Source organism: Atractosteus spatula, chromosome 23 (assembly GCF_055471065.1).
Source record: "Atractosteus spatula isolate fAtrSpa1 chromosome 23, fAtrSpa1.hap1, whole genome shotgun sequence".
Lineage (NCBI taxonomy): Eukaryota > Metazoa > Chordata > Actinopteri > Semionotiformes > Lepisosteidae > Atractosteus > Atractosteus spatula.
In genome coordinates, this window is record NC_142728.1 from 4,338,495 (window position 1) to 4,482,673 (window position 144,179).

Consider the following 144,179-nt stretch of genomic DNA (forward strand, 5'->3'; position numbering starts at 1 on the left):
AGTAGTCTTGTGCATTAGTTTCATATGAATCCTGTTAGCATTTTAGACAATATTGAAAGAGCTCCTAGGAGCAGTGCATAAAATCTGGAACTTTCTGAGCAGTTTGTTCAAACCTGAGTGAATATTTTAAAGTCTGCGACCATCAGGAGGATGATGTAAGCTTCACCGCTACAGGCACTACAAGAGCCAGAGTGTCTCAGTGAATTTCTTCATGTTATTTCCTTCCACAAAGGGGGTTAGTGAAAGCTGACTCTCCAAGCCGCCTTCATCATCATCCCAGTGCAATAACAGCCAAATAAACCAAAAGGTCTTCATTCTGAGGAGATATTGGATTAGGCTTCTCGGGGGGTATATCAGCCAACATAAGCACACTGCCTCCTCAGAGGTATAAAAAAAAGGCCTGAAGGCTCTCTGAATATTACTGCAAACAAGTGTTTTCAAAAATATGTATCAGTTTTTAAGTTAGAGCACAATATTGGTGGTCTACATCTAAGTACCTCGTTTCAACCAGCAAAATATTTCATTTTCTGGACATTTATATTTTTGGCTGACACCATCTCAGGCTGATCTGTTTGCACATGGGCCTCTATCATTGGGAAAAAAAAGTGGTGTGTGCTTGGAGTCATATCCCTGTTAAATATTTTAAGAACCAAACAATGTCATATTTCTTTCATTACTGAAGTAGAGGGTGCCTGTAGAATTAACTACAGGCTGCAAATTAACTTAAAGGTGCCTTAATCTTTAAAATATGCTGCGTTTTTAATTAGGATGAGAGACAACAAATTAAAATGTACTGTACATGATCACTGCTGATGTGGTTGTACGACATGATTATAGATCCTTGGAGGCATTCTCCAAAAAAATCTGCAGCATTTTCTTTTAAATGGTGAGAGAATTAGAAATTACTCTAACAGGCATAGAGGCCTTTGTTTTTTGGAATTGGTGAAAAACTGTGCCCAAGTAATAATATTTGTATTTCTAATAGTTTTGATAGGGAAGCTCAAGAACTGGTTCCGTAAAGTTGCAATCTTGTTCTTATTTTCCCTTTGGCAGGGAAACATTTCCTCGGCGTCAAAGAAACCACCCAGAGAGGCCAAAGTAGATGTTCACATTCTCAGGGCAAGTCATATCATACTGTATGGTAAGGATTTATTTAGCAGCTCTCCCAGTATGTCGTAACCAGATAGACAGAACCTCTGCTGGTGCACCTTTCCTCGCAGGTCAGACATTTCTGATAAACAACCAATTTAAGCCCCAATTTGAACCCTAAGATGGCAGATGCTTCTTGTTTGGGATTTAGTCAATTTAGACATTATTTAGAGGGTGCTAACAAAAACATCCTTTGAAGCACCGCGGAGTGAAGGCTGGCTTTCTTTCTCTGAATGTAGTCCTGCACATCGGATAAATAGAAATTTCTATATTATATCGAGTTGAGAAAAATATTTAGATGAGCAAACTGTTAAGGAGTGAAACCCAGAACAGGTTTCTCTGGGAACAAGTAGAAAAAAAAATCACTGCTGTAGATAACATCAGAGTATGTAACCATTTAGAAATAGGCATTTGTTCAAAAATAATTTTCTTGCAACATGAAGCTTATGTGTGAATTTAAATATTACAGAAAATAAGTATTGTGTGTATAATGACAGTCTCTTACGGCAGATTTACTGAAAATAAGTTACCGATCTTGAAATGCAGAGCCCATTTATTGGCTTGCTGTACTACAGGAGCTGGATCTCTGTTTCTGTGTAAGCCTCTCCAGATCTCCCTGTAAAACAACTGCGTAATTTGTAAAATCCAACCATGCGCTGTTCTGGTTTGTTACTGTTTTTTTATTATTCTTTTTTTGGCGGATGCCTTAAAGGTGATTTACTGGTGTTAGAGTAAGAACATTACAATGTATTTCAAATCCAGTAATGCAATTATGATAATGTTGCTCAGCAGTATGTCACTGTTAACCAGATGCTACATTTAACTAAGGATTGCGGTTTGCATGTGAACTCATGATCAAGGACGTTTCTTTATTGTCCGACTTTGATGAACACAGTTCCCCTTATAAACCTCCACTCACTGAGAGCACTGTCTGCTGTAGCAGTTGTAGAAATGTGGAAATCCATCTTATCATTTCTGTCAGCAAATTACATATGTGGCGAATGAAGCAAAAATTCTAATCTGTTAATATCTGTTAAGCATTACTCCAGTGAGCTTCTGTGTTTTGTAAGGGAATAAAAGGATGTTGTTTATATTGAATAGTTTATCTAATTTCTGGAGGACAGATCTAATAAAGATATTATCTAATGAGAGGACAAGAAAATGAAATGAACTGCATAGAAAGAGCACCATGCTATACAGTACATGTTAAGTGAAAGCACCAGAAAAAGCCTGAAAGTAGATACAGTATGAGCAGGCCAATTATAGGAAATAGCCTTTGAACTATAGCAAATGTTACATTTATAAAATGCATTTATTTGTAACCTGTAACTTAGTAGCTGTGTGTCAAGAGAGTGTTAATAACCTGGTAGATTCCCTTCTTGTTATAAATTGCAAGTTAGCCTCAATTAAGCAGATGTCTGATTATTTGTAATGTCTCACATGTAAATGTAAATCTTAATCTGTGTGTAATCCATTTATAACGTCATTTACATCCACTAACATAAAGTGTTACCTTTTACTTTCAATTTATCGTACTTGCCTTAATTTTATTTTGGCCTCAACCTTTACATACAGTACATTATTTTTCTACTATGGCACATGACAGATTCACACATGTTCAGTGTAGCTTTGGTGAAGAAGCTGATTTAATAAGCAATATATTTGTTGTATAAAATAATTTTAAAATAATAAGTTCATTTTGTAAGTGTAAAAATAAGGTCTTTTCAAAGGCATTTTAAAATGTTGTTTAAATAGTGAGACAGGAGCAACTGATCGCATTGTAAATTCCGCTGTGGTTAAGTCAGGAAGTGGCTGCTCTTCACTGTTTAAAGATGTAAATACTCTTAAACACCCTGGTGAAAGAAAAACTGTCACTTTTTTGGTGTTTTCCCAGAGAAAGTCTATGACTCACACAAAGCTAAATACAGCAGCTTGCTTTGGGGATTTAAGTGATAGATTGAATCTTTGACTGCCATCGCCTGAAATAAGTATAGTAGTACTTTCTTAGAAACCCTATCATGGAAAATTACAGGAATTGCATATTCTTCCATTACTTCAAATATTGAACTGTAATTTCTTTACGGTAAGAAGACATTTTTCATGGCGTTTTTTGTCATCTATCGAGTTTGTTCCATGTGTAGACTTTCAAACAATTTACATATAACAAGAAACGAGATCCACTTCACGTCAAAAGGTACGTATAGTGTGATAGGGGAGTAACGCAAACAGCTTTTAAAGTGAAAGTTAATTGCAGTTAATGTGTTATAAAAACCACTGTAAATCTCTTGAATAGGTAATAATAATTGGAACTAAATAAGACCTTAAACTCAAACCTAAATTATCATGGGGTTGCAATTAGAGTCTTCGGTGTATGTCTGTCCTGCAATGGGTTGGCATGCCATTATCAATGGTTGTGCCCATTACTGTATTGCTTTCCTACACACCTTGACCCTGTATTGGCCTAGGCCATGATTGAAAGTGGATCAATGGATGAATAGAATTCATTGGCATCATTTAAAAACAAATGGCAAAAATAGCGTTAGGTAACCATGCACAAAAAGATTGAAAACTATGTTTGACAGTTGTCAGTTGCCAGTTGCTCACTGTATGTCACCAAAGAGGCGTTTTGCGTGTTAAACTGAAACTTCAAACACATAGTCGGGGTCAACATGATATGTCAGTAACACGTGACACGATGAATGCTTGGTACCTGTTTTGGACTCATTGAAAATCCTGTAATCAGTGGGAGTCCCACATTAACACAGCGCTTGCCACTTTAGACTCACCCCATTTCTGTCAGTCCGGAGAAGCTTCCTCCACTCCTAGGTTTCTTCTTTGCATCAGTGCTTCATTGCCAGAAAAGAGGTCAGCAAGTAGGCACGCACATTAAAGTGCAGCCTTTTGAACTTTCAGCAACACCGCATAACCTTTAACTTGCTTATTAAGATCCTTTCTAGATACAGGGAGCACAACGGATCTTTGAAAAGCCTACTATTTTTTTGAAATACTAGACACCTGCTTCATGAGTAACCCAGTGTTCTGCCCATGGGCAAGGGCAACTTCAAGTGTTACTATGGTCCTGCTTTACTTTGTTTCCATTTGTTTAAGTTACCCAATAGCCTTGAGTCAGATTCAAACATAACACATTTGCATGGCAAATAAAGTGGAAAAATAAGGCCTGCCTTTCACTGGATAAACCTGGATCTGCCCCTACGTGCTCGGAAGGACAGGTGGTCCTTTCTGCTTACAGCTCTTTTGAAACCAAACCCTTTTTCACTGGATTTCTGCCACAGCGTATTGTATAGTGCGCCCAAAGCTATACTTTTCAGTGTGAATGAACAATGGGAGTCAGATATGAAAATCACAAGCTTGTTGTTTAGTTACGAACTTTTCGGGGGCAGTGATTCATAAATTCTCTGAGTTCGGGTCTCCAGGATCCCAGTAGCAAGTCTCCGTATGTTAAAGAAGGTAAAAAGTGAGAATCCTTAAACTGTGTGAGCAAATGTGATATATATGTGTAAAAGCTTAAAAGGTTTTTCAATGCTGATTTGAACGGAGTACATTTCCTTGGCATTTAATCTATCAACTTTACCCGATGAACCGCTTTTCTGAAGATATTTGTGTTAGCTGAAAAGAGGTGTGGGGTACCTGATAAGTTATTGTTTTCCCAAAATATCAGGAACACAGGCCTCAGATTTCCATGCTTTCATAATGCAAAATCTTTATTTAGTCAATTAAAATGGTTATACAGTTTACAGTATTATTTGGCCAGCATTGTAAGAAGCAATGCCTTGCAGCTTTTGGGACCTTGGTTAAAGTTTGGAATTTGGCACCTCCTATGTAAAGTTTGCATATTCTCCCTGTATTCATGTGGATTTTTCCTTTATCCTGTGTGTCCTGGTTTTCTCCCAACTTCCAACAGCATTCGGGTTAATCAGGGTCCCTAAATTGTCCCTGTGTAAATGTGCTTGTGTGTGCTTCCTGTGAAGGACTGCTGTTGCAGTTAAAAGGGACACGTGGCTTGTTGATAATGGATTGGTCCGTTTATTATGGGTATTCACAATGATTTGGTAATGAACCTCTTCCATAACAATATATATTCCCTCACCACAAAAAATACCTAAAAAAACTAGTGCAAGGTCTGAATCAGGTACTGTAAGTGTGTGTGAGCACAGCTGGTTTTTCAAAGTTAATACAAGAGCTGTCAGCTCCATTTATTGATAATGGAACTCACACCCTTCGTATCAGCGTGTCACTGTTTTACATTTTAAGGGTTTCCCTGACAGAAGATTAAAACTAAATTGGCAACAATAGTAAGGTGTGCTTCTGAAAAGGTCTTGAAATGTGTCAATAAGCCAGTTTAAACAGATGTTTAGGCTTAAGGTGAGTAGATTGGGTTTATAGTCTGCAGAACTCAGACATTTTCCCAAAATGAATCTCAATTATAAGTTTTAATGTATTTTTTTTCAAGGCTCTTACCATGTGTTTCCTATAAAGCGTAATATGTTCCACTGAAATAAATCACCTTGTGAAAGGGTAGGATGTGTTCAAATAAATTGAGGGTAACATTCCGCATTCTGAGAAATGACCAGTTTGTAGATTTAACTCTGCTGTAATTGCAGACGTTTGCTGTATGAAGGAACAGCTTTGGGCATGATTGTTTGGTAGATGACCTTTGAGGAAAAAACTGAGTGATTGAAGCTGGGATGCTGTTCAAGGTGGTTTTTTTTCCACGACAAGGCCTTACTGTAACAGTTGTAGAATTTTCAGTCTAGATGTTTAATCGTTTATTAAAGTCCGCTCTTCTGCCAGTGATAACAGTTGTCAGTGAGGGATGTAAGTATTATTCTGACAATGGCATTTTCCAGAAACATTTCATTTTGGATTTGTAAAAGTGCTTGTTCTGTACATCTCTTTATTTTTAGCAAGTGAAAAATAGTCATTAACGTACTACTGTATATTTTCCTGACACTTTGAAGGTCTTCGTCCTGAACTTTTACTCATATTTTTCTATTATGCTCTTGCAGTCAGATAATTCAGTATTTTGATTGCCATTTCTGTTTATTTTCTACCTATCCAATTCTGTACATATCCCTGCTAAACCTTTTGGCGGGCTTTGTACACCTTCAGAGTCAATTCACTTGAAAGGACAGATCTTGTTCCAGTGCAGATAGTTTATAAAATTTGTACATGAAGAAAAACTGACTTTCACAGAACCAAACAGCCATTTTTAATTTCAATTTTACAATAAATTTTACGTTTTCTTAATTCTCTTCTTAGGACAAATGAGAAGCTGGGGTTTCTACTGCTATGAGATTTTCTTTGCAATAGCATTTTGTTTCTTTTGGCTGATACATACAGTACTTTACGTAAAAAAAAAAATGTCACCATTCTGAGTTCCATAGTTAATGTTTCCAAAGAAATGTTCACAGCTTCCTGTGCTCACAAGGGATCACTGTAATAAACTGTACTATAAAATTTCAGAATAGTTACAGGTCTGTAAAAGGATTTTAATTCTTAAATATAAAAAATTAGCAAGTGAGTGATGTGATGAGCTCACTGCCTCACAGTTCAGGTGTCCACCTTTTATTCCAGTCTTGGGCATCTGTCTGTGGGGAGTTTGCATGAGTTAGAGAGAATTTTTGTTTCTTACATCAGTGGAGTTAGATATGAATTGTTATATTTTAATAAATATTTTTAAAAATGAAAATGCCAAATGTTATATGTACTGTATACTCACCCATTTGGAAATGTCCATTATTAAGCATCTCAGTTTTATCACCATCAGCCTTGTACTAATGTAGAGGGGATGAGGACTGGTGTGCTCACCTCTTCATCATGCACTTGTCAGGGCCATCTGCCATCTTTCATGATTCCAGCTCCACAGTGCCACAGGAGTGCTGCCATCAAGTGGTGACACGATGTCACTACAATTGCGTGCCCCCCCACCTCTGGGATGGGAGGTGCAAGCCATTTCTGTACCAGCGTATCAGCCTGATAGCAGGAACAGCTTGACAGAGAATGTGGGATAGGTTTCAGAAGTACATAAATATTTCTGTGTACTCTTTTTATTTTTACTTCAGTTTTATTTTCATTTTTGTGTGAGTGTAAGAAAACAGGCATACCAGACGGAAGACTACTCTTAGACCCTGTGTTATTGGTAAATTATTTAACATAACACACATCTGATTTAAGCTTTGCCATCTTTTCTGTTTGTGTTGTTTATCTTGGGGTATTCTTTTGTGTTGATGAACTGGGGTGAGAATGACAGGAATGTGGATTCCAGACTAACCAGTCAGTTGGCGACCTCGGAGAGACCACACAACTACACACAGGGAGCCAGTTGGAGGTCTTCATTTTGAGTAGCCAAATGTTAATGAATAGAAAAGACTCAAATATGTAGCTAAATGCTAGAGTGATTTGTTCTTATCATATTCAAAAAGATAGATTGTACAAGTCCAAGGATTTCAGTAAACACTATTGAACTGAGTGCGTCCAAGGATCTAAAACACATTTGGTAACTTTTTTAAGGAAACAGTAAAGACTTCCTTTGTGTAACATTTTAACGTATTCCAGATTCTAAAAGGTGAGCACTCTTACGAAATCAAAGTGGTGGACATTTCAAGCTTGTTGCCTTACTTTGAGTTACTACTGTATGAGCTGGTTCTCGGTGATAACTGCAGCTTTTACACCCTACTCACACTTGCAGGCTGACCTTGTCTTGATGGCTTATTTTAGGTTGATTTTTCAAATCTTCTTCACGTTGTGTTTTCACTGAGCTGGCTCTTCGTGAATGCGGGTTGGATCTAACTGTGAAGCCAATTATATTAAAATGCCTTGCTGGGTGAATCCATATCGATTAAGAACTTTTCCTTGAATGTCCTAATGGTAACATAGCTGAAAATACAATGACAATTAAATAAGGGTTCTGTTTTTTTCATATCCTTGATGAGTGATTGTCTCACTGCCATGGGGTTACTGCTTTTAGACCCATGTCTAGTTTGTAAGATGTCCATTACAGTTTACAGAGTTTGGTTAGAATGGTGGAATATCACCCATGTTCAAGTCTTGGAGTAACTTAATACTGGTTAGTTGTAAATATAGAACCACAAAGATTTACAGCGTCTTAGATTTTATTCTAAAAATCCATTGTGAAAAAGGAAAAGAGACCATCTGCCACTTTAGGTCAGTCATTGAAATTCAAGTGAATTTGCTGCATTAACCACTAGCTTCTTCATTGTTATTTCTACAGTATTTCCTATTTCTTTTTAATTTAGCTTCATCACATCAATGCAGATTACTTAGTCCTTTGGATGATCCATCCATCCATTGTGTAACCTCATCTTCCAGTTCAGGGTCCCGGGGGAGTACACTCACACCAGGGCCAGTTTTCCCTACTTAACCTACTAGTTAACCTACTAGTATGTTTTTGGACTGGGGGGGAACCCTTGTGAACATGGGGTGAACATACAGTACAAACTCCATACAGATAACACCCGAGGTCTGGAATTGAACCCAGGGCATCAGTGCTGCGAAGAAGCAGTGCTAACCACTGCACCAGGAAATTGTACCAGGAATGGATTTGAGCTCGAAAATTAGTGGCTCACCTTTACAAAAGGGATCTTTAACAATGAGCCCAGCCATGGTGCAGAAGATGATTCCTTAGGACCTTTTGAGGAATCTCTGGAAGTGTTCTAAGTAGACAAGCCAGAGGGCCAGAATGGCATTCCTTTTCATGTTTAAATGATAATTTTAAATGAAAAATGTTTTCTATATTAAATTTAATGTATTTGCTATGTTAGAGACAGGAATGCGCTAACATTTTTTTAAAAAAATTAAGGCGGTTCTCTCAATTTGTTCTTTCATAAAAGCAAACAAAGCGTAACAAAACAAAAACAAGATTTAAAAATGATTTTGTTTACCCCCCTCACTTTACTTTTGGAAGCTTCTGGAGTCAAATATATTCCCTTTTTACTTGTGTTTTTATTTGAATGCCAGCCGTTTACTCTAATATGAAAATAAGTCATTCTGATGGGAGTTCATTTCTCACTAGTGCAGCAAATTAACGTCTATTTTGTTTTCAATGGTTTCCTTTGCCTCAGTGGTATGTAGGCTTGGGAAGCAATCAAGCTGTTTTTTCTATAAAGTGCATTTTTACAACATTCCACAAATCCCAAGTCCTAACAACAATAATCATGTTTCATAAGTCTTTCAAAGATTGGCCCCATAGCATGAGTTGCAGCAATTTATCTTTCCAAAAGTCATGACTACCGAAGGGCTTCATCCCCATTCATCTTCCTTATTTATTCTGTATGTCGCATATATATTGTAATGTGACTCTTGGGATTTGTAAAGTTCTGCTTTCTTATGTTTTTTTAGCCTGGGCTCCTGTGCGATATATAGTGACAAGATTTTTCAAGAAGGCAGGTGGCGGGGACCAATGGAGAGGTGACAGATTACTTCTGAGACTTCCAAAACGTGGGCAAAATGTCATTTTTTAACATGACAAAATTTTTGGTGAATGAATTTGAGAAGTGTGTTTCACTTCTTTGGCCTTGTTTCAATTGTGTTGTCGTTACTAGTTGTAATGAATGTCGTGTATTGAGAAACTAAAAGTTAGACTTTTTAATTCTGCTATATGTTTCTACTATACAACAGACCGTGGTACTATTGGCACAAGTTTACTATGTCTGATGTTATGTAACATTTGTGTTAGGAGCATGCTAATTCTAAAGATCTGACCTAGGCTCTAAGAAATGCCTTATTGTCTCTTAACCTGAAGGACTAGTCTGAAAAAATCCTGGAACCTGAAACCAGAAATATTAGTACAAGTGCCAATTTTGCTAAATCTTCTTATTTCCCATAGTGCTTGTTATGCATACTTTAATTCCTTGTTAAATCAGAGAACTAATGCTGAAATAATATAAATTAGGGATAATAACATAATAAGTAATGTTTTAGAAATTTTCCTTGCCAAAAAATAGATAAATTAGTTATGGTAATAAATAAAACCTAACATTGGAGTGAAACTTAAGTCCTGTTCTGTCAGTGGGGTTGACAGAGAAATTCATTCGTGCAATGTCAAAAACATCACTTCAAACTCAATATTTATCTCTAATCCCTGATTTGGTTTGTTACTATTGTTGCAAATATGGGTTACAAACAAAGAATATCACAGAATGACAGGGCGGATAAATAAAATAAAATAATCATAACTGCCAACTTGTACAGAGCTTTCCAAAAATACGCCCAATCAGTTGAAAGAAGTAGAGGCACCTGAGTTTGTTTTTTTTCTGTCACAGCTTTGGAGAAGAGAGTAATAATTCAGGCACTCTGAGTTCAACAAATATTTATTAACAATGACAGTACACACACTAAACTACACACAACATAAATATTCGACACACAAGTTACACTATGTTTTTAACTAAGGCAACCTTTATACAAGAAATGAAGACTTACAACAACAACAGAATGGTGAGCTTTCCGAATGGATGATCAGGATAAGGAGTTCTCGCCTTCTTCCTTTTGTCCTCTTGTCCTCTTTCTGTCTGTTTCTGCCTGTACCTGCCTGTTCTATGCTGTGTACCTAGACTGTTGATGACACTATTAATCATTTACCAAGAACTTAATTAAGTTAGGTAAACAATTTCTTTGATCACAGAATCTGGCACCCCTACATCTCAGCAAACATCTTCTTGCTCTGAAGCCAGGTGTTAACCATTGTATCAACATTTCTAGTCACAGTAGTTGTAACTCTTAAAAATGCATCGCACAATGGCAAAGTTGCAACAATAGAGGCACAGAATGTTGAAATATTTTGTCCTCTAAAAAAGAAACGGCATATCGCCCTGTTCATTTAGGTAAATCATTTTGTAAAATGTATTTACTGCAACAAAGCATCTTTCTTGTGAAAACTGGTAACAAATGAAGGCGTTCAAGCTTGACATTACACACATGCCATGAGAAAAGTCGACTCAGTTTTATTCAGTGCAACATGAATGGTAACTGTGCTGTATTTAAGATGATGTATCCAGCCACCATCAATTAATAACAAGAACATCTCTATCTGACACATATTTATGCTACATTTACCTGATAATGATATTATACAAAAGATTAAGGTGCACGCCAATATGGAATATCGCAGCAAATTTTTGTGATAAAGGCAATACAGAAACAACATTGTGCACTTGAAGGTATTACAATACAAATAATAGTGCCAATGATGAGGCACAGACAAGACACTAGATGAATTGTTCAAGCCTGTGTTTTGGATAGGGAGAGATTTGGTCAAAGGTCTTTCATAATTTTCATAAATGGCCATCCGGGCCCCCGTTAATTTGCCAAATTTATTTCAATGTGAATGTGTAAGGGGAGATGTGTTACAGTGAGAGATCACTTTTGTTTCTTCTTAGTGTCTCAATCATTAAGGGCACTTGCTTTTAAAAAGCCAAATCGGACACAAATTTATGGATTCAATTATCTCAGAAAAAAAGAAAGCAAAGATGGAAAGCAAAAAGCTGTCCTAAATACTGGTAGCAGATAAAAAATAGAGTCCTGACTACGACATGTGCCTAAGAAAGGATAAGGCAGACACTCTGCTGCCAGCATGGTGTGCCAAGATTTTCATTCAATTGAAAAATAGCTTGTAATATCACTCTCTAACAGTGAATGAAAATCACCTTGAGTTAAGCTCAGTAGTAAGCTGAAGAGACAGGCTCGTTGAGTAAATTGTATCAGTTGTTTAAGTCTATCAAAACTGTTTTTTTTTCCACAAAACAATCGTTTTTCCTTCAAATTGTTTTTCGGTTTCCTTTGTAGCAATACTTAATGGTTGCATTAAAGAAGGGGTTTATAGTAGTGTATTTGTGTTACAGCCTTTGTTAGTATTCATCAATTTCCCTACGGGATTAATAAAGTATTATCTATCTATTTTCAGCTAACCTTTTACATACAGTATATTCTCTGTTGAAGTTTGTCTGTAGGCTATTAATCTTTCAGCAAAGCCCACTGTAAAACTGATAGTCATTGGATAAGGGGAAGGATCAGTTTAGTTCACGTTTCACATTTATTTTATGTTCATTGATGAAACCTTTGAGCGTAACAATAGCAATAACTCAGAGCCAGACAGGTTTTCTTCTTAAGATAATAAAGCTTAATTTAAAAATTTTATTTTTTCATTGCTTTTTACTCTAATTCTTGCTCACTTAAATGCGATCTATTTAGGATCTTGCGTAATGGCAGCTTGGTACTTAGGTTGTGGATATGATTTTCAAAACCGCTGTGTGTTAAATGATCATTTCACGTAATTCAGTTATGAATGAGAGTTTCAGGAAAGGGTGAATGTGAGTTGGGTAAAGAACAACATCATAAGCAGGATATGTATGCTCATAATGTCTATTGAGACATATTTTTAGCTCTAATTTAACACATGAACCTTGCATGAATAAACTACACACACATCTATCTGTGTGTGTCTGTTTAATCTTGAAATTCTTCTTGCACTGCCCCAGTGAGGAGGCACAGGAAGAAATACAGTCGGGCCCCCTTGGCAGGTTTAATTATATTCTGAATGTGGAATATCTGCCAGAGCGGAAGGGGTAACTCATCAATGTGTCTGGCCAGCATGGTGAGTCATGGCCGTTTTCCCCATTAATAAAAACACAAATGAAGAAACAACCCTGATTCCCATTGGACCGGGATCATTCGGGAAAGTAAAGAGGAATTAGTAGGGGAAAAGCATATTCTGGCAATCATAAAACAAGGGGAAACCACTTCCACCACTGGGAACTAATTGCCAAGAAAGCTGAAGAAGAAATAATCTCGGATAAACACATCACTGTCTTTATCGTTTACAGAATGGTGTGAGTAAAACCAAAAATGATTTTATATCATCCAATGTGAGCTATACCTGTGTCTCCTTCTTTGGTTTTCTTTTTATTCACAGAACCCTCGATGCCAGCTCTAAATTTCCAAAACAAGAGGTACAGTAGGAGACTTTCAATGAAAGCACTTCAAATGTGAGAATAGTAACAATGTCGAATCAATCCATCATTAGAATTCCATTAGCCAACAGATGAGCAGTTTGTCTTTTTTCTTTCCAGCTGGCCCTTCTTACACTCTGGATGGGTGTGTCCTTTAAGCACACTGAATCTTTTAACAAATGCAAGCGTATTCAGAAAGAGATCAGCCTAATTCCTATTATTGTAACTGAGTCATGAATTAGTCTACAGTTCTTTGCTCAGACTTTAAGTACCTACATTTGAAAATATTTAAACTAGGAAAGTGAATTTTACTGCTTTGTTTTTTAAGGAGACATACTGCAGTTCATGATTATTATTTTTTTCTTGTGCTTTATGTTTGAAATAAAAAGGATGGTATGCTCCCATTATTTATCCCATTACCTGAAGGTTAACACCTGAAGAAGGCTCCGTGGCTGAAACTTTGTGTTTTCTTTCTTCTCTTTTCAGCATGGAATAAACCTGTTACTTGTTCCTTTGCATTTCTAATTCAGGCCCTCTATTTTGCACAACTTAGTTTTATGACTGGTATTTCACTCCTGTAGCTCCAAAATGCTACTATAACAGGGACTCCCTATCTGGGTGCTGCTAGTTTTTGTTCCATCAGAGCACTGGATTAAGTAAAGCAACCCTTAATAGACTTAAAAATAGATTCGATTTGAACTTTTTAATTGCTTTCAGTTCTACACATGAAGCCGATTCCTTTCCATTATTCAGTTTCTTAACTAAAAACGCCCAGCCTTTAAGTAGAAAACAAAACTTTTCTTTTCAAACGTATTTCAAGGTTCCAACTGAACTTAATTATTGGTTCATTGAAGGATTCATTTGATTAAAGACCTCTGCTGCAACGAAACCTAATAGGTAGGTGTGTTTGTGTGTAGGCTACTAAGCTTGCTTTCAGGAAAGGCCCCTGGAAAGTCTTGATTGTCATTAAATGAGAGGAAGGAGCTGTTCAGTTGTATATTTGTCTGAGGTTCATTGATGCAAACTGAGTAACAATTGCAATAACTCCAAGCCAGACAGAGTTTCTTAATAAAGCTTCAGGGCAGAATGGTGACAAAGTTAACATTGCTACCTCCCAGCACTGGGGCCTGGGTTTAATTCCAGGCCTGGGGTGTTATCTGCAGGGTGTTTGTATGTTCTCCCTGTCTTCACATTGATTTCCTCTGGTTGCTCTGGTTTCCTCCCACAGTCCAAAGACATACTGGTAGATGAATGGGCTTCTGGTAAAATTGACCCTGGTGTGAGTGTGTGTGCCTGCCCTGCAATGGACTGACGTCCCACCCAGGGTGTACCCTGCCTTGCACCCGTTGCTTGCTGGGATAAGCTCCGACTCCCCCATGCCCCTGAATTGAAAGAAGCGGTTGGCAGCTGGATGTACAAAGCTGAATTAATTTTTTTTAATTTCGAAACCTTTTTTTTAACTGTAATTCTTGCTCACTTAAAAGCTATTGATTTAGGCTCTTGCATAGCGACAGTTTGGCACTGATGTAGTGGGCCTGATTTTTGAAACTGTGCCGTGTTTCCAATGGTCATTTAAAGTTATTACATTTTTAATCATTACAAAAATTAGAGTAATTTTTGTAGAATAATTAGACAGAAAGGGATGCATGTGAAGACCAGGATTGGGAACCACTGTTGTCAAGGAGTGAGGTGGCAGCTTTATGGGTAGAGTACTGCCTTCTTGTTCAAGTCTTTCAAATGTAGTTGTCTGTTTGGACGATGACTAAAAACTTGAGTAAAAATTGTTTTCCTAGATGTTACGGGCAATGACACTATGTGACTACATCGCAAGTTAAATGTGCAGCTTTTGACAAAAACACTTGGCAAATGTCATTGAACAGTATGTCTTGACCAACTAAGTGACAGTATCAGTGACAAATCCAGCCACATCTCAAATGTATTCAAGCTTCAAGCTGGGTCTTGTGCCACTGATGAAAAAATTGAAGGCTGACAAACCTTCTGCTAATACAACTGTCAGAGGTGCTTGATAGTTTAATTATGCAACTAATGCATAATTAGGTTCCATAGTGACCATGTATATCTGTAGATCTATCACAAACTACAGATACACAGATGTTTCAAGGGTATATTTGTTTTTTTTGTACAAATATTCCTTTTACCGCTCACTTGCTCTTGGGGCCTCTTCCCATCTATAATGTTTTGTTTAGAAATGTACATAGCTTGCAATTATATTTTGGTTTGTCAAGGCAATGTAGGCACATACAGATATTTCTGTTAAGTTGTATGTAACAATACAGTATATGGTGTTCAAATCGTTCCTTACCCATGTGCCTGTTTCCAGTGGAATCTTCTTATCACTGCCATACATTTCGTTGTCATTTCATTTTATATGTTTTTGTAGTGTTATACAGGTATGTTGTGCTAAATAAGGTGTGTTCATCAATATCCAGTACACCAAAAAGACATGTAATGTCAATGTGTTCCTATAGATGGAGCTCTGCGTAAAATATAATAGTGTTTGGGTTTTATGGTCAATAAGAAAAATGAGCTAAGCGCTTGTTGACATGATTGATGACTTGCTTGTACAAAAATAATTTGGGGGACGAAATGGAAACAGTTGGAGTGACCTTTCTTTCTGCTTTAATTTGGAAAGGGAGCCTATCTTGAATTTCTCAAAAACACCCACAGACAGTTATTTTAAGTGTCTTCAATTGTATTTTCTACAACTTTTCCCCCCTCATACTGTATTCAGGAAAGTGAAAGCCCAGAAGGAGTAAAATGAAGTTTTCTGGAACAAAAAAAGAGATTATTTTCAATTTAATTACTTTTTATATAAAACATTGTCTTTGTTTATTGTGGCCAGTACCTTGTGTTTGCTGTGGAAAGTTTCTGGGTTATCAAGCTTTCACAGCACAGCCTTTTTGTTTTTACCTGGAGCAAAAATGCATTAATATGAAATTGTGGGATGCTGAGATTATTTTGGACACCTCGCTTTTGAAATGCCAGCTGAGAAAAGCTTTCCTGTAACCTTAATTGAACCTAGAGGACTCAGGCAAAGCATTTTTATGAACCATGTGGATATTTGCTTAAAGCTGTATAACCAGAACTGATACTTTAAATACAATATTCTTATAGTTTAAATGATCTTGATCATTATATTCAGAAATGTACATTTCCTGATGTGCGTGGATACAAAGAAACTTTCTGTTTCACTGCCTGGAGATGGGGTTTTCTTGCATTATTTGACCAGACACAGGAAGAGCTGAATCCTAAGATTGGAGACAATGTGTTTCTTGTCTCGTGCATAATCAGAATTGACAAAAAAGAAGTAGCAGATATCATCCTGAAGTGTTGATTGATTAAGAAAGTCACAAAGAACATCTGAAGATCTACAGGCCTCTCTGACTGTGGCTAATATCAATGTCCATGCCTCATCCGTCAGGAAAAGACAGAATGGGAAGAATTTAAAGCAAGGGTAGTTGGGAAGAAACTATTATTTTCCCAAAACAACGCCATCCATCTCAGGTTTGTCAAAAGGCACCTGAATGATCCACAAAACTACTGGAAGAGTGGTTTCTAGACAGACAAGTCAAAAGTTGAACTTTTTGGCCATAATGAGAAACATGCTGTTCAAAGAAACCCTCACATGTCACCAACTTCCAGCAGCTCTGTAAGGAAGAATGGGACAATACTCCTAAAAGAATTTTAGGAATTATGTATTGCAGTTTTAGTTTCAGTCATCTGTGCTGCGACATAACAAAGATGTCTGGCTTTCGAATAACGTCTAGCGTGCTTTCTTCTTAATTATGCTTAGAATGTGCTGCCAAGATGTGTGGGATCTTAGCAGGGGATCTGAAGAACTTTACTACTGTTCTGGTGATATTTCATTTCTTGCAAAAAAGTCAAGTCTCTTCTGTTTTTATGTTTGTGTGTTAATATGACCATCCATCTGGCTCTTTAAAAGTGATTCTCAGTTAAAAAGTGTCTAGAAGTGAACAAATGTTGTTTACATACTCTTTTACTGATAATTGTTTTTTTAGTTTTGGATGAAATTCCATTAATTCCTCTTCCCCGTACTCTGTTTTTGTTTATGCCTATACTAAATGATAATTCTACATTGAAAATAGATGGCATCGCTAAAAATCAAAGGAAATGGTCTTTACACAAGGATGTGTATAGTATTTTCAGATTGCTTTCTTTTCTTTCTAGAGGTTTTTCTCTCGAGGTGAAGATTATAAATTTTATTGCATCTGAACTTGAATGTGCTCCCTTTTTTCTACTGCTATCGAGCATAAATTATTTTCTACAATAGATCATAACCATGATGTGCCACCATATGTTTTAAGTGTACATCTTATATTTCTTTTCAAAAAGATCAAAAGATGGTTCTAAGGATATACTGTACAAGTCGGGATTTTATATTTGGCCATTATTCATAATAAACATGCCTGCATAAATATTATGTGCATGCTCAGGATGTAGAATAAGACCAGTGTAATATATCTTGTAAAGATACAGAATGTAGTTGAAAAACATAAATCACATTTCTAGTGAGAAGGTGTATCATAATCTCCTTCCTGAAGAATCTGGGATATGTTTTAAGACCAGGGTTATGTTGCACTGTGGTTAGCACAGAGAATATTAGAATCTAGGGTCTAAGGTGCCTTCTTTTGCCTTCTAACAAGATTGCCATTGATTTTACTGAGCAGTACACTGTCCATCGTTCACCACTGCCATACACACTACCATCCTTTTATCATTAAGTGATAGAGCTCTGCCCTGCTGTGACTCTGTGATTTATGGCATTCATTCATATTCAGATTTATTTATAGAGAACCAAAACCACATTCAGTAAACAGTCTACATGTGCAGTTCTTTACCAAACATAAACATGCTTGGAACCATATTGTCCTTGCCAGGCTGGTACTGGGCATATGAGCACAAACTGGGTAGCCCTTAGGTCATTTACAGAGATGTAACCAAAGAAAAAACTAAACGTGCTTCATTATTATGTGTCTTGTGTAGTACACTTTTCTTTGTTCCTTGCTACAGATGGATTTTTATTGACTAAACCAAATGAAGTCACCATACAATAAATATACCTCATGTTTACCTCATGTTTTAAGCAGAATCATGTTGTATGGTTTCCTTTCCTTGATTTCTGATCTCAGTGTAGCTTCTTTTTAATGTATATCTCTCTGATAGTCTTGTCTATCTGACGGTATACACTATCCCAATCCTGAGAAATAAAAAAGTTGTCTTTAAACTCCACCACAAGGAGCTTGTATGCAGTGCAGCCCTTTCAGAATGCCTTAGAATTTAAGGTGAGCATTTATATGTTGTATTTTTCAATGTGAAAAATGCAGTGCATTGCTAGGACTCCACATCCAACTTGTATACCGTTTTAGAATTAAATGCGGTTGTTGTAAAGTTTGCACCTCTAATGTGATGTAGCTTTAGTGTAACTCCCCTGCTTCTTGTGGTTCTTAAGTAGATGCTGGGCAGAGGCAGCAATTTAAAAAGCTTCCAAAATATATTATGTGATCATTTTCTTGTGTTGTTCCACTTGGGGTGTGCCAGGATCAAACAATAACATTATTCTTTCATTGTGGCTCAGTTAGTGCAGGTAAACTGAGCATGCGCTTGTACTGGCTGAAGGTATACCCTGGTGTGAAATTAATGTCAGCTCAAATGCCTGTAAATGCCTGGATAACACTGCGATTTCCCCTTTGTCAGGCAAAAGATCCAGAACACATAACTATTTTGTTACACAATTCGTTTTTTTTTTTCCTCTGGCATCCTGTTATCAAAATACAGGCTACACAGCCTAAGCTGCTTTCCTCTTATGAAGAAATGAAGATATAAATGCAATAAAGAAATGGCACGTTATTAGAAAAGGCACAGCAGGCTGTTTGTTTTTCTAACCCACATGGTTCCAAACCACATTTTTTCTCTAAATGATGCATGCTTTTTCTCATTTTAATATGCGGTAATTCAGATGACAACTTTAATTAATTCATCAGGCTGCAGTGGATCGCAGTACACATTTTACAGTACTGTACAGACCTTTTTTCATATTTTAAAATTCTAAAACGTTATTGAAGAGCTGGAACTCTTCAATAACGAGCTGGAGCTTATTATTTGCTGATGTCTTGCTGATGCTAAAATGCATCTGGCTCTAAAGGTTCATTTATTGTCTTGAAAGTAAACTGCCATTATAGGTAATGGCTATATAAACTGATAATAATAGTACCCATGCGCAGAATATTCATGAAAGGCTCCCCGGTGACATGCCCAGTAAAAGCTGTTTCTCAGAATGCAGATCGAGCCCTGTGGTCCTGGTGTGAGCTGGGCAATGGCATTAGCTGACCATGCCTGGGATTGTCTAAGCGGCTGTCCAATGCTGGCAAACCAACTCCAAGGTTTGGTGGGAAGGTCAAGTCCGTCAGGGCTGCCTCAGCTTTCAGAGCAGCTGAGACTCCTGGGATTTAAACAAACGTTTGCAGTCTTGTCAGTGAGAGACTCTTTTCCTATAACTTCTTCAAATCTGCAATGCTACTGACAGGTGAGTGTGTCAGGAGAGTGTGGCTAACCGCATGGGGACTAGACATTATACATTGACTAGACATGGCAAAAACTTTTTTTATGTTTCTTTAGCTCTCTGGGTATATTTGGCAGTTGTCTTGAAATAGGCTTGAAATTGTAGTCAAGTGACTGTTAAAGGCTTGGTTTGAGGTGACACCCCTGGGAGTGACACAATGGCGATAGTGCCATGAGTGAAGAAGGATCTTCATACTACTGCAACTCCAGGCTGTTAATAAAGGCTGACATTGAGACTAGGCCATTATCCAAGTTGAGCTCCATTCTTCTGTTCTGGCTTCAGCATTAGGGAACATCTGTTCTTTAAGCCTTTAAGCCCTCCTCCAGCTGTTTCCACCTTTGTGGAAGCTTAGCAATTTTGTTGGAATTACACATAGGCCTACTCGTATCTCGGTGCTTTTTGATTTCCTTTTACTTTATTAGTGAAGCTGAAATGAAACTCTTCATCAAGAGCCTCCTCAGTCCTTCTCCCCAAGATGTCCTGTGCCTTTGTGAAAAATCAAGGGTTAATGTAATGAAGAGAGAATCTAGATACATGGAAAGGCCAAGGGCTCTGTTGATCACAAATCCCTGTTATTATGTGCATTTAAGTGGTTATGTTACACTTGAATTTGGTCACTGAAACTGAGGCCCAAATCTGGAAGTGGTCTTAAAAAGTGTTTTCCTAAATAAAACATACCACAAATGCTAAATAAACCATTTTCTGTTCCTTTTATTGTCTTAGTGTTAATGGTTAGTTCTTCTTCACAATTGTTAGTTAGGTTTTGAGAGGCTGTACTGCATACAAGAGGCTTCGGAGTAAAACTGTATGCCAACAGCACACTGAAATTGTTCAAAAAGAAACAAACATAAGATAATCAACCATGGAGTTATAAATGATACATTTTATAATTGTTTCAGACAGCTTCAACTTCATATAGTGTATTATTATAAATAATGTTATTAATGATAATAAACTTGATTTTAAAAGGCACCTTTAAAAGTGGCTTTTCAAAGCTCTTTAAAGAATAACAACAATAAAAAATGAGAGGAGACAGTAGATGGGGTAACAGAATATGGTAGGAACAAAGGGGTAAATAACAGAACCAGTTAAGTAAAGGGCCTTCTAAAGAAGAAGATTTGGAGTCTGAAATATGTACAGTATAGATCTGAATGTTATTTGGTGTCACAACAACGTCATCAACATTTCAACCACATTCAGTCATTTTTGGATGTGGAACTGAATTGCGTTTTAATGTGTGTTGGTTTAAAACAGTGTCTTCACAGATGCCATTTACACAAATGACATTTGACTCGTTCCATATTTTCCCATTTGGCAGCTAGCCTCTCATTAGAGAATCTGACAAAGCAACACTAACAGCAGTTAGGCTCAGCTATCTCCAAGGAGCTGTCCTTAAAATAATATGCATAATATTTCATATTTTGGTAGTGGTACTACGAGTTAATCATTGGGTGTCCATACTAACTGTTCTTAGAACAACAGTATTACTCACCAAAATGTCACATCAAATATTGATTCACTGAATGAATACCATAAAATGGTATTGCTGATGTAAGAGTGCATCCAAAAATTGCAATGTGGAATGGATCTTTATACATTTTTTATTATAAAAATATTATAAACGTAATATAAATTCTATCTAAATTAATGTTTGTGTAATTAAAAACCTGCCAAAATAAGTGCTTTTCACAGTTCATCCTTGAAATGGCATTAATGTATTTAATGTAATATTAATCGATACTTACAGTATTTGACAATATCTTCTAGGTGTGTGTACTTTTTCTGTAAATCTGTAGATGCAGTAGCTATAGATTTTTTGTCAGTTAAGTGCAGTTGAATAAACAGCATTATTTGTTCAGTTCCGGTTCCTGTTCATTGACTAGATTGAGACTGTTCCTCACAATATTGCTTCTGCTTGTTGGAGGGATTAAAAAAGAGTGCTGCTCCCTTTAGATGCTGGGGTGTTTGAATGCAAGACCAATGTAATCCTTCCATGAAGAGCTGTGCTGTTTGTCAACCTGCATAACTCCCCACACATTCTAAAGATCATATTGCTAACATCAGTTTAAATCTGTTCTCAAACAGTCTTGTCTTCAGCATCTGCTACTTCCAAGGATCTTGTTTGTGATTCCTTTTTGGCTACACCAGATGCTGCCTGAAGAATGTGCTGATTAAAATAGTGACATCTCTTTTCTCTGGCGTTTGAATGACTGTGACAGAAATTAGCATTGTGCTCAGTGTGTGAAACTGCTCTGATGGGATGGATATGTGATGTTAATGTCTAGGGGGGCATTAGTAGGTTTGGGACCGTAGCCAAAGTTCTTCAAGCAACTGTGTTTTGTTTATTGTGTAACAAAATGCGATTTGAATTAGTTGACTGTGCTGAGGTATTAAGGAAGACTCTTAACACTGTGTGTAATCTTGAATGTAGGGCAAATGTATTACCCATTCATGCTTAAAGGCAGAAATCCTTAAATATTGCATCTTTTGGATTGCATTTTTAATGACAAATATAGATTGTTCATACTCTACCATTTCCGTGTCTTCTGATCTGTCTCCAAGGAATTTCCCTTGATGAAAGGAAAACTTGACTAGTAAAAGAAAGTAGTCAAACAGAAATATGTAGAATATTGTTGAATATTCAGATGTGTCCAGTGGATGTGTTTTTTTGGTCGGAATTCCCATCTCAGCTATGAAGCATAGAACTACAGGAAGTGTTCATGCTACTGTACTTCTTAAAAAAACTGCTAACAGCTGACAGCTAAACTGGCAAAGGGCAGTTGCACTTTGTAATTTGCCCCTTATGGGTCCAAGGGTGGGAAAGTGAGGGCTTTCCTCTTAAAACACTGCTCTGATGCACTGTAGACCTACGGAAAGGTGGAAGAGTGGATGTCAGGATCTCCAGCTCTTCAAGCACTGAGCAGGTATTTTATTCATGACTAACTGAAACTGTGTTCATAGGACACAGATGGAATGTTTTCTTCTAGCCATTCTTCATTCTAGCATAGGTTTTAGCATTTTACAGAGAAGAGAGATGGCTTTTGCTTGCTCTTAGGTGTCTGAGGCAAGCCCTGGGTGTTCACTGTTGCACAGGAAGTTGAGGGTAGCCCTGTGGACTAAGCCCACCCAAGCCTAGTGGTGCTCAAGCAGTTGCTCAGGGAGTTCCTGTCACAGCTGACTAACTGGTCTAGGTTTCAGCCAGTGATGTCTACTCTACAGGACTCAGTCTGCACTCTGAGTTTCTTTGTTGATTAAGTCTCAGGACTCTTTTAAGAACAATTATACATGACTGGTTCATTCAGTGAAATTTCATCCTTCATCTTAGAGTGTCTTTACTATTTTAGCCTTTCTTTCCCTGGAAGCTGCAAGTAAGCATTGAGTTTTACAGTTTCATCTCTGCAATCTGCTTTTGTTTCATGTTGCGGAGTAATCCGAATAATGTACTGTAACAAGATGTTCAGTTAATCAGCAGTTAAGACTTCTGCTTTTGAACTTCATTATCTAATATAGCCTAATAACCAGTGCTGCAGGGAGTAAAATATACTACAGATACATAAAAACTAAAATTAATCTGTTAAAGCAACTTATTGTAATGACCTCATATTAGTTCAGTCTCCAGCTTTACATTTGTTTCTTCAAAGAAAACATAGTTTAGATATTACCAGTTGTCTCTTTTTAATAGACAGCTGACTATTTGATCATTTGCTATTGCTCAGGACAGCTGATAAGTTTGGAAGAGAGTGAATGAACTTTTGTAGGAGACCAGGTCCACATGACCCCCTCATTAAGTCAGCTATAGCCACCTGCCTAGAAGCAGTGATTAGCAGATACCTTGTTTTTAACTACGAGTGTGCCTTATGTTTGGCAAGCTGCAAATATTAGCTTGCATTATGCCTAGTTTATTTTTGTGCAATTTCTAAATGAATGTGGAAGGAGTACGGTTTTTAAGCTGTACAAATGCAGATCAATTCATACTTGAAACACTATTCTGGTCTACTTATTGCCGAAACTATAAATAAATAATTTAGTTTTCAGTTCATTTTAAAATCTTAATTTAAAGGAGAACATACAGTGTTGTACGCACTAAAAGTAATTGTCCTTTTTCTCAAATTCTGTTAGGCTTGGAGCTACAAAAACTGAAGTATGTATATATGAATCTAGTCAAATAGTTTAAAAATAAAACTGGCTACTGTATGTGACATGGTGGTACAAGGGATCAAGATGCCAGCTTCTGCTAATCTGTCTTAGGCAGTTGCCCTACCTGCTGTCATCATATGAGTCAGATGAGCAATAGTGATTGGTCAGGTGATACTGACCAGAAAGCGCATAATATCCTGGGAACTACACTCTATCCCAAGCTCGCACAGGGAGAGAAGTCTCAGGGAGTTTACTGCAATGGAGGCTGAGTGCAATGAGCTAAAGTGAACTAGCAAACTAGCGAAAGGAAAGAATGTTTGTTATGGAAGTGGACGTACTGTAGATTGCGATTTGGAATTGCTTTTTAGATTTGTTTTTTTCATTTGCCTGCAAGTGAGCGTGTTAGCAGCCCAGTTCTAGGACAAAGATGTCAGGTAACGAGAGTCTAGATATCACGCCACCACGGTTATTATTTTCAGTTTTAAATCTGCCCAATTTGGAATTGCAAGCAATCTCCTCAGCTTAATATTACTGTACAACCCTTGTGCCGGCATGCAGTTGAAATTTAAAAAACAAAATCTACAAAAGAAATTCACACAACCTTAGATCAAGACTGGGCAAACATCTGACAGATAATATTCAATATATACTAGTAGGGGTAGTAAGTAGTGCAGTGGTTAACATTGCTGCCTCATAGCGCTGGTGCTGCGGATATGTTCTCCCTGTGTTTACTTCGATTTTCTCCAGGTTCTCCAGTTTCCTCCCACAGACTGAAAACATACTGGTACTGTAGGTTAATTGGCTTCTGAGAAAACTGGCCCTTTGTGAATGTGTGCATCCTGTGTGAGCCCTTTGATTGACTGGCGTCCATTCCAGGGGGTATCCTGCTCCCATCACAACCCTGTATTGGAAATGGATGGAAGTGAAATGAGAAAAAACAAGGACAATATACAGTAAATGGGAGAGCTTGAAGAGGCCACATGGTAGAAAGATTGGCATTTACTGAATATAGTCACCTCATTTTCATTTTCCTGTCACTGTGAGCAAGCAACACAAAAGGCAAACCAAATGTTAGGATATATAGTTTAAAGTACAGAATTCAATTTAAGTGATGGCATGTTAAAGTTGTACAATAAACTGGTAGGACCACATTCTGAATGTTGTATCTTGGTGATCTAGTATGTACACAAAATAGATATTGATGCTCTGGAATTCTTTCAGAAAAGAGCATCAAGATTGGTTTCCTGGCTGAAGAGAATGCCCTACGTTAACTGGAAGCATTGAACCTTTTTGATTCTGACCAGAGATGACTAAAAAAGATTCAGAATCTTCAAAGGCAGAAAATCAACCCACTGGATGTCTTCATATCAATAAGGAAACACAAACCAGACCCAAGTGCAAGCTGTGGGGAAATGCATTTAAAATTGAGAACACAGAATGATGTGGGAGTTAGGAACAAGCTGTCCAGCCATGATGATGAAGCTGATACCCTGGTTTCTTTCAAGCAGTATCGGTTATCCACTGAAAAACCCAATGAGCTTGGAAGACTGAGTAACCCCCTCTTTTTGTAACCATTTTATATTCTTAAAGATTTCCTATGCTTTAGGATTTTGGAATCATGAAGTTTGGGACTACCTGTATCACAGACTTTGTCAAAGATTAGTGCACAAGGAACATGGGAATATTCATCTTTCAAAAACTTTGTGATGCATTTCTGCTTTGCTGAACTGTAAACAAAGCCATTTTGTTCAGGTACCAAACCATATCCTTTTTTCAGTAATTAATGTAAACATGTAGCTGATCAGAGTAGCGCCTTAATTGTCCTTAACCAGGCACAATTAAAAAAGCAATAAACATCTTAAAATCCCTCATGTTATGAATGCATGTCAAATGTTATCATGATTTATTCAATACATGGTGGTTCAATACTATGTTAGGTTTACAGTTCAGCTAAAACTACCACATTGACAGAATTTTCTGCAGGAATTTGTTAGAAATGTTGTTAGAAATGTAATTTAAGTGCATGGCAGATGCTCAGTTTCCTGCGCATCGGCGACAGATGATGAAATGCTATAATATACAGAATATAGTTCTATAGGTACCATTTGAAATGTTAATGGTATCCCCAACGAGCCCTAAACGTTTGGCTAACAGCCATATCACTCTGCAACTCACAATTGGCAGCCCCACTGAAGCCAAGCAGGTGTGAGCCTGGTCGGTACCTGGATGGGTGACCTCCTGGGAAAAACTAAGGAAGAGGTGTTAGTGGGGCCAGCAGGGGGCTGTAAACAGGCGCCGTTTTTCAGATGAGACGTAAAACCGAGGTCCGGACTCTCTGTGGTCATTAAAAATCCCAGGGCGTTTCTCGAAAAGAGTAGGGGTGTAACCCCGGCATCCTGGCCAAATTTCCCATCGGCCCTTACCAATCATGGCCTCCTAACAGTCCCTGTCTATGAATTGGCTTCATCACTCTGTTCTCCTCCTAACTGATAGCTGATGTGGGGTGAGCGTTCTGGTGCACTATGGCTGCCGTTGCAACATCCAGGTGGATGCAGCACATTGGTTGTGGTGGAGGGGATCCCCATTACCTGTAAAGAGCTTTACAGGGAGTGGAGTGTCCAGAAAAGCGCTATATAAGTGTAAGCAATTATTATTATTATTTTTAGAATTATTATCCACTTTCAGGATGAAGATTTTACTTATTTTGCTAAACTGACTTCAAGATCATAGATATAGAGCATCTGTGATCTCAGAGCTTCCAGGGGCTCAGATGGGCACTCAACCTCAGACAGGCAGGTAATGTAAAGGTGATGTCTTACATCCTTGATTCATCACAGCAGTTTTCTGTGAAATTCACGCTACACGCAACCCATTGTCATTTATCATATAATAATAATAAACCTTATTTTATATAGCGCCTTTAAAGGTGGCTTCTCAAAGCGCTTTACAGAATGACAACAACAATAATTAAAAAGAATATACAAGATGAACAACAATTACAATATATGGAGGAGACCGTGGATGGTGGTACTAAGAAAAGCAGAGGGGTGAAGAATGGAACCAGTTAAGTAAAGGTTCATCTAAAGAAGGTTTTGAGTCTGGATTTGAAGGAGTTTAGAGAAGGTGACTCTCCGATATCCTTGGGCAGAGAGTTCCAGAGCTTGGCGGCGTAACAGGAGAAGGCCCTGTCACCTAGACCAAAATACATCTTAAATTAACTCAGCGTAATGGAAGCAATAGAGTAAAAAAAGAAAATCATCAGTCAAATGATTTTCTAGAAAATGATCCGGATTGTATTGAGAACAACAGACAATGATATAGTACTAAAGATGAATGAAAGAATGACAAAAGCACATGCAAGTATAATAACTAGAAATCAGTTCTATTTAATTGAAGACCATAATCAGAAAAGATCCTCTAAAACTAAGTCACCAGTTACTTTTTTCTCTGAGACAAATACATATTCATATGAAACAATACTTAGTGGTAATTCCTTCTGACTTTATTGCACAACCAGTCAGGTTGTCCAAGGAATCCTAAATGCTGACCAACAATGCACGAACAACTCAACAATCCAGGAAGGCAACATTCTTGTTTCTTAAGGCTTACTTTGGACACTCAATGTTAATGCAAACTGACGTTTACAACGTGTCAGTTATATACAGTACCAAATTGTCTAACACTAAATTCCTGGACTTCCATTACATCCTTTTCTGCTCTCTTAAAGTTGCTTTTTAAATAAATATTAGGGCTCTGCTGCCATTGTTGTTCATTTTTATATCTTTGGAAACAACAAAAAAAGTCCTCAACAAATGCAGTATTTGTTTTTTTTTTAAGTGTTTTTTTTTATAGACGTAATATCAGCCATTCTTTTTCTCTTAAATGTATTTTTTTTTTCAAGTGGGGCCCCTGCTTCTCTGTTAGGCCCCCTGGGTATGGGGCTAGACAAACAAGCCTTCTGGCATGCACCCTGACAGCAGACAGATTAAAGACAGGGCTTCTTTCAATATGAATGCAAGCAAAATCTCTCCCCACTGCCTTTCGCTGTGCCTCTTGATCTGGGTTTGATGTGGATAGAAGTTCAGCTCAGGACACTCTGTCTGGCACACGCTTCGCAATCTGTAAACGTGAAACCTATAGCTAGAGTGAGGATACTGAGTTTCCCAGTGTACTGCATTTATTTTTTCTGCTTTTCGAGTTTTTTTGGCAATGAGTGGGAAGTAAATGCACTAGGAGGTGAACAGCACATGTGTAAAACCTTAAAATCAGAGTTTATAGTTCATAGAATACTGGCAGTTACTCCTTGCAGTCATTTTGTGTAATTCCCTATGCTGGCTGTTTCCCGCTTGTAGTTTGGAGTTGAAAATTTTACTGTCTGAATAATGAATTTCTCATATGTAAATAAAGTAAAAACTATGGCTGTTTAAAAGTAGCTCAGATTAGTCTCCATGAAAACTAGGCTTCAAGTTTTGCCAACAGAGGTGAATTTTCATTCTGTGCTGTAAAGGTATATGTTAAAACAGACAATTTTAAAAGTGAGATGGTTCGCAGGGCAAAATGGGAGGATTTGTAGAAACAACGTCTGCACAACTTATTAGAATTACAATTTCCAGAACACCCTAAAAACTAAAACCTTTTTTTATAGAAATTTGGATAAAAGCTGGGTGGATTGAAAAGTCAGGTGTTCTGTTTCAGTTGGTTTGGGTTTTTAAAGACAATATCAAGGTGAAAATCGTCTTAATGTTTTACAAAGTGCTCAACTATGATTCCCTGGTCACAGGTCTTAAAATTGTTCATAACGAGATGTTGAAAAAATGTTATTAAGTTGTTTTTGAAGGCAAGGGAGAAAAAAAGCTGAAGGTTTGGGGAAGAAAAACAGTCTCTTCTTGTAATTGAACCAACATTCTAGAAAAAACTCAGGCTGAAAGCAGCTCAGGCCATGAAAAATCTCCAAGTCCTACTGTACATCTACATTAATATAATTTAACATTTCAAAATGTATTTCAACCAATGAACAGTTTTTGTAGCATGCATATATTTCAGCAGACAAACACAGTAATGTAGGGAAAGTTATCTTCATGGTTTATATGGACATAAAATTAAAAATCACAAATAGTAATACAGGTATAATGTGAAGTAAAATGTGTTTTTCATACAGTAGATTGCTTTTACTGTTCTTTTTCTCAAAACTTTTGTCCTACATGAAAATCAGTTCTTCTACAGTACTGGTCATGCTACTCTATATATGACTACTCGTAAAAAAACTGAACCCTACAGTTCATAACAAAAGTGCTTTAAAATCATTAATAAATTCTTATATACTATGTTTTGGTGACACCGCAGTAAGGGAAAGCTCTTGTAAATGAGGTATACTGTATGCTAATCAAATCTGTACTTCTCAGATGTGTTTTCAAACAGCACTGCAGGACACGGTCTAATAAATTAAATGCCATAGCCCACTCGATACAGACTGTAGTGCTGTGTCTTCACTGGGAAGTGAAGTCACCTTGTAGAGGCACTTTAAACCACATGTCCCATTACATCATCTAAACAAATCCCTACAGATGACATCAGTCTCGTGTTATTTAGCTTAAGGATTGGTGTGGCAGACTTCCTTTCACATTGTACTAAATAACTCATTGCAATTATAAAGAAAAATGATCTGTGGTTACTTTATACCAGTATAAGATTTTAACATATACAGTACCAATGAGATTATTTCCTAGATTTTTTTTTTACTCATTAAGTACAATTAGTCAATACAGTTTAGGTTCTGCTTGCAACTTCTTAAACAACACAAAATCCAGAATCATGGAATGGAAATCATCAAGAGTTGTAGGTGAATGGAGTGAACTGCAAAAATCATGTTGAGTGTGGTAGGTGACTAGGGGTATTTAAGAAATGCCTTGATGAAAGCTCTTAGATCAATGAGCAAGCTACTGATTTAGAAGAGTAGGTGATGCCACCAGCATCTTCTCACCTGTGGCTTTCTTATGCTCTTCAGGGTTTTAATTTTTTTAAAATTTTGAGTGATTGATGCAGTCACTGTGCAACCTAATGCAATGTTAGTTCTGTGTTCTGTCTGTCATTCATATCCACTGCACTTGGATTCTGGTACCAAAATTTGCTGTAATATTCACTAATTTGCTCAAATTGCTGGAAGAGCTTTAATATTTAATGCAATTTTTGTACTGGATTACAAAATGGTTCAGAGTAGGACTAATTACAAGACCAACACATACATTACATCAGATCTACACTGTAGGCGCTGTGTTTTAATATGATTTGGAATTGTTCAGATATCCACAACCTCTGGAATTGTCTGTACAATGGGGAAACTAATTGGTATACATTTCAGACCAGATCCTTGCCTGTGCTTGATGAATGTTGATAATTCAATTGATTTTACTTTAATTCAGAAATCATGGCTTTGTAGCAGTGAAAAAAACAACAATAACAAATCTATAACAATGTGAGAAACTGATAAACTTACAGGGAATGTATACCTCAAGTTATTAGTGCTATTGGGGGGATTCCACACTGTACGGACTCATGATGTGACTAAGTTTTTTCACAAAAGGCTTCTAAATGTTGGCTGATTTTTTTGTGTAATAATGACAAAGTAAAATTTGTGTGTGTTATTTGTCACATAAGGTTAGGTTGGTCTACTGTTAGAACTTGTGAGGATTAAGAGGAGGTCAGATATGTCTTAATATATAAAACCAAAGAATCTTAAGAAGGTGTACTTTATTTTTCATATCACTGTAGATTATTACAGGCTCCCACAACCTCTATAAAGAAGCCTTTCCTGGTCTCAGATTTTAAGTGCGCTTTTTTCCAGTTGTGTCTGCAGTTCATATTGCTATGTCTGCCTCCACAGTGTGGTACATTACTAATTAGAATTTGAACTAAATGACCCTTCCCTAGATCTTTCTTCACAAGCTTCAGCTATTTGCTTGAGTAGACAATCTGGAATAACCAAATAGCGTCCAAGCAGAAAGTGTCTGAGATTTAAATAGGACACAATTTGCAAAGTGGAAAGATAACTTAGGAGAATCATAGAAAACAGAACAGTGCATTATGTCTGTTAACGTTTTAAAGATAAGTGTTTTCTTGTGGGTTTCTGTTCATGTATCATTTACAATTAGGGAGGTGGGTTACTTTTCTGAAAGGGTGTTTGTACTTGAAAAGTCTACAATCTTTGCCATGCAAATGCAACATTAATAGAACTTCAATGATCTCCTGCTCGAATCCATTTTCTTTTAATGAGATAAACCCTTGAATTGTCTTAAGCATTTCTGCAGACTAGTGTAAGAATCCCTATTTGCAATTTAAACATTTTTATCTACATCACTAGGGGGTTGTTTTTTTTCCTTTTCAAAAAACGCATGGCAAGCTTATATAGTCCAAAATATTCAAACAAATAAAAGCTGAAACCTCGTTTGGTGTTAGGTAATATGTACCAGCTGAATTCATTTCATTTTTGCAAACAAGTCTACAGAATGATCAGTACCTCTTATAGTTTACACTTGGACCATTTAGAGCATCCTCACCAACGGGTTTACTGTGTGGTACGGAAACACCTCTTCTCAAGAGAGAAAGGCACTGCAGAGAATGCTGAATGTGGCCCAGAAGAATCATCGGCCTTGGTCTCAAAGAGATTCAACAGCTCTATGAGGACCACCGCCATGGAAGAATTCTGGCCATCACAGAGGACAGTCACCACCCCGGGCATGAGCTCTTCACCCCACTGCCCTCAGGCAAGAGATACAAGAGCTTACGGACACTGACCACCAGATTCTTCAATAGCTTCTACCCACAAGCAGTGCGATTGGGGAACACATTTGGCCAGGCCCCTCGGACCACGCCTACACCCTCTACCTCATTATGATTTCTTATTTATTGTACATCTGCAGTCATTATTTACATTCAAACTGTTTACTTGTTGAATTGTACATTGTCTATTGTTTGTACATTGTCTTGATGCACTGACTGCACTTTGTGTTTTTACACTTTTTTAACAATTGAGAGACTTTCTGTCAGTAAGAATTCCATTGCACCAGTACATGTACCGGTTACATATGGCAATAAAGTTCAAGGTCACATGTGGAAATGGTAAAAACAAATCTCTTAATCCACTTTTCTGTTGGTTAAAACCTCATTATACTGTACATTTTATACTGTTATGATTTCAAATCAGGCTTAATTGTAATTTGGTATAAACAAGCACAGAAGAGCAGATTAGGTGATAACTTCATATTAAACAGAATTTGGAACATAACGTTAAGTGATGACAAGTATTCTTAACAAAGCTATTTCTTTAGCACTCAATTCCACTAGTTACAGTACTTAGCAATCATGATGTTTTTGGTGGAAGTCACACTGTGAAATTAAGTTTTTTTATGAACGTTTGGGAGAAATGACCAAATTCCCTTTCACCTCTGCTGTTCTAACTTTTAAACTCCCAGGATATCCTGAATTACTCTTTCTAATCACTCTCATGTTTTGTTTTCTTTTGTACTGGTTACTAACTAAACATTTTCTGGTCGTTGCTTTATTTCCTATATTTTTTTTTACTATGGATCTTCAGTTTTGCAGCTCCGACACTGACATTTTCCTTGGAATCACATATCTATAGACATGAATGACGATATTAATATACGGATCTAAATGTCATATATTTTTATAGCTCAAAGTATTACCGGATTCCTCTTTCTTTGTAAACATCTGCGGTATCATGCGGTACGTGCAACATGGTTTACCTCAGCATCCCTCACGCCTTTTGATTGGCTGGATCTGTACCTAAATTTTCAAATAACAATAACTCCTTTTCTGATTGGATGTTGTCATTCCTTGTGTAATAGTTGTATTAGCTCATGTACCATTAATTAAGAGTGCAGAGTTTAAAATGTGAGTGTTGTGTTGGGGTGTGAAGGTTTCTCATCCTAAACCAGTGAAATTGTTTTCTGCTCTTTTATTTTAAACAATGAACATTTACACCCGAAGGGTCAAAATAAAAAAAACAAAAACCTAACCAGGTCTGGGAAATGTCTTTGAAATGCAAACTGAACCATGCGCCCCTTCAATAAAAATCTCTACTTGCAAACAGTGGTAACCAACTTCCCGTAAAAAAATATTGCACTTTGGAAACACCTTCATGAAAGGGGCTTACTTTTAGTGTGGCTGTCAATTGCTTTGTTTTTCAACTGAGCTTTACTCCTATGATGTTATTAACGCAGTGCACAGTGAATCCAACAAGGGAGAACAAAAGTCTTTTGTTGCTGCAGCCGATTAATGGCACCAGCCCCAATTTAAAAAACAGCACTTCTTTATACTTTAGAACATCTCTTTTCATCAAACCGTACACTTCAGGACAATGCTAGACATTGTGTGAAACACTGACATGTTTGTGCCACACACAATAGGTTCCCTGAAATGTTTGGTTGCACTTGATTTATAAATACTAAGGTTTTAGTATTCAATGAACAAATACATACTTCTTAGGAAACATTCTCAGGGTAAAAGACTTGCAGCTTTACTTAAATATGAATATCACAGTAAATCAATTAATTTATCATTTGATTTGAAACATTGCTGGTGCTTTCTTCATTAGAACAGCCTAGGTTATGGGCTAACCTAGCTTAGTCTGTTTTGATTTAAAAAAAACACTATAAAATGCAACACTGAAAGTGTATTTTTATGTGATGCTATTTATTTCAAATCAGAATCCTGTGTTAACAATTTCTTCTCGATTACAGTGTCAGAGAAAAACATTTGGAAAATGACAGTGCTAGAGTGTTATTTTTCCTAGAAATGGACAATGTGAGAGCTTTCATGTTTTAATATAGTTTCTTAATTTTCTGGGAATAGTTGGGAAATGTCGAGCAATTTGATCATTCTGGTTACATGCTTCAACATGGATGAAAATGTTACAGCACTGATTGGTGCTGTACTTACTGTACATCTATTCACTCCTCCAGTATGTGAAAGCCTGTTGTTCCTGGTAATGGCTATTATTCAAAATTAAATCATATGCAGTTAAACTATGATTAAATTAAAGAGTCTGTGAAAGATGTGGGGAGTGCCATCTCAGCTCTGTCTGGAATAGGGAGCATATTCAAATTAATGAAGAGTATTGTATAATCCTTTAAACAACCTTAAATTTGAAAGAATTGCAATTAAAGAATGAAAGTTTTTGTATTTTTTTTCTATAGGCTTTCTTTTTAAAATATTGATTGTGGTGCTCCTTTGCTTTTCATGTCAGATAGTCATAGTCGGCAGATACAGTACAGTATATACAGAATTCTAAACTGTACCACTGATTTAAGCCATGCTTTCTTTTTTAGAAGGCAGTGTCTAGCAGCATCGCACAAATAAGATACACTTGCTTTCAGAGTCTCTCCTGATTGGCTGATTCCAGTATCCATCCATGCAATTGATAGGAAACCACTTACTCCTGGTAAAGTGAGTTCTTTACAAGAGCCTAGCTTGACAGAAACAGGGTGGAATGTGAAACTACGTCTTGGACAGGACATGACGTTCTTTTCAGACAGGGCACACACAATTTAGAGGCTCCAATTAACTAAACCAGCATTTCCTTAGAAAGTGGGAACAAAAGCAGATTTGTGGAGAGCATACAAACTCCACACAGCAGGCCGGAATCACACCCAGGATGCAAGAGTTGCGAGGGAGCAAAGCTAAATGTCTCGTCTCCTTGCCATCCCCAAAGGCAGTACGTTTCCTGGAAATAATACTCGAAGCAGAAACCAGATGTATTTGGGGAAGCATGTTTCTTTGTTTCTGGAAACACTGAAACAACAAGAGTAAACAAGGTAGAGGGTCTTGAAACATGTTTTCATGTTTTGGCTGGGCTTAATTTAATACAGAAAGTGATTTTTGCAGAGCTGTCTGATTTGAAAGGCTTTTAAAAATTAAGAGCGTTGTCTCTTGTTTCCTGGGAGTGTGTTTGAGGTCTCTATCTTCATGGGTTTTGAAGTTCTGCTCAGTCATCTCGTTCACAGATGAAATCTCATTTGACTAGTACACCGTATATATATACAGTATATTATGGAGATGGCAAACTACAAACCACTGACAAATCCTGTTAACTTTACCATTTATGAAAGCCTACCTTTTGGCCTTTTGTTTAATATAAAGATTGTGTGTTGTATGTTAGCATTTGATATTATTAGTTGAGAAATTGCATAAATTAATAACATTCCCACAGGTGTTTTAATTGTAAGTGGCTTACTATCATGTTTTCCAAAGATCCAAAGTGCAGTATTAAAAATGAAGTATTAATTATACTGTATTTTTTAGGCTACAAGCACACCGTGTAGATGTGTCCAGTATATTTTCCTTGTTAGATGTTTATAGATTTGCAAAACTACAAAAATATTGGCTCCAAGTGGTCTCACTTCATCCACGTTTGTCTGCTCTTTACCAAAAAGGATTTTTTTTGCAAGTCCTGCACAACACTTAAGACATGGAAAGCTCCTTGGCAGGAATATTTCAAGTATTTTTATAGGAATCTCGTTTGTGTAAAAAAGGTCTCCGCACTGAAATCTAAGCCTTGCAAGTTCGTGCTGTGAACCCATTCGCACATCAGTGGAGTGCCTTTTTATAATAGGCATTAATGTGAAAACCAGATGAGGTGAAATCAAAAGTTTAAAAAAAAATGTACTATAAAAAAGGTCTTTCCAGCTCTTGACCAACCTGGCCAAGAGTTGCAGGAGAAGGAGAGAGGTGTTTCTGGGGGAGGCCTTCACAGCTGGAGCTGACTGAAATAAAATTTTATTGTAGTATACAAGTGACAAACAACAGAGCATGGTTTCTGTCTAAGCTTTACAAATATGTATGCAGTGTGTCAGGAAGACGTATATACAAAAAACACAGAGATGACCTAACCGCAGAATAGGTAAACTTTTAAGCATTTTCACGACTTGAGTGTGATTTATTACTGTGTGTGGCTTTGCACAAAGTGACCAATGCATTTGTGTTTCTTGTTAGTTAGTACACCTCAGTAAAAGCTTTTCTTTTGCCTGCTTTTTAGTCCAAGAGCATCTTTACAGATATCTGATATATGGTCCTTTGAGCTGTAAAAAGTGTGTCATTTTGATGCGCTGCTTGGTGTTTTTGTGCTGGTGCCCATAGTTCGCAGTGAAAAGGTTGATTGAAATATTGGTGGCTAAAAATAAGTCTGGCTCAAGCCTACTGAGCTAAACAACAGAAAATTCCACTAAATGTCTAATTTTACTGTCTCTTGGGGTGGGAATGTTGAGCAGTTGCCGCATTGTAGTACAGTAGTTGCGTTGTGTTTAGGCGTCAAGCAGCATCGTTTTCATTATTTAAAATATCCTACTGTAGGTAGCTTTCAAGCCATGTTTTTTTTCTCAATTTGCGCTCCTTAAACACTAAAGAACACTGTCAATCACTATGAAATTCAAATTCACCTCACACACTGACTCTTTTTCTTTACTGTTTCAGACCGTTATCCTGAATAACAATAATTGGGAGTGGTCATAAAGAATGATGTATAGAAGCAGATTTTAGAAACAACTCTTTGGCATGTGTACTGTATTTACAAATGAATTTTGAGGTAAATATTTGGGCAACACACAGTATGAAAGTAGCAATAAGACATACAGTAAACAAGGCACAAAAGTCATGTATTCTCACCCACGAACTATTTCTTTAAGACCACTTTCAATACGGTATGGTAAGACTGGAAAACGGTCAGAAGAGAGGCACAATTTAATTGAATCTGTCTGAAAATCTTGTCCGCAGCTGAAATGCTAAAATAGGATATTTTCTAGAATATTAAGGAAAAAAGAAACCAGGGCCGGATAGGGGCAAATATGCTGGCATTTCACATAAATCACTGAATGTTTATTCATCTGTCTGTTGAAAATCTTGATGCTGTAAGGCCACAATCCCAAAAGGATACTTAAGTGAAACCATAGCTCTAAAACTGTCCCTTTTTCCAAGAGGTGCCCCACGATTTTAAGGCTTCTTTCCAGAATCCCAGTGGGAGGTCCTGTGGAATCCCAGTTTTAATATTCCTTTAGAGTTTAACCAATGGAATCAAAATTGTATATAAGGGCTGGTTACATATGCATAGGAATATGAGTCCATTTTACATGCCTGAACCTTATGGAGTAATATTGGAATAAATCTTAATAAAACACAGATGCTGCTGCCTTCCTTCAACAATCTTTCCCCTTTTAGGGGTTACATTCATTAATTCCCAAAGCCCTTTGAAAGCACACATAGACATACGCTGGGTAGAAGGAAATCTTTAAAAGATCAAGTGAAAACAATATCTAATAAATCTAAGAATAAATGATTATGTTTGGCAGGTAGACTACTGAGCAGCTGCATCTTTCTGTAAAACAAATTTTGTCATTTAAGATTCTCATTTCATCTGTTTTATGGATCTGCAATCCTCTTATTATTTTTCCATATTGCTTTTTTTTCAGGACATTTTTGCTTTTCATGTATTTCTACTATTTCACACAGGAAGTTGATCTTGCTGTGCTCTGTGCCAACATATTTTTACAGACAGTAAAAGCTGACTGATAACCAGAAAAACAAGTCATATTACTGTAGGTTCATGATGTGCTTAGATTAATACAAAAAATGACAAAATAACGGTATTCCATCAATTAGTCAATCTCAATTTAGTCAGATAGTAGTATTAAGACAGGCCTGAAACAGTGAAGGTGCTCTTTGAGAAAATGTAGTATTTGTGCGTTTTTGAAAATGGGTGTCCAGTCCATTCTAGGAACTGTTGTCTCTCAGCCCCACCATTTTAACCATGATTACCGTTAACAAGACAAGCAGCTTTCTGATAGTGGGTGCTTGGATGGTCAAGTTATTCATCTCAAATCCCTACAACAAATTATTATTATGCTGCAGTTATATTCAGACAGAAACTCAAAACATTGTTTGATAGGACACATGTAATACACGTAACAGACGTCAATTGAAAGAAAAAAAAAGTCCAGTGGACTTTTTCATAATCAACGTTTAACTAACTGCAGGCTCCAAGTACCTTACAGGGGAGTAAGCGCCAATCCGAGAAGTGAAGAAACTTCGACAATATTGCAAGCTCACAGAGAGTGCTAACTTTTGTTAGACAAGTTAATATTTTGATGCACCTTTATTCTTCTTAAATCTAAATTGAATAATGCTGCTGTGCATACTGTACACATATTGAGTTATAACCTGCATTGAAAAACAAATTGTCAAGAAAGAATTGAAGTCTCTGGGTCTTCACACCTAAACATCTAGCTCTTCTACAGCTGATTCATTGAATCTCTTCTACTTCTTCCTACTTTTCAGTGTGGAAGTCTCTGTGCTGTTGAGCAGTCAATATCTCAGTTGGCTTGTTCAGGTTCAGATGATGGAGATCCTTGTCTGAACTACACTTCGCAGGGAATGAGCTGCTGCCCTCAGACACCAGATAGATTAGGAGAACACAGTTGGTGAAGTGATAAATTAAAAACCAAGAAGATGCTTCCAATGGTTAGTCTACCTTTGGCTACTGGAGATAGAGGACAGGTGCTCTTTCATGCAGTCTCACTAGAGGGGGAAACCTAAAGTGAGTGACCATCCCTAGCCTGTGAAGTTTGGAGCTTTCAGAAATATTTTTGTGTTTGAAGATTCTCAGTGAGAAACTACATTTTGAAAAGTAGTTTTGGGGTTTGGAGCGAGAATGAGTTTTAAAAAGAGGATTTTGAGGGAAACCTTAGTCATGGAGAGAGCCTATAATTGTCAGGTTAAAAAGTAACCTATCTGCCCAATGTATAAGGAAAGTAAATCGAAGACTTACAGGTAATAGCTTAAAAGATCTTGCTACGACAGCCCAACTCCCACGTGTGTCACAATGTCTTCTTCATCTTTACTCAGAATTCAATGTCTGTCTAAGATCCTCACAAGACCTGGTTACATGATGTAACTACAAAAACAAAACCTGGTTAGGAAGTGAAGGCTTATTATGATATAATAATAACCTCCATTTTTCTACATCAATATGCTCTAGAGAGAACAAACCTCAGAAACATTATGGCTCATATTTAACAAGCAGAAAATTGTTATGTTTTCATGTAACTTCATGTATGTGATAACAACTGGGTATGTGTATTACCATAATGTGCAAGAAATACACACCAAATATTTAATTTTTAAATCAGTTCAACAATCACTTCCATTAAGACTGCAGTATGGCACAAAAAATAAATTCAGTCCTGCATCAACCCTAAATAATGCAGCTCTTAGCAAAATATACTCACTTCCTGACCTTTCTGATTGCATTTAAGAAGTGTATGTCCTAGTAAAAAGAAATATGTAAAAGGTTGATAAATAGGATGACTGAATATTTCCCAAGAACAACGTGAAACAGTACAAATCTAGAGATCTGTCCAGATCTTGAAGTTATAATTATGGGGGGATCCCAAATTAAAGAGCACAGCTTGTCAGGCAGTGTTCTTTCACTATATCATTATACTACATTCACATTTCACCAAATTAATTTGTTTATGAATTCTGCTCAGCCACTATAGCTCCAGTACAGTTACTACAGTTACTACGCCTGGGGAAAGGAGGAGAGCAATTGCTATCACCCGTAAAACAAAATCACGACCAAAACCAGTTAATGAAAGACACAACAAGAGCAACAGGTTACTGGCTCGGATGTTCCCAGTCAGACAGACCCAGTCAGGTCCAAGGCCCCTGTTGAAGTTCCAGGCCAGGGTCAATAATAAGCAACCAACTATAGAGGACACCAGAACGTACAGGCACTGTGGAGCACAGACAAGGTGCAACTGCTTATGTACAAAGTGGAGCATTACAAGCATAATACTCTGGGACATAAACTGGACATTGAGAACTGAATTACATGAGCAAAGTCCAAAGTCCATAGTCCCTTCATAATCTTCTTTGTCTAAGACAAAGGTTCAGTTCTTTTAGCATGTCAGTATAAAATTCCTTTAAGCCCAAGACCTGAATTTCTTTAATAAAATTGTCCTTCTTTAAGTGCACTAAACTGCACCAGAGTTTTAAATGAAATGTAAAGGAAAGACGGACTTATTCTAAATGGTTTGGGATTTACAGTATATACATATTACACTCATGTAATGTGGACGTTTGCTTTAAATTAAGTAAATGAAGCACAATTGCTGCTGTCCGTGGTTCTGAAATTAAATGAGTGAAAGTATGTAAATGATGTCTTTGACAATGTGTTTGCTTACCTCATTAACTCTCATATTAACATGTCTTGATAATGTATTTTTCTATTAGTGCATAAAGTTGCTTCATCTGCTTTGTGCTCTGCTCTCATTATTGTTGCTTGACCAACATATTTGTGTGGCTTATTTACTGCTATTAAGAGAGACAGCAAGAATGGCACCACAGTGTGAGCTGCAGATACTACTGATTTAAACTGTGTAGTTGAATCTTAACAGAACTGTACTATTGCCTATAGAATGTATAGTGTGTGGTGTGTTTAGTGCTGTCTGAGGGCGCTAAAAACACTGTGTCTGTTTCTGAAGATCTCAAGTAAAAAAAAAGATGTGCAAGTTCCGTAGGAAATGTATCTTTTTTGTGAGTCAGTTTAAATCTAAAATAGAACAATGCAGTATTTCCCTCTGTCCCCTGAAATCAGTGATAACCCCCTATTTTTCCACCTAAGATCCCCAAAAAACGAAGTCAGATCGTACTACAGAAGTACTGTAGTGAGCAATAAGGATTTGACTGTGTCGGCAGCATGTCTTGCCTCTAACGCATTGCCCTCTGGCACAATGGATCCCATTAGTAGAGAGCTCCATATAAATAGTATCAAGATAAGACAGGATGCAGAGAGGACAAGCGGGAGGATGGTGGAGGCTCCCAGTGCCAACATCATTCTAACTGAGGTTAGAAGCCAACTGGGAATCTAGAATACAGTAAGTCTTGATTTTCACTGTGCTAATTTTTTTCTTGAAAATAACTAAACTCTATATGTGTTACAATAACAAAGGGTTATTGCACAGCACTCTGAAGTGAAGTTCACAGGTCAAGCCTTGGGCAATGAAGCCTCTGTAATAATCAAGAATAACATTAAGATTGACATTATGATAACTATTCATTTCAGCCAGTACCCTGGCTAGATGGACAGACTTGTGTCCTAAATGGCCTCCACTTATTGTATCCTTTCTAATGTTCTTTTCTAATGGATGGATCACAAAACATTACAGTACACGTTGGAGAGGACTTCTACTGTATAGCAGAACTGTATTATCTACTTTGATGTACCATCAACTTGTGGTAAGACAAATGTATCATTTTCTCCACCAACTAAACTGACAGGAAACTCTAGGTAGTTTAAATTAAGCAATTAACAAATAGTGCCATAGTATCTTTAATGGCCATGAGATCTTGTTCTTTGTTTTCTGTCAAGGTTTGGCTTGGATTGGCATCTTCCTGTCTCTCAGACAGTCGTCAGTGTTATGACCCAAACACTTACTGGGTCTGTGTTGCCCTCCTTTTACACTGCTCCCTCTGGAGTTAGTTTTACTCCCTAACTTTGGAGTACAGTATATGTACAGTCTTCAGGGTCAGCTCTACATTATTTTTAATTCCAGTATAAAATAATGTTTGTCTTCCAATATCTTCTGTCTTCTGTCTGATATATTTTTGTCTTCAGTATTTTACATTTCTTTTTAATTGGTCTGTACAAGTACATTGAGCCCCTTACTCTATGTACAGTATAGGGCACAATAAACTTTTTATCTGACCTTTGTAGTAGTTATGGAGTTGGCTTAACAGCACATTCAGAGGGCAGGGCATTCCGCATAGTGTCCCCTGTCACCACTGGTTTAGATTCTCTTTAGTCCAAAGTGGTGATTCCCACCTTCATCAGCAAGAAGCAACTAAGGAATGATGACACAGCATGCCAAACAGATTATGAAAAATCAGGAGATAAGGAACAGGACAATCAAGCATGAAATAATGTGCATATTTAAAGAGTGGGTTTAGAATTTGCTTGTAGGCATGCACTATCTTTTTATAATGACATTTCCCTGACCTTGGCTGACAGTTACAAGAACTCCAGCACAAGAACCGTGTACACTGAAACAGTTGTATAACAATTATCTCTGTAACAGAAGTTGTCTAACTTCTATAACAACTGTTTTGATGGATGTCCAATCGTAACAGAAGTTGATGGGTAACAAAGTTTTTTGCAGGACACTCCTCATGATTTGTGCTGATATCTTTGTTGGTATTACACCTGAGGGTAAGAGTGTTCTTAAGTCAGGGGGAAGTGGACAGCAGCTCCAGAACCTTTTAGGCCACTCAGCAATGCAGCTGGTATATAGAAAACTAATGTAGTAAAACAAAATACAAAAAACATGAAGAAGATCCTAGATATTAAACATGCTGCGGAGGTTTATAAAAGAAGAATAACAGAGGAGAAGAGCCAGACCATAGATGAACACAGCCTGTCCTTTTTCTGGGATATTGCTTGGGCAGTGTTTTAGAACAAAAAGGCAAGAGGTCACATCGGCTAAGTATGTAACTGTATATTTACTTACAGATACATTACTGGTACAAATTAGATTGATCTGGCTTGAGTCTGATATTCTCTTAAGGAGGGTTTAAAGATTGATGGGTTGGCGTAGGCAATACGAATGTGCATAGGGGTACGGCAGGTATGTGATCATTTTAAGAAACAAAAAAGGAACCAGTTCAGGTAGTATCTTGTTTTAAATCACAACATCAGGATTGTAAAGTAAAAAAATGTGTGGATCCAACACACGCTTTCAAGCCTCATGAATGTGTGGTGGCATTCTGTCCTCCTGATTTGGAGCGTTGATCAAGGTGACCTTCAGACCTTTTGTCCGTGTCCGTGACATGCAGTGTTATCTCCAAGGGTTAGCTCTGTGGTTAGCACATTTGGCATTTGCTGAAAACACATGTATCTCTCTGTTTTGTGTCATGTGAATGGGGAGGCCCCTTTTGCTGTGCGGTGCCCCTGCACTCCTTCTGCTTGAGTGTGCACAGATGGAGAATAGCCAGGTTTTCCCCTGTGAAAATCTGGCAGCCCAGGCAAGCGTGTGACCTTGAATGCCATCACTGTCTAATCCTCATTATGCAGTCTCTGCGTGAACACATGCATTAATACCCCTTTAAGAGCTTTAATAAGGCTAATTTAGCATAGATCCTGTTAAAAGTCATATGTTTAACATTTTTGAGGGATATTTTGCAGTATTGTATGCGGCTGGCTTTTTAAAAAAAGGGTTAATATTTCACTTTTTTTCTCTTTACACAGGGGGCTTGATAGCATTTCTCATCTGCATTAAATTATCTAAATTTTAGTTAAATATTTCTTCTCGTAGAAGTTATTTTAATGAGTTACTGCTAATATTAATTAGAAAAATGCAATAAGTGGGTAACTAGCTACAGATGCTTTGATTTATACTTGTACAGTGTCTTAAAGTGGGTAGGATTTAAAAAAAAATAAAGTTCATCTCCTGCTACCCAAAGACGTGCACACAAACATTCACACAACCCAACACTCATTTTTCCAGAAGGCTTTTCAATACTGTCTTTGATGTAATGATCTGGAGAAGCCTACTTTTTCAGACCTTTTCTGGCAGTGATTTCAGACATGTTCAGACATGCTGAGACATGTTTAGAAGATTAGCTCTATTAAAGTAGTCAAAGCTGTTAGCTTTTTAGCTCTTAGTTGCTGCTTCACGGTGCAACCATTTTATAAGAAGCAGAGGGCAGTGTGGTTGTAAAAATGTTTTACTACAGATGTCAAAATTTTTCAGAGACAGCTGCCCTGTTATTTTTATTATGATAATGACTATGACCGTTATAATAATCAGTGATAATGATTATAGTTCAGCAAACTAGAACTGTGTGCTAAAAAAGATACAGACTCCAATAAAGTGTCTTTGTGAACACTGTAAATGTGGTGACAGTTTACACAAACTGTGCTTTAAAAGAAAACGGTCTCTCGCAGAAAATGACAAGAACTATAATGTCAAGGTTAAGTTATTGACTGCAAATACCTATGACAGTACATCAGTTAAAAGTAGTGCAGCACCATAGCAAAGTTATACTTTTAATCAGGTGTGAAAAAGAAACAAATGCAAAGATATGCAAACTATTTTCAAATATACTGTAGAATCCAGGTTTAAGACAAATGCATAGTGATTTTAACTTGTGGATTATACTCAAATTAGATAAACCTATGTTTAATGATGCTGTCATAATGCTAAATGGGTGTATTAACTTGACACTCTTTATGGCTGTGAAGTGGATTATATACTGATTTTGTTTGTATTATGTCAGTCTTGAAAGGCCCTTTGTATCTACCTCAAAACCAAAAATCTCTGAACCTCCCAAAAGACCAATGACAAATAGAAGTCCTGAAACTCGCTGCTGCATCTGAGTTATCAATGGGACATTTTTTTTTAACTTTCTGAGCTCTTCGACTGTAATAGTAACTGTACTACTGGTTCAAGTGAAATTGAGTGATGTTAAACTGCTCAGAATCCTGCACACACAAGTCTACTCCTTTAAATAAGGAATGGAGACAATCATATTCCCCACTCCCCTGTGGTGAGTTGACTAACAGAGACATCTCAAATTATGCAATTCTGTTTAGAGACCATAGATCAAATTCATGGGTACTTTTGATTAATGTTTTATTAATATAAACATTATTAATACCTTATGATTTGATGGCACAACCCAGTCAAGAGACATCTTTTTTTTAAAGAAATTTAAACAGTTAACCTTCCAAGGAACACATGTAGAATTTCTCACAGGTTAGAAATAATGTAAACTGCTAATAACTGCAAATAAGTGGCCTTATAAATCTCTCTTATAGGCAGCACAGTGACAAGGACTCTGTATCTTCCCCATCTGTATCTTCCCAGTGGATGTCAGGAACATTTTTAAGAGAAGTGCATTGTCAACAGCAGCAGCAAAAAGAACAGAAACAAGGTGGGTGTGTTGTGTTATCCCTTTGTATGATCATGTGTGTATAGTGCTGTCAGAAGGCATTAAGGAAAAGGCATCCTTGATATATGTAGCTGTGTGTATCTTGCTCTTTGTTAATTTCATCATGACTAATTATTGTAGACATATTATAATAAACTGTTAAAGCACCCCATATCTGGTTAACCCCTCAACAGGAGCCAAGTCACTTCTGTATCCCAGATTTTTAAGATGGTGGTTTTATATACAGTGACATTCAAGAAACCACTGAAATCCTTTAACCTCAAATCCTTCCAATTAATCAAAATGACCAAGTTGTTGAGATGGATTTTAGAATACTGAGCTCTTTAAAATAAATTAAGTTAAAAAGTCAGTGTTTGGAAATCTGAAAATCTATTTCCACTGTATAACACTCCCTGGGGAATTTCTCGGACACACGATTTTCCGCAGAATTCCATGTCTCCCATGGAATCAATTAAATATGTGAGGAAAAATTATTTGAAGGCCAGAACAACAACATATGAGTTATATAAGAAATTAGTAATATATAGTATCTATCTGATCTTGCAGGAGACAAGCCATTCTACAGAAAATTCCATGTCCTTGGAATTCCTCTGTGAGTGGTGTAATCTGATTCATGTCATATAAGTTTACATAAAATTAAAATAAGAACATAAGAAAGCTTGCAAATGAGAGGAGGAGTTTCGGCACATCTAGATCATTCTAGTAATTAATTGGTTCTTAGAAATGAATTGGTCTTTCAGGCATTTCTTGACAGAAGCCCTTTTCCAGACCCCCAGCAGGACCAATAAAATACAAATCCAAAATGTTACAGGCTGGCAAATAATAAAATGGTTTTAAAACAGCTCTGTATATTTGAGAAGGCCAAAAGATTGACTGCCCATATATTTGCAAATGCCAAGTGCTGCACGTCCTTTTATTTATCTTCCTGTCCTGGAAGTGAGCATTCCATGTTAGTGAATGCACCCCTAACGGAGCCAGTAATTACTGCTTTGGACTATGATTAGAGCATCATTTTTTCATTCCACAGTGACTCTCTGTTGCTGGTCTGGTTAAGCAAAAGAGAGAACGGGTTTGGCCTGCAAGCCAGATGCTAACAGATGTTGAGTCTCCGATGAGCAGCACAAAGGCCCGCTTGGCTCGCTAGCGTAGTGAGGGTTAACGTCTTTCCTGTTTTATCTGTCACCCCTTGTTTATTTTGACTTGGGCTAGTCAGGAGCAGCTCGGGCAGTGCAACGCAGAGATGTGTGGGATTTCTTCTGGGCCACAAACGGGGAGATTCTTTGAAAGAAGTGGGCCTCACGCTCAGCATGTTGAGCGTACAGGTTGGCCAAAAATTTAAGTAGCATATGGTACAGCCGGGAAAAAAAAAACCCCAGCAGTGAGTAAGTTTAGACAGATGTGGTACAGAGGGAGGTGGGAGTCTTTCCCCTCGGTGAGGCTACTTCCCAGGAAAGGCCAATCAGATATCCTGGCCCCTTCTCCGTACCTCAGTCACCAATCTGTGCCCCTCCGGCACTTCTGGCCCCAACTGTACAAAATCACAAGGCTCCTAGGTTACAGACACGTCTTTCTGTTACTTCAAAGCACACCCTCTTCTTTTTAAAAAAAAGTAGAAGGTAAAGGTGTTTATAAAGAACTGCCATTGCTGTTTAGGCTAACCATTTGGTCATGTAGATTTTTGATTTAATGATGAGTATGATTGCAGTGTGCTTGCACAGGGTTTAAAACAGCTACAGTAGAAGTTATTTATGTGGCCTACCGAATGGGACCATACACTGAGGAAATTTATTAAATCTACGTACCGATATCTGAACCCGCAAAGCATATTCAAAATCAAAACATTTTGCAAGTCTGTAAGAAGATGAAAAAAAGAGACATAAAAATATGGATGAATGCAGAGGACAGAATGGAGAGGGGCTTCACTTCAGCCATCAACTTGAAGAGTCTAATTCCAGACAGAGTGCCATTCGGGGTTCACAATTTTTCTGGTAAATAAAAACTAATCTTCTGTCTCTTATCAAAATACATAGAGGGAATACAAATGCTGAGACGCCAGCAATGAAGTCTCTTTTCTTTCCTTTTCCCCCCCTAATTCATTATGAAGTCGTGATAAAGTCAATTGGCAATAAAACCTAGCAGGTGTAGGAAAGAGTTGACAAGCTCGCATTTTAAATGTAAATGAGGAATCAATACAATATTTCTTATATTGCATCATTTTATGTGAGTCTGAATGGTCTGATATGGTCTGAGAAGCAGACACAGTAGTATATGAAAATGTTCTGTACAGGCATGACAAGCATCACAAGAAAAAGAAAAAGACAGTCTCTACTCCTAGCCAGTTTTAGAAAGCTTAGTACTTCTTAATAATAATTACCGTGGAATTATATTTGATTTAGAGAATCAAATCTAAAAGTAAGTAATGATGACAAAAACTCATTACTAAATAATTTCCTGGTTAGCTCCATATTTTAACATGTTTTCTTAAGATACTCTGTGATTTTATTAATACCATTTATTAATAGATGGGGTGATAAAAAAGCCACAGTCTGGTTAAAAGGCTGAATACACTGTCAATCCCAGCACAGTCCAGAAAATTACATAACCGCGTAAGCACAGGACACAAAACTGTCTCTTCAGCTCTACAGTTACAGTATGTCTAAAAGTATAAGGAGTTTCAGAAAGAGTGTTAGGATTAAGGTTTAGATGTTTGCAATCAATAAACTGCAGTATATAATGAAAACAGAAGCATGATAATGTAATTGTTATAGTAGACAAAGGGAATAGCTAGATAACTAAGAATCAAAATGCATACCCTGCTGCAGTCAGTGAGTCTAAACCCCAATATACACATCACGTGTGTTGTTACTGTATAATTTCACATAATCTACAGGCTGGAAGAAATAAAATGAGCTAACAAGTGCATTCTGATGACCTCTGAAAATTGACATGTCTGAATACTTGTTTGACATCAACCAGGCACTAACACTTATATTTTAGGGGTTGCAAATACCATTTATTAATATTGTAGAAATGAAATATATTACTCCACCATTAAAAGACATATGAAAATGTGTAACTTGACATAAATGTTATAATAACCATCCCCTTCTTTAGATTAATTACATATGTATAACACCATAGTTTACACACACCCCTAACCCTGACCCTAGGATTAGCTTGATCCATATATAATAATTTTTAGATGTATTAACTGCTGATTTATTATCCACTAATTGTAATTTTGCAAAACTAAACTGATTTGTGACCACACTTTCCCCCTGTACATATTTCACCTCCTAGGAACTTGATGTTGAATCTGCTCTGTTTATAGAAAGCATGATACATTGTCTGTACTGTACATTGGTTCTTTTTCTCTTTTTCCCCTTTGGGGAGGGGTTTTCAAAGTGTCAAATGTACTGCTCAGTGCTGAAATAGCACCTGTCTAGAGACATTTAGGCATGTCAATATTTAGATCTTGGTTGATATGAGTGTCATATAGGAGTGAATATAAATATAATGGAATAAACCTTTTGTGTTTTTACATTTTTAAACAGTGCCTAAGTGTGGCTGAACTAAATAATGTTTGCTAAGTGTATAATGTGTTTTTTGTTGGACTACAGTGGGGGCAAATTTCAATCAAATTAATTGACATAGCAATAAATATTGAATCTTGAATCTAATTTAATGGGTTGAATTTTCTGTGAGGAAATCTCTGAGGAAATTCTACTCTGGATCAGCAATTTGTCGTCCGTCATTGGAACAAAAGGACTGATCAGTGCATATAGAAACTGGATAGGTCTTTACTGACATTGACTCATAGCAGGTATCTGCTAAGGGTCATATCAACCAGTTCTAATAACATAAATGTCAGTAACAAAGGAACATACAGTATGTTCCTGTTCTTTCTGATTGAGATCTGATTTTGATGATTTTGAAAGCCATTACTCATTGATTTGGCTCATACTCTTATCCATATAGTTGAACTGTTGCACTGGTTTGTATACATTTTTTACATCAGGGCATTATAGTGGATCAAAATGAACAAATTACCTAGCTGAAGGGTAATTCTGAACTATCACACCCAGGGTCTGAACCCATAACCTTCCAGTACAGAGCCCTAACCACTCCTTCACACAGCTGACACATTTTTCACATGGCTGTAAAGAATATACTTTGGAGACTGCTGTAATGGAAGCAATCAGTCGTAAATGATCCAATGTTTCCTTGATTAATAGAGGCAATGAGTCACTAACAAGTAATTAATGTGATTCTAACTTTAAGCTTACTATCCCTGGAGCAAAAAAAAAAGTTTGGAGACATTTGACCCATTACCTTGTTATTATGGAAAAATGATTTGACTAAAATTTTGAAGAATTACAATCTCATTACACAGAGAACATGAGACTCCCAAAAGTCAAAAGGGGTAAACCAGTCAAATGCTCATAATTGCTATTTGCTAGAACAGGTACGTGCCAAAGGTTACCTCAGATAGCAGACAGAAAAGCTGTGTTCATGGTACTAGATTCAAATTGAGCGAGGTTCAGGGGAGCTAGTGGACATAGACATCAGGGTCCGGGAAGAGACTAGAAAGAAATCTCCATGACACCTGATTTTACTTTTGAACTTAAAGAGGGTGATTTTGTATTTCAGCTCAATGAATAAAACAGCCTATGTGTGCTTTGGAATTCCAAAACTAGTGGACTTTTTCTACTATGGAGAAAAGAGTGAAAAGTGGGCCAAACACACTTTTTTTTAAATTGGCCATTAATACTTCTTTATACTTGTCGTGATTTGGAAGAGCCATTTTCAGTCACCTGGAAATTAGTCATTTTCTTTAGTGCCACGATTCTTCATGCGCTTAAGCCTCACAGCTTATACAACAGCTCCAGCAGCAAATCGGAGTGATGCAGCTCTCTCACTGACCCTGGGCAGTCAAGAGTTTGCTGCTGTGTGACAGGCTGAGGATACCCTAGTCGACTCTAGTTAACCCATCCTCTCTGGCTCTTGGCCAGAGAACAGTATGCTACAGCCTGGGGAGTCCTGGGCCTGGTTTTTTGTGTGCATTCAAACAATTACTCTGTAGGAGTTACCCTGTAAATACTAATCAATGCTGCGGTTGGATTAAATAATCACATTGCCACTGTGCTGAACTAATTCCACCCTTAGGATTATTACAATAGTACAATACATCACTGATATTAGAGATCTATTAAAATACACAGATGTTATTCAGAAAACATTGGTGGTGCGATGGCTCTGTGGTTAAGGATCTGTGGCTGGAAGGTTGTCGGTTCAAATCCCACGGCCGGCAGAGGAATCCTACTCCGTTGGGCCCCTGAGCAAGGCCCTTAACCCCAGCTGCTCCAGGGGCGCCGTGTTAATGGCTGACCCTGCGCTCTGACCCCAAGCTTCTCACCCTGTCTGTGTGTCTCATGGAGAGCAAGCTGGGGTAGGCGAAAAGACAAATTTGTAATACAAGAAATTGTACATGTACAGTATATGGCCAATAAAGTGATATTAAAAAAATTAGCTAAGAAAGAGAAAAATGATTGTCATTTTGATATTGTATGCAAAAAGGTTCTAGTAATAGGCTTTGATGAAGTAATCATGTTAATTCTTCCATGGTAATGTAGAGAAGAAATCCTGTTTCGGAAAACAAAGTGTTTTCTTAATGTTTGTCAACTTTGTGAGTTTTGACAGTGAAGTAAAAGCTCAAATGCAGTGTATAATTTATATAGAAAGAAGGGTGATCTTGTGACAACTAGGTAAATGTTTCATATTTCATATCATGTTAGCATTACTATAAGAATAGTCCATAAGCATTGTTTGTCATGAGTTATTTATTTAATGGGTAGTGTCCTCACATGTAGTAATACCATATTCTGATGAAGGTTTGCTTTTACTTTCCAGCTTTGGAGACCATGTGGATGTCTCCTTAAGATTTTTGAAAATTAAAATGAATCCAAGTTTATCATGCTGCTAGATTTTAAGAATCATCTATTTAGACAGTGTTTTTTTATGGGGTAGAAGTACAGGACAGTGAGTATGGTGAGCAAAGAGAATATTCATTTGTATCTTCATTGTTACACTGGGTCACACTGTACCATGGCCTGTTACTTTTATCCAACGAGTGAGTGCAGAGACAGATGTGAATCAACAACCAAAAGATTTTAAACACAGACTTAATTTGATAAGTTATTACCTTATTTGTTAGGAAAAATAATTAAACAAAACAAGTGAAAACAGCAACCAAAATATTTTAATGTAGAATTTACTTTCTAAATTATAACAGGTCACTTGCCTTATACCATACCAAACATCATTTGAACACAAACATAATGGTTATACTTTATTTTTAACCTTATACTGGACTTTCTATATCCTTGGTTAATAGTACCCCATTTGTTTAACAAAATATAAATAGTAAAGCATTGTGCAAACATATATACAGTAACAAAGAATGCATTTTCTCATAGACCTCGAAAAGAACACTTGACAATACACAAAACTTGTAGTTCTTTCTCAATCCAAGTAAAATGACTCATTTATGTATAATGTAGACTGGAAAGCCTGAAAAACTTACATTTTGCATTTTATGCATTTCTTGTCTTTGTGGGTAATGATATTCCAAGACAAATTACTTTGTTACACAGCACTACGTAGACAAATCTAAACCTGTGTTACAAGAACTCTGACAGAAATGATAATGCAGATGAGTATGGAAATGTATTGATCACCTGTCTTTATGTAAAAAAGAAAGATTTCCGTACCCCAGTGCTTCCACTAGGTGGCGGCCATGCCCTTAATTTGGCTTCCTTTTTGGGTCTCAGTAAATGTTTCATTTCGTAATCTATCGATAAACTGTGTTATGTAACTTCTGGTAACTTCTTGCAGCAACTGATGTTCTGTAGATGGCAAAAAAACAGGAAAAAAAGCTAGATCTCTTACTTTGTGGTGTCTTGCAGCAACACATTAGAGATGCAAAGATAAGCATATTTATTGACTCAGGATGTTCTGCCAAGGAAGAAATATGATCTCATAGTAATGACCTTTCATACATTTAACGTTTAATAATAGCTCCAGACATTAATGGCTACCTACCATATCTGAATTATTTACATACACACTGTATGGATATGTTTGCGGATAGGCTGGGAAGCTGTGGAGTACATTTGCTGTTTTTTTTAAAAAAATGCTGTGAGCATTGTTGTGTTTCTCATAGCGCAAAGTGTAACAATCAGATTTCTTTATATCAAATGACATCCTCATTAGTTCATTTCCGGTATCACAGGAACATGGAAGTCTATTATAACACCAAATCAAGATCAGACATTCTCAAACTCCATTCAACGTCTCTTGAATTTGACTACTAGAAAATGGGACAAAATGAATTTAATACATGGGCTTGATAGAATTAAATAGATATATTACTTTGACTCATGCATTTCTGTCTGTTGTGTAATCATATATTGTACTGGGTAAGCAAAAGTATGTTTAAGATATGGTGGTTCTGGACTCTGAATTATGCAAGGCAGCAGTGCACTTACAGTACACATTGTATGGATGTTATCCATAATGTTCTGTAGATACCACTGAATTGCAATAGATAAAGCAGGAAGTGGGTTTACTGGCATAGTTTGTAGGGCTTAAGTGTACCTCCATGTGTCCAGTGGAACTCATGCCCTGTCATAGAAGAGCAGTGATGTCCCAACTCTCTTTCCATTTTTTCAGTATACTATCAAAGCAAACTGGATCATTATCTCCCATTAGTGCTAGATTTCCCATTAGGCACTGCAGGCACAGTACCTAGGGCCTATGAAATGTTTAGGGCCTACGAAGGAGGGAAACACTGATGACTAACGAAAAACAAGCTGAAACAACATGCTTGTGATCGACTCTTGGTGCTCCAAATCAATAATATCTAGGGGCTGTTCTAGAAACTAGAAGTATGGAAGTAATGGTCACTCAGCTTGCTCCATCAATCACATGGTTTAGCATTAGAATAGTTTAAAGTGCATCATGTCAATTGACGTCATTCAATTGACGTTTACCCCTCTTTTTACACATTTCGGAGTGAAAGTGCCTAGGGCCTACAAACACCAAAGTCTGGCTCTGGCTCCCATAACTAAACAGCCTTCCAGAGAGCTCTCCAAGGCTGCAAGCGGGCATTAGTCACCCAGAAGAATCTGTATGTTTTGGACAGATGTTCCAGCTCCTTTGTTCCAGAATTACAGTCCTCAACCTGATATAAAGATGCCACAGATAAACAGTGCCACACCCACACATACCCAGTGTTTGGAAACTGGGAACACCCTGATTCATCAGGAAAAATGAGTGTTCTGAAAGAGTGGTGGATATGGTAGAACATATGTTGCTCATTGTAGTCACTGGCTGTCATTGCAGTCGGGTTACAGGAGGTGTGATGTTTTCTTGCCTCTGTTTCACTGTAACCCGTACAGGGGAAAAGATGGGTCTGATGACTTGTGGGTCTTGTGAACATGTTTACCCACAATTTGAGTCACTGTCACACTTGGCCTTTGGCTTTTCTTGATGGTTGAGCTTTCCAGCTGTGTATACATTAGTCAGTCTTCTTTCATTGTCATTGTCCATTCTTGTCATGGCATGTCTGTCTTCAGAATGACGCTTCTTTACCCAACCTTACCTCTTTTTACAGCTAACAGTAACATGGTTATCATTTACCTGGAATGGATAGGATTATTTAGGGAGTTTGCTATACAGTATGTGTTATTAATCCATACCGTATATGGGTAACATAATTCAATGGACCAATTTGGAAAACACTATGCGGAATAAACACAATAAGGTTTCATGGATCTGTTCTGCAGAAAACAAAGCAAAACTAAATAAACATTGTCTTGCAATGAAAACTAAAATATGACATAGAACATTTCTGTAGAAAACAGGAAGATTGTCTATAACACATGACTATTATAACAGAAAAATGGGATAAACTAATACATGAAGTTTGTTCTGAAAATATTTGATCTTCTGTAGTCTGCCCGCAGCCATATCACCCTGCAACTCACAACTGGCAACCCACTGAAGCTAAGCAGGTGTGAGCCTGGTCAGTACCTGGATGGGAGATCTCCTGGGAAAAACTAAGGTTGCTGCTGGAAGAGGTGTTAGTGGGGCCAGCAGGGGGCGCTCACCCTGCGGTCCATGTGGGTCCTAATGCCCCAGTATAGTGACGCGGACACTATACTATAAACAGGCGCCGTTTTTTGGATGAGTTGTAAAACCGAGGTCCTGACTCTCTGTGGTCATTAAAAATCCCAGGGCGTTTCTCGAAAAGAGTAGGGGTGTAACCCCGGTGTCCTGGCCAAATTTCCCATTGGCCCTTACCAATTTCATGGCCTCCTAATAATCCCCATCTATGAATTGGCTACATTACTCTGCTCTCCTCCCCACTGATAGCTGATGTGTGGTGAGCGTTCTGGCGCACTATGGCTGCCGTCGCATCATCCAGGTGGGGCTGCACATTGGTGGTGGCGGAGGGGAGTCCCCATTACCTGTAAAGTGCTTTGAGTGGAGTGTCCAGAAAAGCGCTATATAAGTGTAAGCAATTATTATTATTATTATAGTCTTTCCAGGTAAAACTGGTCTTTGTTAGACACCTAGCTTTTGAGTGAGATCTTTAATTGCAACACTCTTATGCTGCTTTTTGAAAAAATAAGTTTTTGCATCTCCAGCCCTACTCCTGGAGAACACTGGTCCAGTAGGTTTAATAGATAATCACCGATTTCTAAAGACTTAATTGTGTTCAGCTGCAGGTGATTAGTTAAATTATGTAATTTAGAAATTGTTTGGAAGCAAATGTCAGCTATTAAGGACCACTGTTCCCTTAATTGAGCACATTACATGCTTGATTGATCTTTAACATACAAGATTCTCAAACTTTATAAACAGGTGATTCAGGGTGACCAAGAAGACGTCTTGGATTGGGGTGCTCCAGGACCAGGGTTGGATCAGAGAGATTCCCACAAAAGACTGAGTATTAAAAGTGTCACGGAGCTTGTAAATAAAGCAGCACACCATTTTCATTTGAGAGGTCTTCCTGTGTCTGCAGGAAGATGGCGTCTAAAGAGCTGAGCCAGCTGTTACCCTGGCACCCCAGATTTGTAGAAATGCCTGGGCACTTGGCAAAATGCCCAGGTGCTCCAAGCAGATGCCAAAGTAGGTTCAAATTTGAAGTAATTGTGCATCTGCCCAGCCACTTAATCAGCTGCCCACAGCCATGTTTGTTTTCAGTTTTTGCTCTGAAAGACATAGGGCTCCAAATGAGCAAATCATCAGAAATATGCATAGCCCTGATGTTACAAGAACACAAGACATTGAATAAGAGATTGGTTATGTCCCATGGGGTTATTTGTGGCATAGAAAAGTGAAGCTAAGACGTTCATGGCTTCTTTGAAATAAGGAAGGGGGTCTATTATGTTTTGGGGCTGTTGTGAATCTTGCGATCCAGGAGATAAAGGTAATCAGGAACGCCAAAAACTCCCAAGACATTTTCACCAGTGACCTGAATGCTTATTTTCCCTCTGCCAAGAAGCTTAAGCTTGGCAAAAAATGGACATCCAGCATAGCATGTCTAACAATCCAAAATATACATTGAAATAAAGAAAGAAATTGATTACACAATGGATGCACACAAAACAAATGTTCTTGACTGGTCAGCTCAATCTCTACACCTCTATCCAATCGAGACTGGATTGTGATTCTAACCCAAGATGACAGTTCATTCTGGAGGAATGGTCATAAATACCCCATCAGAAGTCTTTGTAATCTGTGCCAGAGAGGTGTGAAGACCCCTTAGTTCTCTGAAGCTAAACATTTCTAACAGATAATGACTTTGCATTGTGTAATTGCAGATTCCAATTTAGATGCTATATTTGTATGGTCCTGTGTGTCTCCTGATGGACACACTATCCAGTACTCAACATTTTCTGCTAAATACAAATGAAAAATTCCTTTATAATTGGTGGAGTTAATAAACCTAGAGGACAATGCTGAGATACAGGAGAGAAGCAGGTGATACTCCTGACGCGTGAAGTGCGAATCTAACTTTTTGACATTCTGTGTTAAAATCAATCGAAAATGCATGTTTAAAAGCATAGCATCAGACTTTGGCCATTAGTTAGGTTTGCGTCTTTCCTCTGCCACAATGTGAATATTTTTTATTGTTGTGCATTTAGTATACTTTATATTAGTTTATTTCATAACAGCAAAAATTATTACTAATGAGAGATGGTCATTTGGCTCATATATCTTGTAAGGTTTTTCCATAGCTAATTAGTCCAAACATCTCATCCAGTCATTTCTTGAAAATAGCCAGGGTTGTGGCTTTGATAGTATGCCTGGGTAGTTTGTTCCACATTTCCACAACCCTTTGTTTAAAATGTTTCTCCTCTTCTCATTTCAATACAGGGAATCAAATCTTACACACGTCCTGTGGTTTGTATTCCACTGTTAATTATGAAGAAGTCTATTGGGTTGACTTTGTCAATGCTTTGAGGTTTTTGAATGCTTGAATCAGGCCCCCTGATAATTTCTTCTTTTGAACACTGAAAAAGTTCAGTTCTTTCAGCCTGTCAGTGAAGGACATTCCTTAAGCCCAGGAATATATCTGGTTGCTCTTCTCTGGATGGAATCCAGAGCAGCCATATCTTTTTTGAAATGTGGTGACCAAAATTGTGCACAATATTGTAAATGAGGTCTCACTTGTATTATAATACATCCCTTTATTGTAATCTTACAACTTTAGCCATATTGTTAAACTATGCCTGCTTTTCATTGCATCTGCGCATTGGGATTCTTCAAGTCAGGTCCTGAATTGAATCATAAATTTGAAATGTTTTGGCATGCAACACTCTGCGCATATCTACCAGTTGTTTACAAAGTCTTGAATAATGCCTAAATCTTTTTACATTTGCTTTGCCCACTTCTATGTTGGTATAATTTACAGTACTCAACTAGTTTGCCTGCACAGCAAACCCCATTTAAAAATTTACCCCTTATCTGTCCTCTATTTTATATCTAATAACCATGTGCAATTTGCACAATTAACACCTCTTGATAAACTTATCAAATGCCTCTGAAATCTAATATGCTGTATCATAAGTACTGTTTATATCCAGTACTGCTGTTTCTTCAAAGAACTCAGCAAGTTAAACAAAACCTTTCCTTAATTCATATCGAGTATCCCGTAGAATTCTACTACCCTACAGATGATGCTCTACTTTACTTCTGATTATTTTTCCATAACTTTACATGAAATAGAAGTAAGTCTTATTGTTCAGTAATTTTTCACCCTATTTATGGGTGAGTTCTGTGTTAGCTATTTCCCAATCAATAGATATTACATCTCTCTTAAGTGACTGCTGGACGTTTTGTTTAACGGCCTTGACGAGGATCTCTTTAACAGTATATTTAACAGTATATTATTGGGCCCTGGAGGTTTGTTTTTCTTAAGTGACTCTAGTACTGGATCACTTTTGTTTCTTCTATGTTAATATTATTTAAAGAACTTCAGCCTTGCTCAGTCTAGTTCTTACTTGGCAAACATCAGAGGGAAATATTAATTTAATACATGAGCCATTTCTCCTTTCATCATCTAAAAGCTTGGCATCTTTATCTCTTAGACACTTTACTTAATCTTTCACTGTTCCTTCACATTTATAATATAGAAAACGTGTACATTTTAGCCTCCATTTATGAATGTTTGCAAATCATTGTATTACTTTAAATGGGCTCTCTTCTTTTTTCATTAAATGTTTTCTTTAATAAAATGAATTCTGTAATGCTTTCTTTTGCTCTGTATTTTGCTTAATTGATTTATTAAACCATTTGTTTAATAGTTTATTAAAAACAGCCATTGATCTGAAGTACAGTAATATGCAATTATACTGCACATTAGTATCATTTGTTTCACTTTAATTAACAGAACTTAAAATAATACCAAGGACGGTTTACAAATCAATGGAATTGTTTTGCTTATTAAATTACTACAAAAAAATAAAACATCCTTCTGCAGAGCAAAAGACTGCTTAAACAATCACAAATACAGTACCTGGTATTAACAGAAGCCTACAAGTTAGCCCTGTACTAGAAATGATTGTGCATCAACTATTTGTGATGTTGCAGTAGCCAAAAGCCTAAAGCATAAGGAATACAAAAATGCACTACAGGAAACTGCAACACCCAAAATAAACAAAATAAGCATGGAGTATGATTCTTATTTTTAAATAGAAAGTGGTAAGCAGAAGATGGATGTGGATTAACAACTCGCAGCAACTCGGATATGCTGTTTTAATGTCAAATGTGGTATTGATCTATGCTAACAGTTAAATTATTTTTCTCAAATGTTTGTGTTAAAATGGCTGTGCTCAGTGGGTGGGGAGGACAGAGTCTTAAGACTGCCTTCCTTATATAGTCCAGAGCTAGGTCTCCATTTGTGCGTCAAACCCTAAAGAAACAATTAGCGATTCCTAATTGGGCTCTCTAACTGGTTGGTATAAAATGAAAAATACAAATGCTTTGGAAAATGTATGGAGATTTCTTTTAGCCAATATGTCATGCCTCACATTTTTGTGATGAAACAGCTTGTTTCAGGGGGTTCTAAAGATGAAGCTAGCAGTGTGTCCACATCCCTGGAATTTGAGAGAACAAGGAGTATTATCAAATGAGAAATATTAATGTCAAATCCCCTTGTCAGGCCTGCTCCAACAACCAGCCAGCACAAGGGAGTTCCCCTGTATGGAGACTTTTCTGGGGGAAAAGAGGGAGGGAGGGTGTAAACATTGTTTTTTGGGATATCTCCTGGCAGGAGCTGATACCAGACTCTCACCACAAGAGTCGGTGCCTTTATTTCCTCACAGAAGCTGTCCTTGCACTGGCTTGTACAGATCACAAACTAGACAGTTACTCCAGTCCCAAATCTGAGTTCTTCATGAACCCTGGGCTGGGCATGTGACCACCACAATATCAACACGACACAAATTGAGATAACAGACTGGGTTTCATTCCATCTGATCTCTTTGGTGATTGCAATAGATGTTCACTTAATTCAGCTGCTTTAACTAAATCGGTGATGATTTCAAGAAAATGTTAAAAGAGTTTTCCCTAATCCCAATTTCTGATACACTGTGGCTCAGAAATGTATGGATATATTCAGCCATTTAAATGAAATAAAGAGGTCAGGCAGCCCTACATAAACCTGGTTAGAAAGGTCTCTTGGACAAATTAGCTGATATCACTATTAGCTTTAACGAGGCACATCCATTAGTAAAACACATAGCCTCCTCAGCAACCAGAGACCAGTAATAAAAAGTATCTGATTGATATTTAGACACCTCTTTATTATTGCAGGAACAACAATACTCATTTATACCCTTAGCCAAGCTTATTAGTGATTCTGCAGGGTGAGCTTTTACAATATTGTAGGCCAAGGAAAAATAATTGCTACCTACAATATACTTACAGTACAGTAAATGAGGAAAACTGAAATGAGGTGAGATTTTAAGAAACTCTGCAGATGTAAGGTTACAGTAGACAAAATGAATTATAAAAAGGACCAATCGAAAGAAGGTTAGAAAAGAAAAAAAAGGTATCACAGAGTGGTTAAGTGTAAGGTGTTCAGGGGGACTTATTTGTAAAAATAAAAAAAAAGCTTTACAGCAATTCACATGCGTGTTAAACACATACAGTATCATACTGTTGCAATCTGTCTTTGGTAGAGCATGATACCAAAGTACTGGGCATGATTTTCTGCACTTCTATATTTTAATAAAATAATAGCATTCAGTCCAACACATAGTCCTGGTTGGTTTAACCACACTGGCTCCCTTCAACAAATATTTTAGTGTGGTTTTAACATCATATGATCAGTTGGAAGTGTGAGCACTTATATTTGTACAGTAAATTAAAAGTAAGAAATGGAAAGATAAATGAAACCTGGTGTCCAGCAATTAATTTGAAATTAGTTCTGACTTGAGTAGATGTTTAACATTCAGGTGCCAAGATATGACAAAAAAGTTGGATATGTTAACTTGCATAGCAAAACACTTTGATTCTTGTAATATTTAACCAGTATTAATGAAGACTGCCTTGGTGTTTGGACAACTTATGTGCATAGATTCTTTACGATTTTTTGGTGATATGCTATTAAACCCTATTAAACCACTATTACATAGCTTTATTGTGGTGCATTTTTACCTGTTGGTAATATATAAAAATAAACAATTATTAAAAATAATAAACCATTTTAATACACAGCCTGATAAAACCATGATTTGTTTATGACTTAAATTTCTTAAAAACCTGAAATTGTATCATCGTACCATTGAACTCGGATATCTAATTGTAGATATTTAAAATTTAGAGACTGATTGGAACCAGTGAATCACAGTTTTGGTGCTGGAATTTCAAATAAAGTTCCTTTACAATAAAAACAACCCCAGTTCAAACCATTAAAACCAAGGTGACTCAATGTCAGAAACCTGGATGGTTGTTTTCTAGATCTGACTCCAAATCACATTGCCAGCTGAGTTGATTCCCAAAGAGAAAGTCACTGAAATTTCACCAGGCCTATTAAAGGATGTTCTCCTGCATTGCTCTAACCTCACTATTTTTTGTGCACCTCTTCTAGGTGTCTGTGCCACAGTAAAATCAAATTCAGATACAGCAGCATGCTGAAGGACTCCCCTTTGCAAAGGCTGCATTGCAAGCAATTGCCCAAATACTGGATCTGAATGTTTTCAAAGTATCACACAATGCGCGGTGACAAAGTGCAGCTGTAACACTGGTGAAACTGACCAATGTTTAAATGTATGATTCATGGTGCATAGGGACTTCTCAATCATTATTCCTTTCCTTGTATAGCACATCTTTATTTTTCAACATGGCGTTTTCAATTGAACTTACTTTCCTTGGTTTAGAGATGAGTACGTAGCCTGAGTTCCGTAAGAACGGAGTGAAACCACAGAAGTGAAAACAAAAAACATTTCGTGTTAGAAGGATTTGGAGGATAGAATTTGTACATTTTTTTGGTAAATTGCTGACTGTCTTTAGTTCATATTCTTTCCTTTATTCTGAACAGCTTGCATTCTCTTTCAGAACTTTCAATAAACTACTTCCCCTCAAATAAGCTTAACACTATAAAAAGTGACTCACCCTAAAAACAAAAAAAGGGAAAAAAGCTTCATTTAGGAGCAAACTGTGATTGGGACTCATTAAACTGTACTGTCTTTGGAGACGTTTATCCCATGAGTGGTTTCTGATCGTTTGCTTCTGTCTGCCCTTTCTTATAGTCTGTTGTTGTATTGTTTCTGTCTTGGAAGCTGAGGTCTTGATTAATTACCTTAAGTTTTCTTTTGTGCACAATTATTTTTTTCAGCTTTGCTCTCCAATAGCATTATGTATTTACAAGTTCAGGAATTACAACTGTTCACCATCCTGTATTTCATTAGAGTTGCTACTTCTTTCCAGAATCCCACAGGAGCATTATGAAAATTATCTGGGGGCCATTGGACGTCATTTGAACCCTTGATTATGGCCAACAAAAGTGGAAAGTTTACTGAAGTAGCAGAAACATCTGATAGTACTGATTCAAAATTTCTTTCTGATGCATAAACTATTAAAACCAGGCACATGAATCATAATATAGTCCTTTTTACTTTCTTTTTTATGTGCTGTAGAATCACCTCTTTTCTTTTCTTCAGAGTATGTGCCATTCTTTCCTAGTGCTGTCTAACGTCATTTTGTTTGATGATTCTGGAAAACAGAAGGGATTTGGTTTTTTAATAATATGTGAATTGTTTTTAGATCCTTAGCTTGTTCCAATGTGAAATGAAAATAGTACAATTTTTTATGTTCTGATTTGGCTTTCTCTGGGCAGTATGGTACATTTCCAGGTTAAACTACAAGTGTGGAGAACTTTAAATTTTTAACGTTTTTTAAAGAGCAATTTCAAACACATGCTCATTCTGCACTGTTTTAAAGCTGTTTGGAATGAGAATAGCTTACTGTAACAAACATAATGGATGGCATGATATAGACTTTTTTAAATGACAGAGAACATCCTTGTTAAATAACCTGTATAGATTAGCCCCAGCACTGCATGTCAAGTGAAGTCAGTTTACAATAGATATACAGTACAATCTTGCAAAGTGTCAATAGGCTTAGCCCATTAATACACCTCCTCTTTTTTGGATTCAGACACATTCTCCCAAAACAAACTGAAATATTTATAAGCTGGCTTCTTAGTCCAATACATTATGTAAGTTGAGCAGTTCGTAGGATTTTGTTTCCTGACTTTTTTCTCTTCGTGCGTCATAGACCATGGATAAGTTAAGGCTAGGAAAGGTTTGTATTATCATATAGAGATATAAAATGTCTGAATATTAAATGCAATAGTCACAGATCAGTTGAGCCCTGTTGTATACCTACAGAAGGTCTTGCATACAACTATGCATTCTGGCAGGAAATTCAGTGGAATTTCCACACAGTCCTGAAGGTTTTTAATCTTTGCTCTTGCTCAGACCTTGATCAAGTACTTCTTTCATGGTTAAACCATGCCAATGACTGCAGTGAGAACGTCTAGAAAAGACTATTATCCCTTCTGATAATAGCTAAGCATGACTTAGTAAGGGGAGCAGAAATGTCTTAAAGATTGCATTGGTATTAAGCGTGTCCCAGTGGTTACTAGTTGGTGGAGCCTCATTGTGCCAGGAGTTGAGTTCACAAGTGCATCCTTGACTTTTGTTATGACAGAGGCCCCTGGGAGCTACTGCGTGCCTGTGTGCTTGAAGTGTCATCTTGGAGACACCTTGCGTCTCATGGTGGTGTTAACTGCACTGTAAGACACTGTGGCACAGGCAGCATGTCAGATGGTTTGTGGATGTAGACTGTGTTTGTTTGTGGAAAGTGTTGAAAGTCTTCATTGTTCCACTGTGGGTACAGGGGCTCAAAATAATGTGATGATTCATCAACAATTGCAGATTACAGATTGGAAAGGATATAAAACAATTGGCGATTCAAAATGTTGGAAAGCAAAAACACATTGAAAGGATATTTGGGTTTGTTTAGCTTTTTTTGTAAAAAAAAAACCCCGCAATCACGGTGCTGTGTGTGTATATGTACAGTAAATATATAATTTGGGGACAAATGCTGCTATGGAGAGTAGCTGTCACAGTCAATTGTTTTGGTCAATATCAAGAGAAAAATAAAAATAAATAATTAGGACAAGTAACAAACTGAAAAAAGAAGCCCTCCAGCCTACAACAGGAAAATTAAGACTAGGAAAAGGATCACCTGCACATGGATTAGGGACTTCTGAAATATGAGCAGGAGATTCTTATTTTAATAAACAGTGAAACAACTGTTTATTAGTTTCATAAATAAGTATAAATATGAGGTTAATAAAGTTCTGAATTACTGTACATCTGGCTTTAGCCATTTTTTTTGCCTCTGCCAGTTATTTGACTGATGTCTTTTTGTACCTAAATAGGCTTTTGCAAATTTTCTAATGTCTCCTTCTTTTTAAATTGTAGGGCCCCGACTAGCTCTGTTGGTAGAGCATGAGACTCATAATCTCAGGGTAGTGGGTTCATGTCCTACGTCGGGCGCCAGGTCCTCCATGTTGGAGGTTGGGCACAAGGCTAACAGCCCTGTCCTGTAAAAAACTGTTACGGAAACAGCAACAGGATGATACTGCCCCTACATGCCGGAAGGCAAAATGGGCAAACAATCCACACCCATCGTTTTAAAATTTAGCATCCCCAGAATCAAGTGCTTGCATCCTCCACCACATGTACCCTAGGCAAGTGAATATACAGTGCTTTGCAAAAGTATTCTGACTTTTGAATAGTCTTCTGTTGCATTAAAAACTTGTAATCATGACACTTTGACGAGGGAAACATTTGCTATATAGATGTAGCTTCAATGCATATTATGACACTAAGAATTAAGTGTTCCTACAGATTTCTAATCAGCTTAGGTCTTTTTTGTGTAAATCACTAGAAAGACAACTGAAAGGAGCCTCTCTGATAAGCAGCGTATCTCAACTCTGTAACACAGACCATTGCATTGTAAACTGAGACCATTCTCAAAGTTCCCTAATGATGGCTTCTTTCAGACTGGTACCATTGATCAGAGGTCATGGTCTGGCACTGAAATGATGACCAGTCAATGAACAATAGCCATGTATTTTTAGGAAACCATAGTTCAGAAGACTGCTAACTTGCTTGGAGACCTGTCTTCAGTAACAGCCAGGTGAAGCTCCTCTTCACAGCCAGCCATCTGAAGGAGATTGGACCACTGCACCAAACCCAGTGTCTTCACAGGGAAGTTCAAATTTCTTGAAGAAATATTTGGCCAAATGATCTTTGGGGATAAAGGTTCTGTATTCACATTTTAATTGTTGCGAGTTGAACTAATATTCCAGACATCTTTGATAAAGTTTCATTCACAATACTAAATTAACATTTGGTTATTTTTGGAAAAGTGAATGAAATTAAGTATTTTAGCACCCATGAAAGCATTCTTGCATTTTACTGTTCCAATTTCAAATTGTTTCAGTAAATTAAAAACCCTCACACAACTGCATACCCAACCTACTCCTCACATTCATAGCAAAAAACAAGAAAGAAGTAAATAGATAATATGAAATGAAAATGAAAAAGTAATGACTGTATAAGTATTCAAACCCTTTACTGTTTCAAACCTTAATTGCTCAAAATTACCTCAGCAAGCCAAACAATTAGATGAGTGGCCTCCATCTGTGTGCAATAACAATGGCACTGATAATAATATAATAAATACACCTGTGTCTATAAGATCCCTGATCTGATAATGAACCTCAAGCAAGAATTCAACCTTGAACACCAAGAAGCTTTCAAAACAGCTCAGAGAACTCTCCTGAAATCGAGAGTACCTTAAGAATATGTGAAGACCTTTGAGTGGACCACTCAATGATTCTAGTCCTGACTTGATTCCTATTGAGTATCTGTGGAAAGATTTGAAAACTGCTTTTCATAATCGATCCCCAAGCAGCTTGAGAGAACTGGAGCAAATCTGCCAATAAGAATGGGCAAAAATTGCACCAAGTTATTAGGCAGAGATGGTAGAGACTAACTGAAAAAGAATTGTGGTTGCGATTGCTGCCAAAGGTGCTTGCACCAGAAATGTGATTTTACAGAATCTGAATACTTATGCAGTGAACATATCTCAGTTTTGTCACTTTAGTTTATGCTGACAAGAAAAACAAGAAAGAAGTAAATAGATAATATGAAATTAAAATGAAAAAGTAATGACTGTATAAGCATTCAAACCCTTTGCTGTTGCAAACCTACAGTAAATTGCACACATTTGCCTCAGCAAGCCAAACAATTAGATGAGTGTCTGTAATGAGTTATTTACTGTAACTTATCTCACCCTTAGATGTCTTAAGTTTCATCTTTCAGGTCTTAACTAAAATATTTTGTTTAAAAAGTGTGTCTGCATCATTTTGAAATTTCACAAAATGGAATTCCATAAGAAAGGTCTGAATACTTGTGCAAGTGGTACTGTGCTACTTTGCATTTTTTTTCTGGTTCGGCAATATACTCTCTATATTTTACTGTAAGTAATTGAGCATGTGTTTTCGTTAATCTAACAGCCTGCTCCAGCCTATTGAAAACACCAGAAAGTATTCTTTATATTCTTTTCAAAAGTTGAATACATGTCATTTGCAACAGGACAAAAAAAGGAGAGCCCACAGAATTAGCAAGAAACCCAACTCGCGTTTGATTAACAGTTCAGTTTAAGGCTAATTTAACTAGGTGCACAGACTGTACTGTGGGTGTTAATCTTCAGCCTTTCAAAGTTAAAAAATGGACTTACTGTAATTGTAGAATAAACTAAATACAGTCCTCTAATTGATCATGATTAAATTGGCCCTGTGTTTATAATGAATGGCCCTTTGACATATGTGTTTGTTTTTGGAATGTAGTATAATTTAATGGAACTGATCTTTTTCCACAAAGCTGAAATTGGCATGTCAAAAGGTCTAAGAGTTTTCCTTACACAGCAGTTCTAAAACATGGGTCGCACAGTGGCACAGAGATTAGCATTGCTGACTCACAGTGCTGGGGCTATGGATTTAATTGCCAGAAGGCTATCCGTTGGGATGTTCTCCCTTGATCTCCTTGGTTCCCTCTGGGTCTTCCAGTCCCGTCCCATGGTCCAAAGGTTAAATGGCTTTGTGTCCCGCAATAGACTGGCACCCTGTCCTAGGTGTGTATTGCCTTGTGCCTGCTGTTTGCCAGAATAAGCTCTGGGTCCCCTGTGACCCTGTATTGGATAAAGTGCTCAGAAAAAGGGTGGATGGATGGAAGGAACAGGGTTGAAAGCTATTCTGAATGTTAAATTACAGAAATCTAAAGACTAAAAGTGTTTACTAAAACCTAAAACTGCACTCTTTCTTAACTTTAACATGATCATTGTAAATGGGAATGCGCTGTTACTTTACTCACCAACTTAACACTGTTCTCCTCTTTAACATTGGTATCTCGTTAATGCATTGTAAAAATCTCTGTGCGTCTTTTAGCTGCAGCGCAGGTACAGCCAAGTTAGAAATTGTTGTATTACCACATGCAGCGAGAACCCCTCACAAATGGTGGTGGTGGTGGGGGGGGGGTTGGCTAGTGGGACCACCCTCTGCTTCTCCCCCTTGTTCACGCTAATTTAATTTGGGGCCCCTTCTCCGAATATTCTGCCAGGTGGGCGAAATTGTGTTTAAGATTTGTGAGTGAATAACAGTTCACAGGGGAGTGAACTGGTACCACTGTGCTTATTTTTGCTTATAACATGAGCCAGATTTCTACGCAGGTTCTAAAGGCAAGGTGACTTTAACAGAACCACCATTATGTCCCTGGAAAAGCAGACTGTAGGCCATGTTTGTGAGGCGCAGGGGGAGGAAAGTCACGTTGACATCCACCCACTGCCACTGAACCCTGCTTTTTTGCAGGGTCTTTTGCAAATGTATTTCTTGTCTTCTCAATTCTAAAAATGCAAAAGTTGGTTTCGGATTTGCTTACCCTATTCTATTGTACAACCTACCCCTCTCCTGGCATTTTGAAATTTGTTTTGAAGTTACTGTCCAAACAGGTGAACCTAATAAATAAAGGTTAATAAATAAAGGGACATTTGTTCCCTTTCTTTCAGAAAGGGAAGTCTTGCCATACAGATTCCAGAGTGGAAAAAAGAAAAAATTCTCTTCCCCTGAAAAACTACATAGTCAGACCACTTCTACGTGGCTACACAACATAGCATTGCCACAACACAACAATGTAGTAAAGTTTCACGCTGGCTGAAGCCTTGGTTCCCTCATTTTTTCCTAATTTTACAAGGATTCATTGCTCTCCACAAGAATAGTTTCTGGGTGGGAGGTACGTGGAATTTTTTAACAAGAAAAAAAATTATTTACAAGTTCCCATGTTTTTGAAACTTTTGTGTCTCTCAAGGATTTTATTTCTCTCTTGGAAATACTGTAAGTGCAAATATTGTGTAACTAGGGGCAGCCAGAGGAACACAGTTTAAAGTCAAAGACAATAAAGACGATGTGTCACTAACAAAGAGCCACTATGAAACTCAAAATCATACAGTACAGGAATGGAAATTTCTTACACAGATGATTGAAGAGAATTGCATTTGTTTGATTATGAATTGAGAGGTATACAGTACGTGGTGGAAGGTTACATTTGGAACTTTGTTACAAATATGTGAAATCCTGGAGGTTATTAACAAAATCAAGCAGTGGAACAAACTACCCTGCCACTGCTGAGGACAATTACCTGTGGTCCTTCTAGAAATGGCTGGTTAAGATCCCTTAATCAATAAACTACTAGAAACCAAATGAAAGGTGAGATCAAATACCGTCCTTTCATTTGTCATTTTAACTTTTTTTATAAATCATGACCATCCGTCTATTTTCTAACTGCTTCTTCCAATTCAGGCACGGTGGAGCAGATCCTAGCCCTACAAGCCAGGAATAGTAAGGCCGCATACACCATTGACAGGATGCCAGTCCATCTCAGGGCACACAAATACAGACCGCACAAGCTCACATCTACAGTAGGTTCCAACACCTAACCTACCGTTATGTATTTGGAAAGTGACAATAAACCAGAGCACCTGAATCCCACGGACTCCCACGTGAACATGGGGAGAACATTCAAACTCCACACAGACAGCACCCCACGTCCGGAATTGAACCCAGGGCCCCAGCTCTGTGAGGCAGAAATACTAGCCACTAGGCCACCGTGTCACCTGATTCATGATCATTGTGACCTAATTCAATCACTTTATTGGCCATATACAATTTCTTGTATTAGGAATTTGTCTTTTCGCCTACCCCAGCTTGCTCTCCATGAGACACACAGACAGGGAGAGAAGCTTGGGGTCAGAGCGCAGGGTCAGCCATTTCTATGGCACCCCTGGAGCAGCTGGGGTTAAGGGCCTTGCTCAGGGACCCAACAGAGTAGGATTCCTCTGCCGGCTGCGGGATACGAACCGGCAACCTTCTAGCCACAGGCGCAGATTTTTAGCCACAGTGCCACTGCACCACTCCATTCATTGTAATTAATTCTAGTGAAACGCTTTCCTGCGCTCTACTTTTAATAAATTCGTCTGGTGCACAAACATGGTGGTTTTTCAGCCCTGACATGGAGCTGAATTTCTCTGGACACTACTGCCATGTTATCAGCAAAGTTCTAAATGAAAGCATTTTGGTATAGTACATTAAATTTATCAGTGGTGATACCTTAAGACAGAAGCTTTGTGCTTTCCCTTTTCGACTTAATTTTGTGCTATGAAAGCCACATTAAAACAAAATTACTATTGTAAGGAATTCCACTCATTCACGTTGCAGTGCAATAAAATTAAATTCATATGTTTTGGTTTAGAATCGTAGAGTGATCTTTGTGCTAAGCATTCCATTGTGTTTTACATCAAAAGCAACGTGCAAATCTTGCAACCACCATTTTGACCATTTTAATGGGGTTTTCATTCCAAAACAGTTTTAAAAATATGTGACTGAGATACTGTTCAGAATATTAACTTGCAAGTAATGAAAGTAAATCGTAAGAGAGAAATAGGAGCTCAGGTTTCTTCTGTGTATAGTTTATCTGCTCCTACTTGACAAATGTTCCTATGATACTGAACTGTAGGTCTGCTAAGTACAGGAGATACAGTATGTAAGCAAATTGGATGTATGGAACTATGGAAGAAGCAAGGTTGACTTGATAAATATTTATTAACATATCTTAACAGTTGTTTATAGTCTCAAATTTAGTAATTTTATTTAATGGAGTTGTTGTGCTTGAGAGTTGATATAATGGGAATAAACAGTGAGGTAATAAAAAGATTTACAAATTATGTGCAGTAGATTTGGACCTGTTTTATTCTTCTGTTGTAAATCATGTTCTAACCTTTACCTATATGTATATTGATTCCTTTAAGATTTTCTACTATCTCATTTTCGGTATCTTGTTATTGTTATAAATTAGGAACAAAGAAATGTTTTCTTTGCTAGATGTGTTGATTGGTGTGTTCTTTCACTAACACACCAGAATAAGTCATTCCCGCTGCTAAAGATGCCTTATTATCATATTAAGAATATGATATTATTAAGAATATTAATAAAAATAACCAGACCAATACATTATCAGGGTTGTGTGTCATCTGGTAATGTTACAGCCACTTCTAGCAGTGCAAAAAAAACCCAGTTGAAGCCACTGTTTTTGGATCCAAATGGCATGTTATTGTATTTTTGCTACATGAACGAGGAGGATTTGGGGATGTTAGCCCACTACGATTTGCACATATTTTGCAGTTGGTAAAGGTCAGTGATTTGATAGGAGTGTACTGTACCAAAAAAAGACATCTCTCAGCAAAGTGTTTACTCTCTGTGTCTATCTTGTCAGATGTACACTTGAAAGGATGTTATTAGGGGGGGAGCACTGTCATCTCTTACCGATAACATCCCATGACTGTGGTTGTTCACCCAGAAAAATAAATTTGCAACAGTTTAAACTGGTAATTTAGGTGGTTGCATGTTTCTTTAATGAACTGCCAAGTAGCAATTGTGAAGAACTACAGATTAAAAAAAAGAAGAAAATTATCCTAATTATCATTCTGAAAAAATGTAAAAAAAAACTGTCCTTTGTGTCAGCATTATATTTCTGTACCTTAACCAGCAGTTTAATCATTTTTTATTTTTTAGACGCTCTTTCATGGTGAGCAGCACCTAACAGTGCTTTCAAGTGCATCATGTTGCAATCCAAAGAGTGGACTGAAGAAGCAGGTATGTGCTCTATTTATGTGCTGGCTGCCGGCATTCGCATGTTCTGAGAAAGAAGCTGTTGCACTCTCCCAACTTCCTCAGTTACTATACAAGTATGAACAATTCAGACTTCAAGACATTTTCACAGCCCATTTTATTTACTTGCTGTGACATCTCATAATACTGTGTACTTTGTATTATATTGTGATCTTCTTGTCATAACATTTTTAATGTTTGACAAGAAAATCACAACACTTTAGCTCCAGGTAGAAACATCAATTAATGTAAAGAAAGGGATTCCCCTACATTTCATTGTAAGGTCTTTCAAATGGCAGCCAGTCATGGACTGTGTGTCACGGATGTCGGGAAGGACGGACCGTGGAATGGCAGGAGAGTGAATAGACCCTATGCGTAGCGGCGAGACGGGGGTTAGCCCGGGCTCAGCTGTTCAGGGAATGCCATATAGAAACCTATGCCCTCAGGTAGCAGACGTGGGGCGACCTGGTGCTAGGCGGGTTTTACTGTGTGTCCCTGCATTTATTTTCTTGCAACTCCTGGATTGCCACTCTCAGCAAACATCATGTCACAGTCATGCCATGTCAAAAAAGTCCTAATAACAGATACCACTATCAAGTACAAGAGTATGGCAGTGCAGTGAAAGAGAGGAAACATTAAAAAACTCCTCTTGTTGTTGGTCCAAATGTGACATTAAGTGTGAAAAAAACCCTTATTCTTCTTTGCTTTTGAGATGGAACATCATTTTTGTTTTATTAGTGGAGAAAATGATGCATCGCAGCAAATCTGGTGCAAAAAAAAACTAAGATTGTCAGCTGGGAGACTCTGAAGGCTTTTTGCTAGTTTCATAACCGTTGTGGTATTTTTTCTTTTGTAGAAACTGGTTCTTGCTTCAGCCTGAAGTAAACAGCATGATAAACAAGGGCCAAAACCCTAAAAAATCTCTGTCTTCCTTGTGTGGTCTGTTTTAAAATAAAACTGTCTGGTGGATATTTATGGAATGTTGCTAACTTTAGAACAACCAACAAAAAAACATAATTTTGCTGATTATTTTCTGGGACTGCTTGAAAAGTGGCCATCCTAAAACCTTCAAGATATTAGTGTATTTCTGCTTTAGGAAAGCGCAGCGTAGTTTGAATGTGTTATAAAATAACAGGTGAGATACAGTTTTGGTGACTGAAGAGTGTTTATATTATATTCTAGTAAAACAGGAGACTTATGACAATTGGAGCATATTAAAGAAACACCTTTAAGATGTTTATTTAAAAAAAAAAGATCTTTGAATACTTTGAACCATAACTTTTCATCTTCAGAACCATTCCTTATATTTATCATGAATACCGTATAAAGGAAGTTGTGTGTTTCTTGTCCTCGGGTAGATGATGTTTCTAGCCTTATCCATGAAGACGGACAATTCTACAACTAATAGTTTTCCAAATATTAGAAGTGCTAAGACAATACAATTTTTTTATTCCGTTAAGCACTTGGATTTCTACCTCCTGCAATTGGATACCCTCTTAGAATATCTTTATATACTGTTTGTGGAGGAATCAAAATTTGCCTATTAAAAAAATATTGGTGCTTCTGAAATTAAGAGCTAAATTAAGAGAAATTACAATAATAATCAATGTTTTAACTTCTACTGAGCTACTGTATACTCTATACAGTACTGTGCCAAGTGAAATCCAAGATAATATAAAATAGATTTTGTATTTTGATAGAGGTGCATGACAGTTTTTTACTCTTAAATTAACTGCTTTAGCTAGTGATAAATAATCTGCATAAACTGAAACAGCAATCCTCTGCTCAAAACCATCAAAATAGCTTCCAAATCTTGCTCCGTGGAAATTCATACACTTGTACTTTGTCTTATGTATGTAGCTGAACCCTTACATGCACTTAGAACTAGTTTACCTCAACCTTTTAAAGAATTTATAATTAAATCTCATGTATAAAATCTTAAAGAGATTATCAAGAAAGCTGAAAACAAGGTTTGGGTTGTGTACAGTAGATTTGGATTTGGGAAGATAAGCTTTTAGGCAAAATTGTAGTGCTGTTATGCAATAGATTTAATCAGTCTAATGACATACGATGCTCACCACACCTGTTATGAGCTTGTCCACTAATCCTAGTGCAACAATGTGAAAGATGAAAGCCCTCATCTTGTCGGTCTCAAACACACTTATTGCAAGTGATTACAAATGAAATAGTAAACGCTACTTCCAAATTTGATGCCTAAATCCCTGTTTTTATGTAATGCACTATCATGTTAGTGGTACAGTACATGTATGTCATATTATAGTACATACTGTACTCTGTCACCTGTCATTGTGTAGCAGTTTGGGAAGTGGGGTGGGCAAAAATGAAGTACATTTCAATTTAGGGTAATGTAAAAGGAGAGTAGATGTCAGTAAACTGATGGGGAACAGCCCATACATTGTTTCTGTTCACATCAGCATTGCTATCTCACTGCAATGCTAGAATCAAAACTAAGGTATTCATGTGATTTTATTCAGCTCTTAATGTTAAAGCCAACAGGTCTGTTATTAGGGAGATATTTATTGTTTTTAAGACATTTGTAGGAGATTGAGTATTGTTTATCTTAACATTTAATCAAAATTGAATGTACAAAGTTGGCTAAGATGCAATATCATCTCCCAGCATTCATTAGCAGTTTTCTTTGAGACTGACATGGTTTATTTTTCCCATAGTGTAATGAACTGTTAGATTAAAGATAAAAAACTAAATTCATTAAAGAGATGTTTTTGTTACTCCTTAAAGGAAATAATGGAAACAAGTTTTCAAGTTTTCAAGACCATGTAATTCATCTTCAGCTGAATTCAAACCCTTCAGCTGTACAGACCTGGGCTAAAAAAATGATGGTAACTAATATATACATATTCTGTTTATAACATATATATATACATAAATTGTTTCATATCAGAAAAATCAGACTTCTTCAATCTAAACAAACACTGAAAGACTGGAAGGAAGCAGCATTTTTTTCATTAAGTGAATTAAGTTGTTTTACTTCTGTATTCATGGCATGTACTGTTATTTTTATTTTGAGATTTTATGATTTTCCTACTGTACATAGCATGCAAGTTCCTATTCTCCTTTTGGCACCAGGTGAGAGACATACGTGCTCTTTCAGGGAGGTGTCAGAATTCATGTAAGCACACAGGTATCATGACTATTCATCAAGACTATATTAATTTAAATTTGGCTGAATATTTAACATTCCCTGAATATGGGGACACATCATTTAGTTTAATTTGAGCATCAAAGAATATCATATGTAACAGCAGATGCACTGTCATTTAATTAAAAAGACGCAACATAGTTTTATCAACAGGCAGTCTGCATCTAGTAGCATGTGTGAACACCTTTGGCAGCAATGCAAACTGTTCATCTGTAAGTTATGCTTTGCACCAGGTTGCAGATGCTGTACTGAGGGATGGTGTCCCATTACTCTCAGACAGCCTGTCGAACCATGTGCCTTTTGATCATCCCACTTCATCAACAAATGATTAAACGATCTCAGATCTAAAGAGTAAGGGGTCCATAGTAAAACTCACATTTTCATCTCACAGAATAGCGGTTATTCTATGGACTAAACAGTAAACTCTCTGCTTACATCTGGCTTTTTCTGTTTACAACTGTTTTTTCTGCAATATATGCGAGGGACTTGTGCAATATATTTATATTGTAACGCAACGGGGGCTCAGGCGGGCGCCCTTGCCGCATCAGGTCGGCCCCACACCGTCCGGGGCTCGAACCCGGGACTTCCGCGTCTCTCTGCAGCGACCTAGCCCCGTGAGCTAAAGAGAGATCTCTCTGCAGCCCAGTAGCTGTAGTCCTGCTATCACAGGGAAGGGCGGTGACGTCACCTGCTCTGGTACGCCGGCTCTTACACAGTACCTGTCGGCCGTAAGCGTTACAATATTTATAATGTGCAATACAACTTTTTGTGTACTGTTCTGGTTTGTTCTTTGTATATTTTGTACTGTGAGCAACTCTTCTTAGTGCACTTCTCACTGACTGTACTGATTGTATTGTATGTATTGTATTGTTGTATTATTGTATAATTTTGTTACACTGTGCTGTGTTGACAGTGGTAAGCTGCTGTTGCACTGCAATTTCCCTCACGGGAGCAATAAAGTATCTATCTATTACAAAAATATGAACTTTAAAGGAACTGAGGTCCCAGGTCTGAATCAAGTAGTGCTCTGCAATCATATTGTCATCTAGCATTAGTGGATTTTTTGTAGTGACAGGACATTCACAGCCAGATCATCACACCTGGATTTTCTCATCAGCTGATCTGTTGTACACACCAATTAGCATGAGGTTCTGTGCATTGAGTCACACTTGCTGATGTTCATCAGTGTCCTATCTGCACTCTCAGAAATGAGGTAAATGAGTATTTATGTGCCACTCAAGGTCACTTGTGCTGATTGCGGTTTGTCGTTAGGGATTAATGAATCAGTGTGATATCATATATTGTATACTGTATATATAATCAATATCCTAAAAACATTTTCTATAATAATAATAATAATAATAATAATAATGCCTATTATTATTGTGCGTGGTAAATAATCAGTAATAAAAATGCTTCATTGCGCAGAGAGATAGAAATCAACAATGAAGATTTAATATAAAGGACACATTTTGTATTTGGGTTGCATTTTATTTATTGTGCGGCTTCTTGATATCAAATTTAAAAAGAACTGCAGTTTACTTTTATAGAGCACAAGTAAGCAAGTCCAGAAAGAAACCTAAACTGTGGCATAACTACATGCCCAGCAGTTGCAATGCCTGAGCTTTACTTGCAATGTGATATTTTAGAAAATGGCACACAAAGCATTAGCATATAATTTTAAAAATAGTTTGTGATCCACATGACCTTTGCAAGCCTCTAAATGTTTTGTCAGCCTGCTTAAATGTAATATCCCCGATGTGATAACCTTAGTTCCAAGAGGTTTCAGTTTCCTTGCAAGCCTTAAAAAAAATTGAAATGGAAACAATTCATTTTTTAAAAGCTGCACCTCATTGTAAGGGCGGCAGAAACTATTTCCAGGAAAAATTCTGCATTGCGTACGGGGATGTTCCTGCATTGGCAAGCGTGTTGTGGCTGACAGAGTCCTGTGCATGCAACGATAAAGCTAGTGGCAAGGAGAACGCCACAAAAGCACTGAAAAATCAGTTTATCTCTTCATCTGACCTTTATAGAAAGCAAGTTGAGCTCTCTTAGAGAAATACAAACGGGTGTCTTTCAACTGCCAAATAACATTTGTTGTTACTGTTTGCAAAGCTGAGGCCATTGATTAAGAATCACACATCAGGGTACATGTTGGGAATTACTGTAAGGTCAAGGCAGACCTCAAGTGTGAGACAGCAGACATTGGAATACAGGACAGAGGGGTCAGGCCTGCCGTGGGAATGCAGCTTCACCAGTCAGTGGAAACTGTGAGAAATTGTCACGGCCCACGAGAGACTTCCGGCTCTTTCTACCACATGTTTAATAACATACAATGCGATGCAAGTGTAATACAATAAACTTTATTATTGTACAGTATTACCCTGGAGGAGGGGGTAGCTCTCAGTCGTTGACTCCCGGAGGTTTCCTGACAGTTTAATGAGGTTTTTCCTCCCCCCTGTGCTGTGCAGCTTATTCCACGTGTGGTACTCTCTCGGTTGACATCCTACCTCTAGAGGGAGCTCCAATTCATTCCTGTTCCTAGTTCCGTGTGATTATTCATGTCCTTCCGGTGTGTCTGGTTTCCGTTTCCTATTTAGTCCCTGTGTCTCCAGTGTTCCTGGCTCAGCATTAGGGTACGGATGTCATGAGGCCCCTCTAGCACCAGGTCACCCAACGTTCGTGTCCTGAGGGCTTAGGCCTCATCCCCGACATTGCCTGACCCCTGATCCCAGAGCAAACCTCTGTTTGTGTCCCATTTTTGCCACTACGCATAGGGTCTTTCTGCTCTTTTGTTCATTCCATGGCTGGCCTTTCTGGCATCTGTGACAGAAATATGATGCAAAGGTTAAGGGTAACTATGGTGACAGGAACACGTGCTAGGAAAACCTGGGTTCTGGAGAATAAAAACAACACTCTAGACATTCAGCTGCAAAGATCAGAGACATGACATCCAAATGAATAAATCTGAATCTGTGAGCAAGAGTGCAGGGAATTTGTAAGATTGTCAAGTTATATGAAGGCAGACAGACATGGAGATTTGAAAGAGCATATAGGAAATAGTGGAGTCATGCTGGGACCGAGGGGGCTATGATTGTGCACTTGGTGGACTTTGGAGATGACAACAAGCAACAAAGGAACAGGAGCTGATTTAAAGCAGATGCAAAGAAAACCTGATTGAGCCAAGTGTTTGAGCCAACAGCATTTTGATTTTGATCCTTCTCTTTGAAACCTTGATTGTGTCTCATGTACATGACATAAAATCTATAAACTATTATACATCGTAATATTTTTCTACCTGTCTTTACAAACAGAATTTAAATGGAGAGCAGCCTGTGGCTAAGAAATATTTGTAATACATAGTTTACAATACTTTTTATGCATGTCATTACACATGGATGAAGTATGTTTATATCACCTATTTACTTCAGTATAAAAACCATTATGACATTTTTGGAGAAGTTAATATAATCATGAACAATTTTCAGAATTAAAAATTTCTCTTTGTGTCCCAATCACATTTGTTAAGTGTAGAACTACTGTATGTAATGTTTTTAGATGTACTTCCTCACCGTCTTTAGCCTATTTATGATACCATGCAGTTTTAAATTCTCCCTTACACTGTTCCATTGAATCGCCAATCTCTGTTTATACAAAGACAATTAAATAAAAGACAATAATATAAGTCAACAAAAACTGTGCTAATGAAAATTATCAGGAAATTCTAGTTACCTAACCCTATTGCTTTTCATCTTTTAGAAAGATAGGAAGATAGGATAAAAATAGGAACTTAAAGGTCGCTCTCTCCATCAAAGATATTTCCCGTTTGAATATGTTCAGAATTATTGACTACATTACCGTACAAACCACGTCCTGTAATGTTTCCATGCAGTGTCTGCCTTGGGAAGCACTGCAGGAATAGGTTTTCTAAACACATACAGTACATTCACATTTATTATATGCCAGTTTTGCATACTATCAAAAAGTACGTCATCATTGATAATACAGTGCAATGTGCTTTTTTTTCCCCAAAATATTCTTTGTCATATATTGATGGTGAAAACTCCAGGATCTCCTGGAAATTTTAATGAAATACAATTAAGACGAAACATTGATTTTTATTCAAGTGCATTAACCGACTTCAGAGTAAATTTGATGGAGGATGTGGTATGCTGGCATTTTGCGTAAAACTTTTATAATCGATTTATTACCCCTTTTCAGAAATGGCAGCTGAAGATTCTGTATGCACACAAATTAGGCAGTGTTGCGATGACAGATAGCCGGTCCACATCCTCTCCGACAGAATATTTGTACATCATTCAATTATCATATTAACCAAAATCAAAGAAATTTCAATTTCATCTGTAATTCTCTGAAGTAGAAGATAAAGGTTCAATATGAAACAGTACCAGATATTTAAACTCAATGATGATTTCCTGAAATACACTCATTTTTGTATTTGTGGGCGGCTATTATAAATGTGTGATTTTGCAGTGATTTTTGTGTATCGAGAGTTTATATTTTATGTCAAGAGCACTATGATAGTTCTGTGCAAAAAGCTAAGTAGATATTCTGTAAAACATATTGTAAAATGGTCCATGTTTTATTGTAGGCACTGTACAATATTTGACAATCTCTCATCTTGTTTTCGTTCCACTTAACATTGAAAAGCTGAGGCTTGTGTTTCATCTGGGCTTAACACTCTTCTGTGTTGCCCAATGGACAAATCTTAATTTCTGAAGGTACCAGATTCTCAAGGTGGCTTCCTGAGTTTAAATGCTAGTTTATATTTTCATGTATTTTTTAATTAATATTTTCTTGGGCTCCCTAGTCACTGGATTAAAAAATTCAAAATGTAAATACAGTAGGCTGAATAAATAAACATACTAATTGCAACAATCTTTAATTACAGTTAGCATCTGATAATTCAGTTTAGATGGTATTGTAAAGGTGGAGCAGAATAGTGCCAATATTTTATAAAAGGTATTGAATATGTCAGCAAAGATAGAAAATGTTGGCTGAATGTCAAGCTTAATTGTTTTGAGATATATATTGTACTTATAATGTCAGAATTGTATTGATTTAACAGGAAGGGACATATTAACTAAATGTATTTTGTGTTGTATACCAAGTTATCTTTCAGTTATAATAAAAGGATAATCAATAACTTATCATTCCCAAAACACCTGAAGCATTGATCCTGTTCTGTGGTTTTAATGGTTCCAATTAATGTCAAAGATTAAATGCTTCTACAGCCAGTGTAGTTGCAATTGGTAGCCTTCAACAAGGCCAGGCAAACATCCCTACTGCTGACTTTTGATGCTTTCAGCTTGCTATTTTTTATTAACATGTAATCATTTCATTAATTTGTTTACTGGCATGAATTGAAATGGTCAGAGGAGCGGTGAATAAATAAATTCTTGATTCTGGTATTTAATCCAATTCAATCCAGGATAGAGCTTCAGGATCAACAGTCATACATAGACCTTGGAAAACAAGTGGAAATAATGTATAAGATAGCATTCCATACAGAAAAAAAGCAGACATTTCTTTACACAGAGTCAAGAGACAATGTCTGGAAAGAGTTCACCAGCCACTCTGTTGAGATCTAAGTCTATATGCTTCTAATATTACATCCATCTGTTTTCTAACTGCTTCTTCAAACTCAGGGTCACAGGGAAGCTGGAGCCTATCCCAACAAGAAGCAGGAGCACGGCAGGGTACACTCTTGATGGGACACTAATCCATTACACAGACACGCAGACACTCCCACCAGGGCCAGTTTTCCCAGGAGCCAATTAACCTGCCAGTACAGGTATGTCTTTGGAAACTGCAGCACCCAGAGGAAACCCATGCAAACACAGGGAGAACATACAAACTCTGTGCAGTTAGCACCCCAGGGATTGAACTAAATGCATCAGTGCTGTGATACAGCAGTGCCATTACTTTATCATTATAGTACTTTAATCATTTAGCGTCATTTCTTGAGAACTGGATTGAATGCATTCTTAGATCATTAAGTTACTAGGAACTGAAGTGTGGGGCTATGAAGCTATTTTGTTTTCCTATTGTTGTTTTTTTTTATAAGATGGATACATCTATAAACTAAAGAGGAAGAAAATGAGAGGTGGTAGGAAAAAATTAAAAACTACTCAAATGAACTTGCGCATGCTATGCCTAAATAAATGGAGTTTTGCTTACCTTATCAGATGATGTTCATTCAGAAATGACAGTTTGCATGTGTTAAAGTATTTCCAGAAACGTAGCACTGTTCACAACAGTTCAGCAACAACATTAGGGTTGTATTGGATTTATGTTGAGGCCCACATTTTTCACGTTCAGTGATGAGTGCAGCTTGCTTAAAACGTGCCCCGTTCTACTGACCACTCACTCACTAGGGCTGTACTTTACTGGGATTCTTCTATGTATTCCAATTTTTGGAAAGTTCTCTGTATTGTTATTTCAATATGGGATTGGATATTCATTTATACCACGAGGTACAGTAGTTGAGATGAATAAATGACGATTTCCTTTCTTACATTGTAATTCCCAGACTTGCCAAGCTTCCCCAGTTGAATCTTTTGATGCAACAAATCAAAGGTCATATCTGTTTCGGGGCTAATCGTAAGACCAATTTGTTCAGCAAGAGTGAAGGAATTTCCTTTCCTTCGTTTATCCATTAAGATCAACTACATGAAGTTTTTGTAATTCTGCCCCACACATCTGAAGCTGCAACATTCATTCTGGCCTCCTGAGCTGACAAACTCTTAAACTGGCAGCCAGAAGCGATCAGCTGGATGTAATGTTTTTCTTTAAACTTAAAAGGCGAAACTGCCAGTTCAAATGGCTGTAGTCATAGGAACACCTCAGACAATTCAGATCCTCCATGGTAATGACTAAAATACTGGCTTCAGTTTGTCACCCCTACTGTAGGTTGACAAAACAACCACCTCTGGTCTCAAATGAGCTACAAGGCGATACACTACATCCTGAACTAGATTGTGAAGATTTTCAGCAGGTAGCATTTATTAATAATAATAATCCTTACACTCATATTGCACTTTTCTGGACACTTCACTCAAACGTCTTTACAGGCAATGGGGACTACCCTCCAATACCATCAATGTGTAGCTCTACCTGGAAGATATGACAGCAGCCAAAGTGCGCCAGTATGCTCACCACACCTCAGCTATCAGTGGGGAAGAGAATAGAGTTATGAAGCCACATCATAAATGGGGATTAGTAGTAGGCTATGACTGGTAAAGACCAGGGAGAAATTTGGCCAGCTCACCAGGGTAAACACCCCTACTGTTTTCGGGATTTTTAATGAGCACAGACAGTCAGGACCTAAGTTTTATATCTAATCAGAAGGATGGCGCCATTTTACAATATAGTTTCCCCATGTTCATACTAGACTATTAGAACACACAGACTGCAGGGCCCCCTACTGAGCACATTGATGCCTCTTCCAGAAGCAACCTTAGTTTTCCTGGGGGGGTCACACCTGTTCAGCTTCAGTGGGTTGCCAGTTGTGAGTTGCAGGATAATACAGCTACTTTTGTTTCTGCTTTAAAATTTCTAGCTCATTTCTAAACCAGTGCATCTCCTTGCACTACCCTGTGCAGCCTGCTAAAGTCACGCTCACCAGATTAGATTCGATACTAGGTTTACTCATTCCCTCTGCCTTGTCTCTAACTTTCAATAAAAGCTTTGCTTTTCAAATCTTCACCACGTTGTGAATGTCCTTTTGAACTCAACACAATACATTTTGGGAGTTTGAAAGTGGGTATGGTGATTGGCAGTGCATCACTATGATCAGAGAAGGCTGGTACACGTTCACATTTCCCTCTTTTATGTTTTAAAGCTGGACACTGTATACGGATGATTGATACTCTATATCATTCGCAGAGAAATTTGTAGCCCTAATCAAGTTTGGCTGGCTATGTTAGGCTGATGTTTGTTTGTGTGGTATATAATGCAGATCTGTATATCCAACAACAGCTTTGCTTCCTCTCAGAAAGCTTCTTGTGCAGCCTAAATCAATTATGAGAAACCCCTTCTCTTTTACAGCAAGGAAAATAAGCATCAGTTACTGGAGTTATTAATTTATTACTGGAAGCCCCAGTTATCAGCTCTGTATTAGATAAGAAGCCTTCCTCAATAATGCAGTGCTCAACATAAAAAATGATTTTAAAGAACTGATATTTTCTCGTATTAAGCTTTTTCTGCAATGATTTGTTTTACAGCATTTGTTAAAGATTGATAATGGGCTTTTTGTTATACTGTAACAGTACTTACATTAAAATTTGCTTTATCATTTAACCTTAGAAGTACAGTGAAAAATAGTATTATGGTACTGAAAGTTGATTTATAACTTTCGACTGATAGTACTTCAAGAACAATCATAGCACTTACAGTATATCTTAGGTACTGTCACATGTTTAGCAAACTGTCACATGTATTCTCCTTTTGGTATACACCATGCACAAAATAAAACCATAGGAAGTTTCCAAATGGTAAAGATATTGATGCATTTCTTTGAAAGAGCTCCCTGTGCATTTCCCTGAATCATTGACACTGTTAGATGGGATTGATACTGGCAGTGCCAACTGAGGAACTACCGGTCAAATAAGCTTCAATGGTGCCAGTAGCATGAGTCATACACTGAATGATCTGAGTAGCTTAAGGGCATATCGAGCCTGATGTTGAAAACAGACTTGTCTTCCCTGACTGCCAAATCAGTTTAGTCAGGAGGAAAGGCCATCGTGGTTGCATGTTACAAAAAGTCACTACTTCTACACTTTTCAAGCAGAGATTCTCCATAAATGATCATTTCTTACTCAGGAACCCTCACCTCATCGAATTCCACTTAGTGGAATTTCCAATTTAGTGAAAATTACCTAAACAAATTTAAATAAGCCATCACATTTGCTATAACCGTAAACAAGATTGAATATCGTGCCATCTTATGGAAACAAGGCTTTGAATGCAATTCCATGACGGTCCCTTAGGAAACAGTAATCCAACAAGTCACCAACATGCCATCAAGCTTCTTCTGGACTAGAGAGCAGTCTCTCGTTATTCTCAACAGACTTTTTCCTGAGGCCCACTCACAGGATGACCAGTGGCAAGGAAGTCTGTACCAGTTTAACTTCAGAACCATATTAGTTGAAAGGTCGTCTGGCAAGTTACAATGGTAGCAGCTTGAAAAATCTGCCTGGTACCTTGTTGTCTTGCCAGACAGAGGCCAATCGGGGCAACCTCTAGGCCCTGGGAGACAATGGACCTCAAAGCCTTGTCTCAGGAGATGCAGACCCAATTCTCTCTCCAATTGATAACACATATCGTCAATGAATCATTAAGGCTTGGAATTTATCTCTCATCCCATAAATTTACAGTTATCATCCCTTTGTTCTAAAAGCTTTCTCATTAACTGTTGGCCAATATCTAACCATTTTTGTCATAGATTCTAGAACAGGCTGTTGCTGCTCAGTTAAAAGCTCACTTAAAAGTAAGATGTATAAACCATTTCAATCTAGATCCAAATTGATGCATAGCAGAGGCATCATTCTTTTTAGGCTGATGACTGCTAAGCCTGATTTTTATCCTTTTATCCTTTATTGTCTACTTCCCCTCCCACATACTGTACAGTAGGTTAGAGTAGGTTGTTAGTATTATTGGAAGGGCTTTTTGTGATTTAAATCTAATCTATCTGATAGAAAATAATTTGTTTAAATAGGGCATTGTTTCTAATCTTGATAGCGGCTCTAGGAACTTTAATATGGACCTAGCAAAGTCCATATGCTCAACAACTTGAAGTAATAGCTACATTTACCATGGCTGTCCTGAGGTACAGTACTCATTTGCTGATCTCCTCTGTTTTGCTTTGCCTACCTTTTCCCAACCCTGTATTTAAACTGGGCTCTTAGTATTGTTGTATGACCAAAGTACTTGCACAGAGGCGTTCTGGGGGCATAAACTGACTGTTAACACCCTGGCATGTGGATTGATTCCGACCATCTCACCGAAACAGTGAAGCTGTAAAAACAGCAAGTTGCTCCAAACATTGCAAAATAAACACCATGTGTTGTCGTCTGTATCTGCAGCTGCTTGATTATTTGAGAAATCCAAATGTCCCTGTTACTTATTGTGACATTAGAACTTTTTTAAACACCCAGTCCCTAAATTGGAAGACTGAAACATTAAGGTATTTCAGCATTGAAAGCTTTGTTGAATGTAACGGTGTCACATATGTAAGGAAACTCCATTCTGGTGGTCACAGTGGTGGTTTGGCTACCTTCTATGGGAAGGACTTACTTATTAAGGATCTATCTGTTTATTCTGTCACCTCTTTTGAATATCTTATTAATTCTGGCCCCACTGCATTGCTGATTTTACTTGTCTAAAGGCCTCCTATGTCCAGCCATGTGTTTTTATCTGCATATGATTATTAATCTTTTTTGTACTGATTAGAACTTACTCAACTGGTAAGTTTTACAACCCACATTTGCTGTGAGACCCTTGATTTGGTCTGTGTCTCTGGCCAGATGATAATGATATTCAGGAAATTGAACTATATATTTCTGATCTTAAAGCTGTGTTATTTGATGTTTGCATCCCGTTTCTTTAGTAAGATGCATTACTTTTACACTAGATATTTGAAATCTGTGAACTCCTCTGATTTTTCTAATGCTATTCTTAGTTTTCCCCTTGTTCAGGATTGGACATATTCAACTGGCCAGCAGTTTGAAGACTGTGTTGATTAGTACTCGGGATAAATTAGCTCCCCTTAAGACTTGCTTGCTTTCCTTTGAGCTCTACTCATTGACTTTACAGCATCTGGATTGCTTGAGTAAAAAACAGGCTTTGAGATTCACATGCAGGGATATAATGAACATCTCATGCTTCTGCCAGATCTTCTTATATCTCAGATCTAATCAGCTCTGGGCTACAAAACCGTAAAGTGCTTTTTCTGTTACAAACAATCTAATGATTATGATTATGATTAATCTACTTTGTACTGCTTTGAGCTTCCTCAACTGGTAAGTTTTCCAACCCACATTTGCTGTGATTTGGTCTTTAACTTTTATAGACTGTTCTTTTTCCACCCCGATCGTTGTTTTTTTGCATTTCTTTCAGTTCACGATTGATGTTATAACTCTACATTTATCTGAACAAAGCTTTAACCTTGTCCCTGATTTTAATAATTATTTAAACCCACCTTTTTTCTTAGACATTCCCTCTGTACCACATTTTTCTGAATTTAATTTAGTTGATTTAGATCAACTTACTAAAATTAATAGCTGTAAAACAGCCTCTTGTGGCCTAGATCCCATCCCTGCCTCTGTGCTGAAAGCTTGCCTGCCAGACATCTGCCCTTTTATTGTCAATACTGTCAATGGTTCCCTTTCCATGGGTTTGGTCGTTGTTGCTTTAAAGACTGAATAAATCACTCTAATGCTAATTTTTTTTTTTGGTTTTTGATATAATCATAGCTTAATTTATGAACTTTCATTTTTATCTAAGGTTTCGGAATGTGTAGTTGCATCCCAACTACAGGCACACAATGTTAGCCAATGATCTGTTTCATCTATTTCTGTCCTGTTTTTGTAATGATCATAATGTTGAGACTGCCCTTGTCCAAGTTGCTCTCTACTACCATTACCTCAGGCACTCAGCAAAGCCAGATCCCAGCATGCAGTTAGGAATAGAAATACAAATATAGAAAACCCACTGTTTCATATTTCCAATTAGCTGGGACCCTCTGACTTTGAACATATTGATCTCAGACTCCCCACATTTGGGTAACCCAGATGCACCAAACCAATTTGGCATGACCAACATAGTCTTTTCAGCTGTCTCTAACATCACAGTCAATGTCCCACATACTGAACCCAACCCAAACCAAGGATTCTTTCGATTATATCACAAAAGATATCAAAGATGTACGCACATGAATGAACTCAAATCCATCTATGGTTTTGTGATCCCAAAAATGTCTATGAACCCAGGCCCCCAAACATGAAGGTAGCACACAACATGAAATCTGTCATTTATTATGCATTAAGAGATAGGGATACAGTAGGTAAATGACAAAAAAAAAACACCAAAAAAGTCTTAAAAAAACAAACAACAGTCCTTTTTTGGGTCCAATTCTCCTCTCCTCTGGCTACCAATATTTTTTAGGCAGGTGCATTCTTACTTATGGGGTAGCCTGGGCAATTACCCAAGGCCTCAGGCTTGCCGAAGGATTTTGATTGGTTCAGGCATCTATAAGACCACATATGGGTTAACTGGTTGACTATAAAGGGTAGATTAGAGAGATTGGAGAAAATGTGTGCATGTAAGTTTTGAATTTAGGACCAGTGCAGCACAGTTGCACAAGTGAGTAACACAGCACCCTGCTGCAGCTTATGTTCATTAAGGCCTCTTTAAACAGGGTCTGAGATAGAGGCTCAGAGGACAAGAAGGGTCTCGCACAGAGAGCACACCCACAAATAACATCTGTGTTACGTGGGACCCCAGTTACTGTACGTCAGTCTCTGGTTGAGTCTCCTGGTTAGAAGGTTAACAGCTGTTTATCCATTACAGAAGGGTGGAAGGATTAAAGTGCAGGTTCTGAGGAGCAGGTTGGATCCATTATGGTTAGTAAAAGGGAAGACTCACAGCTGTTAGCTCTCCTCATTGGTTTATCTCTGGACTTGCTTCTAGTAGTCTCTCCCAGGAGGAAGATGTATGGGTTGCTGCTAGGTTGGTTGGAAGCACATTGAAAAACCATACAAAAAAACCTTGAGCTACATGTAAAAAAATGCACTACCCGCAGAGCTGATAATCCACATGTGAGACTAATCATTCTCCTAGTACTATCTCCTCCATGGCAGATCTTGTTTCTCAAAATGTATGGAAATTCAGAAACTGTAAGCACTGCAGCATCGCAATTTTGATTTCATGGAAAGCACATTAATTATCTTGAAAGTCTGTATGAGTAGTAATCCTATCCTCAGTAGTTTTTTTAACTACTGTTAACACGCCCTAAACCTTTTGCGATATTAGTTTTTTCTTTAGTGAGAGTTCTTGAAATAGGAACGTATTACAATTGTGGATACCATGTCAAACTGTGGCTGCTTTTACTGTAACAAATTATTGCAAAGCAGGACAGCAGACATTGAGATTGACTTTGAGGGCTTTGAACAATTCTTTGCGAGACATTTCCTCATTTATTTTGAGATTTTTGAGTGTCCTTTTATTAAAACGGATCGGTATAAGTGTTTTATAATGTTTTATTTCTTAGCAACTTGTCGGATGTTGGAATCAGACATTGTTCTGTCTTCCATAGAGATGGATGTTCTGTCTTCCATAGAGATGGAAGATTATATGTGACTATGGAAGGTACTGTAGGCACACTTCTCTTAGTGGAGACTGATGAACCTTCAAGTAATGGAAGAAGAAAAAACAAGGAGTTTTTTTGCTAGAAAAACATAAACTAGATGTAATCATTTCCATAAGAACACATTCTATAAACGAATGCAACCAAGTGTGATTTAATGGTGTCTTAGTCTTCACCCAACCAAGGAAAATAGATTTTTTTGGCTGCACTTAGACCCACAAACAAAAATATTGTGCCTGAAGATTGATAGTAACTTGGAAATTGTCAGACTTCAACATTGTTTTAGAACATTTCCAAAAATGTATTGTTTTTGATCGACTGTCTTTAAAAATAGTCAAAATAAAGTAGTAGCGTCTTGCCTTCTCAAACCCAAACAAGAAGGCTTACAGATTTCAGCTGCACTTCTCTACTTTTATCATTTTATCATTTCATCAGCTGTTTTCATCAAAAATGTGATTTTTTTTTTTATTTGGTCAATAGCTGTCAACATGTTTCCTTAAAAATATTTTCCCGTGATTGGAAAATCATGCACAAATCTGTGTCTGTTCTCAGTACGTGGTGGAGCCTGGGTCTTTCAACAAATGGTTACTGGATTCATTTCAAAGCATTATGTTCTGCAGCAAAATGTGTTCCATATTTTCTGAAAATGGACATGCATAATTTTAAAAAATAAAAATAGACAAAAGAAGTGAGAAAACTGTTGAGCTGTGAGGATCTTGAGCTGATCATAAGGGACAGTGTTACTGCCTGTGGACTGCCAGGAGGCTCAGTGGTAGCTCTCTTACAGTTTCTCCATCATGACCTGAGCTCCCCTTCCCTTTGGTCCTGGGCCCCTCTCACACGAAACTCCTGGCTCGAGCCAGACTGCATTGTGGTTTTGTGTTGACTAATGTCCAGTGCGGCGTTGTACTAGAGCTCACCAAATTCATGAACTTTACATTTCAAAGATCAAAATTAAAATACTCCGAAGACTTTTGTACGTATTCCTTAACTTCAAACCCACCACCGATATTATTTGCAACAAAAATACTATTTGGAAAAAGAACGAAAATAATTGCATTAGGCCAGGAACAAAAATTAAATTGTATTACTTTCCTCATTGGGTACAAATGTCTCCTCACATTGCTCCATTTCAGTAATCCTACTGGTGTGATTACTGTGTTTCTAAAAGGGAAACTGTTTATTTGAATTGAGTGCAATTCTAGAGGTCCCATATGGAACTGGTATATCCTTCATTTTCATGTGGTCTGTTTGATTTGAGAACTGTGGGGCTGTCTATAGGTGAGGGCTTATTTTGGGGTATTTGCAGTTTTCTATAGGTATAGTTTCAAGGCCAGGGGAACACTAATTTTGTATAAATTGGCCAAAAGCCATGAAGCTGTCTTCTTGAAGTAGCAGAAACAGCCAAACTCTGTCCTACACCTAAAAGGACTGCTTGTTCATTACCTTTGCGCATGGATCCTATAAATATAAACCACTTTAGCTCTAGAAAAATCCCTTTGAGTCTTATACACCTAACATTAAAAATACCATTCAGCCCAGTCTCAAAGTCCTTGGCCCAGTTTCCATTCAAAATAAAGGATTCAGCCTCTTAAAAAAATAAGTCGGGGAAAAACACAAAGCCTTGTTTCCCAGTTCCATGTCTCTGTTCTATTTGTTTGACCCGTAGGAATGTCTCCAGAGTAACAACCTTTACTTAAAGGGTTTCCACAGACTAAAAAGGTACCTTAACCATTTCTGACACTGGCATGGAAAATGCCCATGGCCTATAAGAAAAGGCCTTGCAAATGAACAAGTCCTGAGTCATATTTTTTTTCCAATTTTACAAATAAAGCCTTTTGCTATAAACACGCATTTCTAATGGTAAAAGGGGTTGTGTTTTCCATGTTTCTATGGTCGTCTGGGGCCCAAATTTAAGTTTTGTTAAACATTAACAGTTTGAATTTTACTAAGAAATGAAACATTAACAGTTTTTAATGCTACCTTAAAATAAGTAATACAAGCTTTGCAGCGAAGCAGATGCCCAGTAAATGTGCACTCCTGGGGTTTTCCACAAAAAATATATTGAGCTATTCGCTGAACCTTTAACTTACTATGAAAAAACAGGTAAAATGCATGTGGACATATTTTTAAATTTGTGTTATATGAGGAAAGCAAGTCTGGTTAGATATGAAAATGCGAAATGTTTTTATTCCCATTTCATTCCTATCAATATTTTATTAAATTTGCTTAAATATCATTCATATGAATTAGTCTCGTAAGTTATAACTCTGTCTTTAGTTATGTCACCTGCTTTTGATTGCAAAGGATTATTCAATTTCCAAAAAACAAATTGAAATTATATCACCATGATAATACAAATTCACTTTTTCACTTCTCTTCTAGTCATGAAAACACATAGAATGCCACAAATGAGAGGAAAATATTTGATCCTTCATGTTTATTTGGTTGCAAGTGCTTGGTTCTGACTCCACCCTTCTTCTTTAATTAGTCATTATATCTTATTGCAATTTTTGTTAAAATGGTATCCCATGAAGGCCAGCTGCAAAGAAAGCTGCAAACGTAGAAACTATTTATTTCAAACAAATGAGGGCTATGATGATCTTCTAGAATTGCCTTTCAAGCAGAGTGCAGTCTTTACGTTTTTGGGAAGTGGGGTACCCAAGCTTTCACACAACAATAGGGTAAGCAGCCCCAAGGCGATGGAGTGTCATGTCAAGACCATTTGGTTAGTTTCAACTGGTTCCAGGAAACTGCTGTCCCAGATCTATATTTTGGAAGGACATAGAAACTGTTTAGACATGCTGAAGGTTCCTGTCCCATACACGCAATGGTATATGCCCTGGTGGAGCACAGCAAGCGTAGCTTGTAAAGCATGATTTCTGGTTGTCAATAGGGTGGGGATCGTGGCCACAGATTTGAGCTTAACACTTTGTAACACCTTAAGAAGAGAAAGGCCTCTATTCTCTCAGGTTCTTCAAGTCCTGGTCAACTTCATCTTATGAGAAGTGGCAGTTTCTCCATAAATCATGAGCTATGTAAACTTTACCTGTTTTAAAGAAACCTTCCTAATTTTAAAAATGTGAAAGCAAAAGACTTCCCCCCACCTCAGACCCCACCACCAGAGTGGCCAAGGACCAGCGAGCCATTTAGATAGTTAAGGAGCTTAATGTCTCATTAGTGAATGACATTACATTACTGTCCCTGTGCACTTGGAAAATGGTTGGGGGTTTAAGGAAAAGCCTGAATGGTGAGATGCAAATCTTGTAGACATGACCTTCAATCAGGAAGAGGAGGTTGCAGCAGTAATGTTCTGTACTGGGAGCAGAAAAGTACACATCCTTCAAATCTGTAAATGCAAATCAATCCCTGCCTTGGTTTGTCTAGAGCAGCTGGTGCATCATCAGCATGTAGAACTTCAGTATATTCACGGAGGCAGCGAGCCATCTTGGTGACCAGTAAATAAGTGAAATAGAAATGCCCTGCCATTTTTAAAAGATCAGTTGGGTGGAATACTGTACGCTACAGCAGAAACTTGGGTGTCTGGTGGTTGATAACAATCAGGAGCATGTAACAACAAAGTGAGAAATGATAGGTTGAGCACCCCTTGGGATTCTCCTCTGGAGAAGGAAGTGGTTTAACAGAGACAGAGAATAGAGGATGTAAATCCCTTTAGGGGATAACTTGATAACTTGCAGCCTTGGACTAAAGCTGCTTCAGATGCAGAAAATCTACGCCTGCTCCTTACACTATAACGAAAATCTCTGCCCTGTGGTGTTACGGTCCTTGGTTGGAGTGTTATTTTTTTTCTAATTGCGTTCTCCTCCTTTCCCAGGTGTTGCCAATTAATTAATTAAGTAGAAAAAGTGGGAGCATTTAAAAGGGCAAGACGAGACTGCAAACGGGTGGAGGGGGTGGCTGAGAGATCAGATACGTATGGGGAATGGAGATAATTGAGCGATGTGTGGCTTTTGGGATGGGGAAAGACATGTTATATGTATTTTTGTTTTGGTTTGGTTAGTCAGTTAGTTTTCCCAGGGGAATCCGATCTTTTGGGTGTTCTTTTTATGTTGTGGCTTTTGGTCAAACCCTAGATATATTTTTTAAGGTCGTAACAGTGGGATGCAACAGGTTCAAAAAGCTGGGTTCTCCCAGGAGTTCTCAACCTTAAGGAAGACAGGGTGGCAGGTGAGGCTGCAAGGGTTTATTTGTATTCATTCTCACTGTTAAGAATATTATAATATAATATAAGTATTCCATATAGACTCGACATTGCTATAGTAAACAGCTTGCCTTGATGACCAGGAGCTCTTATTAGTAGTTAAGTCAACTTATGTTTCTTTGCAAAGAGAATCTGTGGCAATTGTTCCTGGGCAATAATACTGCAAAACTTTCAACTATCTGACCTTGAAAGCATTTCACGACTTTCCTTTAATCCATTCTGGCTTTTACACCATCAGCTTTATAGCAGCTTTGAAAAAATATGCAAATACTTTACGTCAAAATGAAATAATTGCATCATTGAAATCATCAGAGCTGTCTAAAGTTTCTTTGAGCTCTCAGTAATCTGCTGGGAGCTGGATCTAAACATCCCTATCAAGGCAGAGGATGGGAAAAGACCTTGTCATGTCTTGTGTGGGCTGTGGAAAGGGATGTGTTAAATCAGAGAAAAGAAATAAGCAAATGCAAAACACAAGATCACCTGTATTCCTGGAAAATAGCAAAAGAGAGATAGGGGGTGCGGTAGGGAATCTTATCAATGATTTGGAGCCATTTAACTCTTTTTAAGTTGGAGTTCAGATACTTTGACCTTTGAAAGTTTTATTCTCATACTGTTTATCCCTGTCTGTTTTTGTAATTCTATCTGTTGTCTGTTTTTTATAACTGAAGTCTGTCTCCAGTCTAAGCAGTCTATGATCAAAAATGCTGATTCACTTGAAGGTCAGATATATCATTTCACATTTGGCGTTTTCCAGCTTGATGGACATTTGATTTTATTTGATTAGAATCCAAGGAGGCTGATGTACATTAGCAAATTAAAGTTTGATTGGCCACCAAGATGACATTGCATAATACTGGCAACTGTATACCGTGGCTTTAACTTGGAGGGGAGTGGAATTTCTTGTGTTATCCAAGCAGCATTCTCTCACCTACACCACCTGAAGAGATTTGTTTTTGAGTTTTATTATGTACTTCACCTTTGCAACATTGCCACAAAGCATAATAACACCGCATACTTAACATTTGTTCATCCAAATGTCAGCTTGTTAAAGCTTGACATTAATAATACCCCATGTGTAAATAATTCACTGGTATATGTGTCCTATCTCTGTTGTTAAAATCTCTGAATGCTATATACACTCTCCTTTGTTTTAGATTTAGTGTGTAGCAGGCTGTCTTAAGAAAAGGCTACAACCTTCCACTAGAGGCCTCTATACAGCCTCTAATTATCTGTAAATAGCCACACTAGGGGTGAAAGAAAGGCAGGTTTGTAAAATAAATGGAAGCATTGAAGTGGGATGCAAATTTTAGAACGTTAAATCAGTGTTAAAGCAAAACTACTTTTGGGTTAGACAAAGTCCTCAACCAGTGGTTGTTCCCTGTGCTTGCCTACAGATGTAAAACTGGGCCTCTAAAACAAGAATGATTCAAAAACTAAAAGCAATATAAATTAACATTGGTAAAAAAGTGGCTGAATATGCTGAACAGTAAAAAAAAATCTGGATCAAGAAGATTTTGCCTTGGATCCCAAGGGACGAGAGAAGATCAATTGGAAGGCCTCATGCATAATGAGGAGATGAAATTAAAATGTTGTTAGCAATTAAGATTGGATAGCCTTGTGTTTAAGCAACACTGTCTTTAGTCTTGAAAGGACACCAGTTCTTCTTAATCATCTTCTGTCTTAATCATCGATCACCTTGTAAGCTTGAATCATTTTAACTCCTTCTTCATCTGTTGATGCTCAAACATCTACAGTATGTCTAATGTCCTGGCTTGGACCATGGGAAACTGGTGTTGTGTACCACAACTTATGACAGAGCAAATCTTAGTCCTGGTCTTCCTGACACCAGTGCCTCTGGGTTTTCATTTATTGGACCTTTCAGACAGTTGGGTAAGCTTTAGCTCTTAAGCCATAAGAATTTTTAACTTGGCTATTGAAATGCATAATTCAGTTGAGATCTGTATGCTTTTTAATTTAAATGTTGTATTAACTAGATAAATAAATTGAGATCAAATACCATGTAAAGTGATAACCTGGATAGTGTACCTATTTATAGAGCACAATTGCTAGCACAATCTGAGGCATAACCTTGCACAAGGGTACAATAGCAGTGTCACACACATGATTTGAAACCATGACCCTCTGTAGTCCAAGGCCCTGAATACTACTCTGTACTGCTGCCTGTTTGTGGTTCTGTTGGGACCTAATTTAACATTTTCAGCTAATTAAAAAAAGTTTTTGCTCATTTATGTTTTCAATTCAATAACTGTGAACTCAGTTGTACAAGAACAGGAGACACTCAAGTCATATACTGTGGATTTGAAACTTTACAGCAATAATATTAATAGTTAATTAACTTGACATGTTCAGGCTAAACTAGCTGTTATGCAGTTTAAACCTTTTCTAAAATGCAAATCTCTTTGCATTTGTCTGTTTACAATGATTATTTTTCCTCTTAGCTCTTCTACATAATTACTGCACCTGAAAGGGAAGTTTTGGTTAGAAACTGGGGCAGTATTCATTTCTGGTGCCTCTTGAAATTGTCACTGGTTTGAACTGGAAAAATAAAAACGATGCACGTTTTTAGATGTACAGTATTTGACAGCTATCACTTGTAGTTCTTTTTTCTTCCTTTAGTGTATCATTGTTTCTTAAGTGACAGAAGGCTCTGCTATTAAAACAGTTTGGCAGCAGACTCTGTACTTTCTAAATATAAGACTTGTTGGCACCAGGCAACTTTTCAGAACTTGTTTCTTTTACTTATCACTCGCCTTAAAATAAGTGGACATAGTACTGTGTTCGTAATTATCTGTTGGCAGAGATTCTGGAGGTGATGTCAGCCGCCACAACAACTTTGAGAAACTGTGTGTGAGGTACACAGAATGCATCATAGTAATATATCAAGCCTTTGCAAGGCTATTACAGAAATGATAGGTTCTGTTTTAAAAACAAAAAATAAATTATTTACTAATTGAATTAGAAACCTTCTTAGTTAAATTACACCTCTTTTTTTGTGGAAGTAGTTTCTCTTGTTTATTTATCGTACAGGTAACAGGGAGGTTAGGTGCAATATTAGAGACCATCAATCTTCAAGACCTCTTTGGACATTATACTTTATTTGGGAGAGCAATGGAAACTAAATTGCCCATGCCGTTGAAAATGGTCAAGTGAAATAAGCGATCACTTGCCCATACAAGCTTTTGTTAAGTACAGTGGGTTGAGTGCAGTTCTCCTTGCCATTGTAGAGTTCATCCCCAGTTGAGCATGGGCTCATCGTAGGCACCCCACCACACTCTAGACAGTGGATACCTCCACCATGCCAAAAAAATGGGTCTTTTACTGGGGTAAAGCTTTACACCATATACAGTAGATTTCAGAGGGGGGTGAAGTCATTTCTGTAGCTGTATGTTTTTTATGCATACACTTTATTTTATGGGCAGTAGAAATGTGCAAATTTCTAGAGCATTTTTAAAATAAATCTTATCTAAATTGAACAATTAAAAATGTCATGTTTCCAAAGACTTCTGTTGATGTTGAATCGTTCCCAGTTGTTGTCTTACAGTACATTGTGATTCTGCATTATTCATTTACAATGAACTGAACTGAATATCTGAGAAAGATGGTCTTCTATCTTTAAGTGAAGATTGGCCTTCTGTTTCATAGTAAAGTTGAAAAGGATATCCCACATACAGTGTGAGGTCACTGTGGCAGTTTAATTTCTTTGTGAGATAAGTGAGAAGCCCAGAAACAATATACTAGATTTTCAATAACAAGAAGCAGAGACGGACTTTAAAAGCTAAGTTCTATGAGCAAGCAGTGTTTGACTTGTGAAGTTAAATAATATCTGGTTATTCAAGCATGTCTACATTGAGTTTAAAATACCGAGCCAGAAGTATTAGTAGTAAAAGTAATCAAAGAATAAATAGACGTCTTTTATGTAGTGCAGGAAAATAAAAAGGATTGCTGTTAATGCTGGTCTTCATCCAGTTATGTAGTCCTGTTGGGTTCCTTGTACCATGTGTATATTTACTTAATAAAATAAACATTCTGCTGTCGTAATTATTTTGGCACATTTTATGTCAGATTTGGTATGCCATTAAAGGTGTTTGAAGAGCACATAAAAACAGTTTCAGATGAGTGTTTGTTTGGCGATTTTAGTCTTGGTGTGTTTGGAAATGAATGCACATGAAACCTGTGGGGTTTACCCAGCTTAACCCTGGCAGCCCTCCAGATGATGTCATTTCAAGGATGTTGTGGATTAAAGGTGATCAATTTTTAATGATTTGCTTTGGTAGAAACTGGATTTTCTGTCTCGTTGGGTTTAAATAAGTTATAGCAACTGGTTTTCTGAATTATTTTTTTTTCTAAAGCCATATTTTCTCAAGAATACAAACACTGGAAATTGTGTTAAAAAAACAAACAGTTGGCAGACTGTGAGTGCTCTCCAAAAACATTGCCTGGGCAATCTCAGGGGTTAACTGTAACCAGGATTGCCCTAATGCTGAAGCACAATTGACGTAGTTTGTCTGAGCATCTTGTTTGGAGTGCAAATGAGAGCTGTATCACTTCAGTGTTACTGTAACTGTCTAATCTGATGACGTGCAGCTGCCAGTATATGAAAACAGTGAGTGACCAGGGGGATCTCAACTTGCAAAAGTGCTCACTTAGGTCCAGAGATTGCTGGATAGAATTTGAGTTACATCACCAGAAGGCTGGAATCAGGATTCCCCAAGCAACAATGCACATTTAGACGAGCGCCTCCGGGATTGGATGTTCATTGTCCAGTACCCTTTTGTTTCTTCTTAACATGTGGAGCTCACTGCATGTTACAAAATGGATGACTCCAGAAGTGGCCATATTGGATGAGCACATCAATCGGTTCTCTTTCTCATGTTAGTACAGGAATTAAAGCTGGAAATCTGAGTCTTAAAACTATTGGCCTTCCAAATTGGGTTGATATATCTGTCCATTATGAGGAAGCCAGTTATCCCTGGTAAGCCTCGCTGTGTCCCAGATCCTGTCTTGGGAGCACAGGACAGAATTCAAGTCCATTGCAAGGTGTGTGGACAAATGCAGAGGAGCTACAGACATAGAGACACCAATTAATCTAATCTGGATGTTTGCAGGAGGTGAGAGGAAATCAGAATTTCTTTGCTTTATTTTAAAAACATTTAAAATAACTTCACTGTTAGGAGTGGAATTATCCCATTGTCTACTGCCTCAACTCTTTACTGGATCACATTTGAAGCTTTTCATTTTCTTGAATTATATTAATGACACCTTCAACCCAATAGACTTCTTGAAGATCAACCGTGTAATGATGAAAGTAGGGTCTTTCTAATAGCCACCTATTTGAGTGTAAATGAGACACACCTGTCTTAACTGATTAGTTGGCATCCAGTGCAATTGAGATTCCACAGAGGGAAAAGAACAAATTGATTAATTTTATGGGTAATCGGCCACACCCTGGGATCAGTAATCTGGTGTATATTAGCAACAAGGACGAAAAGAGGAACTAGTCTGTGTCTAGACTCCTGTAGGAAAGAAAGAACCCAGTTTCAGGAACGTTTGCAGGATCTGTTGCCTAACCTTTCCATGACTGCTGCTTTCATTGTACTGAATCTGCTCTTTCATTTGTCCTCTCAGACTACCTTGTGTCTTTGATTTGGGCCATAGTTAGTGGCGAAAAGGACACACCATGGAGGTTGAGGAATGTGGGGGTTTTCAAAGGCATCGAAGTTCCAGTCAAGGATGCGAGTAGTCTGTTCGTTTGCGTTACTAACAAAAATTATTACCCGAGAAATCTGTGGAGACTAGGAAAGGAGATAGCAGAAGATCTGTGGAAAACAGAAAGAAGGACTGCTTTTCAAAACTCTGTTAGAGAATTTTCAGAAACAGAAAAGAGTTTTTCTTCATTATATAAAAAAGCATCAGCAGTGTTTTATTTAGAATGATGGGTTTTTAAAATGATTGCTGATTTTATTTACCTGAGCAAAATTGATTTTTCTGTTGTTGTTTTTTGGAATATTCTCTTCATGTGTGCATAGATACCATTTTAGGTATTTATACTGTAGATTTGTAAAGTTTCTGTATCTATTCTGTATGTCTTTGTGACAATAAAATAAAGTTCTTAAAAATCAAAATCCCTCAGATTTGAATGTATAGACTCTAGATAGCACGGGTGAAGTCTTAGACAGGTTTGTAGTCTCTGCTTTGAAAAAGTTTATAAATAGTAAATGATAATTAGTGAAAGAAATGTACAGAGTGATTCTGCAGCTCAGTCACTTGGGTAGAACATTCAAGAAGTTAGTTTATAAGGCTGAGTTACGCCACACCAGGTTGTCTTTGTATAAACGGGACAAGATTGTGATTATTATAATAGGCATGGAGTAATTAAGAGGAATTTTCCCATTTCTGACTTCCATAGATTGACTGAAGATGGAAAAATGAGATCTAAAAACGTGGAAAGAGAATTAAAGTGCCCATGTCTTCAAAAGAAGGGGACTTGGGAGTCTGGAGCAAACTACCCATTCCGTTCTTGAAACTGGTATTTCAGGAAACATTTGGGCAAGATTCAACTGTGTACTAGTACTTAAATAAGCTAAAATGGCCTCTATTCTTTGTAACCTTTCCTATGATCTGAGTTACATGTTTCTCTTCCAGTTGCAGAGAAAACATATTTATTTACTGTTAGAAGTAGAAAGCCGGTAAGAACCCATCCTTTACCTGAGACCTGAGGCAATTAGTATCCTGCTACACAGCTTGCTAGCTCTCAGTGGGTATCTAATATTCATTCCCTTCAAATTCAAGTGGTTAAGAAGAAATATATGTCTAGTTACAGATTACTTGCCAGAACACATATTTGTCATTGAGAAAAACAGAAAAAAAATAAAGTAGGCCACCAGCGATTTTGTTGCTGTGCAAGCCGGCTCATCAATTGTTAGTCCTTGGAAATGTCAGGCAATGACAAGCCAGTCAGCTGAAAAGGAGGTGTTTTCTGATTGTCTCTCCTGTTGTCAGATGCTCTGATGAAAAGGCAGCTTGATTGATCAGGTAGGAATTATTGATCCGAACTGCTGCTGCAGTGCGATCTCTTATCCTTGATAGACATACACCTCTTAATAATGCCACATAGACCTTTCAGACTGGGGGATGTGATCTGTAGGAAACACTTGGGAGTTAATATGACAGCTTTAGGCTCAAGTCCTGTCTTTAAAAGACTTACTCTACATTAGGTCCTGCCCACTGTAGCAGACTCCCAAGCACTGCCAGTCTCATGCTGTACTCATTATCATTCCAGATTATAGCAATGTGCAGTAGATTGACTTTTCTGCAAAATATACACTTCCTAGGATGGTGCTATGCAGAAACCTTGATCTTCAGTGGTCATAAGGTGGCATATAATTTTTTTAGTTAACTGAAGCTTCATGAGAGTGCACTTTTATCTCTGAAATTAAAGTAGTAAAAGATTTGCACTGGCCTAAGGAAATGAAGAAAACCATTCTGTACTAGTGGTTTAGAGTCATCAGGACTTTGGTTAACACAAAAACACCTATATTCTTGTTAGTTAGAAGGTTGTTTATTGAAACTGCTTTCCTGGTCAAGGAGTGAGTATTAAGTAAAGCAAACTTAATGACAGATATACTGTAGCCTGAAATGGCTGTAATCCATCTGTTTTCATAGCTGGACTGATTGTAATCAAATTGCTGGTTCAAGGGCCACCAGTGAAAGATTGTGAAAGTGCAGTTGGTATGGTGTTAAAGGGATGGTTTATTTATTTTCTGAGCTAAGATTTGAAGCAATCTCTGTGTTTTTGTCTGAATATATAAAGAGCAATTTAGGTCCATGGTGCAATTGTGTGGGAAATACATAGATGTCATTAGAGGATGGCCAGATTGTGGCCTGAATAGTGCTATAACAAGGCAGAAACATTAGGTAAGGTGTTTTACTTTATGGCATCATTTAAAATTGAATTTACAGTACAAATTTATACCTGAGAAAGTGGTAATGTATAACCAGTTGGTAAACACTCAAATGTCATGTATTTTAGATGCTGATATATTAGGTTTAGAAAAAATTTTTCTTTTTATTTTTCTAATTAAATTCACCCTTTATATGCATATATAAAATTAAAGCTTGTTAATTTTGCAACTGTCACATACAGCTGTTTCACTCTTCATATTTTTTCATGGCTCAAACTGAAGAAACGTTAATGGTGTCATGCCCTGAAGAGTGGGTCAATAATGCCAACAATATATTTAATGTCCTTAAGCTTAATTTATTCTAATAACAATATTTCTTCCAGAGTAAGAAGCTGACTTCTCTTTGAGGCAAAGAATGTCTGCCAAAACATTGGATGCTATGAGTTATGTCTCAGTAAGATTGCTTAGTGATTAAAAATTTAGATTTCATTGGCTCAACCTATACAGGTCTAACCAACAACCGGAAAACACAATGATCATAAATATTTCAAATATTAATCAAACAAGCAATTAATCATATTTTCCCTCCTTTATAATTGCTTCTGTTATCCTGATTGCATCCTCCAAAAAGTATCGTAATTGCACTAATCATCAGAATCTTTAAGGTTATCAAATATATTTTCCGCAGTGTTCCAGAGGTTATACTTAAGAAACTGAAACTTAAGGTCTACTAATGAAACTTAAACATAAAGGTGAAGCTATTGCTTATTGCTCTGGTTGATGCTGTACAGAAGTGCTAAACGTGAAAATCAGTGGTTTCTTACCATACTGTATTTACCATCTAAAAATCTTTTCTTACAGCTAAAAGAAGCGATTGTTGTAAACATTTTTGTTTTAGCAATCTTAGTTGCTGTAATGACATCTAATGTTGATGGAATTTCAAGTGCTATTTGTAAATACTCTAGAAATAAAATAATACAGCATTAATATTAATGCTTTTTTCTAAATGTGATAATAGCTAACCTCTACTGTATAAATTACATGTTAATAACAAAACTGTTATCTCCAATCTTGACCACCTACCAACAGTACCTTAGATTAGTCTTTTTAATAACTGTTTATCATTAACATCATAACAATAGTTTATTTATAAGTAGTTTTAATTGAGACCTGAAGTACAGTATGACTGATATATGATACTTCTTCCAACAGATTTTCTCAATTTCACTTGCTGAATATAAACACCTATATTGGAAAGTGTACCCTCTGACATAAATTGCATGCCCTTTTCTTATGATGTTCCAATCTGAGCTTTATCTGAAAAGCATGTCTGACTAATTGCATGAATTTAGAGGAACCCAGAACTTTAGAATTAATTATCAGTTATTATTTATAAATTTAGCAGTTGTATTTAGTGTGGCAGTTTACACAGCTCAGCCATTTTGAATAGCATTTAAATAGACAATGATTAAGCACAATTCCAAATTTTAGAAATTACTAAGCAAAGGGATCAGTGCTTTTTGGATTTCTTTTCCTTTGCAGATTCTTAGATTTGAAAGTCAGTGTAATTCTTAATTAGATTTGCCCTTCAGATGACCTGAGTGAAATCTGGCACTTTGGGATTTTAAAAGGAGTTTCTCTGCAGATAGATAGTCATATCAAAGTTTACAACATGACTCAGTTGCTCTTACTGTTACAATGTGGATGGCTATAACTGTTCATATTGGAGGAAATTTCCACTGCACAATTCCTCTCTATTATGATGGATATCTATCAAGTGTTCCTGTTATTTGATAACGGGATGATAACCTTGCTTCAGATCCATGTTGTCTCTGCATTTTTTTTTCTGATTTAGAAATGGTCTCCATCCCCCAGTGGTAATCTTTCTTGTCTGCCACCCTAATGATGAAAGATCACAGAGAAAGGGTGGTTTCGGCAGTCAGAGGAACCTGTTTCCTTCTGGGAGGATGTGAAATAACAGCTCTTATAACACGACCGCCTTTTTGAAGCCCCAGTATAAGTACATACCAAAATAAAGATAAGATCCCATATTTGGAATGCATAATGATTTCTGTCTGGTGCTCTGACTTTTCCCCAGTTAATTTGTGACATGTGGCGTTATATATAATAAGCAGACATTTATAAAGTTATTATAGTTTAAGCTTTTAAAATAATAATTTCCTATTGATCGTATAGAGTGTGGATACATGGCATTCCGTGTATTTGGTTACTAGTAGTACTTAGCCATGGAATTAATTAAAGCTTATCTAGCATATTCTACAGGTACAGGCTGTATGGCACCTTGGTTGAATTAGCCATTACCTCCTGAGAAATTTTTTGACTGCTATAGGCGCCAGTTTTCTTCTCAAAGTCATGGGTTTGACTGATGTAAAATCATTTTTAAAGGTCTGGTTCCAGGCTTGGCAACCCACCACCCGCTGCTCCAAAACTGAAAACAGACACTTTATTTTGCCTTCCAAAATATAGCAATAATTGCGTGTCATGCACAAACCTGCTATGATAAACACACAATTATATTTTCTACCATATTATGCACATATATATACAGTACTCAATAATTACAGTTCGGCTAATAGCAGCTAATTGTTTGACCATGCTTTTGATTGTATTCATACAGTACTATAGTACTCCCTGTAGAGAGAAAAAACTGCTGTAGAATTCCATTTTGGAACCTGGAAGAATGCTGGAGCTGGTGAAGTCTCCATAATGTAGGTGGAGAGGTTAATTATGCATCCTACCTTCAGCAGGTATAAGCGTCTATCAAGAAATAAAGACATGAGTGAATTGTTCATTACTGTCCTGCAGAGGTTAGCTCTGTTTAATTGGAAGATGCACTTACAGTAACAGCTGGGGTGGAAGTGAACTTTAAAGTTGTTAATTCAAGCCAAGTAGGCATAACACAGATCTGTCATAACAGGGTTTGACTTAACTGATATAGTCATGGTTCAGCAAATGACTGTCCGACCTGTGGTTGCTTTCCTATGGCAAGAAATATTCTGTAATTTGGCCACAAAAAAAACAACTTCTGGAATAGTTTGCAATTTAGTCTCTCCAAGATATTAAAAGAAATATAAGCCTTACCAGCACAGTAATACATTGTTTGGATCATTTGTTTTCACAGTTCAACATATTTCACACCAAAATATTCAAAACATATGAGAGGATGGGAATAAAATTACTTTTACTGACAGGTTCATCAAAGCAGTTTCTAGGAGCACCAAAACTACAGAACCATTTGGCAATTAGTAAATAATGGAAATGTACTCCAATTATTGCAGGAAAGAGAATCCGACTTTTGCTTCTGTAAGATGGCCTTGCAGAAGAAGGCCTAGAAGTAGGACATTGTGAAAAACTGTGCACAATTTTGTATGACTTAAAGCACCTGTTATTCCCTATTGAAGTGGTATCACACAAAAGAGGCAAGCAGTAGAGATTACCTCCCTGAAATGTCTAATTTTGCATTTTATCAACATTTCCCCTACCACCCCAGACCTTTGGCTGGAGGGTAAGTTGACAAAACCATTTGAAAAGTCAAACAGTATGACTTTGAGTGCTCCCTCAGTATTTTGCGAGCTCATTCTGCCCTCTCACCTGGTGGATGGTGGTGTCACTGCTGCTTTTGAACAAAACAGAAATGTTAGAAATTTGAAAAGTGAGCTATTATCTTTTACAAACTGGGTTTGTGAACACTAAAACCACTAAAACAGTGGTTTTAGTTCAAAAACATCACGTTGACCTAAACACAGCTCCCATTGTGGAAAAAAATGGTTATTGTATGAAACATGACATCTGCTTAGTGGTATAGCATATTGTTGTTACAGGGAATACTCTAGTTGTTCCTATATACTTTAGGTAATATTAAAGCCATTGAATATTGTGAACTATTTAACCCATACGGGCCAGTCAACGGGGTCAAACCTACTGTAGATGGTTCACACAAGCCACTTTTCGATTGGTTCTATTATGTCTAGAGGGCTATGCAGCCTAAAAAACCTCCATGTCAAGCTAGGGATTGTTTATGGTGTTCTATGCATATACCCACCATTTGGACATTTGTCACTTGGGCTGAACTTGAACATGGGTTGGTGTAAGAGGTCAGTTAAAATTGGATTAAGACCAGAACACTGGAGTAGATACTCCCCAACCGCATACACTCAGTGTCATCCCTTGAGGTGACAGGAGATGCAATCTGAGAAAGATGCCCAAAGAAGGGAATGAAACAGCAAGCTAGGAGTGCGGGAGGCTCAGCTTGGTAAATCTGTCCTCTCTTTCCTCTGCCAGAATGGAAGGTGAAAGATACTGTAAGAACTTACTTCCTACAGAGTGAAACTCCGGGAATTTGAGTCCTTTGAGGACTTTATTTAAGTAAATGTAGGGACAAGGATCGTAGTGGGTTTTTTTTATATTGGAGGAATTATTATTATTTACAAATACATCATTTGGAAATAGTACTTTGTGCGGTTGTTAGTTTTTATTTAAGTGTTGTATGTAATGCTTTGCCTTTTTGTGCTTTCTCATTCCAATGTCATCACACTATGCCAGGTGAAAAGAAAGCATGTGATATGCTTGGGCGGTTCTTATTCCTGACTGTAGGGGGCATTTAATTTGGTATTTTAATATGTGATTGGGATTATATTTTATTTTTACATCAATACCACAAACCCTGTACAATAAAAACAGAAACTGAGTATCATGTAATGAGCACTTCTGTTTCAGATGAAGATGGTAACATAGCTCTTTTATCCCACAAAACCTACTGTCTCCAAAACACTGCAGGAAACTGCAGTCAATATAAATAACAGTCTGGAATGATGCATTCTTTTTTCCTGTTTCTCTCTATGGCCTGAAGCTGATTTTCTGTGTTAGTGGTCTGTCACTGTTTTGTGACATAGAATTGCTCATCTTAAGAAGGTTCATTCCTCAATAACTTTAAGGTTAACTTTTTTAATTCAGACCAAACTCCAGGTGTTTTGCCTTCCCCAGCTCAGGCCAGAACAATCTCTGTACTCATATTCAGTTGGTGGCTCGGTGGTACCAGCTTTTCTAAGAAGATTGAATGAAACCACATGATTCGTGATGTTTTGCTTTCCTTCACCAAGACAAAGACCTTAAATTGTATGATCAGGGCCTGAATTCTTGGTTTGGTTAGTGCCACCTGTTGCTTGGGAAGACTGACTTCAAATGATAAAGATTCCCCAGTCAAATACTCAATTAAAAGGAAAAATGGTGGAAATTGGCAGGGTTTAAACATAATGATAAGGTAGGTGTCATGATCGTAATCCCTCCTCTTAAGGGCGATCCAGCTCTTTCACATTTTGCTGATTACGTGCACCTGCTCCCAATCCTTCCCCTCCTTATTTAAGTCTGGCGCTACTCTGGGCTCTGCGTTGGAAGACAGACACCCGAAAGCCTGCCTACCATCAAGTTGCCCTACGTCCGTGGCTTGAGGGCATAGGTCTCCTATCAGAGCCCTGACCCAGCTGAGTCCGGGGCTCAGAGCGCCAGGCCTTGTCATCCCGTTTTTATTCCCTGTTCCTGCACCGGATCCCGTTCCGGTTTTTAACCTCATCTTGTTTGTCTCATTTGGATCACCCGGATTTGGACTTTTGGACTTCGCCCTGGACTTCCCCCCGGACTTCCCCCCTGGGCTCCTTGGACTAGTTCGCCTTGGTCACGCCCCCCGAGCACCAGATCACCGTCGCCACGCCCCCCTGTCCGTCAACCTGCCCTGATCCTCGTCATCTCCCCACTGTCGTCCTTTCCACTTACTTCTGGATTATACCGTCTGCATAGGGTCCAGAACTATGCTTCACGTGAGCCTGGACCGGCTCCCGTTACAGTCAGTTCATTAGTCCTAGAGGACAGCACATATGAAGCCATATGTTCACGAACAGATCAGACTTTTTCCTTGTTCAGCTTCTGACAGTGGGGATTGCTGTCTGAACAAAACAAATTCCCTGGTGTGTTTAATTGCAGTATTTTTTGTAGAATATTTTTAGGAGGACTGAAGAAAGACCTCTGGGACCAAACAACAACAGCACTTGTTCTGCTATGCCTTGACATTTTGTTCTTGTCATTTCATCGAATAGTTTAGCAGAGCCTCCTCTGATTAAAAGTGAAAGACTGAAATATTCATTGGTCTGATTTTTTTTTTTTTACTGGACCTGAAAAATACTTTGTAGAACCGAGGTACGAGAAACATCAGGTAATGCATCTAAAAAAACAAAACAACTTCTCAGGGAATATCAAGCACTTACAACTCATAAACTACAGCAAATGCAAGTGCATGTTTTTGTTAGGTCAATTGCTGAATAAAAACCTTCTGAATGAATGATGCAGAGACAATGTATGCGAAATGGCAAACCTGTCTCCATCTCAGAATTCCCAACCACATTGGGATGAGTAAATCCCTTTGCCTTATGCCTTACCTGTATGGAAATGTGAAATTGGTTATTTCTCTGATGGAGAAGTGAAAAAAACATGAAAGAAAAGGAATAAAAGTTTCAAAAGCAGCCCAAGCTTTCCACCATCTGAGTTGCAACCCTAATTCCTATGTTGTTCTATACGCATCCATTAATCATAAAGGTAAACCAGCCGTGTACTGCTGGAAAATCAAACAAGATTACTAGCTCAGTAAAGGGCAAGCCCCAAGGGCAGCTGGTATATGGCAAGAAGGGACCCACCCTCCCTCCTTCAGGCTGTTCCATGCCAGATGACATAATGGCAGGCACTGCGTCAGGGGTGGAATCAGGAAAGCGTAAAAAATACAATCCACAGTCCAGCATCATTTTATGGATGGGTACGTCTGGCTGGCCAGTGCCTACAACTCAAACAAGTTACACTTTTACCTTCCGTCAAGCACACACAAATGTATTTCTAGTCAAATAGCAAGTGTGAAGGGGCAACTAGTGTTCCTTACTGTCAGAAGGCCACAATGCACAGCCTGCACTGTGATTTATTATTTCACTCTAATTTCTTTTAGGCACTTCCAAGATATTTCTACCTGTTGTAACACATATTTTGTGCTTTGTAAATATTCCCATAGATAATTGGTTTCAGACTTATTAAAAGTTTCCGTTTTCTTTTTATCACTTTCCAAAAGCCCTATCTTCTCTGTCACAGGCATTCTGATTGTCTGTTATTGTTTTTCCAAAGGTTGTCTGGTAATCTTCACTTCATAATGTAGTTTACATTGCCTATGAATATCTTCCTTTAGAAAATGTTTTTAGAACTGTGTTTTATGTTTCATTCATTATCAGAAAGCCACTCAGTCCTGGTGAGGGAAGAAACTGGAGTATTTAGAAAAAAGTACAAAAATATATTGCATGGCTTGTTCATACTGTCAAGTTTATTCTGCCATCTGTATGGTTTGCATTTGGAGACCCCAGATTCCAATTGCCATGTCTGATTCCCAACTGTCTCAACCCACACTGCCCACACAAGCAGTGGACAAGTCTTCTCTTCAGTTTGGGCAGTTTGAACACTGTTAAGAGGCCTGGGCAATTACATCATTTTAGTTGTTCACATGCAAAAGTTGTGCTTGGACCATTTACATAGAAGAAGCAAACTATAGCTCAAGTGTTGATCAGTTTATCAGATTTTTCAGCATTCATCAGTGTCAGCGATTATATGGCAAAAAAAATCACAAATAATTTTAATCTGAACAACATTTTCTGTACAGTATATGGAAAAGCATTTAATCAAAAGAGGAAGAACATACAATGTACAGTAATATGCTTTGGCTTTTTCTCTTACATTACCAACATGTATTTTGAGGCTGATGTGTTGCTTTCTATTCATTAACTAATTATTAATCGATGTACATCAATCGTTCAGAGGAGGTTGCGGGAAGCTGGCCTCAGAGGTCCAGTTTCTGTGTTTTTTGGCCCAGGCAAGTCTCTTCCTCTTATTCTGCACTCTTAACAATGGTTTCTTTGCAGCAGTTCTTCCTGGTAGGCCAGCTTCACGCAAACCTAACAATGCCTTAGGGATTGACTAGAGGTACTTCTAAAACACTGGTGTTACCAAACAGGTGCAGTAGTTTACTGAAAGTAAAACTAGCCTGTTTTGTTAAAATAGTGTAGTGAGCAGAAAGGTGTGCTCTTTTTGTTTTGTTTGGAAAGGCTAGACTGTAATACTGAACATATTTTAAATATTTTAATGAACTAATAACATCTACCATATTTTGGTAATGTTACATTGGCAATTCTGTTTGGAGTCTTTGTGTGTTTGTTTAACTTAAATTAATTCAGTGTTGATCATGTCTGTTCAGAAAAAACACAGTTGAGTTTCAAGAGCAATCATCATAATTGTTTCATAGAGTAAAAATAAACACACTGATGTCTTGTAAATTATACATCGGAGAAGGCTGCCAGTTTTAGAAGTCTCATTGTTTGAAAAACAGAGTACTGTCAGAACTGGAGGTGAAGAAATGCACCATTGAGATGTCTTTTACTGAATTTTCACTAGAGAATTTGATATTAAGGAGTGTTAAGCAGAAGAAAGCTTACAACTGAGATTACAATTTAGTGATCTCATTATGATTAAAATCAGCATAAACGATTCTGATATAGACATAGGCATTTCATGACGGATCATTAAAAAAAAGTAAATTTTGTTAATGCCAGGATCATTTTCCTTAAACCGTAATTACTCTACATGAAGCTTTAACACAGAATACATCAAGGGCCATTGATAGATTCTCCTTCATAATAAGCTCACAATAAATCCTCTTTAAATATGATTAGTACAGTACATGGCATTTTTGGAATGACACGTTGGAATTCCATACATGTAGGTCTTCATACTCCAAAGCACCAGGGAATGTTTTTGCAAAAATATCCTGCATAGGGTATTTCCATCTTTGTAGAAATATAAAATACGTTGTCAGAATTGAGTTTTCATATACAGTATGGCATGTTCTAACACAGCAACACACCCACACAGGCATATATATTCAGTTTATTGATTATGAAAAACTTCCAGTGAATTGCAAAGAGTAAGCAAAGCGGCATCTACTACAGTACACAAATTTAAATGAATATTTATTATCTAAAATAGTTTTTTACTTCATCCCCTGAGGAGTATTAAACCATTTTAGAAATGAGCTTAAGAGCCGACAACATTTATTATTACTAGTAGTATTGGCAACAACAATAAGTCACTTTTTCATTCTTTTCATGTTTTTCAGCCAAATTCTTTCCATATTTTCTTTGCTTTATTTTTTCAGCTTTTGTAACACCTGAAGAGCTTGCATCACCTTTTGGTGAGCTGATGTTAAAGCAAAAAGAATGTTCAATGATAAAAACCAATATATAAGCGAAATCTCAAGGGAAGGGACATGTTTTGTAGTAAACTTACTTAGTACAACAAAATACAAGTAAAAGTACACATTTTGTTATTGTGAAAATTCAGTAACCAAATCTAAACAACATTTTTTCATGGGTTGCTGAATTATAGCAGATCAGAGATTTAAGTTGTGTTATTATTACTGTACCATTTTTATTTATTTTTGGTTGCTAATGCTAAATAATTCCCAAACATTAGTTGTGCTGAATTGACATTTATACAAAGACTGCCTTATAAATAGACCTATTTTGTTTTAAAATAAATACATAAATGCAAGACTATAAAAAATGTCTGTAATATTAAAATGTGTATTATATGTAGTACACATTTGTAATAATACAAATAATAATACAAATAATATTATAATCTAATCTAGTGTTAATGAATATATGATTACAACACTATTATAATATTATGGGATGTATGGCTGATTTGAAGTACATTTACAGTAAATCTGACCCACTATAGTAAATGAGTCTGACTCTCCTGATGTGTCTAATATAACTACCAATGTATATATTGGGTCTGAATAGACTTGTGTTCACCTCATTATTGCAGAATGAACAGAAAAAAAATCTTAATTCCCAAATATAAATGAAGTAAACCAAGAAAGCAAATTCAAATCCACTTGCAAACAAACTCAGTACAGTTGAATAGTGTAAACAGCTAATATATTGATACATAGTTAAGTAAAATTAACCAAATTTGATTTGAGTGTCCTTTCTATTTTTGCTTTGTTATTTTTTTTGTAATCCAAAACAAATGACTCCTTTCTTCATGTACATACAGTATGAAAGTATGTGAGTATTTGCAGGGTATAACCATCCTTTGAATTTCTGCAGACTGTTCAGTCTCTGATTTGGTCTTCATGTTAAAATCATGAGGGTCAGGTGTATATTCTATAGTCCAGTAATACATACAGTATAATATCACAACCAATAATCTATCTAAGTTTTAAACTAGATATTGCTTCATTAAATTGTGCAAATCTGCTGACTTTAAGAACTACAGTTAATGATAGGTCATAATTAAGATATCTAATCTAGTATACTTTACTAGATGTCTTCCTGTTTGATAAATGGCTTATTTTCGCAAGATCAAGGCTGAGAGTTGAGTAAATGTTATTTTTGTATATTTTTTTATTATTTTAATTTTTTTTAAATGATGAATCCAGTCTTTAACTTAGAATAGCCTACTGGCATGTGGGTTCAGGATGTAGAGGAGGTGAAGAAAGGTCGTTATTGTGATGTTTTTTACTGAAGTTTCTCTAGAGAACTTGATATTAAGGAGTGTTAGGCAGAATAAAAATTACAACTGAGATTACAATTTAGTAAACTCAGTAAATGCTCATAAAGGGGTGGAGAAAGAAAGGGCCGTGACTTTAAACTGACTACTACTATTGTAGTAGTACTATTATTACTACTACTATTACAACAATTATTGTTGTTGTTGTTGTTGTTGTTGTTGTTGTTGTTGTGTAAATAACATCTTTGCCTCCAGGGGTATTATTTTCACAAACCAAGCTGTGTGATTTGTAAATGTAAATACTTAAATGCAGGCTTAAGTCTAATGATTAGTTTTCCGTTTTTCAGTTTTTACATCATCTCAATTGTTATTTCTTATGCCACTAAGTTTCATTCTTGTGTCAATTTGCGGACATTATTTAGACTTTCTTGTCAGATTAACAAACAGATTAACAAAGCCTGCAGCTTCGTCTGGGTCCTGTTTGCTGTCTATTGAACACAGGACTTCTGCTTAAAAATACACTTTCTCTGAACTCATTAGGTCTCCCCTCCTCCTTCATCTTTTTTCACAGATGACAACTTGCTACAAGAAAACAACAATTTCTCACTAAAATGAGAGTCAACCTGACCTGTGTCACCAATCGATCGGAAATTATTGATTCAGCATGTCTGAGGAACATCATTTGATTCATTAAAAGCTTTTGTTGCTTAGGCAACAGTGGACAATTGAAGTGGTAACCTGAGAGCTGTGTGGCAGTATTCTCTTTCTGTTCTTCCTTTTGAGTGTCTGATGGTCAATTGTGTCTGCGTGAAGAAGCAGACAGCACAGCATTTCAATTTGATCTAGTTTTGATAGAGTCTTAAATAAAGAACATTCTGAATTACTGTTGGTTTCAAAGACTTCAGGTGTGTCCCATAACAGGTCTGATTGTAAGTTGTTTTGCTTTATTTTATTTTGTTAATAGATAGCTACCTCTGTCCTGTACTGTCTAGCACAGAAGTCTTATTAAACCAGATCATTCTTATTTTGCATCTTACTATGTCTTTAAGACTTGCATTGTAAGCTGCTGGTCATTGGTTTAAATATTCACCAGGAATTTCCGCAGCTTTTGAAATCTCCCTAGCATTTTTCTCTTCACTTTTATATTTCCAATTCCTAGTTTCCTACTACAAGAATGACCAAAGATAAACCAAACCAAAGACAGACCAACCCGGCACTATGAACTTGAGCACTAGAAACTGTGCCTGCATTTTTGTAGCTCTGATTAGACCAATCAATTAGATCTATTTCTGCTGCTATAAAAGACCAGTTTTATAATCAAAATCTAGCAACGGTGCCAAGAAAGAACAGGGAATAACCCTATTTAGAAAAATAGAAAATGAAGAAGAGACCTATTTCCAAAGCTTCCCAGCATTGCTAAAACATGTGGAAAGACACACTCACAGTGCCCTCTGGACAGAGGAGACATAGGGTGGCTAGAAACTACCTTCATAAGTATCATGCAATGAGGTCAAATGCACTCTATGAAAAACATGTTAGTGGGCAATTCAGCTATTCAATTCAGTTACTAGTATGTAGGAAGCAGAATTCACATGATTCCAAATATTAACCCAGGAAGTAGTACCATGTGCAACATTCAAGTTCCTATTTCAAACAGAAACTCTTTGGTTTGAATGAGTTCTGTATTAAAAGAAATAGAGGGATCCATTCCTTTGTTCTGCCCCTATTGTCAAAATGGTTATACATTGGAATTGTAAACAACATCATCCCCTTTTTTCTAGGGAATACTATAGACAAACGTTAGAGAAAGAAACGGTAAGCAAAAAAGAAAGAGAAGCCAGGAAACTTGTAATGTGATTGCAAGTTCTAGAACAAATAAGGAAACTCATCGTTAAAAAATATTGCTAGAATGTGAACTAATTTGTTTTCTTCAGTGTGAAAAAGAAAAGGGAGTGTAAGGAGTATAAAAAAGGAGTTCTTCTAAGAAGTTTAGTACTATAGAAAATAAGAAAAGGGGAATGTCATGTCCTCTGTGATTGTGACAATGTTTTAAGAGAGAAGCCCACAGTAAATTAAATCTTGATGGCTATATGGAAAGACGAGACGATCTTGTTCAAGTGGATCCCAAAATATAGGCAGTCAGGAGTAAATCAAACTGATATTGTCTACAAAATTAAGGATTTAAATAAGATAATAAAATTTAAAGTTGGGTTAAACACAGTTATTTAATACAGCAGAATACAGAATACTGGTGCTTCGAAAAGCTGTGTCCTATCTCCATGGCTCTTTTCCCTTTTCACAAACAACCTCACATCTCGGGATGACTCAAGATTTTCAAATGTGCAGATGAGACTACCGTTGTTGGCCTCATCCCCAATAATGATGAAACTTGTCATTGAAAGCAGATTGACTTGGGAACAGCCTGGTGTATTGGACAACGACCTTCTTCTCAATGCTTCTAAAACCAGGAAAATCATCATTGACTTCCGACGCATCCAGAACACAAAACTTCCAATCTTCATGAATGATCTTCCTATAGAGACCACAAACTCCTTTAAATTTCTGGGTACATACTGTATATAAACAGTGATCTTAAATGGAGTACCAACACTGACCACATAGTCAAGAAAGCACAGCAGAGGATGTTTTTTCTTAGGCAACTCAAAAAAACACAGAGTGAACCGGCAACTCCTCCTTCAATTCTATACAGCCATAATCCAAAGTGTTCTGACAAATTCTATAGCAGTCTGGTATGGGAACTTGGATAACTACTCAAAAGGCAAACTGGAAAGGATTGTGTCCTAAGCTGCAAAAATTGTTGGCTGTGAACTCCCTTCTATCTCATCTCTCTACTCAAACCGCACCCCCAATCGTGCCAAGAAAATCATCTCAGACCCCTCTCACTCAGCTCATAATCTCTTTCAGCTTCTTCCTTTTGGAATACGTTTCAAATCCTTCCTCTCAAGGACTGCCCGCTTCAACCTCAGCCTCTTTCCCACTGCCATACCAACTCTGAATTTGCATTGAACTCTGAATTCCATTGTTAATTTATGCTGCTACATGGAAAGTTGTTTACATATGCATGTGACAGTGTTTGTCTGTCTTCTGTCCTCTTTAAATTTGTACTGTATATGTTGTATGTAGGTCTCATCTGTCTTCTTGCTGTACCGATAGCAAATTCCACCAACTATTGTTGTGTGGCAATAAAGAATAATCTAATCTAATAGATTACAGTAGATACAGTACAGTAGATACAGGAGATACAGTAAATGAGGTTGCTGGAGGTACAGGATGTCGTCTGGGTGATCCGGAATTGACCTGAGGGGCCCTGAATGAGCATGTTGTTAGATACTGTATGTATTTGCAGGTGATGCAGTGAGTTCTGTTGCAGGGTAAGGTGCCTGGTGGGGATGATTGCAGAGTGCGGTCAAGGGAGCTGTGAACCAGAAGCTTACATAGATTGGGTGGTTGGTGGTATGAGATGATTGGGCAGTTAGAAAAAAAGGTTAAAGATGGAGGGATCGCCCTGTAAAATGGAGTAGGTGTTAATAATGGTCCTGGGGATAGAAAGCGTGTTAGGGTGGTAGGAAAGCACCAAAGGAATGCGGTTGTGAGACTGGGAGTTCCTGGTTGAGTTGATGATCCGAGGGCTGTTTTTGACCTGGGGTGAGGACCCTATTGATAACATGGGTGGGGTATCCTCTGTTGATGAAAAAATAATGTAGTCACTGCAGAGTCGACGTAGCCCGAGGAACTGTAAAAAAGGGAGAGAGTTTTTGGTGTGATTGGGATGAAAAGAGCTGTACAGGAGTTAGCTGTGTGAATCTGTGGGTTTGTAATAGACCGAGGTTGAGAGTCGTGGATGGTAACAGATAAATTTATGTCTAGAAATGGAAGAGTGGTGGAAGATATGTTAACTGTATATTTGAGGGACGGGCGAGAGTTAGTGGATTGATGCAGGAAGTGGTCTAGCTGGTTACTAGCGCATGTAGCAGCACCAACGCAATCATCGATGTATCGCATGTAGAGGTCAGGGACAAAGCCAGTATAGGAAGCAAAGAAGCATTCTTCTACCAAGCCGACAAAAATATTGGCATAGCTAGGTCCCATCCTGGTGCCCATGACGACTCCACTAATCTGCTGATAAAAAAGGTTATTAAATAAGAAGGCACTGAGTGTGAGAACCAATTCCGCAAGATGCACTAGAGTGTGGGTGTGTGGATCAAGCACTGTGCGTTTGTCTTGCATATGCTTGAGGACTGTAAGACCATCATTGTGGGGAATGATGGTGTAGAGAGACATGATATCTATGGTAAAAATGTAGCATTCTAGACCCTGAAATTGGAAATCATTGAAAAATTGGAGGGCATGGTTAGTATCCTTGATATATGAGGGAAGCATTTAAACCAGAGGTCTCATTGGCTGTCGAGAAAAGCAGAAATAAGTGTGGTCGGACAATCACATGCTGAGACAATGGGGCGTCCAGCGGTGTTGGGTTTGTGGATTTTGGGAAGGAGAAAGCATTGGGATACCTGGGGATGTTCGACGATGAGTCGGTTCGCCTCCTGGGGGAGCTCCTGGTTGCTGATAAGAAGAGAGATAGTGGATACCACTTCCTTCTGGTAGTCAGTGGTAGAGTCCTGTTTGTGAGGACAGTAGGCAGAAGTATCGGTTAATTGTCTGTAGGCTTCCTTGATGTACAGGTCTTTTTGCCACACCGCATCAGCTCCTCCTTTGTCCGCTGGTTTGATGACAGTATCATCCCTGTTGCGGAGTGATTGGAGTTCCTGAGTCTCTCCTTGGGTGAGGTTAGACCTGTGTTTCCTGGGTGTGTAAAGGGTACTGGAAACTTGAATGTTGCATGGGTTAATAAAGTAATCAACTGATGGAAAACAGCCGGCAGGGGGAGTCCAAGAGCTCCATTTAGGATTGATATTGTTAATGGCATCAGTGACCGGGTTGTTGTCTGCTCCCGTTGAGGAGGAGTCATCAGCAAATTTATATACATATAGTGTAAGATATGTAACTGTATTCATGATTCCAAACATACAGAATATAATCCAGAATCGACCATATTACCAAACAAGGCAATCAAACAAATTCTTGGCATTTAATAAAAGAGTGCCATTGAATGACTATAGTTTCTGTGGATCAGTGTATAATGTAGAAGAGATGACAAACCAGATTAGATGCAAGATTCCATTTACTAAAGCCTTTTTTGTATGTGGTGAACTACTTCATACATGTATTCATTCATAGAACCGTAGCAAACAGATTGGCGCCCGAGCAAAGCAGTGAAACTAACTTGCACAAAGAGCGATTTTTGTTTCATAATAGAAATCTAAAAGCAGTGTTAAGATTCGCCCAAGTCTCTTAATGGGCATGCATAAAATGTTAAGCAAATGATAACCTAATTGATGTCAAAATGAAGTGAATACAATTCTGGAGGGGTGCCAACAATGCTGGGAGTTTTACCCTTTGTCATGTCCTGCAACGCCCCCTTTAACTCAAACAAGGATAGAGATGTCTCCAGCACAGCTCCATCTGGAGGAAGACCAAATAAATAGATTGTGGAAACTTCCTGCGTGTTTCCAGATCAAATCAAATGGCTGAACTGTATCATCTAGAGTAACAAAGGGGAAATGAAGAGTTTGTGAGTGCAGGTTCTAACAGGAATAGTCTATGTGCCAATCTAACGGCACGGATATCTGCAAAATGATCATTGCTGTGGAGTGTTAAACTAATAAATTGCAGGAGCAATCTGGGAGCTCACCACCTCCATGCTAGTTTCACAAGCTGCACTTGCTTTTAATTTAAGTTCTCCAGCAAATCACCCTTTGTGGTGGGTGCAGAAAAAAAAATTCTTTCATTTTCTTAACAAACAGGAGAGTCTAACTTAATCCACATTCCTGACATCTCAGAAGCACGAGGGGTATACTGTACTGTAACATAAGCTGACGAGAGCATCTTATCTCCAGGCCACTGTTCTGGCACCCGATTCCTTTGTTTTATTTTGAACAAATTTGAATTAGCATGGACGAGACACACCACTGCACCATGTCCACAGAAAACACATGCTAAGCTCTTTTTTGGGTGTAGAAAAATTATACGAATTGGATGACATTTAAAAAAAGACTTTATTACTTGAATATATAACACCTTACAGTGTTAAACTGCTCTAAGTGAACATAGGTACCCTTATGCCAAAATGAAATCTTATATAAATTGTCCAAATAAATCTGCTTGACATATCAAGACATGTTTTCTTTACCTTTATAACTACACTTATATTTCTGATTAAACTTCTTGAAAATTATCATCTTATTTGATCTTGGAATAATTAGCAGAACCTAGCCACAATTTGCAAAGACCCGACAAATGCCCTTGAGCTTCTTAGTTTTTTCTTAAATGTCAGATTCTAAAGACAAAGGTGTATTGCTGGAAAATCATAAAGACGTCTAATTAGATTTTCTTGCTTGTCAGGCTGGAAAATATACGGCATGCTGCCAATCTTGAAAAGTACATTAAGTTCTTTTTGTAAAAAACACATTGAGGCACTGAGGGGAAAACACACACATGCTTGTCAGGTTGTAGGTTTTCTGATCTGGAGTGTTATCATGTGGTATGTTTACTTGATTATATTGTTTACAATATTACAGAATATTGACATTGTACATTTTTAAAGACACAATTGTGGTGTTGATCTGTTTATTTTCTTATTAATTGTTTGATTAGTATATCATATGGGCAAAGATTTACAAATGCCACACACGTTTTTTGATCCTCTTCCATTGTGATCAGCTTGATTTGAAGTTGTAACTGCACTACTAAGCCCAGTATAAAATAGCAACCTGTGAGAGTTCTGGCATTGATTCTAGTGAGTTTTCCCTCTCAGGTTGACTCTCAGGAATGCCGAGGCAAGACAGCATTCAAGGCTGGGGTCAGCTCTGGGGAGTCAGGCTGATGCAAGGTGCAATCTTGACTCACCTCAGCCGATTCTCAGTGTTTGGAATGTGGGTTTTTAGGACATCCACCCAGTTTTCAGCTCACGCATTCGTCATTCACTCAGACTTCAAGACACGCCTGTGATTTATGATTCATAAAGAACAATGCTTACTGATTGCTGCCGAACCAAGAAAATGGTGAACATGTAAAGTTGCTGTACAAAATAAAGGTGTTTTTTGTGGTAAAGAAGCATATCAGGGTGTAAAAAATCTCATAATGCTGGTATAAAAATCTGGAATGAAAGCATAGATTTTCTAAGCTTTAGTTTTGCTACATAGGTCGGATTTCGGCCATTGGGTTCCAAGAACAATAATCTGTATGAAATATCACTTTTCTCCCCTTTTTGTGCGTGTAATTTGATTTATGTGCCCCTCACTCCCACAAGTAATGTTTACAAAGGGTATTTCCAAAATGATGACAGAGGATCATTTCTGTGCTCTCCCCCACCTTCAGTGTACTGTATGGGAATCCTTATTTAACACAACAATGATCTTAATTTAAAACTGAATGTCTCCTCCTGACATTCAGGAGTTCTTCCAGCTTCCCTGCAGGAATCGGAATGAACCTTTTTATTTGATCCCTTAAAGATTATTTCAGAAGAACTGGCCTGGCTCAAAGGAAGAGGAATGGAGGAAACGCTACAATATAGACGTTCTTATATAGAATATGTTGTGGTGTTGACTAACACTGTGTTCTTTTATTCAATATAAATCATATTACTGTGTGCTTTTGTTCATTTTTTTAACAAAGCTGCAGTACAAAATGTGATATTCTATGTGGGCAAAGCTGTCCTCTGCGTATACTGTATACTGACTGTCTCCTCCTCTGGTTTCCTCTAAAATGAAAATAATGTTTGTCTCATTGAAACATTTGTTGGCATTCACATGTATTCTTTGGATTTTTCCCTTTATCCTTTGAAACAAAGAAATTATCTTAGGAAGCAATAATTAGTAGAATTGTTGCCGATTATAAACATCTGCTTTCAAATAATGCATTATTTACATTACAGTACATTGCTAAATATAATCTGAGAAGCATTGGTTAAGGATAGTGGATTAAAGACATGAGCAGTAACCTGAATAGATAGAATATAAATCACTTATATTTACTCTTCCGTTCCTTAAAAATGAGTGCTTTCTACGTTTGCAGCTTTGAAAGATAGTTAGCGTCCCATTTCTGTGCTAGGCAAATGAAAATCCTTTGATTTTCCAGGTGTCATTACCTTCCTTTCTTGGGAGTTTGCTTTAAAAAATTTATACGATGACATTAAAAAATCCTGACCTCAGTAACACTTAAGAAGCTGCTGATCCGCACAATGTTAAATTGGGAAAAAGAGCTGACAACAGAGGTAGTGACAAGTACTTATTAAGTGTGTCAGCCCACACGAAGACACAGCCCACCACCCAAGAGAGACCGCTGCATAAAAGATGGGAGAGTTCTTGCATAAAAGATCGTTATAAAAAAAAACCTACAAAGCTGTTAGGAAATAATATGTATGGAGAAATTATTGTTTCACCTTAAATTGTTAAGGTGAGTCTGCCGCAGCTACATAGTGTTGTGCAGCATAGACGTCACATGACAAAGATATTTGAGAGAGCTCAGGACTCTTATTTTTGCATTGTTCATTTTTCTTTAACCTATTTTCTGTCTCTTTGATTTGCTGATCTTTCTATTTGTCTTTCTACCAGCATGGAGCAATGAATAGGACTGTAGATTCTTCATTGGAGGGTTTAGGGTTCAGATTCCCGATGGGGACATTGTTATCATGCCCTTGAGCAAGGTATTTCATGCAGATTGCACCAGTAAAATGACCTACTGTATAATTTAGCCACCAGGATGCTGTTGTAAATGTAAATTTGTATCCAGCTTACTTCTCTATTATTAGTTCATTTTAGCTTTGTGTTCAAATTGAACTCCTATTGACTGAGGGGAGTCCAGTAAAAATGTCTAGTTAATGCATAGTATTTTTTTATACTGAAAGGCTTTCAAGTGATAGTAAGCCATGCTACAGACCTCGCTGGTTTGGTTGCTAAAAAGATTATAATTCAGTTATCACAATGTGCCATTTTCTGCAAATGTCCAGGTAATTCATTTCAACAACATGGCTGGGTATCTTTTTCCACACATCCCAACTGTTTTCTGTCCAAAATGCTTATCCACTGACTCCTCACATCTGTTCTGAGGCCTTTCTTTTGCTATTAGACTGTGTACTCCTTTCAGTTGAAATTGTCAATATCTTTGTTCCATATTTTGATGGATGTATCCTGCTGCCTCATAATTTAATGTTCAAGTCAGAATACATAAATCCTACACTTTTCAGTATACAGTATATAATTAATATACTGTATATTATTATATTTAGCATATACATGTATTTTTTTTACACATCTCCACATGTCTAGATATCAGGATGCAGATATTAACTGCTCCACCCAAAGAAACTCAAATTGTGCTCTTGCAACTTGCATGCATTTATTATGGCATTTATTATGGCTAATAAAGATAAGATCACTTTATTAGCCATATACAATTTCTTGCATTAGGAATTTGTCTTTTTGCATATCCCAGCTTGCTCTCCATGAGACACACAGGCACACAGACAGGGAGAGAAGCTTGGGGTCAGAGTGCAGGGTCAGCCATTTATACAGCACCCCTGGAGCAGTTGGGTTTAAGGACCTTGCTCAGGGGCCCAGTGGAGTAGGATTCCTCTGCCGGCCGCGGGATACGAACCGGCAACCTTCCAGCCACAGGCGCAGATCCTGAGCCACAGTGCCTCCGATCCACCCATATTATATGATATTATTATATTATACTGCATTTTCATTGCTAGGTGTCTGCCCAGTGTGGTATGGTTTGTGAATATTGTGAATATCAGGTAAATTCAATATGGAATGGACAATAGAAATTAGAAATCTTGCGAATGAGCCAAATGGAATTGTGTGTTAATGCTGCTTACAGAACAATAAGATACATATTTGTGCAGGGTCCCAGTGGATGCATAGCTATTCAAACCATTGATAAGAGGAATAAAAAATGAACAATGTGATCATCAGAAAGTAAATGCAGGAGAGTCTCACATAGTCCCTCATCTCGACACGGTCTTTATTGAAGGCCAGTTAAAGCAAACATTGCTTTCCTGAGGTAGTCGCCTGCCTTTTTCACGCTGACACACCCCATGGGATTTGGATGAGCCCACTCTGAAATGTCCAACCTCCATTTTAATACGTAGACTCTCCTTTGCATCCTTACAGTAAGTTGCCTCATTCTGAGTAAAAACAGCACGTGAAAGGTTTCTCCCGTATGAAACGGTCTCAATTTCATGCACGATCACCAAAGTGTTTCCATAGATGAGCACAGTTAATGATAAATTTACATAAGCAAATACATGACATTTAATTTTTTTAGGACCACGGCTTCACCAGTTTCAGCCCTGGTTATCAGCCATTCACTGAAAAATGCACAAACCAGAAATCATATTTCAGTTAAAGCATTGAGAGCTTCTGCAGGTGTTTCGCAGACATGGCCACTTTAAACATGTTAAAAGAGAGAAAAAAATTGTATTGCAGTATTGTGAGACAAATTGAAAGAGAAAGTGTACCTTTCCCGCTGTTAACCTAGCAGATTGTAAATAGCTACCAGATTTCTTTTAAATGACGTGACTATTTGCACTCCTCAGCTAAAAGGAACAATGCTTTTTTTTCTCCTTCGATTTGGGTCAAATAAGGCTGAACCGTGTGCTGAGGTGGGTCACTGACAACCCAGGTCAATTCTCTTCTGGCTGCATTCACACTACAGAAAATTCAGGCCCAGGAGGCTGCTACTTGGCTTTGATTGCCAGTGTGAAAGGTATATTACATTCTCTTGAGCCTGGGCGGAGACCACCAAATTCAACTCATTTGTAATGATAATGTAGACCTTAAACTAGGATCTGAAACCTTGAGTGACTTCACAATGGTTTCTATTGTAATGCTTTATAGAACATAAGTGGCTTAATCAAAACGGGGAGACAACTGTTCTTTATCTTAACCTGAATGAAAGTAGCACTTCTTTTGTTGAAATATTTCAAAGTGAAATTATATTTCCTGTGAAACTGAGTAATTATACCTTTCCGAGTTGAAATACATACAGTATAGCTTATCACAACAAGTAGATCAATGTTGAAATGTAATTCCAATTGCATTAATTGGCTGAATTAAGCACAAGAAAGTTTCTAATGAGCATACAAATGAAACAATTCCCTTAGAAAGTTCCTTGTGCAACACTGTTGAACAAATTAATAAATTCCCATCATTTGAGAAAGTTTAGCACTGCTCAGTCTGTGTTGTAATTGTAACTGCATTTTAAAATTAGTTCTACACTGTATGAAATGGTCACATCGGGATTGGTGAGCTTTGAAGATATTTAATCAACACTATCAGTAAGTAGTCATGTAGTCCAACTTCATAACAGCCAACTAATTTTTACTTTGTTGATTTAGGCTTTACATTTAAAATTGTTTCTTGTTGTTTGAGAGTCAAGTTTACCACAACAGTTCTTTTGTAAGTTGGCATCCATGTCTCCACATTTAATGACATTGCAATAACTCATAATTTAAAATAAATTACACACACAGGAGCAAATCAAATAATACTACTTGGTTTAAAAATAATTATTCTTTGAGTTTATATTATATTTTTATTGAGAGTGACCAAAAGCACATTTTATAGTGAGAATTCCAATACAATGTTCAGTAGTTGGCTCCAGTTCTTGTTTCATTTTTAATGGCTGTCAGTATATACTTAGATAGGAGTGGACCTACTTCATCGAAAACTGTAATCCATCACCCAGCTACTGTATGTACTGGTCTCCCAGTACTAAACAGAAACAGTTCTGTTTGTTTCTGAGACCTGGCAAAAACAGGCTACAATGTGCTTTGGCTAAATATAAACAAAAATGAATTCGAACTTCTCCATTTTATTTTAAAAAAATCACAGTGATTTTTACAACCCAATTTGTTTCAGACCTAATTGCGGTTTTACTTTATACATTTTGAAGCAGTTCAATTTAGATGTAATCAACACAGCATCTCATAACAAAGCAGCACTTATTACAAGAAATATTTCTTATATTTGAAAAATAACCTACAGTATAATTGAGCTACAACAATAAACATTATTAATGTAAGCAAAGTTCACCATGTACTGTAGCAGATAGGAGCTTTAAATGTACTGAATGTATGCTATTCCAGCTATTGAGAATTACTTTCTGATCAACAGGCATTTTAAATAGGGATTGCTTACATGGAAAATAATATTAAAACATTATTATAATAAAGCAGAATCATGCTAGTTTATCTGTTTTCTTATAGGTATTCTCAGTTTAATTTTTAGATTTGTATCTGTATTTTTATTGATTCATTTACTGTTTTAACATCAGTTACCCAATCAATAAAAAAATATCTAAAGGTTTAATTGCAACCATTAATACCCTTTGACAAATACACCAGTACTTCTCCTGTACTGTAGCTGAATGTCTTTGAGGAACCTAATGTGTGTAAACAGAAAAACAGGGGGCTGAAAAATTAGAGGTAAGGTGTTTAGCAAAACTTTGATCCTATGCTACAAAACAAAGCTCAGTAGCACTGAGCACGTGACAAAAGTGACATCACCCTCTTGAAACCTAGCCAATGTAGAATTCTGCAGAGGTAGAAGGACATAATCTTTGGGAACAACAGAGTTCACCTAAAAGTAGGGCAGAGCTAAGTGCATTATGCATGTTTACGCCATAGAAGTGACTTGTGTTTGAAAGGCACTGTCTATGAAAAGATTGATTGATTGTCTTTTAAGTGACCGAGACGCTCAGTCAGAACAGGTAAGTTACAGGAACTGAATGCATGAAAGCTACAGCTTTGAACAATGGGACAATTCTACTAGTTCTTCTAAATTAGAAGTGATATGCTTACTGTTAAATAATACATATTTGCTAACACAGTGGGGTGTTCCAGCCTCAAGCATCTATCCACAGTTCGTTTAAAGAGATTGCTGTGTATTTAACCACAATAAAAACCTGTCCAGATGTCCTTATCTGAACCCCTATCTATTTTATCTTTGTCTATTGTTTGAGTTAAAAAAAAAATGTTGAAATGCAATATCGGGGCTTTCCACAATGGCCTTTGTATTTTACAAGAACAACTTCTTAACACATGCTTAATAGTTTTGCTAATTGATAGTTGTTTTGACTATAGAACTCTTTTATACAGTTCTTCTTTTGTTTTTATACTGATTTAGCATGGATGAAAAATGCAACCAAAATGTTTAGAGAAATAATAACACTCAAATAGAGTTGTATCTTGTGTAGCTGAAAATCTTTTATTTCAACCCAAATATATGTCTTAAGTTTATTTTTTTAGGAACTTGCACACAGATTCCTTTTTCCACATGTGTGCTGTTCTGTTGATAGTTCATCTCATCTCTACTAAACATACTGTACCCCAGGACTAAAAATCGCAAAGATATTATATACACAGTGCCCTCCATTTATTTATACCCTGATGAGATGGGAACGTGGATTGGATAACATGTCTTGCTTAAAACAATTCTAAAAATGTTATGCTGTAATGATAATAGCATTGCACAAAGCAAAGTTATAATATCGTCATAATTAATCAGTTGAATACCACAAAACGCAACGGTCAGACATATTCACTCCTTAAAATACATCTCAACAAAAACAAATCAATAACATTCTGTTCTTTGGAAGTGGAATGGAACTACATAGACACCTGCCAATGTTCCATGTCTCTCTGGGGCGAATCACATTGAAATATATAAGGAAGCAACAACTAGGAGTTGTCAGGGTACATCTGAATTCATAACGGGAGCCGTGATTATTGATCATAAGAAATCTGAATTTTTTCAAGCTCATATTAAGAAAACATACGCACTGTGACCAGTGGTCTATTATATTTTGAATTCAAGTTCAAGTTCAAGTTTATTGTCGTTATACTCATATACAGGTATATGGTATAACGAAATGCTATTTAGCTAGCTCTCAGACGATAAGTAGTACAAAAAAACAACAATACAATTGTATAATAAAAGAAAGAGAGAGACAACAGGCAATGTGCAAAAACAACAACAGGCAATGTGCAAAACAACAAAAAGGTAACAGGTAATGTGCAAAAACAACATCAGATGTGCAAAAACATGCATCAACAGAATTAAATAAAAGAATAGAAATTATGGGGAGTGAGCTTTTTGACATGTAAGGTAGAGGTAGATTTCAATGTGTGTTTGAGTTTTTGGTAAGAAAGAAGGCACTGTGAGGTTCAGATCATAGGTGAGAGAGGCTGGGAGTTGAATAGTTTTATAGTGCGGGGGTAAAAACTGTCTCTGAGTCTGGTAGTCCAGGCCCGAATGCTCCGGTACCGTTTTCCAGATGGTAGAGTGTCAAACAGAGTCATACAGAGGTCATACAGAGAATTCCAATGGGGGATTCAGTCACGCTATTGATCAGTGTGTTTTGCCTCTGCCTCTGCCTTTTGCCTGGAGGGCTTTGCTGAGGGCAGCTATGTCGATGTTTTGTTTCAAGAGCTCTCAAGATACAATAGCTTTGCTGTGGCGGGGTCTTTTGCCATATGGCTCTTCCATTAGGGTACAATACATCCATACCAGGGTGCAAGGTTCATTTTTATTTTCTTCATCTTCTGAACGTAGGTGGGGAGCCCTGCTGGATGAGGTTATCCAGCAAAGGAGTTTAGAGACTGGGCTATGTTTGGGACACCTTTCCCAGTCTTTTCCCCAAAACTAGGGGTGAGCAGAGGGGTTCCTAAAAGAGGACTGCTAAGTCATGTTTGTAGCTACCAAAAAAACCTCTTCCATCCTGTTTCTGGGTTATTAACAACCTTCTTGCAAGCAGCACCTGTGTGCAGGCTTGTGGCTAAGGAATTTCAGTGGCACTTCACCTGTCCCCATCACCACTAACTCCACAGGGGCTTGCAGGGAGGTTGGCTTGTGGAACAAAAAGTGAGCATGAGGGTACAGTAAATTACCTGTAGGGCACTAGTGCAGTATAGATAATTTAAACTAGAGGGTTTTGGTTATTGTTTCCATAACCGTGCGTGTGATGGAAATAAGACATATTGCTCTGTTATTACTCGATACATTATCAGTTTTCCAATCAATTTGCATTACTCATGTCTTGAAGAACAGCTTTAAGAGTTGTGTTAATGAATAGCATCAGGCTCTGGAGATACTGTATACAGTACTTATTTTAATCTTTAATGTCAAGTACTTCTAGTGTGAGTAACACTTCTGTCTCTTCTATGTTAAAATGATTTAATATAGAACTCTCTTTCCTTAGGCTGTGACATATGGCGCACCTGACTGAAATGGTCATACAACACACCAGCCATGTCGATTTCAGTGTCAAAGATTCCTGTGATATTGCGAAATTATTTCCTGAGATGCTTTATGTCAACCAGTCTTGGTTCTTCTGCTGTTGTAGTACATAAAATCAGTATCATTTATTTTAGTCTCCACAGCAATATATTTTTTCTATCTTTTTCTTGGACTTTCCAATATACTTTTTCTGCCACAGCTTCCAATTTCGTTATAAGGTGTTAGCTTTAAAATATTCTGCCGTGGTAAGCATTGCTGTCTCCTGGAGCTTGGGCCCTGGGTTGCTATCTGCATCGAGTTTCTATTTAGGATTTCAGCAAGGGCTCTGGTGTCCTCCAACTGTACAAAGACATGCTGGTAGGTTAATTGGCTTCTTGGAAAATTGGCCCTGGTGTGACTGTGTGCGTGTTATTGTTTGTGTGTGTGTGCCTTGTGATGGACAGGTGTTCAGTCCAAGGTGTATCTCATGTTGCTCCTGTTTCTTGTTGGGATAGGCTCTGGCTACACCTGTGACTGTGTATTGGATAAAGCGGTTAGAAAATGGATGGGTTGATGTTTTGTTTCTACTGTAGCATGTTTTGCTTTCTTTCTGCTTATGGTTTTATTCATTGATGTATTAAGCCATTTTGGGCCACTCTCTTGCTTTTGATGTATTTACTCTTTGGATGAAGCTATCCCATGTTTCAAACAGAATGTCTTTAAACTGTGGCCCCCCATTTATATTGTCCCATTCTTCTTCTTGTAAGTGCTCATTCCTTGATTTTCTGCTTTCTAGAAATTTAAAGCATTTATTTTGGACTGTATCTGTCACAGGAGCCGGTCCTGACTCCCGTAAAGGGCGTAGTTTAGGACCCTATGTGGACGGTATAATCCGGAAGAGACTGGAGAAGGACAACAGGGAAAACACAGCTGGAACAGGACGGGATGACAGACAGGAGGGCGGTGACGGCAGTGATGTGGTGCTTGGGGGGCGTGGCGAAGGCGAACGAGTCCAAGGGGAGTCCAATTGGGAAAAAACAGGGCGCAGTCCAAAATCTAATACTGGGAGATCCAAAGCCAAAGACGAACACAGGGAACAGGAAACCAGGAACACAGAAGATAAAACCATAATGGAGCTAGGCGCTCCGAGCTCCGGACTCAGTTGGTCAGGACGCATGTCTGAAGCCTATGCCGTCGAGTCTTTCCTGGGCCTGCTGGTAGGCGGGCTTCCGGGCGTCCATATCCCAATTCTGAGCGCTGAGCTTCGGAGGCACGGGATTTTAAATAATGAAAGGGAAACCAGGGAAACTAAAATACAAAAAGGTCGGAGCGCCCTCTAGAGGAGGGATGACGATCGTGGCAGTATCTGTACACTCACTAAATATACTTCAATGCATAACATATAATCACAGTTTCTAAAAATAAACTTTATATAGTGCCTTTCATACCAAAAGCAGGTCAAAGAGATTATTGGACATACAGTGAGGAATAAAAAAGAAACATCAGAAAGGGGATAAATAACATTTAACTATTTTGTTTGTTTAAAACTTAAAAAAAGAATAAAAACAACATTAGCGTTAAAAGACAATTTTCAGATTACTTCAAAAAATAGCATGAGCAAGAGAAGTCTTGATGTAGAAGCAGTGAACCATCTCTAATATCACATGGCAGCATATTCCACTGGTTCCACTGCATTATAACAAAACACAGCCTCTCTTGTTTTGTACTTCATTCTTTGCATACAGATTAGACCACTTTGAGCTGACCTTAGTGAGTGGACAGGCTAATCTAAAATCTCAGTGAAATTATCAGGGGGCTTTCGAGTCTGCTCTTCATATGTCAGTAATAGAATTTTAGAATCAGTCCTATAATTGCTGGAAGCCAGTGCATTGATGCCGATATAGGAGTGATAAGTGAGCTTTTCTTTGTTTTTGTACGCAGCTACATTCTGCACAGCCTGTAGACCTGGCAGAGCAAGATGTGCAATAACAGAAAACAGAGCATTACAACAGAATTGGTGTGATCTAATGCCTAGTGTTTCTCAGATAATAAAAGGATACATTAGTAATTTGTATCTAAGGTAACCTAAGGTTAAATGCATGACTGCCGAATGCAAAGTTGATGTAGTTGCTAAATAGTTACTTCACCTTTTGTTATCCTTAATCTATAATGATTGTCTGGAAAGACTAGGTCAAGAAAGGCATCCTATAGTAAATGATGTGACAAACCAGGTAAGAAAACAGTCATATGCATTCATTCTTTTCCACACTGTAGCGCACCGAGAAAAAGCCCTGGTTTACTGTTCTTGGGAATCATAGAGAATGCCATGTGTTGGACCTTTATCAGAACTTCAGACAGGATAGGTCTCTCTGATTGAAGCCACCATTCTCTAATAATATACTAGAGCAGTCTATACTATGCTGAAAAGAGAAGAAAAGAAACACAACGTTTCAACTATGGAGCCTTCTTCTGGTGTGACACCAGAAGAAGGCTCCACAGCTGAAACGTGTATCTTTTCTTCTCTTTTCAGCATGGAATAAACCTTTTACTTGTTCCTTTGCAGCCTACACATGCTGACGCAGCTACCTACTTGAACTACTTCAGTCTATACTATACCGTATGTGTGTGTACTAATGCATGTGCATATACTGTAGGTATTAAACAGACGTTACAAGCTGAATTTGTTTTTAATAACATAGGAAAAACAAATTGGTCTTCGTCTCATAACTCCTTGGCAAGATTTAATAGATGAAAATCCTTTCAAGAGTACTTGAACTCTTTCAGAAAATCCTATATAAGATATGCCATTTTGATTTCAGGACTGTATTCAAAAACTGTCTAGTCATCTTACATTTACAGATGTAAATCATGGGCAAAACATGCAGATTCCCTCCTTCATTGATGGTTATCATTGAGAAGCTGAATACAGTAAACATTGAAAGGAATTTCCCTTTTCTTTTGAAATGAAACTGTACATGTTTTGGGTTAATTGATGCTTGGAGCCAGGAAGATTATACTTTGGATCTCTGCTTTAAAGCTTTTACTCCAGGCTTTAGGGGAAAAAAATGGAAGCATTGCTGTCAAAGCAGTATAGTTTATTCATTGTCATGAAGGAAATTGAGAGACACTAGTGATGTGCAGAAGAATTTGAAGGTGGGAATTTAACTACTTTTTTTGTCTCCAGATGAGTCAAGAAATGACTAAACTTTTGTCACAATATGCAGATCAGACTTTGATCTGACTTGCATCTCTCAAATATGCTGGCACCCCATCTTGCTCTCTGTGTTTAGCAGTGAACACCTGAGGGCAAGCTGTACATTTACAGATCTGCCAAATAATATGATCTTGATTTTTAAAAAATCTTTGAAAATGCTTTTGAATCACCATTCCTTAAAGTTAAAGCCCCCCAAATGCCTTCAATATTATCAAAAGGGAGGATAAGCAATATAACAGTATATAAAACAACAAAAAGACATAACTACATTCAGTAATACCTGCAGAATTGCAAAATCAGGGGACCTGCATGGAACAGAACATACATTTCTTCATAATCTGTTGTTGATTGGTCTATTTCACCTCATACTTGACATTTCTGCTCTGCCTCTTTATAATTGTAAAGCTTTCTTAATTAGTATTTGTGAAGCTAATGCATACATTACTATCACATGACTGGGATCAATAAAATTCCCTTATGCTGAGATTGAAAAATTATTTGAAAAAGACAAGTTTGTAGAATTTAGTCATCATCATCAAGTCTTTATCATATGCAAAGCGTAAAGTGAAAGAAAATATTCCTTCAGGTTAAAGCTTAAGTGAATTCATTTCTTATAGAAGTGATAACCCTACTGTACCTCATTAATACATTTCCTTGGACTGCCATAAGAATAATATAAAAATACACTCTACAGTAAACATTTTTTTGGGCTGAGCTAGCATTCAAAGGACATTTAAATAAATTCATCAATATATCATGCAGTTTATGTATTGTGAGATTATATTCTGCTGGTATTGCAGTTGCAGGATAGTATTTGATTTCACAGAGAAGATTAAATGCAGGCTCTACAAAGGAGTGCAGGGCTTTACAATATGCTTAACAGTTTAACTCCTTCATGTTGTCACAGGAAAAACATGTGGTCTGTAAACTGCCAAAGAATCTCTTTGTAATGGATTGTGCTGTTGTACATGATTAGAGCCCATCTTGATCTCTCCCCTGATTGGACCAATTGGTCAGGAAAAACCAAAGGAGATAGCTCTCCATTGGCTAGGTTGAGGAAAAAAGCAAGTGTCGTTGATGGCTCATATCATGTTTCACTCTCGTATTATATGAATTTACTGTAAAAGTGTTTTGCTGTATGAGTCAGCAGGAGAGTTTTTGTCATTGTGTCTTAAGACAACAAATCCTTCTTGCTGTCTGCATTTTCACTTTTGCAATAGATGCTCTGAACTGAGCAGTAATGCTCAAATAAAATGATTACATTCCTCCTAAGAAAACAGTTAATTGCCTAGCACTTTCTCCCATTTCAGTCTGGCAATTGCCAGCACCACTGCTCTGTCAGAAATTGTTTTATTCTAATAAATCAGGGGAGAAAAAGCAGTCACTGAGCAAAAACAGTCATGTCTTGTTGGATCTGGTAGTTTTCCTCAAGGTTAAGTGAATTCCCAGCCAATCTACTGAAGAACCAGAAAGACTCTTGGAAATTATAACCTTTATTGGATTAAGGAAGTTCCACCTTAACCATCATTAATTCATATAATTGTTGCTGCTTCACAGCTTCAGAGACAACAAATAATTTAGGGAGCTCTGGACTTCCTCTCTTCTTCAGGCTTGACAAGGTGGACAATACCACTCCAGCATTAAGTTCCTTGTGTACAGTGTAATCAAAAGCTTACAGGAAGGTAGGTTATCATGAATGTTTTTGATGATAGTTACATGGCGGAACCTTGCTAAATGACTGCAATTGCTGAAATCATAAAATAGCACTGAGACATACCACATATATGACTTTATGGACAATGCAATCAATGGAACAGCCTTTACTGTTTTGTTAGTAAGCCTAAAAAACATTACATTGTGTATTTGTTGTGGGAACAAATAGGGTAAAGACCAGATATCAGTATCATGAACAAACAAAACAGTGATTTCAATTTTGTTTTACTTTGTGTGGTTTAATATTACACCTCAGTTTTGGTGTCATTAGAACAGCACTAAATGGTACAGTAACTGCAAATGATCTTATTCTTGATCCCTCTTGTGATGCAGGATTAATAAAAGGATCCATTTGGCTCTCAGATTCACTATATTGCAGGTATATTTACACCCAAACTAAAGAGGTTCCAGTGAATCAAGCCCTTGAATAATAATTTGAATTGGAAAACAAAAATTATCAACAATTATCAATACTTAAAAACAAAAGATACCAAGAATGGCTGTATTATAGAGGGCCTAAAACATAAACTATCTGTTTCAGAAACCGGTAATTTTTCTGTGTGTCCAGTTTACTTGGTACACTGTATAATAGGTCATCAGTGATGACTGTGAGTTCTTCCATGGGCAGCACAGCACTGTCAGAGCTTTCTCCACAACAGAGCATTGTAGAAGTGTGAAAAGCTGTTTGTTGGCCACAAGCGTCACAATGATGAGACCTTTTTCTGATTCATAGCACTCAACAGCTGCTGTGGTTAAAGATTGCCTTCCATATCTCTGAACATCTCCAGTCTCTGGGAAAACATTCCAACATTCCCAAAATCTTGAGATTGTGTCTTGGTGGATAGTAGACTCTCTCTCCATGAGGTTGTGGCAAATCATTGATATTTAGGAAGTTGCGGCCATACTTTAAATATTTAAATCCCTTTTTTAGAACTTAAGTTAATGCATGTCAGGCCTTTTATACTACACGCAAGGAGGAACTGGTGTTTTCTAAACTTTGAAAAGGTAAACATAGTGTTCTTTGCTGTGACTGCATTTATGTTTTAATATTGTCTTCATGTTAGTTTATTCTAACTCAGACCACCCTCATTTCCTGAAAGAGATATCAAAATTTAACTAGTAGTTTTCCATCACAGTGCAGTGAGTTTTCAAGCACATTAAGAAAATTGAACAGATAAAACAATTGTATTTTCTGATGGCCTACACCCTGTTATTGCTTCCTATAATAATTTTAGAATATTACCTCACCTTGCTGATTCAGCTGGTCTTTGTGCTTTTTCAGGGTGTTTTTTCCTTGTTCTTTTTAGATCAGATATTTCTGAATCTAAAGTTACAAGGTCCAAACTATACATACTCAGAAAGCGGAGCAAAATTTGCACTTTTAACTTTAAAATGTTTTTTTCCTCAAAGTGCAGATTAGAGAAATACAAAGTGCAGTCTCTGCAGCTGACGGTAAACTGGTGATAATACTCCATATGTACCTAATGTAATCCATGTAATTCTTGTGTTAGGGAGATTGGCTTGGGAAAACTGTTGAGACTATTGATGCTGCAGAGAAGTATTTCAGAGTTTAAATTAGTACATTTTCTTGAACCCACATGAGGGGAAATAAAAGATTTCATTTACTTCATAAACACTCATGACGTCATCTTTTTCCTGTTTGCAAGAATAGGATCTTTTTTGTTTATTTGATTTTAAACAAGCTTCTGAGCTTGTTACTGATAACATCAAATCCCTCCTGTGGTAATGGAATATCCTGTAAGGAAAGCCTGAGTGAAAGGCACTTGGCAAAGAGAAAAACTGAAGGAAAAAAACTGCTAAGAAATTATGGTGGGGCTATTATACATCACACACAGCACACTTTATGTGGCATTTGTAGAAAGTGCTTACTTGATTACAATTCAGCCTTTGTGATTTTTCAAAGATCTGTGAATACTCAACGTGTGCATGTCATGTCTAAGGGTCTATCACTGAGATATGTGTTTGCTGATAGAAATCCCACACTTTGTGTTGCTTTTGAGATGTTGGACACTGAAAAAGAGTTGGTTTTACTGTGAGCTGTCACAATCATAGTTAGTGATTTTTAATTCCAATAGTAATAACTGTTTTATGTGCTATTTTTGTTTTCATAAAATTCATTAATCCTTCACCGGTTTATTGTTTGCCCCAGATGTAAATTTACAGAAGCATTTTGTAAGGTATTGTAGCAGGTGACCATGGTCTATTACTACAGTATGATTATACTTTGCTTTTTCTTCTTTGTGCTATGGTCTCCAACAGTTTGTATTGCATTTTTGTCCATGCACCTCTATGCTGTATTTTTTGTTTACCGAGCTTTAACACACTTCTAATTACTTTCTATACAACACTTGAGATTACCTTCCTTCCAGAAATAATGAAGCCAGCATTCTCTCAGCAGTATATTTTAAAATATGAAATTGTGCTCCCTTACTGTTTTACTGTACGTAGAGAGAAAGGAAGTAATGGAAAGATTTGGAAAAAAATAAGTTGTAGAATGTTTAGCATTGGGCTAATCATGTTAACTATGCTATTAACAGTTACTCAACAACTGTCTCCTTCCAGTCTGTAAGCTAACAGGCTAATAGAGTTGTAACTTACAGTACCAGATTAGAATAATAGATCCCTTTGTATATACTGAAGACCTTAGGTTTGTGCTGGATGCAACAAGTTAGACCACAAAATGAATTTTGAGAAAGTAAAGAACTATTTTACAAAAGAAGTGGAACTACTGGCACTCCCAAATCCAACATCTTCAGATTATCCCCCCCCCCCAGAAAAAAAAAAAACAAATGTTCCTAATGATCACCTTCCAAGTTCAACAACAAATGCATTCAACCAATGCAAAACTTGGCTTTCACTCTGAGTTACTGGCTTCAGCACTTGGAGAGTATTTTGTGCCACAGCACTGTATTTATAATGTGACGTCCAAAAAAAACTTTGTATCTCAGATTTCTTTTTTTATTCAAAATCTAGCTTCTCTTTGCACTGCAGAACGAATACCACGTTGTGTAAAATTATTTTCCTCTTACAAGGGCTCACCATCACAGATGTCTTAATATCTTCCACGTTTTGCTTTTTTCCCTTGACAGTAATATTCAACACAAATAGGACCATATGCAGCTGGAGAGAGTGCTCTCAATTGCGATTAGTTTTCAACTAAGCCAAACAATATCAACTGACACTGGCAAATTAAAAAAAAAGCCAAGCTTCTTCAGTACAGCATGCATGAGGAATGTACTTCATGTCACTTGTGTAAAATGCTCCCAATCACATACTGTATAGTGGAACTGCTGTGTTTTTAAATTATACATTTTTACATGTTTATATGATACCCTAATTAATAATGATCTGCTATTGTCATGTATGGAAATATGGCTTCTTGAAAAGGTATTTCTTTCTTTTTGCTCTCTCTGGTTGTTCCAAGAGATGGCAGTAAGTAGCTGTACTATCAACCCAAACCTACAGTGCACATCCAGGTAATGAAATATCAAGTGGATCCCCAACTCAGTGCCAAGGTTTTTAAAAAGGAAGAGGTGTCTCATAACAGTTTATCAGGCACAGAAATCAGGAATCTGTAAAACAATACAGTCACAAACTAGAATAAATCTTAAGTGTATCTGTGTTTGTTAGAAGTATGTTCTGTGAAAATGAATAGAGGTCATGGAATTGGATTGCTAGTATTACAAATCTTTCAAATGTTTTGCTCAAAGCATTTCTTCACAAACCAGATCTCTCACCAAGAACACGCTTTACAGAAGAACAGTTGACATCACAGCGTGGTTCACAGCAGAGGTCATGCTTGCCATCACCAAAAGACAACTTCAGAGCCATGAAAATTCATAAGCTGTTAGTGATAACGGGAAGTAATGTAACAGTGATTTGCCACTGTTTTCTATAACAAACAGCCACTGCCATTTGTATGAATTGTATGAGGTTTGTTGCTCATACTGTAAGTCTACTGTACGTAATATCCTAGTCTATTTACCCAGAGTAAAAGAAATCAGATTTGTGCATGAGACAAATTAGTTTTGTTTCACATAATATGGAATTTTGTGTCCTATTTTTTAGGTCCTGCTAGTTTTTAAAATTCTAATTAATATACATTCCTAATTTTGTTCTATTTTTACTTCTAAAAGGAATTCTTTGGTAAGCTATTGTATGTACAGTTAATGTTTGAGCATTGTAGCTTACTGAAGAAGTGAAAAAAATACAAACTAGATTTTGTTTCCTCTCTTTGTCACATGAGCAATGTGTGGAACAGGTAGAGGTTAAAGGGCTACACAGAAGAATAGCTAAGATGGAAAAGGTTTAGCCTTATTCCCAGCACAGAATGTATTCTTTTAGCCTTGTGTTTTGCTGATCTCAGGTCTGAGGCATTTTACTGCATCAGCACAAGATATCACTGCAGTGCCTTCCCTTTCAAGTTGAATGCCACAAAGTAACTGCAGTCTTGTCAAGCTGAGAAGGGATTCAATCTTCTGTGAATCATTTTTAGGTTCAGATGACACTTTGATTGAAGTACCCCTGTCTTGAAAAATCCAGATGTTGAAACAGCTGAGGGCTGTTATGTGTCCTCTTGCTGAGCTGTCGATGGTTTCTTCATCTCACGTGCTGTGGATGCATGTGTGGTCAGAACAGAGCCCACAAGAGACTGCTCCATATGATCCAACTCTCTCGTCTCTTTCTTGACCTTCCCCTTTGGGGTACACCAGCCAGTCCCCCTGAGGAGTGTGTTTTCCTAATTGAATTTATAGGACTTAACCTGGGCAATAAATCCAAAGAGAACAAAAGCTCAGCTGACTGCTGATATATAGACGGGCCCTTGTGTTTTTAATGTCAAATAAACCCAGAAGACAATTTGATCTTCCGTGAGCAATCTTTGAGTTTGCAATTCTGTTTGACTAATGTGTTTCTCAGTGCTAAAAATCCAGATGTGCAAACTGCTACTGGATTCCCTCTGCCTGGCCTCTGTGTTGAGTTTCTGAAGACAAGTCCTTACATGGTGACGCCACGTGGCACAACTCACTACAGTCTATGCTAGCATAGTCATCCAAATACGTTCATTCTGTCTTTGATGTAGGTAAATGTAATGACTTCCAGGGAAGCTTGTTAATATGCTCACTACTTTACATTAGAACATATAGAGAAAACCAATTTTCGCTCTAATTTACTCCTTTTATCTTAGAATTGTGATACCATTAATAATATATGGGAGCCATAGAAGGAGTCATTTTCTTGTATTTATATATGTAAATTTATGAGTTATTCAAAATGAACTTGCATGCAACTGAAATGACTTATAACTTTGTCTTTAATGAAGATGGGGCCATTTGGGAAATTAATGACATACTCTTGAACCACACTGATGTTATTATATTATTAGAATAAATGAGTATTTTTGTACAGTAAGTACTTATTATAAGCACTGTATCCATTGGGGTCATTTTCAAAAGTACACAAGGTACACTAGTTGTCCAGACACAATTTATAATAGTGCAATGCCACACATGTACCGGACTCAATAACTTTGGAAAGAGTCTAAGAGGCCTTAAATCAGGAAAACTGATTATTGAAACTCTATTGCTGAAATAAGTCAAAGATGGTACCCAGATTAGTTCACAGACAGGTAGGGAGGCAGGATAGCACTTGCAGGTATAATAAGGAATCTGTAGAAACAGGGTTATGCCTTCTGATTTCTTTCTAGATAAAGAGTCTCTAAAGGGTCATAGACAAGAAAGGTTAGTAGAATCATAGTTGGACAAAGGAAACAATGGAACAATTAGATCCACAGTTCTCTGACACTGTTCCGGAAGCTTTCAGCCAGTCTTCTTCCTATTGCATCAGTGTGACTGGTGGGGCATGTTCTAAAAGAAATACAGTACATTGCATTTCTATCAAAAAAATGAAGCGCCCCACCCCTTCGCTTTGGTGAAACAGAAACTTTCTGTGGGGCGCTTTTTTTGTAACGACACTATGTATTTCTGGCTGAAAGTAACCAGCTGTTTCATTTCCCCTGGAACTTGTTGCCCAGGTTTACATCTCTTTTGCCCCGTTCTCACCTTCCTCCTCAAGAATTTCACATCGTTTCGTCTTCCACACCATTTTGCCTCATCCTCTGCCCTCTTCTTCTTTCACACATCTTTAAGACGGTGAGTTTTTTTTTATCTTGGAGGGTGTAACTGACATCTCAATTAGGTGCTCCATTGCATACAGTACTTACACCTAACACTGTGCCCTTTGAAGTATTTTCACGAATTCATTTAACTTCTGCCTGAACTGAACGCTCTTTTGGATGGTTAGTGTCACTGCTTAAAAGGAACAAGTTAAGGTTTATCCCACGCTGAAAAGAGAAGAAAAGAAACACAGCGTTTCGGCTGTGGAGCCTTCTTCGGACTTTTCTTCTTTTTTTTTTTTAACTGGTGTTACTGCTGTTCCTCTTCCATCTTTTCTGTCTCTCTGGGATGTTGGGTATCCACTGATGTTGTTTTTGTCTCCACATCTCACCATGTTTCAGTAACTCCAATTATATTATAATTGCATGCTAATGCAGTAGATTCTATGTCTTGCATTTTGTTCTTAATACTCCCAGCACTAAGGTACTGTACAGTATATGCATTTCATTACATTCTCCTTCTGTGCTCTGTTTTTTCTCTTCTTCATTTTCCTTGCAGAACGTACTGTATATGAATGAATATAATGTAGATACATTGAAACTCTCTCCTTCACAATGTTTTTTGAAAACATAAATGTGTAACATAAGCTACCAGAAAATAATATACCTTTATGTGTATGTTCTCTCTATGATACATAACGTGCCCTGCTAAAGTCTGGGACAGTGAAGTCTAAACTGGGATTTTCACTATGAACTCCAAAAATAATCATTTCTCAGGAAAAAGTAACATGACAATTTAGAACAACTCCTACAATATGTATTTTATTTTAAAAAGTTAATTCTATTTCACTTTGTTGTGTAAAGTTAACAAATTAATAGTGTTGAAGGAGCAAATGTATTCGTATAACTGACAGCTCCGATTCATTCATAAAAAGATTTGTATACATTCCATCAACCTGCCTCACTTCAATGTTTGGAGTCTGTGATTGTAAGTCAAAATGAAAACCACAGAACTTTTTTTTAAAGAAAAGCAGACAATTATGTAGCTAAAGGAATAACTCTATCAGGACTATAGCACACAAATTGGGCACACTGAAGTTATCAATTTGGAATATAGAAAAGTGAAACAACAGGTATAATTACCAATCAACCAGGAATAGGTTGACCGAGGAAAACATTTGCATTGAATGACAACAATATTATCAGAGCTCCGAACAGAAATCTGAAAACAACTGTCATTTGCAAACAATTGTGCAAGGTTTAAAAATCCACAGTTTGTAAAAAACTTGAGACATCAGAAATACAAAAGCTGTGTTGCAGGTCTCATCAGCACAAGAGTAGGAAAGCTAGCTTAGAATTCACTTGAAACTGCAAACTTTAACAGGGTTTTGGAAATATTGAAGTATGGAGAAAGAAAGGCACTACAGATGCTCTAAAGTATACCACCTCATCTCTGAAGCATGGTGGAGGTAATGTCATAGGCTGGGTATATAACTACTAATGGAAGCAGCAAAATGAATTCTGAGGTTTTCAGAAACATTTTGCCTGCTTATGCAGAAGAAGCTTCTTTCCTACGTATTGGGTGGTGCTACACCACCTAAAGCTTGACATTGAACCCCAGCATGACCAATGGAAACATATGTTTGGAGTTCATGAAGAGAGAAAAAAGTGGAAAAAATGAAGTTAAATTCAATTGCGTATGAACATTACATGTTGAAGAGTAAAGTCAGAACATCCCAAGAAAAGACGGGAACTCAAAGTGGCTCCAGCAAATTCTTGGCAAAGCACCTCAAATGATTCTGATGAGTTCAGTGGGTCACAGACTTGATGTAGTTATTGCCTCACAGGGACATACTGTACAACCCAATACAGTCTTTTACATTCTGGAAATGACTTAAAAATGTCTCAGTGTTTGTGGTCACTTGAAATTAGTGTTGAACACATAGTATACTTTTTGTCCTAAAATATTCACACGTAAGCAAGGGATTACCCCCAGAAAAAGGTATATTTTGTTGTACTTATCATTCATATTAATCTCATGATAAATTCACATTGACTTTGCATTGTATGCAGTTCCACATTTGTCTGAAACTTACAAACTATTTTTCAATAGCTACACTGCTAGGTATGACAGAAGGCTAAATGTGGAGTTGTCCTGCCAGCTGCCTCATTTGCAAAATCTTTGGAGCAGTGGTAACTGAATATTCTGCATCAACTGTACAATGTAAAAGAAAGATCAATATTGATTTTACATTAGTGAGAAAGGGTGAACTTGCAGTTTTGGATGGACTTTAGGTATTTTGCAGTGGTATGTCTCTTCAAATATTTGAAGATTTCACTAAGTAATCATAAACTTCTATTGTAAGTATTCAGAGGATGAGAGGAGCCAAGTCATGATCCTGTGGAGGCTGTTCATTATCAATTTTGTTGAGTTTCTCCAGGAAGTAGCCAGCTTTAGGAAACAGGAGATTGTTGGTAAAAAAACAACAACAATGTTCTCTCATTCTGTAAGGCTTTTATCACATTTGCAAATTTCATACAGTGCAATATCATCAAAAGTGAGTTTTTACATCCATTAATTTTTGTCTAAATAATTAAAGGTTCAAGAAAAAAGGTGAGCGATATCTCATAGAGCACCTACATTTGTATAGATATCTTTCCCCAGATCTGTGTATAAGCCACATTCAGGCATGAGTCATGTTTTTTGCCGCAAAAACGTTTTACATATCATGGTAAAAAAAACTGCAGAGAATAGTGATGAAGAAAACTATAGAGAATGGTAAACTTAATCACCACTGCTCCTATGATATTGGCTTCCCAGAATTACATTACATACTAACTTGGTAGTTAAAGGACATGATGTGGCAGAAACTCAGATTTGTTGGTCTCATACCTTGGTTCTTTAAAGAGTCTAGTCTCTCAGATTTTATAGTTCTTTTCAATTAGTGGTTAAGGACATTATCGGGGACCTTAGAGCACAAGTGGTGGATGAACATCTTGTGGGTTGTTGTGAAAGAAGTGTGTCAAAGGATCCAATTTCTATTTGACGTCTGGGCAGAATTGGAGGAGCCTGTCTGCACTTCCTTATTTTCCCCATGTATGTGCAGGGTTAGTCACTGTGATCTGAGATATAAAGACACAACTGGAGATTCCAGAGTGGATGGGTAAATAATACCAAAATAATTGAAGATTCTGAAATTATATGAAAAGCTCTTTGGAAGTTTTGACTCATGGAATATGAGTATTGATTAGTCATGACTATTTCTCATGACTAGAAAGCAAACGTGCCTAAGGAGGCTGCTAATTTTGCTTTGCATAGTTTGGCTAAGGAAGACTGCATGGTACTGTATAATCACATTTTAAACAATGTGATGGGCCTGATATACATGTTGTAAAATACACTGTTCTGGGCGTTGGTATTTCTCAAACCTGCAGTCTTATTTAATTTTTCTGATATTAGTTCTAGTGATAATAGTACAAGTAGACAGAAAGGAAAGGACATTCTCATATAGATTGTTTGACCACTAATAGCTAATCGATTCCAAGATCTCTCTCTGTTATTTCTTGAATTAATCCAGGATGTCAGCCTTAGCAAGGTGGTTGTGTTGCTTGTTCCATACTTCCATAATCATTTGTATTGTTTAGACCCCGTTCTCTGTTTTAATTACACATCCCTGTATTTAACACTTGTATCTTCTGGCTTATGCTTTACAGTTGACTCTGAAAAAGTCCCATTTGGTTAATTTTGTTGATGCCTTTGAGGGTCTTGAATACTTGAATCAGGTCCCCTCTTAGTCTTCTCTGTTCAAAACTAAAAAGTTTCATTTAATCTGTAAGTGAAAAGCAGTCCTTTGAGCCCAGGAATGCATCTGGTTGCCCCCACCCGGACTGATTCCAGTGCAGAAATATCTTTTTTGTAACTTGATGACCAAAATTGTACACAATATTTTAAACGAGATAACATATTTAATATGCATGCAATTGTAACATAACATCATTAAGCTCAACACTTCTATTTGTATACTCTGTCATTCTGTTTGCCTCTTTATGGCATCCTGACAGTGTCTAGAAGATTTAACTGATATTAATGAGCAAATTAATATTCATATTCCATAATTCAGAGTTGTTCTTCTCTTTGTATTCGAGTGAATGTTTCTGTCAGTGGAGTTCTGGACAGGGGCCTCCTGTTGGAACTGTTGGCTCAGTCTGTTTATTATTGGAATGAGCAAAAGAATTGAGTTGTTAATATACCCTTCTATTATTTGTTGAATAGAACATGTTTAATTTGCACATTCATGTCAGCTCACACAATTAAGTGTGATGTTGAAGATTTGTATGTATTGGACTAGGTGTTTACCATAGACTTGCTGACAACTAGTTAAGTTAGCTAGCTTTATAAGCCTTCCGCTTAACTTGGCCAGGGTCAGATCTGCCTTAGCTCACCACTGAATTCAACCCGCCAGGCTCATTTAGTTCCAGTTTGTTTCCTGTCTTAAAGTACCAGAGAAGTCAGCAACTTTGGCACAAAATGGTGCCATTACATAAAGAAGAACGCGTTCAAAATCCTGTCAGGCATTGTGCCTGATTATTTGAAAGGTGTAGTTATCTCTCACCTTTCATGAACAAAAACAAAACAACTTTGAAAGTTTTGTTTCAGTGCAAAGTTTCAAAATAGAAGCCATTGAATCCACAAATTATATTACACTTATACAATTATATTATAAACACTACGCTTATTTTATGTCCTCTTTGTCTTCTGTAGGTTAAGGGTGTCATTGTTATAATATTATTTAGAAAGTTAGGAATTTTGCTATGGAGAAAAAAGCTTTGAAAACCTACTTGTATGTCTTCAAACATAGAATCTTATAATACAGTAAACTCAGTATTGGGCAGAAAAGTTGTTAAACAGTTGAACAACATAGGGAAATATAGAAGCCATAGATTTAAATGTCTTTTTATAGTGACATTGGAACGTTCAAGGCTAAAGTAGTTGAAGATAAATGCATTGATATGTAGCTTAACCGAGACAAATTACCACTCAAACAACTGTGTTATCTGCACTAAAACATCCTATGGCAGGAATCAGGGGAGGCTCCGTTATACTTAAAAAGTGAATCTAACTCCCCACAGTGCAACAGAACAACTAAGAGTCATGTCCAATCCTGTTTTTATTGAACTTGTGTAAAACTACATACACCAAAATTAAAATATTGATTCTTAATTGGGCTTATCATACAGCATGTTCTTTGGTGCTGTAGTCAAATAAAAGATGAATACATTATAATACATTATCTGCATCGTAGATATAGTGTCAAAAGCATATGATATTGATGATAAGTGTGTTATAAAATATATTATTCTATCAGACCCAAAGTCTGATAGAAAATGTCTAAGTATTACATTATTTAGGAGCAGAATCCTTTGACTACTTTTGATTGACCTTGCTTTGATTTCTGGAGGTTAAGAGCAGGCTGAATGGCTTACATAATATTAACAGCTCTGCTGGCCTGCCATATCTCAATAACAAGCTTCCCTATAGTGGCAGAGTCTGCAACATCGCTCAAACCAGTTGTGAGGGCCTTGACGCCTACAGTCAGATGGGATCCTTGCTTTATGTTTTGCTGATCTCTAGGGTTCAGAAAGACCATAACGGAGTTTACACACCTGTTAAAAAGGCTAACAGCTTTTACTGGGCTCAAGGGAAGACACTCAAAGAATTGGAGCCTTTAAATGCTGAGTAACATCTTTCAGAAAGCTTTAGAGGATTTCCTCCCTCACACTGAGCAAGCAACCAGGTTTTGTATCTCAATCTTCACTTCCCTTCCCCCACCCCTCCTCCATGCCACACACTTTATTAAACTAAAAAGTAAAACTCGTTATGACCTATAAAACACCTTTTAAATCAATTGGAAGGAACGGGATGCTGACCCTCCACTTTACCACACAAGTAAATCAAGTAAATTAGGTCGTAAGTTTTAAACCAAATGGGATTATTTGATTTGGCTCTCTGTCACATAGAGACTTAGGTGGCAGGGACTTGAAAGGCAAAGGTTCCCTGACACAAGAGAATGAATGAGAGTGACAGCCAGACACTTTCCCCCAGTGAGCCTCTTCTGTTTTCCTGCAAATCACTTTTTAGGTGTATAACAGCTGACAGGTTGAATGTGTTTACAAAATGCTGGCTGATACTTTAAGGGCGTCATTTCAAATTTCTGTTTTCATGGTAGGAAAGACAATACTTTATTTTTGTTTGGTGTCTTATAGCCTATTGGGTATCGATTGTCATATGATAGTTTCATTATAAATTTAAGATTACTTTGCTGAGGCATTCTGTACTGTACAAGAGTGATCACTTTCAGTTGACACCAATGGCCTGATGAGATCTTTTTGTTAGTATAAATTGCTGGAGCCTATTTAATCTTACAAATAAAATCCTGTTAACTATACATCTTTAATAGGTGCCCTTGTACAAATCGCAGACACTGAAATAATCACAACAACAAAAAATACAACTCATGTAGACGAAATGCTTCTAGAATTGATCCACAGCGTGGTGGTGCAAGCCATTGATGGTCTGCACATTCTGTACTCCCTTTCTTTCCAACAAATTGATGAGGAAAACATTCAAACATTTGCAATAGAAAGATGCCTGTCAAAACGTTTGGCCACTCCAGGCGCTGTTTTTGAGCTTTATGTAGTTCTTTATTGCTATGTTTGTGTGTAAGAATAAAATAAAACAAGTGCAGGAAATAGCTTAATCAAACAATATCAGAAAAGTGATGGAAGGCAACCAAGACTTGGCCGTTCTTAAATTATGATGGGGTGTCACGCGTTTGGGAAGGTACTGAATCTACATCATAAAATTATCGAGAGAAAAACTTGGGGTTAATACATCTTAAATACCAGCTTCCTAAAGGGAAAAAGGAAAATGGGGTAACCTTAACATTAATACATTGTATTTAAGCATTCCCAAAAACAATATGAAGGCTAAAAAATATTGCTGATGTCTCACTTTCTTAGAATTTGTTCATGCAATCCATATTGCTTGTGTACTTCATCTGTATTTTTTTTTCATTTATCATGTACAAATTTGAAAATGTTGCCACAAAAAAGGCTACCTTTCCCTGAGGGAGAATTTGTGTCATGATATGTCACCACTGTGTTGTGTAGAGTTAGTTAGGTAAGAATGACACGACACACAGTCGATGCAAGTTTCTGAAAACAATGAAACTGAGATGTAGGTAAGATGAATAATTGTCTTGTGTGGGTTGATAGCCATTAGAATTAAATGAAGGCTTGGCAGTATACACTGTGGTCTTCAAAGTCAAATGCTGATCGGTTTTGCACTAAAGCACTGTCATGATACAGTAAGAGAAAGAGTTTGCTTTAAAGGAATAGTAAAGCTTTTAAACTCATGCTAATTATCAATATTTACTCAATCACAGTGTTTGCAGTCACTTATATTAAATATTTTAGCCCTCAATTGTGAAGATTGTACTCATCTTTGAATTCAAAATTTCAAAGAAACACAAACACTCCTCTTCTTTTCAAGTGAGATATTGTTGAACCCGATCGTGACTGATAACTAAGGCAATGCATTTTTTACAATCTGTTTTTTTTTATCCTATAATTCAATCCAGTGCCCTCAAGGCACTAAGACAGCTTGAATCATGTCACCTAATGGGTAATCATTAAACCTTTAATTGTTCTGGTTAAATCACTTCCCTTCACTGCACTGTATTTAATTAGCAGATTAAGATTTCTGTAGCTATCTATGGATATGTATTCAACCTTTACATTCTTGTGAATTCCTACAGTTAAACGGTAGAACGTTTTAAATGGGTATTTTGTGTGTTTCTATTTTACAGAATTATTGTTATTTTAAAAATATTTTTATTAATGAATTGTTACTGAAACAATTTGTAAATAACTATAGTCAAATATACAGTATATAAACAATTATATTGTTATGGTAGAGAAGACCTTTAATAATAAAATCACTATTATCAACATGGTTGTCATCATCAATTTCAATACCAGGGTAAGTTTCTGGCACTGATCCCTGAACACAATATTTCATGATAAACTGCAATCAGGGCTTCTAATAGATTATTATGTGATTTCATAGATTTAATTATGAACTCCATTGAGAGCACATAAGTGTTACATA